Here is a 144,179-nt window from a genome sequence, read left to right as displayed (position 1 = left end):
TCCCAGAAGCGACCTTGGAATCCTTCCCCCCTGCTGCGGTGACTCGTTTTGTAGGGACGACGATGTGCTGCGTCAAAACCCCCTCGGTGCCGCTATGACTAAACGCGGTCGGCGGACCAAGTATTGTTAGTGGATTCGCCGTGGCCGCCACGGCTTGTTAGAAGCGGTGGAACTCCCGGGAGAAGATGTTTCGCGGCCGTCTCACGGGGCTTAGAAGACAAGTACAGACGCGGCGGCCATTGTCGACGGGGTTTAACACTGGGATGAAGAGGCGCCTGCTCGGGTCAAGCACCATGTCTGCGAGAACCCACTCACCTCGGCGTGGTCAGTGAAACCTGTGCGGAATTGTGTGTAACCCCCCCTCCCCCTCAAAGGCGGGTCGGCTACGATGACTTTGAACGCTCCGAATTGGTAGCAGGTTTAACGGCCGTTTTTCCCTCACCTAGGGATCTAGAGAGGACAGATGTGTATTTAAGGAGCCGTTGGCGGCTCCTCAGTGTTCAGTCATGTTAGACTGATGTACTGTAACGTTCTCATGTAGATACTGTAATTAAATACCATATTCCTCGTTCTCGTTGAGAACAAGTCTCTCCCTTCAAAAACGTCATCAGCGTGGATGAGTTGGACGACGGCATGGGCCAGGGCCAACTACCATCTATTTCATGCCCGACCCCAACCATTACAATACACATTCAATGCCACATGTTATTTCTACAAGGAAACAGTCAAAGCATTGACTAACAGCAGTTAAACCACCACCGCCTAGTGTGTTAGCGCGATGGGTACGGTAAACATTGTATTTCTCTATTATAGCGGAATAACTAAGACTTTGTTACTTTACTCGTGAACCATGTTTCGGTTACTCCAATTATGTCATTATGTCAATCATTTATTAGGCTGCACAGATAACATCTTTTAGGTTATAGGCTACGAATATTAGCGAAAAGAACCGGTAGTCTACATATTATAGGACCGGGGTCCCCTCGCGCACGCTGTTGGCACATTGCGGCCTGATCTTAATAAGGATCGAACACATCATCTGCGGTTCTTGAAGGCTTCATTTCATAGACATTGTGTATCCATAGCATTTTCTACGAGTAGCTTATAATATCTTAAATTGTACATTGAGACTATATCCGTATTCGTTAGGGGTTTTTCTGGCGGGACGTGTAGCGGCACTGAAAGCTTCACTAACAGTAATACTAATTTCTTTGGCATTGTACGCTCCGATAGAATTTCTTCTTTGGTTTTATAGGCAGTAAAATTTGCTATCAACGGACGTGATTTACCTTGCGTGAACCTACCAATACGATTTGCGCGTAATATGCTATAGCTAGTAGCTAGTTATGGGGAAGTTGGAGTGTTTGTTAGAATGTTCATTATTTTTTGCTCTGATTGAACAGCGAACTCGGTGGTGATATCCGTTAAACTATAAATACAAAGATTATTTCTTGCATTCCGCGTCATTACATAATTACACTTAATTATTTAGCCAACCTCTCAAATATTATAATTAGATGAAAAGTGTCAATGGGAAAGTTGTAGAGCAACATGAAAAACTCCCTAGACAGCTTTCTGTTGCTGAATACATGCTACATAAAAGTGTTTTTCCGAGCGTGAAAGAAGCCCGCGAATACGCGCAAAGTGCCTCGAGCGGCCAGTCGCGCGACAATTTTGAGTGCATTTGCGGGCTTCTTTCACGCGCGGAAACACACCTATGTGTAGAACGTATTGAGCAACAGAAAGCTGTATGCGAAGTTTTTCATGTCGCTTTATAACTTTTTCACTGACACTTCTAATCTAATTATAATATGTGAGAAGTTGATTAAACAATTGAGACTAATTGTGTGATTAGGCGGAATGAAAAAAGAATTTGAGTATCTCCAAGCGACCGCAAAAACATTACCTTGGTCCTCTAGCTACGTGGCATTTGCATATTTTAAACTGTGGCTAAAGTTAGCTGGGACACTCTGTATAATATTTTAAACACTGTTCTTGTACGTGGCCGCCCCCCCCCCTCTCCACACACCCTCATATCCAGCTTTAGTGGGCACGTACCAACTAGCGCCCCAAGCGGTCCCGGCACGAAGCTAGCGCGTTTTCGATGGGACGAGCGAGTTTTTCGCGAATAACAAAAGCTGCAGGTCGATTATTGAAAAAGGCAGGTGACAGACGTGTTCTGGAGGACAATCCACACGAGCCAAATGTAGTGACCACGCTATGGCACGTAAGAATTTTGTTCCCACAGCGGTTAAAGAATTAGCAATGGAAGCCTATGGAAACGACGAAAATTTGTACTCGGTTTTCGAGGCAAGAACAGCACCTGTGATTAAACTACAGCGTCTATCGTAATACCCAGTGCAGCGTATGTAGTCCGGAGACTCAGCTTTCGATTGATGCCTATCTCGACTTTCCACACGTGGCGTAACACTGTTCGCAAAAGCATTTTTTGTAACACTGTCGTGAAAACTCACGTGGTATCTATAAAAACATGAGCGTACCACTGGGCGAAGCCTCGGAAGCCGTGGCCGAGTGGTAGAATCGCGTGAACCTTTAGTGACGCGTCGCGGTGGCCGCGGTTCGATTCCCGCTTCGCACTTTTTTTTAAGCCGCATAGGACCTAGTTTTGTAGTCTCTCACTAGATAGCAGAAACACAAAACCCAACATTTGCTTTCGGTTATGGTCTTTCAGCGGCGCAGTTTTTTTTTTTTTTTTAAAGCCGCATAGGACCAAGTTTTACAGTCTACCAGATTCGCCCACCAGATGGCGAAAACAAAACTCATGATTTGCTTTCGGTTCTGGTTTTCCAGTGGTTCTCTTGAAATATTATGTTTTCTATTTTTCCTGCCCTAAAACAGCAGTGTCGTGCTCATTTGTTAAGTCATCGCATTTCATCATCATCATCAGCCTGGTTACGCCCACTGCACGGCAAAGGCCTCTCCCATACTTCTCCAACAACCCCGGTCATGTACTAATTGTGGCCATGTCGTCCCTGCAAACTTCTTAATCTCATCCGCGCACCTAACTTTCTGCCGCCCCCTGCTACGCTTCCCTTCCCTTGGAATCCAGTCCGTAACCCTTAATGACCATCGGTTATCTTCCCTCCTCATTACATGTCCTGCCCATGCCCCATTTCTTTTTCTTTATTTCAACTAAGATGTCTTTAACTCGCGTTTGTTCCCTCACCCAATCTTCTCTTTTCTTATCCCTTAACGTTGCACCCATCATTCTTCTTTCCATAGCTCGTTGCGTCGTCCTCAATTTAAGTAGAACCCTTTTCGTAAGCCTCCAGGTTTCTGCCCCGTAGGTGAGTACTGGTAAGACACCGCTTTTCATCGCATTTATGAACATTTTATTTATTGGACATCCTAACTAGAAGCTTGCGTGTAGCTTTGTGTTATGCAAAAAAAAAAAAAGCTTTCGTGCTTTGTAGCGTGGAACCTGGGAGAACAAAATGGCTATTCTTATTGCGTTCTTCTGGAAGGTCCGTTTTCTTCGACTTTCGCATGTCCTTAATGGCACATACTCCGAGCGAATCAGGTCCACCTGGGCCACAATGCCACCCGGTGGCCAGTGCCATTCCTATGCAACATTCGTGCGGAACAAAGGGTCTGCTAAGCTGAGTCGCTGCCCGAACGTTAATTATTTCTAAAGATTCATCCGAATAATAAATGCACCAACTAGGAGAAGATGTGCAGCGTGTGGATTAATAGCTACTGTTAATGTGTTCCCTACAGCCAAGTGGTATGAATCCGTAGGCGTGGCTGTAAAAAACCATTTGAATAAATGTCCCGTGCTGTGTCTGCCCCGGTCGCTCCACAGAGAAGCTAGCTTGGCTAGCCGTCAGTATTTAGGATCAACATATGGCGTTACTCGTTCGGTGCAGTTGCTTTTAATGCGCAGCATTCTTTGGCGAGTACCCCAGCAATTTGGTAGCAAAATCTGCAAAATCGTGTCTGTAACGCCAAAAAACTTGACGCATTTCCCATATGAATACATAGGTCTTTATAAAAAGGGTTGGGGTGCCCAACTTGAGATTGGAAGTGGCATCAGCATAAATTTTTCACCCCCATAAATTAGGGCCACCCTAATTTATGGGAGTGATATGGGGCTGGGCGAAGCTGAATCGGGGGTGATATGGGGATGGGCTAACCTAAATTTGGGAATGATTTGCGGTGGGCCATCCTAAATTTGGGGTGGTAGAGGGTGGGCCAGGCTAAGTTTGGGGCTGATATGGGGGTGGGCCAACCTGGATTTGGGAATGATATGGGGGTGGGCCAACCTAAATTTGGGGGTGACATGGGGACGGGCTAACCTAACCATGGGGGTGACGTGCGGCTGGGCCAAGCTGAATTGGGGGGTGATATATGGGTGGACTAACCTTAATTGGTGGGTGATTTGCGGTGGGCCATCCTAAATTTGAGGTGATCGAGGGGTGGGCCAGCGTTAGTTTGGGGCGGATATGGGGGTGGGCCAACCTAGATTTGCATGTGGTATTGGAGTGGGCCAATCTAAATTTTGTGGTTTGTGGAGGCGGGTCGATCTGTATTTGGGGGTGATATGGGGTGGGTCCTACCTAAATGTGGGGGCAACCACGGGGTCGGCCAATCTGTATTTGGGGGCGATGTGGGGGTGGGCCAACCTAAATTTTGGGGTGCGTCGACTCGAAATTTGGAGGATGATTTATGGAAATTCGTGCGTGGACCAACTTGAAAATTGGGGGTGGCCCAATTGAAATTTGAGATGGGGCCAACTTGAAGTTTAAGGCTGGGCGAAAAGAAAATCGGGCGTGGCCGACTTTAAATTTGGGGGTGGGCCTATTTAAATTTGCGGGGGTGCCAACTTGAAATTTGGGGGTGGGCCAATTGAAATTTGGGGGCCTGTTTACGAATAGTTAGACAACACCAGTGGTGTTTCTGCATCCTTTTCATCATCGCAAAGTACGTACATTAATAATTGTTAGCCAATAGCCCTCAAGGCGATACACCACTCGAGCCTTCCAAGCCCACTGGGCTAATAATGTTACAGGGGTGCCCTCATCGTGAGGGCTGCGACGTTGAATGTGGAGATCCACAAGAACTTATCGCAGATCGAGCTGACCATTTTCACTGGTCAGCTCGAACTGCAGCAAAAACAAAGATACTACCACTTCATTGCCAAGACCTTTATGCCCTCCCCACCCCCAAGAAGGACACCAGATAATTGACACTATCAGTTTATAAACTGATATTGTTTTAGCTAATTTCAGTGTAGCGCGGTGTCTGCGAATGGAGTATTTTCTTACTATCAGTCCAGTGTTTGACGGAATTGTTCTGCGGAAACCCGCAAGGTGGAGAGAAGTAATGAACAAAAAGAAAATCACACATCCACCCGTTTGTAGCAATTGCCACAAAGGAAACCCATACGGTTTCCTCGAAAGAAAAGCCTCAGAGTTGAGGAAAAATTCGTCCTGGTCCGGGACTCGAACCCGTGACCACCGCCTTACCGGGGCTGCCGCTCTACCATCTGAGCTAACCAGGCCGCTAGCAGATGGCAGGGCGAAGTCGAATTTGTCGACAACACGAAGCAAAGGCAAGTGTTTGACGGAATAGTTCTGCGGAAACCCGCAAGGTGGAGAGAAGTAATGAATAAAGGGAAAATCAGACATCCGCCCGTTTATAGCAATTGCTACAAAGGAAACCCTTCTTATAAAGGTTTCCTTTGTAGCAATTGCTACAAACGGGTGGATGTCTGATTTTCCCTTTATTCAGTCCAGTGTTAGCAGTGAGAAGCAGTTCGGTCTACCATCCCCATGAGGGCATACTAGCCATTGTAGCGCTTTACTATAGGACAAGTGCTAAAAACTTGGCGTGCTTTGTCCTTTCCGCAGGTCGTCCATCCATTCTGTCATGGTAACCATCAACGTTGTGTCCGTCAGGCCTCCTCCTCATTTTAGCTTCACCATCGCGAGAGTGGACAGAGAAAGGAATCTTTCTTCACAATCAGCCCCAGCGTGATTCCGCCACTTGTAACTGCTGCAATTTGCATTCAGTGGCTGGGCATGCTAACTACATCCTTAGTTTCACAATGGCTAGAGCGCGCAGAAAATGTAGAGGTTTGGTCGCTATCGCTACCACGAACCCATGTCAATGCAGATATAAGTACGTGCAGGGGCTGGGCATGCTAACTTTTCCGCTACCACATGCCGCCGCCACCTCAGATTTTCTATGCATACCTGCTTCTTGTTTTCAACGCAGACGCATGCAGGACAAAGCTGATAAGTAATTGGATTGGATTGGGAAAACGTTTATTGAGTCTGCAGTAAAGCGCGAAGGCGCGCTTCGGACGTGGCCTACTTCGTCATCGTGGTGGGTGCTCTGCGAGGATCCCCGCTCGCCGTTGCCGGCTCGCCAGGCTCCTGCCTAGCCAGCGCCTCGATGACCTACTGGACGGTCTGAAGTTGTTTTTCTTGGTCGTCGCTCCGCGTTGCTTCCTCAAGCTGCGGCGTTATACGTCCTGAGTTAGCTTCTTCGATCTTTGGAGCAATCCCATAGCATGTGCTCGAATGTGGCCGTCTCCCTGCAGCACGCTCTGCACTTGTCATGGGGGTGCGATTCTGGGTACATCCTATGCAATAGCGCCGGGCTTGGAAGCGTTCTCGTTTGTAGTTGCCTGAACAGCACGGCCTGCGACATGCTCAGCCCTTTGCAGGGCGGCGGGAGAAGTCTGCGGGCCAGCCGAAAGCCTTGGTCAGTTCGTTATAGCTGGTGATCCGGTCTTTGGAGCTGAACCACAGCGGGCAGCCGTTGCCTTGGGCGCGGTCGGTTAGTCCTCGCTCTCGGGCGTGTGCCGTTTCGTTGCGATTGGCGTGCTTCTCCGACGCTTGTCCTGCGTGCGCCGTGAACCACCTCATTCGAGCCCTCTTGTCGCGGTCTGCCTGTCGGAGCAGGACGCGTGCCGCCGTTGGGGCAATTCTTCCTTTGGCGTAGTTCCTCACCGCCTGTCTGGAGTCGCTGAGGATCATGTGGCATTCTCTGTCTACGATGGCCAGGGCGATGGCTGTTTCTTCTGCTTCCTCCACTTGCTTGCTCGATGTGCTGGCGGTCGCCCGCACGTTGCCTCCGGAGTCGACCACCGCGATCGCGAAGCAGTTGCGGCCGGCATAATCGGCTGCATCCACGTATCTGGCATCGGTGTCTTCCGCGTGCAGGTCGGTCAGTCCCTTGGTCCCAGCGCGTCTTCTGCCTTCGTTGAATTCAGGGTGCATGTTCCTCGGCAAGGGGTCAACCCGCACGTTCCGTCGTACGTGGTCGGGGACGGGGCATTTTGGTCCCTGCTGTTCGTGATAGCCGATGCCTAGACTGCACAGGATCTTTCTGCCGGCCCTTCTTGATGACAGTCTTTCCAACTGAGCCGCTCTTTGCGCTTCGGTGATTTCGTCGAGCATGTTGGGTATGCCCAGCTGGAGGAGACGTTTAGTGTTGGTAGTTTCGGGTAGACCGAGGGGTGTCTTGTAAGCCCTCCGGATTAGGATGTCTAGCCTGTTCTTTTCGCTTTTCACCCACTTGTGGAAGGCTGCCCCGTACACTATGTGGCAGAGTACGAAGGAGTGCATAAGTCTGATGAAGTTTTCCTCCTTCATGCCTCCCTTCTTGGTGGTAACGCGCTTGAGCAGTGTGGTGTCGTTGGCTGCCTTACCCATGATGCGGGCGACGGTGTCTCCGTTCCTGCCGAGCGCTTCGATCGTCATTCCCAGGACTCGGATCTTGCTGACCGTCGGTATTGTGTCACCATCCCTGGTGCGGATCTTGATCTTTTCGTGTTTCCTTTGCTTCTTGATTCTGTGCGTTTTGATCTGTTGGTAAAGCAGGAGCTCCGACTTACTTGGGGAGCAACGCAGTCCCGTACCCTCCAGGCTTTCTTCGATCATGTCGACGGCCGTCTGTAGTGTGGATTTTATGCGGGCATCACTGCCCCCGTCCAGCCACAGCGTAATGTCGTCCGCGTATATCGTGTGCTTCAGTCCTTCAAGCTGGCATAGTCTTTTGGCAACTTCAATCATAACAAGGTTAAATAGCATAGGTGAGATGACGGAGCCTTGGGGAGTGCCCTGGCTCTCTAATGTCTTCTCGTCCGTCTTCAGGTCGCCGGCTCTGAGCTCCGCCGTCCTGCCGGTGAAGAATATATTCGTACGACCTCTCGCCTAGGTTTAGATGGGATAGCTGCGCGAGGATGGCAGAGTGCGTCACTTTGTCGAAGGCGCTTTCTAGGTCGAGCCCGAGGACGGCTTTGGTGTCCCTAGTTTCGCCGTCGATGACCTGATGTTTGATAACTAAAAAACGTCAGTGCCCTCCCACTCTGTGAAGAAAGATGACCAGCAGAGCTGTGTATGTGGGTCCCTTGATGGCGAACTGCACCTCCGCCGTAAGTCGGCCCCGCATTGCACTGTCTTCGGGATCGGCCCACGTATGGGGAGTGCTTAATGCCTGCTTCACCTCCGCCGCAGGTCGGCCTGGCATGGCGTTACATTCGGGATCAGCCCACAGTATAGGGAGAGCTGAACGCTAGCTTCACTTCCGCTGCGGGTCAGGCCGGTATTACGGTATCTTCGGGATTTTGCTCTACACGCGGACGCGATAGTGGGGCAAGTAGCCCTTAAGAGGAACCTTTAACTCCGGTGATCAACAACGCTCCCACCGCGGCTCGAGGCAGCCGCGAAGAGCTACGACCGAGACGATCAGCTCTGGGCCGTCCAGCAGGTCCTCGAGGCGCTCGAAAGGCACGGACCCAGCGAGCCGGCAACGGCGAGCGGAGACCCGCGCCGAGTAACGGCGACTTCGAGGACGACGTAGGCCCTCGTCTGCAGGCATAAATAAAGTTGGCTCCAATCCAATCCAATCCAATCCAATAGCTCTGGTGGTCCTATCTAAATACATGTAAAAGGAGAATTCGTTTTTCTCCACAACCACTGCATCAAGTTTTACAAGGTTTGTTGCACTTAAAAGAAAAACTTAAAATCTAGTGACCATTGGTTTAGAATTTTTGATTTAGGTCATCATTTGTTTATTCAAAATTGCCAAAAATCGCAAATTTTCAGAAAACGAAACCATTAAGTTTACAACTCTGTCTTTCGGCAATGAAAACTGATATCACAATTCTGTACACTGCATCTAACAGCACATCTAAAGCGGACAAAATTGATATATTACGCATGAATCTAAAAAAAATTGTAATGTGGAAATACAGCTTTTCCACAACCCTTGTTCACAACGTAACGAGTTCACATAAGATTTAAATCGGCACATTGGATTTGTCCGCTTTGATACGCCTAAAGGATGCTGTTTACAGAACCGCGGTATCAGTTCTTGGTGTGGAGTTATTAATTTGTAAACTTCGTGCTTCTGTATTTTTCGCACTTTCAGACATTTGAAAATCTTTTACCAGAATTCAAGCCCTAAATAGAAATTCCGCTTCCAATAGTCACTAGAATTTACTTTTCTCTCCCGAATCCAGCAAATTTCATTAAAATCGGCCCAGGGGATATCTCAGAAAAGCGTTTCGGCGTTTTACATCTATTTGAATAGGCCGCGTCGGAGTTGGGCCAGAGTTAAAGCTTACTCTTAACGACTTCGTTGTAAAAAAAAAGGAATACAAGAAAAAAAATGCCTCAGCCGTCAATATCGCCGCCTCAGATTTCGTCATGATGGCACCGCCACCATCGGCACGGCTCCGTGAGCAGCTACCAAGCTGTTCACTTTCGTTATCTTCCTTCACTCGGCGGCAGCGCATTGTCTTGATGCCAGCGACGCGCTAAATCTGCACCATCATTCCGTCATGCATCGCTTCTGCGACCAAGCAAGCTTTCGGCGGCACACGTTCACTGCCGTATTGACACTAAAACATTAAAATGCTTGCCTTCGAGATGGAACGCGACTATGTGGCAATTGGGAACATGTTCATGGGGCCATACTATTGATGACAGCATCACAAAAGGCTAGATCTGGTCAGGTTGACGTTACAGGTTTGGAAGGAATGACTGACGGGCTAGTTTGTGTGTAGTTCTTCCTTTGTGTCCCGTCGTGAAGTGCTGTTCTTTCAGTGACTTTACAGATGTTACTTTACGTCTTGTTTGTATCGTTTCAATAGTTTTGTTTCGTGCAGTTAAAAGCAGCCGGCATATTGATGGTGCTGTAGACTTCTTATAAAGTGAGTGTAAAAGCTTGGACAGGTTATATTGGCACAAATCAACTTCATGAGCTTAAGCACATGGCCCAACCTTGCACGTCTGTCTTTACAACCGATTCTCATACATTATACAAGAAGCACCTCAGCGCTACGGTACATCCCGCAAGGTGTGCGAGAACAATTTGCGCGTTCCCGATTAGGTTCCTGAGCGTTGGTGGTATCAGGCTCGGTTTCCTGGCATCATAAGGAATAAAAACAGCTCCCTGGAAGAAAGCATTGGGTACATTTTCAGTACTTTGTAACATATGGATCAGCACGGATATGTACGTTAGAACGAAAAGTACTGAAATATTAAGGCGAGGGTTTCGCTGGATGTATTTTAGTTGTCTAATGATAAGATCTAAAGAAAAAAGATACTGTGATTTTGTGACAGTTAATGCTGACATGAAATATGAGCTCCGACACAGTACCTGTGGTGGAACTGGCCCCTGGACTACAGGGCTATATTGAACCACGATATGCTGGTTTGATAAATGCCAGTAATTGGAAAGTGGTTCGCTCTTGGATTTCCTGTATGTCGGCGCCTCTGTGCAGTGTTGGGGGCCCTTTTTAAACCACAAGCACTATGTTTCAGCTAATATTGAAAGCAACTGTACTCTCTCTATTAGGGGGGGGGGGGGGGGGGGGGGCTTTCTTTAGCGTCTAACCACAGTTCCAATGTTATCAGTTAGCTCAAGGTGCGCCTGCATGTGTTTCTGATATCCAGTATGTTGTCACGGATTCAATAGCGGAAGAGCGTTCTCTTATCAGATTGCGCGCGTGAAGCGAACACTGGCGTACAGTACGTTCTCCATCACATCTGAGGACCCGAGATTGCGCTGCAATGTGCGAGCATTCCAATCTGACGAACCGACGCCTTGATCCGTAAATCGGAATCAGAGGAAGCACTTTGCGCGCAGCCATCGTTATGTTTGAGTGTTATTTTCTTTTCCAGCGCAAGCTCATCTTATAATGAGTAACATTCGTGACTGACTCTTTTGGAAGTGTTTTGTTCTTGACATTTCTACAACGTGACAGCATAGAGGTGCTCCATCTTCATTGAGCGAATACTGGGAAACGGACTAGGCCTTTTCTTGCGTATGCGTTTACACATTTACCGCACCAATTTATGTTTCATAACTTACTTTTTAATTTAGGGGGCTGTAAAGCACAGCAACCTTTTATTAACAGGATGTTTTATAACAGAGAAAATTCAAATGCTTATTAGTCGGCTTTCACCTCATCGTAAGGAATTTCAATAAAGATATACTTATGATAATTAAAAGCCTATCCGTTTGACAAGGTTTCATCTGAGTTCCCCTTTGCAAGGTGATACAGACTTGCAGGTGGTTCGTATCGGGGACCCTCGACATATGTCCAACCACCAAACAAAGGGTTTCGTTCCGAATTATTCATTAAAAAAAATGAATTATGGGGTTTTACGTGCCAAAACCACTTTCTGATTATGAGGCACGCCGTAGTGGAGGACTCCGGAAATTTCGACTACCTGGGGTTCTTTAACGTGCACCTAAATCTAAGTACACTGGTGTTTTCGCATTTCGCCCCCATCGAAATGCGGCCGCCGTGGCCGGGATTCGATCCCGCGACCTCGTGTTCAGCAGCCCAACACCATAGCCACTGAGCAACCACGGCGGGTGTTTCATTTCAGGAAGGCGTGTTACCCTCCTGTCTTTCATTCCCGTTCGCAAACACGCATAAGACGAAAGTGCTGCGTGAAGCCAACCAAGCCAAGCCTACCGTTGCCAAGCCAACGAGCTACCGTAACTCACCTCGCCTATGCCGCGTTCATTTAGGCTTAGATAAGAAATATATATATTTTAAGTCGACGCATCACGAATCCAAAAAGAGCTGCACGCGACCAGCCCAGCTAGGTTTCTTTCATTTCGTACTTCGTCGTAGCGGCTAATAGTAGCTCACGAAGCAGAGCACTGAGTGTGGATATGGCAGAGAAGGTGTTCTATATACTGTCTCGTCACCCACCGAAAATCGCCCGCCGTGCTACTGGCCATTCATAGAAAATTGTATATGTGACACCCAGCCATTCGCAACACAGCAACATTGTTTTGCGATGGGGGAGTCCAGGTGAGAGACAGGGTGGTTATGGAGATAAGGACACACTATTTTCTGCAGTAACTTAGGAATGCATGAATGAATGCCTTCATTTATTGAGAAAAAGGAGGAGCAAGCATCAGTGGAAGCACGTCTCAGCAGATTGGGAAAGAAGCAGGGGACAAAGAGGAAAAGCTGGGGCCCGGGTGGCAGGCGAAGTCGCAGCTTAGGGGCGAGAGAATATAAGCAAGAGTTGGCGAAACCAGTTGAATTCCAGTGTAGATGTGTGATGTCCCGAGTAAATGATTGGAGTCACCGCCCAGCATCCGTCCTTTGCGGCAGTATAAGCTCCCGCCGTTTTTGGTAACAAATCTTTACTGAAAACCAATCTTCGCAATTACTTATTCGTCAGCCATGCCTAGCCACGTATTCCTCAGTGGCAGGGTTTGTGGATTACAACTACGCTGTCCCGACAAGTTACGACTATAACATGACGCTTGCGGTTACAGATGCCATACTCGTGACTCTTACTATACTACTACTATACTGCGCGAATACTATAAACATGAGTTTACTGCACAAGTTAGTGAACAGACATTTTAGAACCGCGTTTTTCGCCTTACATATCCTCAACGCAAGCACTATTGCAGTATGTTAGGGTGCGCGTCCCGTCAAGACAGAGACGCGAACGCAAACATATATATATATATATATATATATATATATATATATATATATATATATATATATATATATATATATATATATATATATATATAAGAACGCGTTAGAAGACAGGGTCTTGGGCCTCGTGCCAAACATATCCAAACATATGTTAACAATCATGCCGTCGTTTCTATGCAAAGAGGTTGTGTATTTAAACTTCTGGAGTGACAGTCCAATCCGCCACCTTCGGGAGCGCGTGAAGCCGCCGGGGGCCACATTGTTAGAGGAAAAGGAGCGCGGCCACAGTACGTGGCTGCGGTATACGCGCGACGCAACCTGTGCTTGCGGTTCTGCGATGAAAAAATAAAATGAAACCCCTTTAGGAAGTATATCAGTCCGCCATGTGTGTCGCTGTTGTCAATAATAATATGTCATGGTGGTGCGTGCCTTGTGTTCTGTGTACAATATGTTGCGAGAACTGAAAAACAGTCGTTTCCTGTTTTCTTCATTCAGTAACCTGCCGCGTGCATCGGCACTGTGATGCCCTTTTGTCGATAAGTGGTGTGGGCCCGTATTGACACAAAGACATGTCCTCGAAATATAGTATCCTTATGCCATTTCTTAAAAAAATAACTCTTTGTGTAAATGAGCGTTTTTGGTTTAAACCTAGAAAACAAGAAAAAGAATATTCAACGGTAGGTCTCATTTTCGTCCGGCGTTTCAGTTCTAGCTGAAGAGTCGGTGAAAGCAAATTCACAATAAAGCTAAGGCGACCCACAATCTGCACGCAGCCGCAAGCCTACATGCGCTCCAATGAGAATAACCAAAGGTCATGTGTCAGCTGGCGGCTCAAGCAATCTTTACTTTTTTTTTGTTTCTGCATCCGTTCTGCCCGCATCTGCGGCAAAAACGTGAAATGGGAAGGCAGATAAACATAAATTGGTGGAGGCAGGTGGTAGCGTAATGGTTAGCGTGCCCATCATATCCAGCTTTCCTGGATGGTGGATGGGTGGAAGGTAGGAGCGTCCCCTTTGAAACGGGGTGATGGCAGTTGCCACCATGATCAGATTTTTATTTTGCCTTTTATTTTTATTTTTATCTGTGTTGTGTGTTATTGAATTTAAATTAAATTATGGGGTTTTACGTGCCAAAACCACTTTCTGATTATGAGGCACGCCGTAGTGGAGGACTCCGGAAATTTCGACCACCTGGGGTTCTTTAACGTGCACCTAAATCTAAGTACACGGGTGTTTTCGCATTTCGCCCCCATCGAAATGCGGCCGCCGTGGCCGGGATTCGATCCCGCGACCTCGTGCTCAGCAGCCTAACACCATAGCCACTGAGCAACCACGGCGGGTTGTGTTATTGAATTTCTCGATTTTCTTAAAATACGTTTTCCTACCCTTTTAACCTTCTATCACCTCTCTGCTTTTGAGCCACCAATCCTCCGATCGCCTTTTGCTAATTTCCACCGCATATTTATTTACATGACTATCATTATCTCTGAACCCTAGGGCCTCAGGAAGGGTGACTGTGGCCGCATCGACATCGAGCTTGACACCATCACATTTTACTATGAGGTGTTCCATTGTTTCTACATATTTACCACACACAGTACATGTGTCTTCTTCGTCGTTAAATTTCTTTTTATAGCTCCGCGTTCTAAGACATCCTGATCTAGCTTCAAAGAGTAGGGCACTGCCTCTTGAGTTATCATAAAACGCTTCCTTCCTGATCTGCTGTTTCCAGTATCGATATAGTTCCACACTATGCTTCTTTTCCATTGAATTTATCCAATTTTTACCTTCCGCGTTTTCAACCTGTCGTTTAATGCTCTGTCTTTCTCGTCCTCGCGTCTGGCATACCTACTGGTTAGCTTCCTATTTCTTTTCCACCATTGTGAGTCAACGCTCTTTGTGTATAGGTATTTAAATACCTTAGCTGCCCACCTGTTATCGTCCAATTTCCTCAGACGTTTTTCGTATAGGATTTTACTCTGAGCTTCCCGTGCTTCGAACAATGCCCAGCCCATATCTCCCTGTACTGCTTCGTTTGTGGTTTTCCCGTAGGCACCTAGTGCTAACCTTCCCACAGCTCTCTGATTTACTTCTAGTCTCGACTGAACCTCTGCCCTTAAACACAGGACCACATTCCCGAAACTATGCCCCGGCACCATTACTCCCTTCCAAATACCTCTCACTACCTCATACCTGTTGTACCCCCACAATGCCTTATGTTTCATTATCCCGGCATCTCTTCGCCCTTTTGCCATGAGAGACTGTTCGTGCTTTTCCGTGTACATCTGCCCTTTGTTTATCCATACCCCGAGATATTTGTATTCGGCCACTCGGGGTATTTCATGGCCTTGTATTGTAAGCTCCTGATCAGTTGTATCGTTGAAAAACATCCCAGCTGCACTAAAACTGAAACCTAAACTGTCTCCTTCGTCCCCACAGTAATTAACCAGAGTTTGCGAATCTTCCTGGCTATCTGCTAACAGTACAATATCGTCCGCATACATTAAACCCGGTAGTCGTCGCTCAACAACCTTTTCGCCTAATCTGTACGACAGATTATACCCTAGACTGCTTCGTTGTAACCTTCTTTCCATGCTTATCATATAAAGCATGAACAGCAGCGATGATAGAGGACAACCTCGCCTTAATCCTTTATGAACCTCGACAGTTGTAGTACTCTTAATTCCTTCCCATGTTATTTCAACATTACTTTCTCGATATATTTGCTGTAGAAAATCAATTACCTCATGACCGATACCTTCAGCTTTTAATATGTTCCACAGTAGTTCCCTGTTCACGTTGTTGTATGCACCACTTATGTCCAGGAAGGCTAAATACAGAGTTATATTTTCCGCCTTAGCTATTTCTATGCACTGGGTAAGCACGAGCAGGCTATCATCTAAGCGCCTACCACTTCTGAACCCGTTCTGAAGTTCTCCGAGTATTCTATTACTTTCTACCCATGGCTGCATTTTTAATTTCACCGCCTGCATCACCAGCCTATATATAACTGATGTTATCGTAATTGGTCGGAAGGATTTTATGTTCTTATCACCTTACCCTTTATAGATCAAATTCATTCTACTCTGTTTCCAGCTGTGCGGAATTTGCTTATTTGTTATGATTGCCTCCAATGCTTTTATCAGCGTTTCCTTGCTTCTTGGGCCAAGTTCATTAATTAACTTGATTGGAATTTCGTCTATCCCCGCGGACGTGCATTTTGGAACATTTGCTTCCGCCTTTTTCCAGTTAAGATTGGTCAGTTCTAAGCGGTTTTCTATTATGCTATTCTGTGTTGCTCCCTCATTTGGGGCGATTACTCTATCGTCCTTCCTAAATGACTGCTATAACTGAACCAGTGTAGTTCACAGCGTCATCTCCCTCTAAACAATTTCCTTCGGCATCGTGAATCTGTTCCTGTTTTCTGTGATTCGCTTTACCCAGCCAGCGATCAGAGGACTGATTTATTTTAGCCTGGACGAGGACCTGCACTTGTTGTTTCTTTTGTCGATAATATTCCCATTTTTTGCCTATTTCCTCTCCAGATAACTGCGCTCTCTCTGCTTCTCTGTGTTCCCGAGATGCCCACCGTCGTTGTTCGATGGCCTCTCTAATTTCCTGATTCCACCAACTTCGTGGCTTCCTCTTTCCTCTCCAGCGGTTTACTCCTTTTACTTCTTTTATTTTGGTACTAATGAGTAGTTCTAACTGATTATAATCCCACCTTTCCATGGGATGTTTCTCTATTGCTTCCTCTATGCCAGCCGCTATTTGCGCTATTTGTTCGTCATTTAATTTTGCGTACTCTTTTTGACTTCCCTGCATTTCTCTTTTGAGTAGGGCTCCCAACTGCAAACTAATACGCCTATGATCACTTCCGAGGCTGTACTTCCCCTCTTCGTCTATTTCCATTATTGCGAGCTTGCTATACAACCCCTGCGTCATTAAGCAGTAGTCAATGGTCATTTGTCTGTTACGGGACTCCCACGTGATTTCTCCCTCACACTTAGTTTCTCTATTTACTATAACTAGGTTGTGTCGCTCACAGAAGTCTAGCATCAACGTCTCATTACAATCTGTGTATCCATCCAGATCCTCGATGTGGCCATTCATGTCACCCAGCAGACAAATATCGGCACCTTCTCCAAACTGCTTTATATCGTCATCGAGACACTTCACTAGATCTTTGTTCTCTTGCCTGTATTTGTCCCCTGTCACTAAATAAACTACTCCTAGCCATGCCTTTTTACCGGCAATTGTACCTGATACCCAGACATGTTCTTTGCAAGTTAACTTTATTCTTTGCCAATTTGTTCCTTGGTGTATGAGCATACCTACCCCTCCTCCCTTCCTCTCCGTTGGTGTTCTATTGCTCCCTTCCCAGACGTAGCCTTCAATAAACGGTGGGTCTTCTAGATCCCTGAGATGTGTTTCGCATAGCGCGTAAACACCTACTTCTTCGTCCTTTAACTGCTGTTCTATTTCTAACCACCTCGCTCTCTTTCTACCGCCTTGCATGTTTATGTACCTGATCCTGGTGTTAAATTTCTTTGCAGTTTTCTTCCTGGACCTCCTAGTGACCATTTTATCGGCGTCATGCAGCCTCTATTGTTGCACTTTCTACACTGTTTCTACCTACCCCTACGCCCTGAGGCGCAGTGGACCCCCTAAATAAGCTACTGCCCGACCTGCCAGGCGCCAGCCGATCTCGGCTGCGAGCCTTCCATTAAAGTGGATGCCATCTCGTGTAAAGCCTCTGCCAAAGCCTGCTCTATGCAGTTCTCTGTTTACGTCTGCCACTTCAAATCCTTTCTCCTGGCTTAGCCTTCTTATCTCACGATTTACAGCCACAACGTGCTTGGCAATTTCTCCCTTCCTTCCTTGCACCTCCGGCACTGTGCATACCACGATCTGGACTTGCTGGGCTATCGCCCCTAAATCGTCAACTCCCTCCGCTAATCTTTCCACTACTTTTGCGGCTTCACCATTCAAGACATCATTTAGCCCCGCCGCTACCACTACCGAATTGCTCTCTGCGACATTCTCAAAAAGCTCGCTTTTTGTTTCTCTCAGTACTGCGTCCATTGTCCTGCCTGGAACGTCCCGACTGCTATCCACTTATCACCCTTTGCACGCTCCATTATAGCTCTTTTGCACCTCCTCATATTTGAATCACCACGTATAAGTACTAGGGCATTCTTCCCCTCCCTCCTAACTTCCAGGTTATGCTTATCATTGGCTATGAGCTCATTCCTTGGGGTTAGCTTGTTCCCCTCCTCTCCTCGCGCTCGCTGGCGCCCCTGTGGCTGCAGCGTCGCCTCACTCGGGGCGTGTTGCGCTGCTTCACTATAGCTACGCCGATTCACCGGCGGCGAGCCGACTACCGCTTGCTCTGGCTCCCTGCCTCCCATTTCGCCTGTAGGGTCTACCCCACTTTCTGTGCTTTTGCCACCGGCTTGGTGTCCCGACCCATCATTCTCCGCTGCCCGCGTCTCAAGCGCATCGAGGCGCCTATGCAGTTCTGCTCTCCTTTCCCTCTCTTCTCCGAGCTCGGCCACGGTCCTTACTGATTGCGCGGCCTGGACCGCTTCCACCTTGACCAACTCGGCGACTTTCGCCTGCAGTGCTACCCGCTTCTCCCGCTCCTCCTTCAGGTCTGCTTTCAGCTCTTCGAACTTGGCTGTCTAATTTCCTTCCAGTTTTTGGACTGCTTCCCTGACCCCTTCGCACAGCCTGCGCGTAAAGTTAGACCCCTCCGCGTCTGCTAAGCTCTGGAAACTGGTCTCGTCGAGGGAGCACCAGCGCAGGCACTCGTCGCACTGCACTTGCTCCGCGTCCCCCGCGGCCTTCCCTTTCTTTGGTTTCATCGCTAGACCTACGTCCTTAGGCTCAACGAGCAAGTCCGCCAAATCACTTCGAAGAGCTAGCTGAGATAGTTAAATAAGCCTATCAAATAGGTCCCGCCTAGCACCTAGGCATAACGAGGGAAACCGCCAGACCTAGACAAAGCCGGTACGTTTACCACTCTTACCACGAATTCAAAATTTGCGCTCCTGCTCCATGCAAAAGAAAACACCTCAAAAACATCAGTTAATAAAAAGGAAAAAAATAGAGTACTTAGCTACGAAGTCGCTGAAGCCTCGACACAGGAGCCCAGTTGGTACCTAGACAGGTACCAACTAGCGCCCCAAGCGGCCCCGGCACGAAGCTAGCGCGTTTTCAATAGAACGAGCGGGTTTTTCGCGAATAACAAAAGCTGCAGGTCGGTTATTGAAAAAGGCAGGTGACAGACGTGTTCTGGAAGACAATCCGCACGAGCCAAATGCAGTGATCCGCTATGGCACGTAGGAATTTTGTTCCCACAGCAGTTAAAGGTTTAGCAATGGAAGCCTATGGAAACGACGAAAATTTGTACTCAATTTTCAAGGCGAGAACGGTGTCTGTGAATAAAACTACAGCGTCTATCGTAATACCCAGTGCATCGTATGTAGTCCGGAGACTCAGCTTTCGATTGATGCCTATCTCGATTCTCCACACATGGCGTAACACTGTTTCCAAAAGCGTTTTTTGTAACACTGTCGTGAAAATTCACGTGGTATCTATAAAAACATGAGCGTACCGCTTGGCCGAGCCTTTGATGCCGTGGCTGAGTGGTAGAATTGCGCGCACTTTTAGTCTCGCGTCACGGTGACCGCGGTTCGATTCCCGCTTCGCACTTTTTTTTTTTTTAACCCGCATAGGACCTAGTTTTGTAGTCTCTCACTAGATGGCAGAAACACAAAACCAAAGATTTGTTTTCGGTTCTGGTTTTTCTGCGGCATAGTTTTTTAAAAGCCGCATAGGGCTTAGTTTTAGTCTCCCACCGGATGGCAAAAACACAAAACTCAAGATTTGCTTTCGGTTCTGGTTTTCCAGTGGTTCTCTTGAAATATTATGTTTTCTATTTTTCCTTCCTAAAACATAGCAGTGTCGTGTCGATTTGTTAAGTCACCGCATTTATGAAGATTTTATTCATTGGACATCATAACTAGAAGCTTGCGCATAGCTTTGTGTTATGCAAGAAAAAAAAGACTTTCGTGCTTTGTAGCGTGGAACCTGGGAGAACAAAATGGCTACTCTTATGGCGTTCTTCTGGAAGGTCCGTTTTCTTCGACTTTCGCATGTCCTTAATGGCACATAGTCCGAGCGAATCAGGTCCACCTGTGCCACAATGCCACCCGGTGGCTAGTGCCATTCCTATGCAACATTCGTGCGGAACAAAGGGTTTGCTAAGCTGAGTCGCTTCCCGATCGTTAATTATTTTTAAAGATTCATCCAAATAAGAAATGCACCAACTAGGAGATGTGCAGCGTGTGGATAAATAGCTACTGTGAATGTGTTCCTACAGCCAAGTGGTATGAATCCGTAGGTGTGGCCGTAAAAAAAACCATTGGAATAAATGTCCCGTGCTGGTGTCTGCCCCGGTCGCTCTACAGAGAAGCTAGCTTGGCTAGCCGTCAGTATTTAGGATCAACATATGGCGTCGCTCGTTCGGTGCAGTTGCTTTTAATGCGCAGCATTCTTTGGCGAGTACCCCAGCAATTTGGTAGCAAAATCGTGCAAAATCGTGTCTGTAACGCCAAAAAAACTTGACGCATTTCCCATATGTATACATAGGTCTTTATAAAAAGGGTTGGGATGCCCAACTTGAGATTGGAAGTGGCATCAGCATAAATTTGGGCGTGATACAGGGATGGGCCAAGTTGAATTTGGTAGTGATATGCGAGTGGCCCAACCTAAATTTGGGGTGAAATGGTAATGAGCCAAGCTGAATTTGAGGCTGCTATGTGGGTGGCCCAACTTAAATTTGAGGTGATATAGGGGTGGGTAAGCCTAAGTTTGGGGGAATAAGGGGGGTGGGCCAGCCTGGATTTGGGGATAATATGGGGGTGGGCCAGCCTGGATTTGGTGATGATATGGGGGTGGGCCGACCTAAATTTGGGGTTCACATGGGGACGGCTAACCTAACCACGGTGGTGATTTGCGGCTGGGTCAAGCTGAAATGGGGGTGATATATGGGTGGACTAACCTCAATTGGTGGGTGATTTGCGGTGGGCCATCCTAAATTTGAGGTGATCGAGGGGTGGGCCAGCGTTAATTTGAGGCGGATTCGGGGGTGGGCAACCTAGATTTGCAGGTGGTATTGGAGTGGGCCAATCTAAATTTGGTGATTTTGGAGGCGGGCCAATCTGTATTTGGGGGTGATATGGGGTTGGTAGTACCTAAATGTGGGGGCACTCTCGGGGTCGGCCAACCTGAATTTGGGGGCGATATGGGGGTGGACCAAACTAAATTGTGTGGTGCGTGGATTCGAAATTTGTGGGCCATTTATTTAAATTTGTGGGTGGACCAACTTGAAAATTAGGGGTGGCCCAATTGAAATTTGGGATTGGGCCAACTTGAAGTTTATGGCTGGGCGAAAGGAAAATCGGGCGTGGCCGACCTTAAACTTGGGGGTGGGCTAATTTAAATTTGAGGGTGTGCCAACTTGAAATTTGGGTGTGGGCCTACCTAATGTTTCGGGGTGGGGTAATTGAAATTTGGTGGCCTGTTTACGAATAGTTAGACAATATCAGTGGTGTTTCTGCATCCTTTTCATCAACGCAATGTACGTACATTAATAATTGTTAGCCAATACCCCTCAAGGTGAGCTACCACTCGAGCCTTCCCAGCCCACTGGGCTAATAATGTCACAAGGGTGTCCTCATCGTGAGGACTGCGACGTTCAATGTGGAGATCCACAAGAACTTATCGCAGATGGAGCTGACCATTTTCACACCAATGTCATCGCTAACACTACTCGCTCGTGCTAGACGCAGCACAAGCTTACAACGATCATAATTCAACTTTCCATCGCAGGTTAGTCGACATGCTCTCAGTGCACAATTTCGCCAATCATCTGGATAGGAACCTTGCTGGATGTTTTACTGTTATGTTGGGTCGTTTTTCGCGAAGGCCTTCTCCCGCACAGAATACATTTTTGAGATTGACGATGCAAGCTAATGCATAACTCATACGAATCAAATGTATAAACGGTTGTAGTGAATTTTCATAAAAATATATAATAAATAAGGTTTCAGATGGTATTGTTTCGACCGGGCATGACAACGATTTCTTCCCGCCTGTTACAGTGCTTTGACCGAAAACCTAATCATTTTGCCCAAACGTGTTGCCCCAATACTACATGGGCTAAATGCACAAAAGTGCGGTGCGTGGTCACAGCTTCAAAGCCAGTCTATTTTGTGTACCGTTGTTGATATTGTAGTAATGTGGAGTTCCCGCCTTCATAAGAGCACAGAAAGAAAAATATTACAGTTGGTAGCTAAGCGCAAAGTACATTGAAAGATCTGAAACCAGCGATTTTTTTTAAGTTTGCGGGTTGGTCTTCTCGGCTGGTAGATCGCTGTCCGATCACTTCAAGGAATTTTGTTTGTGTGCAACTGCAGCAAAAACAAAGATACTACCATTTCATTGCCAGGACCTTTATGCCGTCCACACACACTAGAAGGACACCAGATAATTGGCACACGCACTTTTATAAACTGATATTGTTTTGCTAATTTCAGTGTAGCGAGGTGTCTGCGAACGGAGCATTTTCTTACTATCAGTCCAGTGTTAGCAGTGAGAAGCAGTCGACCATACAGATGCGGGCATACTAGCCATTGTAACGCTTTACTGTAGGACAAGTGAAGTGCTAAAAACTTGGTGTGCTTTGCCCTTTCCGCAGGTCGTCCATCCATTATGTTATGGTGACGATCAACGTTGTGTCCGTCAGGCCTCCTCCTCATTTTTAGCTTCACCATCGCGAGAGCGGACAGAGAAAGGAAGCTTTCTTCACAATCAGCCCCAGCGGGATTCCACCACTCGTAACTGCTGCAATATGCATTCAGTGGCTGGGCATGTTAACCACATCCTTAGTTTCACAATCGCTAGAGCGCGCAGAAAAAAGGAGAGCTTTGGTTGCTATCACTACCACGAACCCATGTCAATGCAGATATGAGTACGTGCAGGGCCTGGACATGCTAACTTCTGCGCTACCACCTGCCGCCGCCACCTTAGATTTTCCACGCATACCTGCTTCTTGTTTTCATCGTAGAGGCATGCAGGACAAACGCGGATAAGAAAAAAATCTCAGTGCCCTTCCACTCTCTGAAGAAGGATGACCAGCAAAGCTGTGTATGTGGGCCCCTTAATGCCTGCTTTACCGCCGCCGCGGGTCGTGTCGGATCGGTATTTCACTATCTTCCCGATCGGCCCACGTATGGGGAGCGCTTAACGCCTGCTTCACCGCCGCCGCGGGTCGGGTCGGGTCGGTTTTGCACTATCTTCGGGATCGGTCCACGTATGGGGGGTGCTTAACGCCTGCTTCACCGCCACCGGGGGTCAGTCCGGCATTGCACTATCTTCGGGATTTTGTTCTACACGCGGGCACGATAGTGGAGAAAGTAGCCCTGAAGAGGAAGCTTTAGCTCGGGTGATTTTATCTAAATATATGTAAAAGGAGAATTCGTTTTTCTCGGCAACCACTGCACCAAATTTGACAAGGCTTCTTCCACTTTAAAGAAAAACGTAATCTAGTGACTGTTGGTTTGGAATTTTTGATTTAGGTCATCGGTTATTTATTGAAGATTGGCAAAAATCGCAAATTTTCGGAATACGAAACCACCATGTTTACAACTCTGTCTTTCGGCAATAAAAATGATATCACAATTCTGTGCATTGCATATTACAGCAAATCTAAAGCGGACAAAATTATTGTATTACACATGAATCTCAAAAGAAAATTAGTAATATGGAAATACAGCTTTTGCTGAACCCTTGTATACAACGTAACGATTTCACGTAAGATATAAATCGACATATCGAATTTGTCCGCCTTGAACGATCTAATGGATGCCGTTGACAGAACCGTGATACCTATTCTTGATGCGGATCTATTAATTTGTAAACTTCGCACTTCTATCTTTTTCGCACTTTCGAATCTCTAAAATTCTTCTAACAACATTCAGGCCCTAAATGGAAAGTCCGCTTCCAAAAGTCACTACAATTTACCTTTCCCTCTAGAATCCTGAAAATTTCAGTGAAATCGGTCCAGGGGTTATCTGAGAAAAGCGTTTCGGCGTTTTACATCTATTTGAATAGGCTGCGCCGGAGTTGGGCCCGAGTTAGAACTTCCTCTTAACGGCTTCGCTATATTAAAAAAAGAAATAAAGAAAATAAATGCCTCAGCCGTCAATACCGCCGCCCCAGATTTCGTCACGATGGCAGCGTCACCACCGGCACGGCTCCCTGAGCAGCTACCAAGCTGTTCACTTTCGTTATCTTCCTTCCCTCGGCGGCAGCGCATTGTCTTGATGCCAGCGGCGCACTACATCTGCACGCTCATTGCGTCATGCATCGCTTCTGCGACCAAGCAAGCTTTGGGCGGCACACGTTCGCTGCTCTATTGACAATAAGAATTTAAACTGCTTGCCTTCGAAACAACAGTGTGAATAAAAATCGAAACCGGAAAGGCCGCAAGGAGCATGCTCACGGGGCCATAGTATTGATGACAGCATCACAAAAGGATAGGTACAGTCAGGTTGACTTTACAGGTTTGCAATGGGTGACCGACGGGCTAGTTGCTTCATTATCACAGAAAGAACAGCGCTTCAAGTTGTTAGCGCAGTCTGTGTGTGGATCGTCCTGTATGTCCCGTCTTTAAGTGCTGTTCTTTCTGTGACCTAAGTTCTTTTTTTGTGTCAGTTACGCCTTCCGAGAGCGTTTACTTAGAAAATTTTGGTTCGCATGGCTCTTACAGAAGCATGTTCAATCGACATTTTTTCACTCGGCTGCATAATCTCGAGGACGGGCTCCAAACTGCTCATTTTCTTTAGTGACGTAAGATCAATTAGTGAAAATTTAATTAATGTAGCTTTGTTAATTATCCACACAACTTCTCAACTTACTTCGCATCCAGAGGTTACCAATCTGAACACTCGAATGATAAAATGATGTCACCAATGCTTGTATTGGTTTAATAGTTTTCATTGGTGCAGTTAAAAGCAGCCGGCACATTGGTGGTGCTGTAGGCTTCTTATAAAGTAAGGGTGAAAGCTTCGCCGGGTTTTCTTGGCACAAATCAACTTCATGAGCTTAAGCGCATTTGCGCTTCTGCCTTTACAACCGATTCTCCTGCATTATACAAGAAGCACCTGAGCGCTTCGGTACATCCCACAAGGTGTGCGAGAACATTGTGCGCGCTCCCGATTAGGTTCCTGAGCGTTGGTGGCATCAGGCTAGGTTTCCTGGCGTCATAATGAATAAAAACAGCTGCCTAGGGGAAAGCATTGGGTACATATTCAGTACTTTGTAACATATGGATCAGCGTGGACATGTACGTTAGAACGAGAAGTACTGAAATATCAAGATGGCGGTTTTGCTGCATGTATTTCGGCTGTCTAATGTTAAGATTTAAAGAGAAAATACGGTGTTTCTGTGAGAATTAATACTGACATGAAATATGAGCTCCGACACAGTACCCGTGGTGGAACTGGCCCCTGGACTACAGCGCTACATTGAACGACGAAATGCTGGTTTCATAAATACCAGTAATTGTAAAGTGTTTAGCTCTTGAATTTTCTGTATGTCGGAGTCGTTGTGCTGTCTTGGGGCCCTTTTTCCACGAGCACTATGTTTCAGCTAATATTGAAAGGAACTGTATTCTTCTTTATTTTTGTGGGGGGGGGGGGGGGGGGGGGGGGCTTTTTTTAGCGTCTAACCACTGTTCCAAAGTTATCGGTTAGCTCAAGACGCGCCTGCATGTTTTTCCAATATCCTGTGTTGTCACGGATTCAATAGCGAAAGAGCGTCATATTATCAGATTGCGCGCGTGAAGCGAATACTGGCGTACATTTTCCATCACATTTGAGGACTCGAGATTGCGCTGCAAGGCACGGGTATTCCAATCTGACGAACCGATGCCTTGATCCGTCTACGTCAGATTTAGAGGAAGCACTACTATGAGCGCAGCCATCGTTGTGCTTTGAGTTTTTCCAGCGCAAGCTCACCTTATAGTTATATTCGTGACTCACTCTTTTGGAAGTGTTCTCTTCTTCACATGACTACAACGTGAGAGTATAGACGTGCTCCATCTTTATTGAGTGAATGCTTGGAAACGGACTACGATTCTTCTTGCCTATGCGTTTACACATTTACCACAACAATTTATTTTTCATAACTTACCTTTTTAATTTAGGAGGCTGTAAAAGACGGCAACCTTATATTAATTAAGAGGAACCTTTAGCTCGGGCCCAACTACAACGAGGCCTATTCAAATACATGCAAAACGCAAAAACGTTTTTCTGAAATAACGCCTGGACCGATTTTCATAAAATTTGCTGCATCTGAGAGAGAGAGAGAGTTAAATTCTAGTGACTGTTGGAAGCGGAATTTCCATTTACGGTTTCACTTTTGTTTAAAAGATTTTCAAATATTCGACAGCTTGATAAAAATAGAAGCACGAAGTTTACAATTTCATAACTCTGCATCAGGAACAGATATCGCAGTTCTGCAAAAGGCAACCATTAGATAATCCGAAGCGACCAAATTCGCTATGTCATTTTACATCTTACGTGGATTTGTTACGTTGTCTACAAGGGTTCTGCAAAAGCTGTATTTCTATAATAAATGTTTTGATATTCATGTGTACCATATCAGTTTTGTCCGCTTTAGATGTGCTATTAGATGCAATTCACAGAATTCCTATCTAAATACATGTAAAATGAAAATTCGTTTTTCTCGGCAACAACTGCACCAAATTTGACGAGGTTTGTTCCATTTAAAAGAAAAACTTAAAATCTAGTGACTGTTTGTTTCGAACTTTCGATCTAGGTCGTCATTTCTTAAATAAAAATTGGCAAAAATGGCAAATTTTCAGAAAACGAAACTATCAAGTTTACAACTCTCTAACTCAAAAAAAATATGATAATACAATTCTGTGAATTGGATCTAATAGCACATCTAAAGCGGACAAAATTGATATGTTACACATGAATATCAAAAAATTTATTATTATGGACATACAGCTTTTGCAGAACCCTTGTAAACAACGCAACAAATTCACGTAAGATGCAAAATGACATAGCGAATTTGTCCGCTTCGAATGATCTAATGGTTGCCTTTTACAGAACCGCGATATCTGTTCTTGATGCAGAGTTGCGAATTTGTAAACTTCGGGCTTCTATTTTTTTCAAACTGTCGAATATTTGAAAATCTTTTAAACGAAAGTGAAACCGTAAATCGAAATTCCGCTTCCAACTGTCACTAGAATTTAACTTCCTCTGCCAAATGCAACAAATGTCATTAAAATCGGTCCAGGGGTTATTTCAGAAACACGTGTTTGCGTTTTACATGTATTTGAATAGGCCGCGTCGCAGTTGGGCCCGAGCTAAAGCTTCCTCTTAAGACGAAAGTGCTGCGTGAACAGCGTCGTTAGCCCAAACGAACGAGCTACCGTAACTCACCTCGCCTATATCGCTGTCATTTAGGTTTAGATAAGAAATATATATTTTAAATCGACGCCTCACGAATCCGAAAAGAGCTGCCCGCGACCAGCCCCAGCTAGGTTTCTTTCATTTCGTACTTTGTCCCAGCGGCTAATAGTAGCTCACGAAGCAGAGCACTGAGTGTGGATATGGCAGAGAAGGTGTTCTATACTGTCTCGTCACCCACCGAAAATTGCACGCCGCGCTGCTGGCCATTCCTAGAAAATTGTATGTGTGACGCCCAGCCATTTGCAACACAGCAACATTTTTTTCAGATGGGAGAGTGCAGGTGAGAGACAGGGTGGTTATGGAGATGAAGACACGCTATTTGCTGCAGCAACTTAAGAATGAATGAATGAATGAATGAATGAATGAATGAATGAATGAATGAATGAATGAATGAATGAATGAATGAATGCCTTCATTTATTGAGAAAAAGGAGGAGCGAGCATCAGTTGAAGCACGTCTCAGCACATTGGACAAGAAGCGGGGGACAAAGAGGAAAAGCTGGAGTCCGGGTGACAGGTGAAACCGGTTGAAGTCGAATGTATATGTGTGATGAGGCGAGTAAGTGATTCGAGTCACCGCCCAGCATCCGTCCTCTACGGTAGTATACGCACCCGCCGTTCTTGATAATAAACGTCTACTGAAAACCAATGTTGGCAATTACTTATTCATCAGCCATACCTCGCCGCGTATTCCTTAGTTGCAGGTCCTGTCGATTACAACTGCGCTGTCGCGACAAGTTACGACCATACCGTGACGCTTGCGGTTACGGATGCCATACTCGTGACTCTTACTATACTACTACTATACTGCGCGAATACTATAAACATGGGTTTACTGCACAAGTTAGTGAACATACATTTTATAACCGCGTTTTTCGCCTTACATACGCTCAACGCAAGCACCACTGCAGCATGTTACGGTGCGCGTCCCTTCAACACAGAGACGAAAACGTAAACACAAGAACGTGTTAGAAGACAGGGTGCCGTCTTGGGCCTCGTGCCAAACATATCCAAGCCAACAATATGTTAACAATCATGCTGTTGTTTCTATGCAAAGAGGTTATATATTTAAGCTTCTGGAGCGACAGTCCAATCGGCCGCCTACGGGAGCGCGTGAAGCCACCGGCGGCCATATTGTTAGAGGAAATGGAGTGCGGCTACACTACGTGGCCGCGGTATACGCGTGGCGCTCCCTGTACTTGCGGTTGTGCGTTGAAAATAAACCCCTTTAAGAAGTATATCAGTCCCCCGTTGCGTGTCGCTTGACGTTGTGTGTCGTTGACATGCTGTCGTAGATCGACAGCATGTCAACTAGCATGTAATTGATACTTCATTAAGGTCGTTGCGTTCTTGTGTTGTGTGTAGCAAGAGCGAGTAGTGTAAGACATGACACTGGAGAGAAGAAAAAAAAATTATGGGGTTTTACGTGCCAAAACCACTTTCTGATTATGAGGCACGCCGTAGTGGAGGACTCCGGAAATTTCGACCACCTGGGGTTCTTTAACGTGCACCTAAATCTAAGTACACGGGTGTTTTCGCATTTCGCCCCCATCGAAATGCGGCCGCCGTGGCCGGGATTCGATCCCGCGACCTCGTGCTCAGCAGCCCAACACCATAGCCACTGAGCAACCACGGCGGGTGACACTGGAGAGAAGGTGGTGAGCAAAGTGCGCGAAAAGTACTTGAGAATAGCTATATCGAACGTCGACGCCGTGTTGAAGAAAGCCTGCGACTTCAGTTGCTCAGCCGCCAGAAAGGCTTGAGTGGTAGCATACCGCTGGGCGTATTTGGTACCCACAGCGATAAACACACACTTTGCGGAAGTAAACAGAGGAAAGGGACGTAGTGAGTTGGCCGCCCTTTTCAAGCTCTGGGAATAGTTTGAAAAATGAATGTGGCGAAGTATGACGCACAAAATAGTATATGTCAACCCAAATGAATCAGCGTGGTCATACTGGCGCGACACGCCATGGTGGCCTGCCACCAGGGCATCATGAAGTTGCAGCGATGAGAGTTTTCATTGGGTACTTCAAAATAAAAATGAGCACATCAGAGACGTCCGAGGGACATTTCTATGGTACAGGAGCACATCGCCCCCCCCGCCCCCCAAAAAAATTCATGAATATAAGCTTTCGAATAGGGACATCATAAGACCGAGCACTACGGTGCTTGTTGATCTTGTTTAGGATGACGTCAGCCTTTCATTCAGCGTTTATTTTTGAGAAAATGAGTTGAAGTTCCGTTTATTTGCATCACAATGGCAGGCGTAATCAGGCAAACATTGACAGCATTTCATTAGAGACTGCCTGTATACTCTGGAGATTACGTATGTCAATGACAACAAACACAGAAAGCTTTGCTTACATCGATTCGCACATACATGGGATCCGCATAATTTTTTGACTATCAATTTAAATGCTTAAGAATGTCACTCGTTAACGCAATATTTCCATTCACAGTTAGCAAAAGTGGCTGTCTTATCCACCGTATAATGGATTTACATGGCTTTAATCCCATGTACATTATATCGTTGCCAACGGCCGTGGGATTGGAGTCGTCAAAATGGGATACAGTTGACAGGGAAATCAGGAGGTTGATAAACGGCGAGAAGGCAGAAGCTTGCGCAAGACCTCAGGGATACAAAATGACTTTTTGAGCAGCTTTGTCAGGGACCACGCAATGGTTTCCACGTATATTAAAGATCCTCCAAAATATGAACAGAGGCCGACAAAAATGCGGGCATTTTGGGAAAGGTGAAACCGCTGGAAATTTCAGGACAGCATTAACCTAAATATAAAAGATGACCTAAAAATAAAAAACCATAACGTTGACAGGGTGGCCAAATTTTGGCACAAATAAATTGGCTGTTGAAGCAGTTCAGCTGAAACGCAATGGTGCTAAATAATCTGTTAAATTATCTGTTACATTAACCCCGTGTTCTTTGACATGTGTCATTCCTATGTTCTATAACGTGTCAAATACTAGATATTTATTTATTCATACGCTGTATCGTTTTCATTTGCTTGTGTTGAACTTCAATTATTGTAAGCAACCTTTTGTATTTGTTTATTTTTTCATTAACTTCGTGTTTTCTGATGTCTGTCGCGGCTATGTTGCCAAAATGTATTAATTCATGCAATGTTAAATTACTAATAGGAGGTCCCCCTGACAGTTCTTGTAACTCCGGGACCTCCTTCTGTACTAATGATGAATGACGAAATAAATAAATAAATAAATAAGGCGAGAATGTCGGCAAGTGTTGAACAAAGGTCAAGTACGTCCTGTGGCCGACGCCCGCGCTCGGCAGCTGTCAAGCGACTGCACGTATTAGCGAGATGCCCGGTCGTCAGTAGTTGCGGTATGATTCGGGTCTGAAACTTTGGACGTGGGCTCCATCACATTCACTACAGTGCATTATACGGTGTCATTCTTCGACAGATGGTACCGATTCTCGCGCAGTGAGGATGGGAACAAATTGTCTCACCTGCCGGCTGTCACCTTCTTCCTACTGCCAACATTCCTTCGCCTCCATAGTTGCTTGCTTTTATTGGGTTCGGCTGCTAATCACGAGGTCTCGGGATCGAATCCCAACCACGGCAGCCATATTTCAATGGGCGTGAAATGCGAAAATCCGCGTACTTAGGGTTAGGCTCACGTTAAAAAATCCCAAGTGGTGTAAATTATTCCCGAATCCTCCACTACGGCGTGCCTCATAATGAAATCGTGGTTTTGGCACGTGAAACCTCATAATGTGTTATGTAACATTCGTTAAGGATGTCCTGGGCAGTCGCACAACTCTTGAATACAAGTAAGTGTCAGGAGTTGCGCGCGGAGTCTTTGAGTATGTGGATAGCCTTTATGAGATTCGATAGCTGCTAGTGTACATTTCGGCTATATAATAAACGTGGAACGGCAACATGGTAAATAATGTGGAGAACATACAAATCCCGCATATATTACTGCACAATAATTTTAAATAGCGTTCTTGCTTCACGCACGTGGATAACCGCCATAGGAGACTACTTTGGAAACTAACTGCAAGTACTGCATATGTCGTACCCAAGGGTGTACCTGGCCTGGTGGCCAGTAAATGTGACGTAATATTGCGAGCAGCTTCGGCCATAGCATGCTAACGGACGACGACACAGACTCAAGTGACTAGCGCAAGAGTGGACAAGGGACACTAAAGAGGCTACAAGGACAAGCGCCCAGTTGGAAGTTTGCGCTTATCCTTATCGCCTCTTTAGTGTCCCGTGTCCACTCTTGCGCTACTCACTTTAGCATGGAATACCAACTAGCCCGGTCTCACACCCTGCGACGACACAGGGACAGTTTGCTCACCTCTTATGTCGTGACTTTTGTGTCAAGGTGAAAAACCAACATATCCATGTATATGCCTTAATACTTACGCACATCTTGATGTGCTTAAGCACATCTAGATACTTAAGCACATCTAGATGTGCGGCGGTAGCCCATGAGTGCCCATTGCAAAGTCGCTAGTGAAATAATTGTGTGCACCTTAACGAATTCAATAGGGGAAGATCAAAATCCGTCCACGACGGCGTCTCTAGTAGACGCTGTGCGATGCTCGGACAGCGTCTACTAAGAATCCCTGGCTCCGGACAGGCCGCCATTGGAATATGAACCTGGCTACGTTTAACGCTAGAACGTTATCTAGTGAGGCGAGTCTAGCAGTGCTATTGGAGGAATTAGAGGGCAGTAAATGGGATATAATAGGGCTCAGTGAAGTTAGGAGGCCAAAAGAAGCATATACAGCGCTAAAAAGCGGGCACGTCCTGTGCTACCGGGGCTTAGCGGAGAGACGAGAACAAGGAGTCGGATTCCTGATTAATAAGAATATACATACAGGAATTCTATAGCATTAACGAGAGGGTGGCAGGTCTTGTTGTGAAACTTAATAAGAGGTACAAAATGAACGTTGTACAGGTCTACGCCCCTACATCCAGTCATGATGACCAGGAAGTCGAAAGCTACTATGACGACGTGGAATCGGCGATGGGTAGAGTGAAAGCAATATACACTATACTGATGGGCGACTTCAATGCCAAGGTAGGCAAGAAGCAGGCTGGAGACAAGGCAGTGGGGGAATATGGCATAGGCACTAGGAATAGCAGGGGAGAGTTATTAGTAGATATTGCGGAACCGAATAATATGCGGATAATGAATACCTTCTTCCGCAAGCGGGATAGCGGAAAGTGGACGTGGAGCAGCCCGAACGGCGAGACTAGAAATGAAATAGACTTCATACTCTGCGCTAACCCTGGCATCATACAATATGTTGACGTGCTCATCAAGGTGCGCTGCAGTGACCATAGGATGGTAAGAACTCGAATTACCCTAGACCTGAGGAGGGAACGGAAGCAGCTGGTACATAAGAAGTCGATCAATGAGTTAGCGGTAAGAGGGAAAATAGAGGAATTCCAGATCAAGCTACAGAACAGGTATTCGGCTTTAACTCAGGAAGAGGACCTTAGTGTAGAAGCAATGAACGACAATCTTGTAGCATTATTATGGAGTGTGCAATAGAAGTCGGTGGTAACTCCGTTAGACAGGATACCAGTAAGATATCGCAGGAGGCGAAAGACCTGATCAAGAAACGCCAACGTATGAAAGCCTCTAACCCTACAGCTAGAATAGAACTGGCAGAACTTTCGAAGTTAATCAACAAGCGTAAGAGAGCTGACATAAGGAAGTATAATATGGATAGAATTGAACATGCTCTCAGGAACGGAAGAAGCCTAAAAGCAGTGAAGAAGCTAGGAATTGGCAATAATCAGATGTATGCGTTAAGAGACAAAGCCGGCAATATCATTACTAATATCGATGAGATAGTTCAAGTGGCTGAGGAGTTCTATAGAGATTTATACAGTACCAGTGGCACCCACGACGTTAATGGAAGAGAGAATTGTCTAGAGGAATTCGAAATCCCACAGGTAACGCCGGAAGAAGTAAAGAAAGCCTTGGGAGCTATGCAAAGGGGCAAGGCAGCTGGGGAGGATCAGGTAACAGCAGATTTGTTGAAGGATGGTGGACAGATTGTTCTAGAGAAACTGGCCGCCCTGTATACGCAATGCCTCATGACTTCGAGCGTACCCGAATCTTGGAAAAACGCTAACATAATCCTAATCCATAAGAGAGGGGACGCCAAAGATTTGCAAAATTATAGACCGATCAGTTTACTGTCCGTTGCCTATAAAGTAGTTACTAAGGTAATTGCAAATAGAATCAGGTACACCTAAGACTTCTTTCAACCAAAGGACCAGGCAGGATTCCGTAAAGGCTACTCAACAATAGACCATATTCACACTATCAATCAGGCGATAGAAAAATGTGCGAAATATAAGCAACCTTTATACATAGCTTTCATTGATTACGAGAAAGCGTTTGATTCAGTCGAAACCTCAGCAGTCATGGAGGCATTGCGGAATCAGGGTGTAGACGAGCCGTATCTAAAAATACTGAAAGATATATATAGCGGCTCCACAGCCGCCGTAGTCTTCCACAAAGAAAGCAACAAAAACCCAATAAAGAAAGGTGTCAGGCAGGGAGATACGATCTCTCCAATGCTATTCACAGCGTGTTTATAGGAGGTATTCAGAGACCTGATTGGGAAGAATTGGGGATAAGAGTTAATGGAGAATACCTTAGTAACTTGCGATTCACTGATGATATTGCCATGCTTAGTAACTCAGGGGACCAACTGCAATGCATGCTCACTGACCTGGAGAGACAAAGCCGAAGGGTGGGTCTAAAAATTAATCTGCAGAAAACTAAAGTAATGTTTAACAGTCTCGGAAGAGAACAGCAGTTTAGAATAGGTAGTCAGGCACTGGAAGTGGTAAAGGAATACATCTACTTAGGACAGGTGGTGACTGCGGATCCGGATCATGAGACTGAAATAATCAGAAGAATAAGATGGGCTGGGGTGCGTTTGGCAGGCATTCTCAGATCATAAACAGCAGCTTGCCATTGTGCCTCAAGAGAAAAGTTTATAACAGCTGTGTCTTACCAGTGCTCACGTACGGGGCAGAAACCTGGAGGCTTATGAAAAGGGTTCCACATAAATTGAGGACGACGCAACGAGCTATGGAAAGAAGAATGATAGGTGTAACGTTAAGGGATAAGAAAAGAGCAGATTGGATGAGGGAACAAACGCGAGTTAATGACATCTTAGTTGAAATGAAGAAAAAGAAATGGGTATGGGCAGGGCATGTAATGACGAGGGAAGGTAACCGATGGTCATTACGGGTTACGGACTGAATTCCAAGGGAAGGAAAGCGTAGCAGGGGGCGGCAGAAAGTTAGGTGGGCGGATGAGATTAAGTTTGCAGGGACGACATGGCCACAATTAGTACAAGACCGGGGTTGTCGGAGAAGTATGGGAGAGGCCTTTGCCGTGCAGTGGGCGTAACCAGGCTGATGATGATGATGATGATGATCGGACGTTAACAATGTGTGCCGACTGAAGAAAGGTTGCCCCGAAGTGCTTCTGACGGCTAGGCTAGCATAGAAAAAGAAATTCAACAAGAGGAAACACTTTTCAAAAACTGGCAGCAGGAAACACGTCACGCCTAGTTTCAACTCCATTAGTTGACGGGAGCATCAGAAAAAAAGAATGTGAAATAAACTTCAAGACAACGTTTTAGTTTTTTTTATTCTTTCCCACTAAAAGTGAAAAAGATTTGTGTGTAAATGAACTTATACTTTGCAACTTATTTTTCTTGCGCTGCCTAGCAACAAGCTAGCGGCATGCCAGACGCGCGTGCATACGTCATGCGCCAGACAAGCCACAAGAGTGAGCGAGGACGGCTGCGCATGTGAAGCTCACGTGCCCGGCGAGCCGTCTCTTTTTGATGTAGCCCTTTTTTTGGGCTCCCGGCGTTCTTTTGTGTTCCGTCTGCATTTCGGCACGGCACCGCTGCCCTACTGGACTACAGCAAGGTGAGGAATTTTGTTTGACAGTCTGCGACGCACTTCAAGCACATTTAGGCTTACTGCACGAAACTGAACCTATATAGTGACGCAGTTATCGAAAAACAGCTCCGCAGTCCAAGCCTAGTTAATATTAGTTAATTACTCGTACAGGGAGATGTTTGCGAGGCTTTCTATGAGCCCAAGCATAATTATAACTTATTTCGGTAGTTTTCGGGCACGCGCGCCGCACCTGGCTTTCTGACGAAAAGCGCCTCGGCCGTGTGACGCAGTTTCGTGTGTACTGAATCATACCGGGACACGTTTTGGCGCTTTCTCTGACCCCAGACATTATTGTAACTAATTTCGCTACTTTTTTGGGTACTTTTCAAGCACAGTGGCCGCGCTCGGCGTAGTGGCGCAGTTAGCGAAAAGCAGCTCGGCTGTGTGCCGCAGTTAGTTTCGCGTGTACTGAATCTTACTGGTAGAAGTTCGTGACGCATTCTCGGACCCGAAAAAATATTGTAATTTGGTAACTTTTTTGGATATCTTGAGGCATGCTCGCAGCGCCTGGGGTTGTGAAGCTGTTAGCAAAAAAGCGAGCCGGCCATAGTGAGTTAGTTTTGCGTGTACTGAATTTTAGTGCGACAAGTTTGTGACGTATTTTATAGCCCTGCAACAACATATACCTTATTTCGGTACTCACGCTTGTAGAAAACGCGACGAGCGATTGCCGAGAGTGATAACACGGGAGTGTTGCATGCGCCGGCAGGACACGTAAGAGATAACACGGAGGAGCTCAAGAACATGACATTTATGCATTCTGAGCGACTGAAAACAGGCTTTGCACCCACGAGTCTGACTTGAGTGCGACTAGAAGGCATTCTGCGAGCGTGTAACATGGTCTGGCTGAGCCTGTGTTGTAGCCACCTCTGTGTACTTGGCGCACCATCGCGTCGACTGAGGGCAAGTTCTTTTGGAAAGGCACAGTCATCCGTGTATTTGTGCTCTTAAAGTGCAGGAAATAATGCCTGGGAAGGGAGGGATGCTTGAAAATCGGATGTTGTGTTCAGATTTTATGGCATTGTTTTGGAGGGGTCCTTGCTGCGAAATGTACGTAAAAGTGAATTTATCTGTAATGCCGCTCATTCGCCACTTACGCACGTTTCGCCTCTACACGCAATACTCCTGTTAGGTCAATATACCAAAATGATACATGCTTGTAATTCCTTTTGAGCTGATGGCATCCGGTGGAGCTTCATACGGCAACGACTGCTGCTTACCTGGTGCCCCAACTATGGATGAATGTAGGACAAGCCCGGAACGAGTATTTACATAGAGCAAAATGAACATTTCATCCTTTCAGAAGACGTCTTGCGTTTTCTTTATAAAATTGCACCTGACGGATTCGGCGGAGTCTTGTAAAAGTCGTTCGCGATCATTTTTACTAAATAATAAAACGATTTCACGCCAAGGCCACGGGGCGTTCAGCAGAAGCGAAAAAAAATATATATATATAAATGCCGCGCCGAACAGCGGAGCCGGCGCGGCGTGTACCAGCTGGTGTTCAAAACGCGCGCGCCCAAAACCGAAACCGGAAGGAGTTATCACTATCCGCTTGGTGGGCTACAGTCAATTCGGCCGCTGGGCTCTATGGGAGCGTCCGCTCTTGTTGAAATTTCTTTCTCTGTGAGGCTGGCTTCTTTACTCCGTAGAATGAAAAAAAAGAAAAGGAAAAGGAAAAAAAAAAACAAGAAAAAGAGAAGAACCGCATCAAAAGCCCAGAATCAACCATTGCTCGTCGCGATTAAATGCTCTTAGGATGAAGAGTGATTTCCAGGCGACGAGCGACTACGCTTTATCAAGAACACTAATAACGCCGGCGGGACAAGCATTGTGGCGAAGTTCAATGCGCAGAGATAGCTTTTAATTATTTTATTTTTCTTTTGTTGACGTCATCACGTATCCCGCGGGAAGCTTGAAAAGTTTCCTTGTGTCCAGAAAAGCTGGATACGTGCTGTAATCATGCACAGGATCGACAGCATTTGAAATAAGAAATTCCAAAGAATGCCAATTGCTTTAATGTATCAGCACCGTACTCAGAAGCTGGCTTCCGCTGGCCGCTACGCGTGGCCTAGTGACGGACGAGATGAAACAGCAGAGGCTGCTGTGCGGCAAGCGGAGAGGCACCTTGTTGATGACGTGCACGTGTGACCTGAACTGGAGAACCTAGCTCTCAAATCAGGACACGGTGTACGATGGCCGATTCACTTCTGCGATTTTCTTCGGCCTTCAGACGAAGTTCAAGATACCTGTCGGGCATTTTTTTTTTTTTTGTTGCGAAGGGTTGCATCGATCCGCAATTTGCTCTATACTAACTTTTCTTTATTGCGCAAGTTTACCCACGTCCTAGAGAAGACATCAGACGCCAACTTTGACGTTGCCGGCTTGTAACTGATAGCCGCAATATTAATGTGAAAGCCTTGGACATCCTCTGCAATGGCGACGCATGCTTCATATGTATACGGTCTCTACAGCGTGCAGGCCCACCTTGAAATAGTGCGCAACGGGGCGGCACAACAGAAGGTAGACGAACACAGGCGTTCCTTTATGTTGTGCCGTCCCGCTGCGCGCTACTTCGAGGTGGTTCTCGTGTCGAAAATACCAACTGGCCCCGCATTGAACTCGCCTAATGCAGACCATCGTGCGCACAGGGCCGTGATCCCCCTTGGCGCTTATGGGTGAGCGGCGAATGGAGTGCGCGTTCGCTATCTCACACGAGCGCCTTGATTTTGCCTGTGGCAAGACGTCACGCCGTCTGTACCAAGTATATGCTTCAATTATGCAGCACTGGTCGAAAGGATGCTTTTTTTCTTTAAGCATAAGCGAGGGCAGGATGTGCGAACGCCATATCCTGCACTCACACTGTCCACGTGTTGGCGCCCTGAGTTGTTAATGCCTTACTGTGTCGAAAAGGGCAAGGCTGCATTGCTGTGGAGGTTGTTTTGCATTTCTAGGGAGGTGTAACTTACTAAGTGTGTTTCAAGCTAAGAAGAAATCGAGAAGCACATTTATGCCTGCATGATGAGCGCTCGTTATTTCGTTTCTTTGTGGACGCATCTTGTTCGATTTCGGGCTGCATATATGATGCCAAAATAAAATCTGTTCGTTGGTCTCCAGAAACGGGCGATCAGGTGGGGGAGAGTGCTCCGTCTTTCCTGCCTCGTCGTCTACGTCATTCACTGCGCTTCTTCGCAGGCTTGAATCTTCGCGAAAGTAGCGATAGCGTTGCACTTGCTTCTCCCCCGCCCTCCTCGTCATCGCTTTCCTTCGTTCGCGATGACGACCCGAACGATGCCGCAATCTGCCGGTCGGGAAAACACCGCGACGACGCCGGGTGCGAGGGCAACACGGACGGAGGTCGCCCCCTCCCCCCGCGAGCGGCCGGGCTTCGTTTTTTCCTCGTCCGACTCGTGCAGACCCAGCCTCGAGGTCGCTCGAGCCCGTCCAGCCAAGGTGAGTGTTTTGCGCCTGTTTCGATCCCCGTGGCCACGCAGCCTGGTGGGCCCGACGCTAAAGTGGCAACCCGGGCACTGACAGCAGAAGGATGCGCAGCCAAGCGCGGCTTGTGTTCGCGACAAGCGAAGCCTTTCTGGCGCGGGGAAGCGCGGCTGGTGACGCTGGTGCCAGCTCCTCGCACGCGGAAGGGCTGTGCGGATCGCAGAGCTGCTCCGACTGTGGCATGTTGGCTCTCGCTCATGTATGCAACGTTTTAACAGGACACGCAAAACACGATCGTACTCACAAGCTCTAATTTATCTAATTTGCAACCCAACCAGGCTCGCTTCGAACGATTACTTTCCTTTGACTCCGGTACGTATTAACTATGGCAACCATAGCACTACATTTGTAGCGACTTAGTCCAGTATCCGTTTGGTATTAAGCAATCACGATCATGATCTCTGTATAAACAAACTTTTTTTTTACTGTGTACTAAGACCTGAAATGTTTCGTAATTAAAATTAATATTTATACTCTCTTGCTGTGCTGATTATCGCCGCTGTCTACATTTGGCTCCTTGATTACTTGTATAATATTTCTCGTACTGGTATTTCCTGCGTAATCCCTTTATTGTATGTTTATCTGATATAATATGATGTATTATTGCGGGCATTATTCTTGCACAATATTTCTGTTCTCGGTAAGAGGAGATCCCGTTACAGCCTTCTGCTACGGGATATATATATATATATATATATATATATATATATATATATATATATATATATATATATATATATATATATATATCGATTTGTATGCATTGCATAGATAAACACCTCATTGACTGAAGATTGTGCGCGTGATCTGTTGTGTGTGATCGTGTTGTCTTTATGTTTGTCCTGATAGAAATATGTAGCGCAGCTTTGTGTTCATGAAGGCACACCAGCCTCATGTTAATTGTGGTACATTCACTATTCGCCTATGCTCTAAAAACAAAGTTTTGTTTCTGTAGTCGCTTCCGTAGTTCTCGTCCATAAGTATGCTATAATGAAAGTGAGAGCAATCAAGGAGTAAAAGGGTGGTAGCTTTACTAGAAAGGGTAATGCATAGAGAAATTTATTTATTATGCCTACGGAGCAAGCTACTTTGCTGAATATGAAATTAATGCGCTCTCACTACAACAAATTCTTTTCAACATACAACAGAAATTTTATTGTCGGTTTACGGGTATGGTAGCTGCCCGATAAATCAATTAACGATCAGCGCCATCAGTCTTAATCTTTCGTCTGAACGTGATATACCTTGCTTTATTAACATTTATTTGCAATTGATTGGTGTTTAGCCATATTTCTAGTTCGGATAATATTGCATTAGCTGTGTGTTTTTTTTTTACTTCCTGGCATCTTGTTCTAACAAAAATACGCTCGTCTGATCGACATAAACCAAGACGCTTTTTTTTCTTACCGTGTGTGTGAACACTGTCGTTGATGTACAGCAAAAATAGAACGGGACTTAGTTTAGATCCTTGTGCCTGTTGAAACTATTCTGCGTTCGACTTGATCATTGGCAGTTGTAAACTGTTGGATATTAGTCAGACAGTTAATTATTAAGTTAGAATCGCATTGCTCGCCTTGCTCAGAATTAAGCTAGCACTCCATTAAAGTTGAAAGAAAACAAACGTACGCGTATAACTCACGTTTCGAGCTCCTACGGGTTGACAATGGAGAGCGACGGTGTGCGATGGTTGCCGCGTGCGCGTGCATATCTGCGCGGGCTGGTCTGGAAAGCAGTGACGTCGCCAGCGCCAATGTGCTTGATATAGCAGTTGACCAAAGGGCCAATGGGCGTTGGGAGCCCACAGTAATACTACAGGCAAGGCGGTGTAGGGGTTGGGCCTCTTCTGAAGTCAGAGAAGCGCAGAGCAGAGTTAGTTTTGAACAAGCACTCAAGAACATGGATCAAAATAAATGGGCGGCTAAAGTGCGCGAGTATCTGTGCCTAAAATGTGTGGACACAGAATAGAGGAAGGTGGCAACCAAGTACAGGGAAACTGAAGGTGTAAATAGGCAACCAGCAGTCGTCAGAAGGAAAGCGAGACAGAGACAGTGAATTGGATGGAAGGGATGGGAACAAAAAACATCACGAATATTTACAAGAATGACAAGTTAGAAATTAGAAAGGAAAGTCTGTACGATAACACAAAGTATCTTGCCATTTGAGGCCCGAGCTGGTTGCCTGAGGACCGAAAGGAACATACCGGAGCAAACAGGATCGGGCATGTGTCTGCTACAACGAAAATCCCGAGACCATCCTAATGGGGTGGGAAGAAATTCATCCAATGAGACCAGTAGGTAACGTACGCCTTCCAGGAGCGCTGGGACAAGCAGCAAGATACGTTTATGGGTTCGGATCCGTTACAATCGGACGAGTACAATCAGAGGGGGGGAGGAGGAAAAGGGAGAAAGGAGATGACGTGCTGTGTATATATTCCCGCGATCTGAGCAATAAACTTAGTCGTTAGTGTGCTTTCTGTCCTGTAGCCTTCCTCCTTCCTTCAACGTATTGCACACGAAAAAGTGTTTCTTTCCTTGTTTGAAGTAATCTTCTATTGATCAATCGTCTGACTCGCTTGGTTGAAAAGATGGTTGAAGGTTCGTAATCATTTGTGTAATTGCTACCTCCCACGTAAATTGATGGTGATTGCATCTGACCTATATTTACATAATTTCGAGCGCGTTTTCCGAAACACCCCTTGGCCACCGTGAAAACATCCATGAACAAGTTTAATTACGTACACGCTTGGAGATTTATTTATTTATTTATTTGTTATTTAGGAATTTGTTTATTTATTGCAGACGTCGTTCGCCCTTGCGGCAATCAATGCAGGCTGGTTGCACATTAAAAAAAAAATCGAACGACGTCCCCGCTATCTAACACTGCCGCATCGCACTATTTCATCGGGGTTGCATACAAAACGGCGAAGGAGGATTTTCTCATCAAGCTTCTTTAAACAAGCAGGCGGATCGGTTCGTGCGTTGCATTTTTGCATGACACCGAAATAGACTGAAAATTGTCGTTCATGCTGAGGTGCCAGCGAAAATATTACCGCATCTGCAAAGCGCTTGCACGGCCTGCAGCGCGAGCTAGCGCTGATCGACAGGTTTGTAACGATTAGAGCTCGGAATACATGATACCTACTCCGAGCTAAAGACGGCGGCACTGACCGCGCAGAGAAGTCGTCTAAGCCAGGCGAGGGCGGGGAGAGAGACGCTCGCTAGGGAGGGCTTCCCACGGACACCCCGAACCTGGATGAGGTGCTGGTGGCAATCCCGGATCCCGTCCGATGCAATATCTGCCCAAGAATATGAATCCAAACCAAAACAAAAAGCGGACAAAGGAGAGAGTAAGATGGCTCCGTAAACACCTAAAAAAACGAAATAATTTTTTTGTATGTGGACGCTTCCAGGTACAACTGGAGACGAGACAGCAACAGTATTTGGAGGCGACAGGAGAAATGTTGGCGAGTGCCTCCCTGTACACGTCCTCGATCGCCAAGGAATGCGTTGCCCTGGCGATCAAAGAGCAAGAACGGAGGGAGGAACCACACAAAATTATCATCTCCGACTCTCAGGATGTGTGCCGTTTGTTTTTGAACGGCGGCCTCCCGATAAAAGTTAAAAATTTCCTAGGCGGGATATTGACAAACGGATACAAGTTGATCTGGGGTCCGGGACACACAGGCCTGGAGGGAAACGAGAGTGCGGATGCTTTTCCTCGAGGGCTCACGAACCGAGCAGAGCCTCGACAGCACTGTCAATCCCCCCAAACATTCCAGAAGGAGTCAAGCGAGGAGGACAACGACCAATTCCGAATGGCCCGTGGTGTCCCTGTCCGTGGACCTGTCCGTGGTGTGGCCGCTCGCCATCGCTATATCACATTTCGTGGGGCTGCCAAAATAGGCCACCAAATTTAAATACCTTTTTACGTAAATTTCAATTATCGAACGCTTTGGAGCAATGGGAGGCGCAACTCGCCAGCTCTGACCCGGAGGTGCAGCTGGCGCTTTTGGATCACGTCAGGCAGACGGCGGCAGCCAGGGGAGCCCTGGGGCCCCACCCATCGAGCTCATAACCTTCATCCAAACCTCCTTTCAATAAAGTTATTCCTTCCTTCCTTTATTCTTGAACACAATGTCCTGATATTGTCAAAAGCAGTTATTTTCAAAAGCGATTGGGAAAAAAAGAAAAAGAACTCATCACAAGACTGGCCGCTCAGCATTGGACGTGAGGTTCGGTATAGCTATACACATCTGCTCAATTCAACGAGTTTACTTGAATTCGGAGAGTGTGAGAGTGCCGAAGCGCACGCATTTATTTACAATACTACATAAGAGCATGCAACACGAGATGGGCCCTATAACTTAAAACTATTCCAACATGTTTTTATTTCAATCTCCTTACGTCAAATACGCGTAACCGCTGACGTAAGCATCGGGCAGTGACCCACAGGTTTGTCTAAACAGACCAATCAAACGCTCTCTTCGTTAATAGGAGGTCACTATTGTTTGCATTAAAAACTAATAACTGCCTACACTGAGTGGCTTGTATTATGTAATTGGCTGATACGAGGCGAGGAGCACGCTCAAGTGTAGAGGGATTCGATGGTGCCGAGCCAGTGCACTGAAAATCGATAACCGTATAAAGAGGGTGGTGCCGGCGTCTGCGATTGGTCCACTTTCCCTCACTTAGCTTGCGGTGGCTGGTCGCAAATCGCAGCGGAAGGTTGAGAATGCTGCTAAGGAGGATCCTCAGCAAAGAAAAGTTGGCTGAGTCAGGTCGTAAACGTGGCGAAAGTGCTCGGAAACGTTTGGAATAGCTCTACGTTATAGCACCCCATATCACAACACTGAAAATTTGCGCAGAAACCAACTTTGCACGTTGTGATTGTTTGATGAATGATTTTGCGTTGTTACGAAAACCAGTGATTGCCAAACTGTAGGTATATATAGCCTCCCGACAGACCAGATATGTGCTGATGTTGCACTATCTTCGTAATCGGCTCGTGTTTCCAGCCCCCGAGGACACGTATCGCCATAATGTCAGGAACGCCTCTCCACCCTTTACCTCAAGTCACGACCTTTGATTACATTGTCTCTGTAATCGGGGCCGCCTCGATTACGTTATCTCCGTGATAAGCCTAGTTTAGCCGGGCTGGTCGGTTGCTGTCGATAATAGACAGATCTGCAAGCGCTCCAGCACACGCACAGAGCAGTAAAAACATCCAGGACAGCGATGAATTCATTCACAACTGAAAATTTGTATCGGATATACACAGACTACATATAGTTATACACATCCTGTTGCGCACGCACGGCAGAGCGTTAAAGAAATACATGGTCGTGTGGTACATCAATTAGAATGCAAAAATTCAGCGACGATTACGATACTCCCTAAGTGTAATTTGAGCGCAGCTCTATACGTGCTTTCATTTCGCGATATATTGAGATAAAGGATTTGAGAGACGTGTAGCAGAGTCGGCAATAGTCGAAAATTTGATCTGCCTGTCAAGCGCGTCGACTTTTATACATGACTCGTCCAAGGTTGCGCCGCGTCCCACATTGGAAAGAGCCACAAGCTGGTTCCGCGCACCGAGTGTTACTGTGGACACCCAATAAGTCAGGCAATCAATATTCGTCTGTCCTGACATTAGTTACCTGAAGCGCTATAACGTCTGGTGGAGTCTTCATAGCGATGAGTCGAATAACTAGATCAGCGTGCCGCGGTCGCATTGACCTGACATTCCATTGCAGCTCAAAGGGACAAGGCTGCTGAAAACTGTTCAAATTGTTTCCGGTAAAACGTCTAGTGCAGGCCGTCGAGGACTGGAATGAAGGCCTCCAAAAGTTGCTCTGCTGCTCATGCTGCTGGTGTCTGACGACCGGCGGTTAGAGATCTGATGACGTTGACAAGCATCTTCAGAAGATTGACAAGTTGCACAGCGTGGTTGGCTGAGACCGGTTTAGGTATACTGTGTTTGCAGTGCTTTCCACTGTACTTTAAGCCTTTGTAGAGACTTAGTTGTTCCGACGATTTTGATGCCAGCGCTGGCTACGATGAGTCTGAGAGGCAGAAGGTCCGCCCCCCCCCCCCCCCCTACTTTCCGATGCGTTGTGTCTTTGCCATTCTCTGAACGCGCTGCTTTTCCAGTCGCTGGGCCAGCACTACGGCGACGGAAGCATTCATTCTGTTCCCTTCTGTTTGGCTCCCTTCTCTTTTGTTTGACTCCCTTCTGTTTGGCTTTTTCTTTTAGTGCCTTTAGTTCATTCTTCAATGAGAGACATCCTTTATCCGTTGCCAAATGTTCACCATTACAGTTAGGGCACCGATATTCCTGACTTTCACGGGAATCTACATGGCGATTCCCACCGCATTTGGCACAGACCAGATCTCCGGTGCAAAAGCCCTTAACATGAACCTTAAAACACTTATGACATTGCAAAGGCCGTGGTACGAAAGGTCGAACAGGATAGCGCACAAGTCCAGCCTTTATAAGACTAGGCAGCTTTCCAGAGGCAATAGGTATCTTCATACACTTTGAAGAGCCCAGCCTTCGAACGTTAATTATTTAGCATGGTGCCGCGCAAACGATCATGCTCTTAAAAACGTCGTCTTTGAGATCCAAGTCGACATCAGATACGACACCAGCTGCTATATTTGTACACTGTGCTATGTAGGGCCGTGTGTGGACCCCACAGATTTCAGGCATACCAAGTAGAGTTCGCACCTTCTTATCATCAGTTGTGTCAGCGGCAATGACATTATTCCAGAGGTTCACGCGAACCTATTGGATTAGTCCAGGGGCAAGTTTGAAGAAGAAATTAAGTTTCTGTCGGGAGATAGCATTCAGGCTTACCATCGCGTCGACGGGCATGAAAGCTACTGTCGTAGTCTTGATACTGCTGTATATGATAGTCACTTCACTTGAGGACGATGCCGAAGACGTCCGTCATGGACGCCGGTGCTTGACAGGTATTATATCATCCGAATCTTCCGATCTTGAGTCAGAAAGCTCAGAATCAGCAGCGTCGGATCCTACTGCCGAACTGAGCCGCTTCCTAGCCGCGGGCGGTCTATGCTGACCGCCAGACGAGTCCAAGATCGTATCTTCCATGGCAAGCTTCGCGGGGAGGATCTTCCAGCAGAGTAGAAGCTTTCAGGGTTCAGCACAAACGTCTTTGCCTGTTACTGATACACGAAAAGCATATAAAGAAACTGCAGCACCAGAAGAAAACCAGCAACCGAGCTCAAGAACTTCGTCGTCGTCTCGTTAGCTAAACACTTTTGACGCAGAGAACAGATATAGGCTGGCAGTTAGTAACTGCACGCACCCGACTTGTTCACGGGCAATGCCCATGCTACCTTCAGAGTGCTAGAAAACGTACTAGAGTTTAGAGAACTATTGAACATGCCTGTGAGAACAGGGAAGGTGGTGGTGGTAACAATTTTATTGAGATTCTGCTCAGTTATGATCTGGCAGGCCCGAGTCCTAGGATGGCCCCTCACGAGGAGCGACCCTTTCAACCCAGGCAACGAGGGCTTTTTGTAGTTTTTGATCCGGCGTTCTGAGCAGCTCATCCCACGTCTGTTGTGAGGGAGCTGGTAGGAGCGACCTGGGAGGGGGTAAGCCCTCGCACCCCCAAAGAATGTGATTTTGGGTGAGAACAGGGAACAAGTATGCTTTCACACGTCTTAACACTTTCAGACGCCTCTTTATCCCTTTGATTGAAAGCTTGCTTTCATCTCATCTCTTGCATATTCAGAATCATGGAAAGTGTACTGCTTCAGAAAAGCTTAAGAATTTTCAATTGTTTAGTGAGTTTTGTCAAGTTTACAGAATTTCGACTTCATGCGAAAACTCGCTACGCTAACATCAAATATGAGAACATAGCCTATTTCGGATTTTGAAAAGCTTGAAGCACTTATCCAGCCACTTGAAAATTATGACTCGTGCATGACATTGTGAAAAACAATGAAAGTGCACCAGCTACATACAACATATAGACACGGAGTAAAAACGCCAAACCGTCTACTTTCCCTCTCATTTTGCTTAAACATGCTGCACGTTATGCAAAATCGCGACACTGTTCCAATAATGAGTGTTTCAAGACGTATGCAACACATCTTAAATATCATTACTTTCATCAGTGTTTTTGCTATTGATGCACTATCTTGCTCTACAGAATTGCGTAGACAGCGTCTGAAAAGATTAAGCACTGGGGAAGGAATACCATCAGCACCACAAGAAAGGGAAGGTTTGAGGCGTGTCATACACTTGAAAACAGTCTCCATTGATTGATAGCGTACACACCGTGCCAGACTGAGAAGAAAGGTTACTTAAAGCATCTTTTACACCACATACATAACATAAATGTCCTGCAAGGCCATCAGCAGTGTTCGAGACATCACCATTTTCATCTAGAAGACACATCTTTGGCGCTCTTTTCTATTTAGAAGAGTGAGAGCGCACGAAGGTCCAGAAATGTTTTGAATTATGTGTCACGCTGGCCTCAACATATACAGTGTGGCCGTAGTGATGATTCTAATAATAACAACAATAATAATAATAATAATTTTAGTGCTAACATCGCACTCTAATAGCTCGCAAGACTAAAAAAGAGGCTGATACTTGTACGTTAGAGCATCTGCGTCTGATAGCCAGCCATCTAGAGCAGGAATTTGCATGGCGCAGAAGGCACCCCCCTCCACGTGCGCTCACACACACGCACACGCACACACACACACACACGCTGAATCGCAGAGCATGGCGAACACGCACATAGTCGACGGGTGCACAGCGTCAGTCCGGTCGCAAGGAAGGGGAGTACAAATGGCCAGGGGGGCGGAGCTCTGTATGCCACATATAAGCATGTAATAGCGATGTCGGGCCGTACAGGCGTGGTGGGATTCAGGCTCTGATGACTGCCTGTTCAGGCGAACTGAAGAAGGAAGACGAATTCTGTCCCGCGAGCTGTCAAGCACCCAGCACAATAGATAAACTAGTGCAATGTTGCGCTGGTAGTGCAGGGTGTGCCACTTGAGATCTTTGAGGCAATCCTCGTACGCTCGCATCAGCTTGCGACGACAGAAAAGAGGGGAGTAGAGGGTGCGTGTTGTCCGGCGCTGAACAAGCTGAAGTTTGTGAGTGACGAGAGTTTGTTACGGGGACTACACTGATGAGCACTACTCAAGCCGTGGCAGAATGATAGAAGTGTAGGGTGCTCAGAAAACCTCAGGTCATCAGGGAAGAGAGACACGGGACACAAACCGAAGAATGGGCCGACCCTTAGATACAGGGCTGGTTACATATGTGGAAAAGTCGAGAGAAGAGTTGAATGTTACATCTAGAATGGGAAGGGCCCGAACAGTCTTTATAGAGGTGCCTCCGAGGAAGTAGGTTGGACACGCAGCAGTTTTGTTGTGGTTGATAATCATGGCAGCACTTTTTGCACTGTTACTACGAAGTTTGTTATTGTACGCCCAGTCGTTCGCCCTTACTGAATGTATTTATTTCAAGCGCGTATGCTCTACACCGGCATAATATTGAACTGGAAGTGTTAACTTGTTAATCAAACACGTTCTGCGAAGATGGATTAGGAACTTGGTTTTGAGTTGATCTTTTTCCTGACTACAGCTTATAGTATCGCCGCGAAAAACATTTTACTGGAAGCTGAAGAGATTTGGGCAGTTTAAGCATACCAACTGCACAAAGCACTGATGACACCTTTTCACCTTCCCCGCAATACACTCACGCTCTTTCCATAAACAAAAAAAAAATGAGATCAAAGGCCAATTACAATTTCATTCACTCAGTACGTGCCGCTTCTCAAGCAGGCATTGAAGCAATCCTGGTATGCGCGGCTGCATGCATAGGTCTTGCATGATGCAGGTCCTCCTATGCGTTCCACACGGTGCACATATTACAAACAGATCATTGCTTTTTGCAGTGTTCAAATATAAGGACACACTGACTCAAACATGACTACGCTGTGTCACGTATCCTTCAGTGCGTCAGTGTTCTTGACTGCTGCACGAGCGATTTATCCCCAACTAGCCCATAAGACGCATGCACTTGAAAGGAGTCAGTGAAGGAGTACAGTGAACTTGTACTGAACTGGATTCACATGCCGAATAGAAGAGCGCACTGTCAGCTGAAACGGGCGGCATGGCTGATGACGTATACGTAATTCTCATTGTTCGGCTACTATTGTCTTTCGCTTTCGAAAGTTATCTTTTCCACTGGAAACAGCGCGGAGCTCGCCCGTTAAATTTCAGTCTTTTCAGGCCACACAAAACATGCCGCGGTTCACCACCCGAAGTTCCACACGGTTCATTCACCACATCACACACCACACGAACTCAGGAGTGAGATATTTTAAATTGCTGCAGCGCCAAACGCAACTGAAAATTAATTTCCTTCGACAGATCGAGTTTCTCAGCTGGACTCGTTCACTCGCCAGTTACGAACTCGATGGACGCGCTAGGCCTACGCGTAGCTTAAAAAACATCGGTGGTAGGCGAGTGCTCATTATCCACACTTCGGAACTCGTAAACATGTTTCCATTCGTTTCGAGCATAACAAAATACATATACACGAAGCACAGACGTTGCGGCAATCGTGATTCGGTTGGATGTTTTAGCAGACGATCGCACTGAGACCGGCGGAACCCGGTGGGCAGGTTGGATTTGTCGGCGTCGTTCGAAGTCGGTTCGGATCCACGTCGCACTGCCCCAACCCACGGTCGTCGGTCGTGTCGTTGTCGGCCTAGTATTACACCACTGTCTTTCAGGAACACTGTCGCGCGCGTCGTGCGTCCAAATAACTCGGACGATCGTTGATGTCGGCGTCTTCGCATGGTCGGTCATCATAGGCATAGCAGCCGGAGACTTCGGAGTCTCCGATTGGTTGACGCCGGCGACGAAGCGCAGTCTCTCATTGGTGGACGCCGGCGAAGTGCCGCCGCGCGTCGCCGAACTTCTAGCATCGGCAGTCGACAAAATCTCTGCGCGTCGCCACGCTTCACCCTGTTCCCGACCGACGCTTTTGCGCGTGCCGGAGCTTGCCGACGCGTGCCAGGGGTTGGACCTTAAGAGGAAGCTTTAGCTCGGGCCCAACTCCGACGCGGCCTATTGAAATACATGTAAAATGCAGAAACGTTTCTCTGAGATAACCCCTGGGCCGATTTTAATGAAATTTCTTGCATTTGAGAGAGAAAGTTAAATTCTAGTGACTATTGGAAGTGGAATTTCGATTTAGGTCCTGAATTTCGCTAAACAAATTTTCAAAAATTTGAAAGTTTGAAAAAATAAAAGCATGAAGTTTACAAGATCATAGCTCTGCATCAAGTGCAGCTATCGCGGTTCTGAAAACGGTTTCCATTGGATCATCCAAAGCAGACAAACTCGATACGTCATTTATATCTTACGTGCATTTGTTACGTTGTTTACAAGGGTTCCGGAAAAGCTGTATTTCCATATTATTAAATTGTTTTTAGATTCATGTGTAACACATAAATTTTGTCCGCTTTAGACGTACTACCAGATGCTGCTCGCAGAATTGTATTATCATTTTTGTTGCTGAGTTAGAGTTGTAAACTTCATAGTGTGGTTTTTTCAGAATTTTCCATTATTGCCAATTTTTTATAAAAAAATTGACGATTTAATCAAAATTCGATACAAGCAGTCCCTAGATTTTCATTTTTTTCTTTTAAATGCAACAAACCTTCTCAAGTTTGGTGCAGTGGTTGCCGAGAAAAACGAATTCTGCGTTTACGTGTATTTAGATAGGAGCACCCGAGCCAAATCTTCCTCTTAATGCGCGGCGGTTGTCGTCGCGTCGCGTCGGTGCAGCGTCTGGCACACGACACCGACGCATATGGCGTCTCAACAAGTAGCTTCTGTTGCGGCGGGCGCCTGAAATGGCGCGCCATCCCAACCGGAACCTCCCACAGAGGAATACGGCATGCATCTTAAGGCGAAAGCTTTGCTAAGCTAGTCGAACCGAGTTTCGTCGCCGCCAGCAATTTGACCTTCATTTGACAGCAGCTGCACCGTAGCCTTGGCAACGCATCACGTGACTCAACGCGCCGAGCTGCGCCGCCGCCGCCGTCTTGTCGCATGCGCTCTCCGCAGCTGGGTCGCCGCCTGACTACGTGACTTGCCTTGTGCCTGGCTAAGAGGACCAGGCCCCGCACACTCTCAAGTTCAACAAATGGCCACAGAGGGCGAAAAATCAATCGAGGCGCGTTTCAGCGTAAGCGCGCAAGTGGAGCTACTGTAATTTGGTCGAATAGTTTAATTTGTGCTTTCTCTGCTAGGGGCGCTGAACATGCTGAATTTTTTAATTTACACAAACCATTGACATGAACAATCGAGGTGTCTAAGGATGCTTTTTTACCTCAGGCAAATAGGCAGTTGATTTTCTTTTAATTTGATTGTTGAAGCTGCTTTTTAGTCATAGCGTCAAGGTTTTTGTGCTCGATTAACCACCGACAGCCGACAGCCTATTGGTATCGATGTGTTTCCTGGCCGTTGGCGTTCGAATACTACGGCGGTAAAACATTTTCGAAAGCATGCTGGTTTCGTCTGCGAGTCATTACATAGACTTGCTGTAAGAAAGTCTACTCTTGGCAAAGAATAGTGCCTCATTTTGTTTAGGCGTTGACTATCATAATGAATGCGGCGGAGGTTGAGGGAGTACGCTTGAAGGTACGTTTTTATGCCGTTGATCTCCATAACACCGTAAGTACGCAAACCGATGTCGCAGAACACCCGATGCATCATTGTGTGTTCTCCGTCATCGCTTGTTTGCTGTATGCCTACTAATTCTTCATTTCTTCAAGTGTTGTATCCTCCTTTTGTCCTTGTTCTCTTGTGCTTCACTTACAGTATGTCGTTCCGTCAGCTGTAATGCGCATTTGCAAAACCAATACGTTTGATAAGATGCAGTGGTTATCATAATTTCACTACACGTGTATTAAGCTGGCACATATGGTTCAGATACAGATACCTGTATGCGAACTTGCACGACGTTGATGCGGAGATTAGGAAAATTATGACACCCGTAAGGAAGAGGCAGCTGACGGCCGTATAAGCTGTTGCGTTCTTTCCGCCAAACTACCCGGCCTGGTAGTGCTGTAAAGATGCTGTATAAAAGTGACACGCGGTGACAGGGAAATTATTATACTTAGCAGCCGACCGTACGTTTTGTAGCTTAGGTCTTCTTGTGCGTTTGTGCTACCCTTATTATTGAGCCATCTCTTGACTATGTTCTTGACTATGTAACCGCGTTTGTGTGGATGCGTAGACGTGTGCTTTTTGTTGTACTTGTAAAATGCAAATAAAATATTTTCAGGCTTACTCAATCTTTGGTGTCGTGTGCGTTTATTCCAGTCGAGGCCATCGTGCCATCTGGAAACCGCATTCTGTCAGTAGCCCTACACGAAATGCAACAGCTGGAGCGCGGCGGCACTACTCGGGATGCCCTTAAAAGTCAGTTCAGAGTGTGCCTTAACTCTATATGACTCAGCGCTACATGTATTCTGCTGCGCCTCGATCGTGCTCCCGCCAGTTTGGTTGCTGTGTGGCAAACGTAGCGCCTACATAAATATGTAGGCACTACGTTTGCTACACAGCGACTAAACTGGCGGGAGCACGATCGAGGCACAGCAGCCAGAAACCCAGTAAAGCCACAGAACACCTGGTAAAGCGTGTGCAAACCTGGTGAAGCGTGTGCAAAACCCCGTTTCCGTTTCCTGTTGTACAGCGCCACCTGTGGTCACATACTTTAGTTCACGACGCCACCACTACGCTTATTTCCGTAGCACTGTGGAAGGTACAGTTTCCCTTCTCTAAGTTTGTATAGGTGTTCTGTGAGAGGACCGCCACGCTTGCCTAGTCAGTGCGCGCTTGGCCATAGATGAGAGCAAGCCCGGGCCGTCTTCTCTGAGCGCTGCGTGGAAGCGGAAGCCTTTGAGCCGCCGTCGCCAAGCGGCGTCTGACCACCCCGCAGATATCGCCGGCTAGTGATGCGCGTCTACCCAAGCCTAATCACAGCCATGTCTAGCCACCGACCTAGGCACAGCCGTCATACCTGGTTTAACAATGATTGTATACCTAAGTATAATAATGCCACCTGGTGTTTTGAGCCAGCGATGCGTGCCCAGCAAAAACGGCGATTGAAGACGACGAAGTCAAAGATCTTGCGCCAGCTGGAATTACAGTACTATCGTCCCACGCTCCACTATACAAATCTAGTTTCTCTGTACTTCTAACCATACGGAAAACCGCCTGCTTCTTGGCCAATCCCCCATAGTGGTTACGCGCCACTGTCTGGGGCACAAGACAAGAACCATCCTTTTTTTTTTCTTTCATGGTATTTATAACAGTAGCAACAACCCGATATTCACCAGTTGTGCATAGTCAGAGAATGGAGAGCACAATGATAGTCACTCAGAGAAAAGGCATCGTTCATACTGTGGGTAAAATGTGGTTTCACTTTAGAAGGGTGGTAAGGATAGGCACCTAACCAAAATGGGGTACCAATCCGGCTGGGTATCAAGTCCATCATAAACCTGCTTTAGGTGTAGTGTCATTTGGATGAAATTCACCCTTCTAGGTACAACCGTTTAGGCGTTTCGGTCCGTCATTCGCGTATTTCACAAACTGTGCATTCCGATGAGAAAAACATATCGAAAGGTGCACTATTATCAGCGGTCGGCAGCAGGTATCGCACAGTATGAGCGTTGAAGTCAGTCTTTTTTTAAAGTCCGTTGGAGGACATCCCAAAATAGTATGGCGTCGGTGCAGCTAATAAAACAATGTTCAATCGTCTCTGCCACGTCACAAAGGCGACAGTTAACAGAAGAGACAAAGATACCCTTTTTCTGTAGCCATGTTTTAACCTGTATGGTTTCACTATGAAATTTATAATATAATGTCTTGCAGCAAGGGGATATATACATTTTACGAACTCGCTTTAGAACATCGTGACCTGGCCATTGAATGTATAGTGATCGGTAAAATGGAAAAAGCATGGACAATAGATCTTTGTATAACGTTTTACGCGACACAGAGTACAAGTATTCAGTGGAAAACCGAACTGTCAGGAAACAAACCGCCAAGTAAACTTCTTGCATGAACCCCCACAAGCATAAACGCGAAGAAAAATTCGGAGAAACGATTAAATCAGGTAACGCATTAACAAGTGTGACTTGCATGAATGACCGAATTATAGGATGGAATGTATCGCGAAAAAAGAAGAAACGAGACACTATTTGCCGCACATAAAGATTTACTAAACCCAGCCCACCTTCACTAACGGGCCTGAAAATATTGTCTCGCCTCATGGGCTCAAAACTTGAAGACCATACGAAGATTGCAAAGATTCGGTGAAAGCGTTGGATGTAGAGCCTGGCACAATGTATAACTTGCAATACATAGTAAATTTTTGTTGCCAAGAACTTATTGCAGGCCCCGGCTTTCCCAAAAATAGAAAGTCGGTGTGCAATGAATGTCTGGGTGTAACTTTGCAGGGCCGAAACCGGTTCTTTCCAATAGTGTGCGCTTAATTTATATGCGTGTAGCGGCACGCCGAGGTACTTTGGCGGGACACCGGTCCAATTAACGCCTGCAAACTGTTCTGGTGTATTACACCATGAGCCTAACCATAAGCCTAAGCTTTTTGCGGAGTTCATTCGTGCTCCTGATACGCTGCCAAATTCCTCCATTGTTTATACTACCTTTTCAACACTGGACTTATCCGTGCAGAAGAGCGCTAAATCATCTGCATAAGCTAAGACATTTACTTCATTACCCAGTATATTGAAGCCATGGATGTAACTCGACTGAATTACGCTTAAGCATAGCGGTTCCAGATAAAGGGCGAATAGTAATGGGGACATAGGGCATCCTTGTTTTACCGAAGATCAAATGGAAACGGGTTTAGAGAGTTGGCCATTAATAACTAAACGAGTAGTACAACACGTATAGCAAAGCTTAACGCCTTTAAGCACAACGGAGCCAACATTGGCATGCTCCAGAAGTATAAATAAATAGGAGTGACTGACACGATCAAAAGCTTTAGCAAGGTCTACCTGGAGCATTGCAAGCTGTTCAGTGGAACCGTAACAGTATTGAAGGAGTGTACGGGCGATATGTATGTTGGCTTGGATGGATCGGCCCCTAATTCCACACGTCTGATGGGAACCAATGGACATTTTTATTACAAGTTTAGAGGTAGACGCCCTTCCGCAATCTTTTTGCAAAACCCACACAGTTTTAATTCCACAAAAGCTCAGATAAGGAGAAACTGCGTTGTGTTGAAAGCTACCGACCAATCACATTGTCAAACGTGCATTATAAAATTTTTACAAAAGTTTTATCCAATAGATTGGAATTTGCGATGACAAGAACCGTCGTTCTTGTGTCTGACATTTTCGTGTCTGCCTGCTGATACTGCTGCTCACTCTTTCCTTAGCGCGTGACAAACTGGTGGAGGTGCTGGGTAATCTAATCTATGCACGACACACCTCCGGGCAGCAGGAGCTCCAGCCCCGTACCGGTAGTTACGCCTGTGCACCGCGCCAGCATAAGGATCCGTGGACAAGCCCCTGAGTTTGGACTCCTCCCAGAGAAAATGGCAGCTCCGACCACCCCAACCGGTATGGAAGGCACAACGCCGATTCATTGTACGATACTCAATCCGCGAACGCCGAATCCCTTCCACGGCGCCATACATGAGGACGTTGAAGATTGGCTGGTGCACTATGAACGTGTTGCCGCGTTCAACAAGTGCGATGACGCAGACAAACTGAAAAACGTATATTTCAGCCTTGACGATGGCGCACGTGTTTGGTATGAGAACCGTGCAGATGCCCTAACTTCATGGGCAGAATTCAAACGCCGGATTCTTGAGACGTATGCGAGCCCTGATCGCTGAGGGTGAGCTGAGCGTGATCTCCAGTCCCGTATACAAATGCCGAACGAGGGTGTCGCAATGCACGTCGAGGACATGACGCGTCTCTTTCGACGAGCCGACCCCAGCATGTAGGAACAAAAGAAGGTGCGGTACCTGATGCGCGGAGTGAAAGAGCAGCTGTTCGGCGGTCTCGTGCGCAGTCCTCCGAAGAGTGTGTCAGAATTTCTTTCCGAGGCCATCACCATGGAGCAGACTCTTCGCCAGCGGACACCATCGTACGAACGCCAAGTGAACACTGCCTCACCTACGGACTTCTTCGGAGCTCTCGGGGGTCACGCCGATTTCTTTCGAGAGCTCATTCGTTCCGTGATCCGCGAAGAACTCCAGAAACTATCGGTACCTTCACAGCCGACGCTCAGCTGGTTGTCCAGCGTTCTCCGTGACGAAGTCCAGCATGCGCTAAGAGAACCACCCTTCAACACAGAAGCTCAACCGCTAAGAAATGACAGCCCAGATATGTCATATTCGCAAGCCTTGAGGCAACCTGCACCACCTCCCTCCCCGCTTCGCGCCGCGCGCCCGGACATGCTAGAGCCCGTCCAAGCTGCCTCGTATTACCAGGACCACCGACAGGCCCCAAGGAAATCAGACGTGTGGCGGGCACCTGATCGCCGTCCGCTTTGCTTTCACTGTGGCGAAGCTGGCAAGCTGGAAGCCGACAGTGCTCCTATCGAGAGCTCGGGCTACGCGGATTCTCAGCGAAATCGCCGCGACCAAGGTTCGGCCAGCGTCCTCCTGAAATTGAAGAATACGTTGCCCAGCAGCGCGGATCTTCATCAGCTCGGCACCAGTCACGCTCCCTTCGCCGCAGCGGTTTTCTACGACTCGCCGTACGTATTCGAGCGCGGTGCGGGGTCGGTCGCCCAGCCCGCGCCGGGAAAACTAACCACAGCGGCCTTCGGGGGCGAGGCCGCTCAGTCTCGACGTGCTCAAGGACCTCTACTGACGCGTACGCGGACCGACGATACATCGACGACGACAGTACCTGCTGATTACAGAAGAATTTCCTTGGACATTCCTGTACTGCTCGATGGTCGTGAATTGACTGCTTTAGTGGACACTGGAGCGGATTATTCTATAATCAGCGAAAAACTGGCCGCCCTTCTGAAGAAAGTGACGACGCCTTGGAATCAAACGCCAGTTCGTACAGCTGGCGAGAACATCGTCACACCACTCGGCATGTGCGCGGCACGAATACAGATTCGCGGCTCTACGTTTGTTGCCAGCTTGAGCATTCTCCCTCAGTGTTCTCGAGACCTAATCATCGGCATGGATTTTCTCAGGGAGCACGGAGCTATCATCAACATTCGACAACGCCTCGTCACTTTCTCGACAAAGCGCACCACAGCGACGACCAACACCATCCACCCTCGAGCATCTCTTCGTGTCATCGATGACGCTGTCACGTTACCACCGCGTGCAAGTGTCGTGGTTCAAGTGGCATATGACAGGCTCATACACGGTGAAGCGGTCGCAGAAAGCAATCGTTCTCTCCTGCTTTCTCATGGTTTTTGCGTAGCAAGAAGCCCTGTCGATCTCCACGATGGCCACTGTGAGGTTCTTGTCACCAACTTCAGCTACGAACACCGGCACCTTTTCCCCGGTACTGTCATCGCCTACGCTGACCCGATCGCCGATGTCAGTGAGTGTTGTATTTCCGAGGCAATCGGCACTGCTGAAGCACCTCTACGGAACGTCGACATTAGTCCAACGCTTCCTGAAGAGAACAGACAACCCCTGCGCGAGCTGCTGCTTGAGTTCCACTCTTGCTTTGCACGGTCGTTGAAGGTACGTCAAGCATCGATCACGAAACACCGTATCATCACCTATGACGACGTGCCCCCCATACGGCAGCAGCCTTATCGTGTTTCCCCGACCGAACGACATGCGATTCAAACTCAGGTGAAGGAAATGCTTCAAGACGGCGTAATCCAGCCTTCATGCAGTCCCTGGTCATCGCCAGTTGTTCTTATTAAAAAGAAAGATGGCACGCTTCGATTTTGTGTTGACTACCGGAAGCTAAACAACGTCACAAAGAAAGACGTGTACCCGTTGCCTCGTGTCGACGATTCTCTGGACGGGCTGAGGCACGCGAAGTATTTCTCCTCTATCGATCTGAAAAGTGGCTACTGGCGAATTGAAGTAGATGAGCATGACCGCGAGAAAACTGCTTTCGTAACTCCGGACGGCCTTTACGAATTTAGAGTACTCCCTTTCGGCCTCTGTTCCGCTCCAGCCACATTCCAGCGAATGATCGATACCGTTCTCGCTGACCTCAAATGAAAAAGCTGCCTCGTCTATCTTGATGATGTCGTTGTCTTTTCGGAAACTTTTGACGAGCACCTTCGACGCCTTCGGAATGTACTTGAAGCCATTCGATCGGCTGACCTTACACTCAAGGCAGGGAAATGCCATTTCGGTTACGAGGAACTGAAGTTCCTTGGTCACGTCGTAAGCGCGGCAGGTGTTCGGCCCGATCCCGAGAAGACTGCTGCCGTAGCCGCTTTTCCCGCTCCAACCGATAAGAAAAGTGTGCGACGATTTTTGGGCTTGTGTGCATTTATCGACGCTTCATTGAAAATTTTTCGAAGATTGCAGATCCGCTATTTCGCCTTACGCGTGACGACACGCCATTCCTCTGGACTGATGAACAACAGACCGCCTTTGCGGAGCTATAACGTCGATTGTCTTCTCCTCCCGTGCTCGGTCATTTTGATGAGGATGCTGACACAGAAGTACGCACCGACGCCAGCAATATCGGTCTCGGAGCTATCCTGGTGCAACGGCAACACGGGACTGAACGAGTTATCGCCTACGCGAGCCGCACTCTGTCACGCGCAGAGTCCAATTATTCCGCCACGGAGAAGGAGTGCCTCGCGGTTATTTGGGCTACCACAAAGTTTACGCCGTATCTCTACGAGCGGCCATTTAAAGTTGTGACCGACCATCACACTTTGTGCTGGTTGACCAACCTCCGAGACCCTTCTGGACGATTGGCACGTTGGAGTCTGCGACTCCAGGAATTTAACATCACCATCGTGTACAAGTGAGGCAGAAAACATGAAGATGCTGACACGTTATCACGAGCACCTGTTGAATCTGAGAATCCTGACGACGAAGACGACAGCGCCTTCCTGGGAGCCCTCAGCGGGCGGGATCTGCTCGCTAACCAGCGATCGAACGCTGAGTTAAAACCCGTCATCGATCACTTAGAAGGTGGCATCGCGTCCATTCCTCGCCCCATTTCGCGACGGTTGTCGTCACTTTACCTGCGAGAGGGCATCTTATACAAAAGAAACACAGGTGCCGGCGACAAACCACATCTTCTAGTAGTGCCTCAAGCCCTTCGTGACGACATCCTATCAGCCTGCCACGACGAGCCGACATCTGGTCACTAGGGCTACACAAGCACTCTGGACAGGGTACGACAACTGTACTACTGGCCTGGACTGACTGCTTGCGTCAAAGGCTACGTGAAAGGATGCCGTGAATGCCAGCGCCGCAAGTCACCTCCCTTCAAGCCTGCAGGCCTTCTACAACCCATCGACCCTCCGCGTACGCCGTTTGATCAAGTTGGAATGGACCTTCTTGAACCATTTCCCTTGTCTTCCTCCGGCAATAAGGGGATCATTGTCCAACTGACTACTTGACGCGTTACGCTGAGACGAAGGCACTACCACGCGGCACAGCATCTGAAGTTGCCCAGTTTTTTATGCATCACATTGTGCTTCGGCATGGCGCACCGTCATTCATCATCACTGAGCGAGGGACGGCATTTACGGCGAAGATTTTGGACGACATCTTCAAACTGTAGAAAGATCGACATTTGGGCGAGTTGGTACTGGTTGAACATCTTGAAGGGGCAGCGCAAAAAGACGATGACAGAAGGCAGGAACACACAGGACAGCGGTGTCCTGTGTGTGCGTCAACCGGCCCGTGTGCACATAAGACAGCAGCAGTGTACAGATGCAATAAGGTACAATCTCCACCATCAACTAGTTACCTATGAGCCTGGTGACCAAGTTTAGGTTTGGACACCCATTAGACGGCGAGGCCTCAGCGAAAAACTCCTCAGCAAGTACTTCGGACCATACGAGGAAGAACACAACTGTAACACAACTTACGGAGTTCACTCATGACCTTTCCCATTACATCGACTTTGGTAATCAGATTGACACCATTTTCATTGACTTTAGCAAAGCTTTTGACACAGTACTAAATTCTAAATTGCTTTTGAAACTCCATAATATTCTAAATAACCCTCAGTTAGTGTCACGGATTTCCAGTTTCCTTTCTTTGCGTTCCCAATTCGTATGCTATGATTCTGCGGATTCGTCTGTAGTCGACATCACCTCAGGAGTCCCACAGGGATCCGTACTTGGCCCTCTACTATTCTTATTGCTTATTAACGACCTTCCAGACCATGTTACTTCAGAAATACGCCTCTATGCAGATGATTGTGTTATGTACAGCCGAGTTGACTCACCCGCTGATCATCAGCGCCTTAAAGATTCCTTTGTTTCATTTTGTGCCTGGTGTGCTACTTGGAAAATGAGCATAAATTTTGATAAAACTGTTATAATGTCTTTTACTAACAGACACATGCCCGTATGTTATGATTATATATGCAACGGTGTACCACTAACACGAGTTTTTCAATACAAATATTTAGGCGTCATTTTTACACCTACCTTGTCTTGGTCTAAACATATAGATTACATTTGTAGTAAAGCGTTAAAAAAACTTGGTTACATCCGCCGGACGTTGTCTCCTGCTCCGAGGGACACTAAATTAGTACCATACAAAACACTGATTCGACCAATTTTAGAATATGCTTCCTCCGTATGGAACCCATATAAACAATGTGAAATTAATTGTATTGAGTCGGTCCAGAGGAAGGCTATTCGTTTTGTTTACCGTCGCTTCGATCGAGACTTTTCACCGTCAGCTGCTCTTACGGAATTAAACCTCCAGTTTCTTTCTAGACGGCGGCACATAGAATCTCTGAAGATTTTCTATTGTTATAAGAACTCTCTTTGTCACCTATCAGATCCCTCCCTTTTAATGCCTGCTTGCCCGACTTCAACTAGAGCTTATCATGCCTCTAATATCAGACCACTCCATCCACGTACTAACACTTTCATATAGTTTTTCCCCCGCATGATTGAACAGTGGAATTTGTTACCTGCCGAAGTTCGTTTGTTACCCATTTCTCAATTTTTCAATGCTATTGCTGATGTATAGTTCCTTCACATTTTTATATTTCTATGTTCTTGTTTCTGCATATCATAATCAGTTTTCCTCCCATGTACACCCACTCCTGCCATAGCCCTAACGGGCTGCAGTATGTATAAATAAAAAAAATATACACAGTACTAAGGCGTGTAAGCGATGTGAACTATGAAGTGATTCCAGACGAAGACCTGCCATCGCCCAACCGCTGTTTACCACGCGCAGAGACTGTACATGTCGTCCGCCTCAAGCCGTATTTTACACGGTGAAGTGTGCTAGTGAACCAACCTTTTCTTTCTTTTCTTTTTTTTTTTGCTGTCATCGCGTCTTCCTCCAAAGAACTGCGAAGCGTTTTTTTTTTTTTGTTCCCGACCACGGAACACCTTTTTCCGTGTGCATTTCCGTATGTGTGCTAGCGCGTTTACCCTTTATTTTTGGCTTGCCTAATTTGTGTAGCTTCCATGTACGTTTTGTGTTTGAGCATCGAGTCGATGCTCATTTGGGAGGGGGAATAATGCCACCTGGTGTTTTGAGCCAGCGTTGCGTGCCCAGCAAAAACGGCGATTGAAGATGACAATGTCAAAGATCTTGCGCCAGCTGGAGAACCGTCCTTCTTGTGTCTGACATTTTCGTGTCTGGCTGCTGATACTGCTGCTTACTCTTGCCTTAGCGCGTGACAATAATTACATCTACATCAAAGGTTGACCAAGTGAAACCTAGACAACCTGGCTAAACCAAGCTATCCCTTTTTTCTGAAGCCTTAACTTCCCCCAGCTCCGCTGGTCTCTGGTGTTTGCGATAGCAGAGGAGGAGGAAAGAACTTTATTGTGTGCCCTGCGAGTTGGTGGGGAGGGCCAAAGCTCCCGCCTAGGTGACGGCCAGGAGCAGAGCATAATTTTTTTTTTTTTTTTCATCGCGCCAGCGTTGGCAAACGTTTCGTAGCTGGCAGAGCGCTGTTGCTTCTATCCTACAGCAATGCGTCAGGCCGATGTGCCGGACGCGATGTACTTTGCACAATCTTAGAAAAGCAAAACGCTCAACTTTGCTATCGCTGGCAATGCTTCGTTCTTCGAATGAAACTGCCTTTTCATTTTAATGAGCAGCGTCCTAATGCTTAGCTTTAAATATTTATTAACGACGTCAGCAAATTTGCCTCTGTGTCGTAACGTAATGACTAACTATATCGATCACGCCGGGCGGGCTTGATGATACTAATTTTAACATCGAACTAAAATTCCTCATGAGTTTCCCCCACCTTTCATACATTCTAACTACGATTATATTACTTTCAGAATGCGCGTGGTAGACTTCACAACTTTAAAAATAATGTCTCTGAACTTGTTTAACTGTTGTGTGTGATCGACGTTACTTATTAAAGGGACACTAAAGAGAAACACTTCATCATTTTAGAATGATGAAGTGTTCTTTTATTACTATATCTTCTGTAAGTTTTGCAGTACTAGGCCGAATATTAGAACATAATTAAGGTCAAGATTAAATCTTTTTTTTTTTTTTTCGCGCCGACACCCCAGCGTCGAAATGTTAGTGCGAGGTCATGAAATTCAAAGTACCTTTTTTTTTTTCGTATTTGCGCCGTTGCAGCTCAGTGACAGTTCTTGAGTTCAGTGTTTGTCGTTTAGCTCTCAGGCACCTGTTGCTGCCTTGAGCGTCGGCGTGCCTCGGCCTCCCTCGGCGTAACCGAGCGAACCAGCACAGCGAAGGATGAACGAGTGCAGCGGGGTACGAAAGGCGGTGATAAGGAAGAGAGCGCGAGGAAGAAAGCGGAGGAGGAGGGTTTGGGCGAAAGCGTGAAAAGTGTAGTGCCGCGCAAGACGGGCTTTGCGGCGACGATGGCTGTTCACCGACGACGCCATCGATACCATGTATGGAAACAAAGCGCTGCGTCAACCGAAGTCTGTCTGCGACGGCTGCTGTGAATCGCGTCACGCTCGTGCTGCCTCTCGCGAATTCCCGATTAGCGAGGCAGTCGCGCTACACTTGGCTGCGTTTGCAACGAGGCGCACGAGACAGATGGTCCACGCCAGCCAGTATATCGCGAAATCAAGACATCTATACGGCTACGCTCAAATTACGCATTAAGGAGTATCGTAATCGTCGTTGAATTTTTCTAGAATACACTACAGTCGATATTTAGCGATAAGAAGTTAACTGGCGCGAACAGACAATATAATAATCCACGACCACACGGCAAGCTGGTACTCGAATGTCAAGGCAGCGTCGCCAAGCTTATTTTCTGTTTTTTGTGTTTTTCTGGCTTACCAAGCCTGACCTCGCGGTAAGAGTGGCTTCACCGGTATTGTAAAAGGGGGATTTAGTAATACAGATCAGATAGTTGTGATTGCGATGGCAATTGTAAGCACAGGCTAGGTGGATTTCCACTTCCGTCGCCGTCGTGATGTTCCTTAAAAAGTCCGAAAAGGTCCCATCCCGCCCCGCGACTCCGTGTGGTTTGAGGGAGAGGGCGAGCCGTGGAGAAGGATGCTGGCTTGATGCTCGCCAGCACGGGAAGGTGAGCACCGTGGCGCGCCTGAGTGCGGCTGCTTCAAATGGGCCGCTTTTGGCGAAAAGCGGTCTAGAACCAGCCAACGGCATCCGCAAGTGTGGTTATGGGAGCAACGATTGCAGCGTGACTTTGTGAGGAGGGAACAAACGTAAGAAAAAAACTGTTTTGTATTCAATGATATGGACACTCCAGGCTCAATTTTGCCGTCACCGTAATGTTTCGTATAAAGGGCGGCTTTGACTCCGCCAACAAGTCGCACTTTGCAAGGTCGCGCGCGCCATATCTTGAATGGGATCTGCAGACGACTCATACCTTTGTGCGCGCTGTGTTCTCGTCGCTCTTTCGTTGAAGCGTAGACGGCGGGAAGGTCACTTCGCTCGCTGCTGTTGCCGCACTTTTGTGCACAAGCGTTTTGACAGCGAGTGTTCGCGCTCATCGAGTGTGATGTGTTCGTATGTGCGTGCTGACACCATCCTTGTTAATTCAGTTAGCAAGCGAATGTTCCCAAGTTTATACGGCCGATAAAGCTATTATCCTTACTTCGTATAGCTGTTAATTTTTAATTATGGAATTTTACGTGCCAAAACCTATTTCTGATTACGAGGCATGCCGTAGTGGAGGACTCCGGAAATTTCGACCACCTGGGGTTCTTTAACGTGTACTAAGTCTAAGCACATGGGTGTATTCGCATTTCGCCTCCATCGAGGTGCGGCCACCGTGGCCGGGATTCGATCCCGCGACCTCGTGCTCAGCTGCCCAACACCATAGCCACTGAGCAACCACGGCAGGTTCGTATAGCCGTCGGCTAGTTTGCTATTGCTATCGATGCTTCGCCTTTCGGGGGTAACTGCGACTTTTTACATCGAAGTTGTATAACTCTACCGTCCAAGGAAATTTTCGTGTCGTTGTTGGCGTGGTAAGCAATATCTCCCCATACGTGGGCCGATCCCGAAGATAGTGCAATGCCGGGCCGACCCGTCGCAGAAGTGCAGTTCGCCATTAAGGGGCCCACATACACAGCTTCGCTGGTCATCTTACTTCACTGAGTGGAAGGGCACTGAATTCTTTGATTGAAACGACACACAGTTTGATTTCATTCAACAAGAATAAAATTCCACATCAATGTTGTATACGTGCGGCGAAGAAAGAGATGACAACTCTCTTGCTTTATCATTAACAATAAGTTCCTTGTTTTCAGCACCCGCTAAAGAAGGGGAGCATTCACGCTGCTATCAGTTGCAGTAAAAAGCAGCTCTTAAAGTGTGCAGAAAGGTGCGCTCGTAAGGTGATCACCTGCTGCAACACGCCCCCCTTACGCTGTTGTTTCGCTTGTCAATGTCTGTCTGAATTCTTGTGGCACAGTGTTGGCGGTGTACTTGATAGTTGTTCGACGTGTTCTGTCAAAAACCTTGAGCTACGACTGCGACATAACTGCTTACGTTAGCTACTGCCGTGCGGCTCCTCTGGCCGACGCGCTTGGCGTCCGAAGATGTGAGCAGGTTTCTTCGGCCTGCAATGAAACCATGCTCTGCGCAGGAGTGCAGTTTCTACACTCGTATGGCTAACGTCTTTGCTGCATTGCTTTGTGCACTCAAAGCTAGAATCGCCCAACGAGTAGGGTTGCGGGGCAGTTTAAAATGCAGCTTTAATGGCAGGCCACCAAAACAAATTTCGTGCCTTTGACCCAGTGGCGTAACTAGGTCTTCTGGCACGCGGGGCCCATAGGTCTTCAGTCACCCCCCCCCCCCCCCGTTTGTAGTCAGGAAGGCGAGGATATAGGAAATTTCCGGGGAGTAGGGGGGGGGGGGCGGTAATGTTTCAGCACCAGTACAGCCGCCTTGGACTCCCCCCCCCCTCCCTTTCGCATTCGTTCCCAGAGATGGCTAATGTAGCGGTATACAAGCTGTTCTATTTTCTCCACCAAATAAGACAGGGTGCTGCACTGGTAACTTCTGATAAGCGCATTAGCACTTCTGCTGTCAGACTGTAAGGCCTGGCAGCCAATACAGATAAAGTTTTAATTGGCGATTTTAGAGTCAGCATTGCATTTGCAAAATTGAAGCCCGACAGTCATATGTTGCCCAACAACAACTACACAAAGAGAGAGAGAGAGGGAAAATAATGCAGAGAAAGGCAGGGAGGTTAACCAGAAGTAGTTCCGGTTGGCTACCCTGCGCAGGGGGGAGGTTTAAGGGGGATAAAAAGAGAAACAGAGTGGAAGGGGGAGATAGAAAGAAAGGGAGACAAGCACGAACAAAGCGCGTACACTACAGAGCGGTAGGGGGCGGCATTCTTAGAGTGTCGTGAAGCCCCGAAGACCGCAAGAACCTTAATAGCGTGAGTAAGGCCTTCAACGCTGATGTTCTTTCGGAGCATTGGCCTAAAGCTTTTAGTTCTGAAAGTGGACGATTGTCCAACTGGTTCAGTACTCTGCACATCACTTGTCTCTGAGCACTGTATCGCGGGCAGACACAGATAATATGTGCGAGCGTCTCGTCGATGCTACATGTGTCGCACGTGGTGCCATTCCTATGAGGAAAGCATATGAGTTTGTAAAGGCAACGCTTAGCCACAGACGGTAGAGCTACACAAAAATCGTCGTAGGTACTACGGCGTGCGGTATTCTGCCTGTCGCCAGCCCTGAACCCAAACGAAAATTAAATAGCGTGTCAGTGACGCTTATCTCCCCACTCTATCAAAACACGCCACCTACTTGCTGCGCGGGCGCCAATGCTATGACAATTACGAGTTATCTTCATTATGATCCAGAAAGCCTTTCTTTATTCACTGCTTTTGGCAAACGTGATCACCCTAGCTGCGGTACCGCGACAAAATTGGAAATAAAATGGAGCGCGCTCCGCGTCGATTCTTGACGTCACCATGCAAAAAACGAGAAGGCCGCGACGAAGCCCGTGCCAGCGAAAGCTTGCGCTACTGTTCGTCTGCACGCGCAATGGAGATGATAGAGATATCGATGTCACTAGAGCATTATTTCATATTTCTTTTGGTACTGCCATACTGGCGGGGCGCCCTCAGTACCAAAGTGCTGCATGCTCTAGCACCCAAGACGATATTGTTTAGAGAAGTTTTTGTTGAGCTAATAATACGAATTGGGTCCTCAATTCCCGAATAGCAATGTTTCCTCTATAATTGCTAATCAAGCAGTTATTTAAGATATCCTTATTAATTACCTCCCATATTTTGCACAATACCCAGTTCCTAGTGGTCACAAAGACACATAACCTGATAGAATATCGGGAGATATCCTCACAAAATTCACCTTTTTGTATAACTCCATGTGGCTGAAACAGGACACAGTATTTGTTACATGAAGTCGCACAACCACAACAGGTGGAGGACGAGGAGGAGCAAAGGAAGGGAGGAAAAGTAGGAAGGTCAACCAGACGCGCGTCCGGTTTGCTACTCTACAAAGGGGAAATGGTTAGGGGAAGAAAAGAAAGGAGAGGGAGAGAAGAAGGTACTATCAGTGTGACTAAGTGCTGTTGTCCATAACTTCAGGCCTATAATTGGTCACTGAGGCCAGCGAGTTTCATAAAACGTAGCAGTGCCGGCGTCGCTTTGTAAGCCTGCGACGCGTGGGGCCATGGTCCGAGAATCTTAGTCTCTGAAAATGGTCTGCTATCTAATCGGTTTAACACCCTCCGAAGAACGTCGCGTTCGATCTCATAGAGATTACAAAAACGCAACACGTGCTCGATCGCCTCTTCACATTTAAACGAGTCACAAATGAGTGTGTCGGTCATTCCAGTAAGGAATGAGCTTTCGTAGAAGACCTCCCTAACCTGAGGCGGTACAGTAAAGTTGCATCACGACGGGAGGAGTTCGATGGAATCTGCAGCTTCAATGTAGGATCCAGCCGCTGGAGACAGTAGTTGGAGATAATCGGGGTGTTCCACAAAGTTTGTCTCGGTTTGAGCAAGTAAACTAGCCCTCGCAGCGTCTGTCCTTGATAAGGGTATAGAAAGTGTCAGGGTTTCTTTATGGACTGACCGGGTGGCATCGTGCATCAGCAAGGTCATTTCGACGATACCACAGTGCCCCGGAAGCCATTGGAAGCTGATGTCGTGTCCGTTTGTGAGGGCTTGATCGAGAAACTCTCTGGTCTGAAACACCAGTTGACCATGGGTCTTGCGTCGTAAGGCTCACTGCAGACTCTGAAGGGCTGCCTTGGAGTGACAACAACCAGTGACCTTAGAGGTTTGGCTTGTGCGGTGTAATTAACAGCAGCACGTAGAACGGCAAGTTTCGTTGTCGTTATACGGGACACTTTGAACGCAATCGTGACTTGTAAGGCCGGGAAGATAACCGCGCCTGTGGAGCTGGTGGCTGAGACAGATCCAAACCTTCTCTGCATCCTTCTTTTGCCGATCATCAAGCGACTGGAACGGCCTGCCCTGTCACATAACCGAAATCACCTGTTCAACGACGTTTGCGGATCAGCTTAATACTAATATTCTTCATTGAACTCATGTGGCCACCAATTAAAATGCACATTTGTAAACCCCACCCCTTATGTAATACCCCCATTGAGGGGTCTTTAAGGGAATAAAAGTGAAGTGAAGTGAAGTGAAATGTGCGTTTTTTGTTCATTTCCCTTGTTCAATAATGACAGTTTAAACTGACGTAGAGCCACCGTTGTATGACGGGTCTTATTCGAAATTTCCAGAATCATGAGGCGTACTTGTGGCTGTCGTAGGCACCAGAGGGGAACAGTGGTCTTGCTGCTGGTGTAAAGCCGGACGGAAGGTAGGCTTGATTGGTCGCAACAAGTTTGGAAAATGGGGCTTGAGGTCTTTGTACCGGCAAAGCAGCAATATAGTGACTGGGTACGTGACACTGATGTCGAATGCGTGTGCTTTGGTTGTCAATCATTATATATGTTGGAACCAAGTAGTCTCTAGAAATCATTATTGTTGCGTGAGTCGAGGTGCATCGTGGTAGTCCAAGACATGTCCATAGAGGCTGACCTTGCAAACTTTCGAGGGTACGAATGTTTGTTTTACATGTGTTCGCCAAAACCGGCAAGCTGTACCGTAAAAAGACCAGAAAACTGATAAAACTGATAAATGGAATACTGTTTTCATACTGACGACACAAAAACCATGGTGGGACATGAGCGCACCGCCGGGGTAGGACGCCACCGTGACAACAACAAAATGACAAATAGCTAGGCGGTTAGCCATGACTAGAAGACAGTGTTTTTATTCAACACCGCGAAACTGATACAAAACTAATACAAACAATACAAAACTGATAAATGGAACACTGTTTACATACTGACGAGACACAAACCATGGTGGGACATGAGCGCACCGCCGGGGTAGGACGCCACCGTGACAACAACAGCAAAATGACAAAGAGCTAGGCGGTTAGCCATGACTAGGAGACAGTGTTTTTATTCAACACCGCGAAACTGATACAAAACTAATACAAACGATACAAAACTGATAAATGGAACACTGTTTACATACTGACGACACACAAACCATGGTGGGACATGAGCGCACCGCCGGGGTAGGACGCCACCGTGACAACAACAAAATGACAAAGAGCTAGGCGGTTAGCCATGACTAGGAGACGGTGTTTTTATTCAACACCGCGAAACTGATACAAAACTAATACAAACGATACAAAACTGATAAATGGAACACTGTTTACATACTGACGACACACAAACCATGCTTGGACATGAGCGCACCGCCGGGGTAGGACGCCACCGTGACAACAACAACAAAATAACAAATAGCTAGGTGGTTAGCCATGACTAGGAGACAGTCTTTTTATTCAACACCGCGAAACTGATACAAAACTAATACAAACAATACAAAACTGATAAATGGAACGCTGTTTACATACTGACGACACACAAACCATGGTGGGACATGAGCGCACCGTACATGAAACGTTCCGCTAAGGCGAGTAGTTTAGCAAGCACTTGGCGAAATAAAATTTTCAGCCCGTACATTCGTGCAATTATTACGTAGGATGTTGATAAATCTGCAGCCGACAATTCTGTGGCACTACACATCTGATACATGAGCTCGTGCTGCTGGTTACCGGAGCATTCTTTACCATTTACGCCCAGTCAAACCGGCGGAAAGACGGTAGGTCTTCAGATGTATGATACCTCCCCCCCCCCCCCCCACACGCACACCTGGCACCCACGGCCCTCCCTTCCCGTTGCTACGCCACTGCTTTGACCCTTTTGAGCACAAAGATGATGTCACTTACGTTTATTCGGACATGGCGTCACATTAATTTTTGTTCCACTGGAATTGTTTCCTCGTCACACAGGTGGCGCCAGGCCCCAGGGGCCGCCGATAAACAGCCATGTTTTGAACGTATGGGCTTGTACTGAAGCTTCGCTACCAGGTATATTTACCGTGTGCGCTCTTTGTGTTAGAGTTCGCGTACACTCAAGTGGTGCGTTGCAGTTGGAGGCAGCATGAAGTGTTAACTCCGCTGCAGCCGCCTCTCTTCATCACGTCAGCGCTCTGATGGCGAGTACCCGGGCTCATCGAGTGCGATCCCTTCATCTTTAGACACCATGCTTGTTAATTTAGTTAGTAAGCGAATGTTTTACTGCAATTTATACGGCCTTCAAACTACTAACCTTACTTCGTCGAGATGTCTAATAATTTGTTATCGGAATAAATTTCGGGCGAAACTGCAACGTTTTTCTGTAGTGTCGCTTGGAAGTCATAGTGCCCCGTGTATATATATATATATATACCTTCTGCTGGTTTCGTTTAATAGGAGTCATGAATGGGCCCGTCGTGCTGGGCCTCATCCTGAGGACGCTCTTCTCCTCCTTGGCGTACGATGTGGAGCGTCCCACCAAGCTGGGCCCGGTGGGCGGACGCAAGGTTCAGGTCCTGGGGACAACCATCGAGGAGTACCGAGGCATCCCGTACGCGGAGCCACCCGTGGGAGAGCTGCGCTTCAAGCCTCCTGTGCCCGCCAAGGTGAGCTCACAGCGATAGCAATCGCTTGTCGCCCTAGATACCAGCGATTCTGGTCACGTGTTTTGGTGGTTCATGCGGACGTATTTACAGGCTGCGTTCCAATGCTCGCCGAAACAAACGGCCAAATATTAAACAGCTAAGCGGACAGCGGACAACTCAAGTCTCGTTCCAGTTGAAGCGGGCAAAAAAAAAAAAAAAAAAAACTTTCGCGGTGACACTACGGAACCCAAAACAATGCAGATTATTTTGCTTTCCAAACAAGATGGCGGTTAAGCTAATCCTTGTAAACTACATGGGAAGGACCGCCTGGGCACAAAAAAACGTTTTCACGCTTTTCTATGCGTTTATTGTAGGCCACGTCGCGTTTTTCGAAGGCTCGCACGCAATACAGCGATGGTATCTGTAAGAGATGCAACGACACCGAAAGGGACAGCAACGCACGAAATGTGCACCACATGCGTCGAATTCCACGTTTATAGCTTACAGCTTTTTCACTTGTCGATAATTATTTGCACGTGACCTGCTAAGCATGCAACAGGTGCCACTAAATACCAATTCCAAACATATCCTTTTAAAATGTCATGCTCGCGTTATTGCAAAACGCGTCTTGAAAAGCTTGACATCGACATTCAGTTGCACTTGTTTGTAAGCTTAGCAGGCTACATTTACATGTCTACGAGTAGAAAATGTCATGCAGATTCCACGCACTCTGGGAATCGATCTGAACGAGGCTTTCTGTGCTGTTAGCTTTGACTGATCATAATTAGCGTTGATGTCGCCCGGGAATCTTCAAGTTCTTCAGCGTTTAGTACAATACCAGGGCGGTGAGTCGATGCTGCGTGCGTGCACCGCTGCTGCTTGCGTATAGCACACAGCGAGACATGCTTGCTTGAGGCGTTGTTGTGCGCCATTATTCATAACCTCCGATAAGGTTAGCATTGTCATTGCCTCATACGGCACATCGCATCTCGACAGAAGAGTTAAACTTTAATTGAATTGTAGAGCTGTACGCGACAGAACCACAATCGGATTATGAGCCACGCCATTGTAGCGGGCTCCGGATGAAGTATGACGCAAGAGGGGGCACAGAACACGAGAAAGGCGACAAGGACAAACCCCTGGGGTTCTTTAACGAGCACCTAAATCTAATTTCACGAGCTCTTTTGTATTTCGTTCCCGCCGAACTGCGGCTGCAGCGGTCGAGATCGAGGCCGTGACCTCGCGCAAGACCACAGCCGCAATGCTACCGCAGCGGGGACAGAATTGCTTATTTGACGTGCGACCGCTTCCGTAGAGTCGCCTAAACGCTACGGTGCCTTAATGTGGCGTTGTGTCTGCACGCTACTCGTCAGTTATCCACTTGACAAATTTACACGGTGCTTATTTTTCGGAAATAGCAAAAACGTGCTGTGCCGTACCTTGAACAAAAATTTATTGAGTTTGTCCGCAACAGCTGTTGTGTCTATAGCAGTAGCATTTACTTGCCGTATTAAGTCACGTTTTCCCTCTCCCGCCCTCCCCCCATGTATGGGAGCTGGGAGCGAAGAGTAGTACGGAGTGTATTCGCTAGTTTTGTGGTTGCAGTTGCTTCTACTCAATATGTGCCTCTTCTCCCTACTTCCTCTCTACCGTTCTACCTACATATCCTCTGGATTGTTGCACGTTATTACAAAGGTAAGTGCGCCAGTTTCTACAATACTTTTGCAGGAGGTCACAGATAATTACAGCGCCTCGAGGGTAAGGTGCCGACGCGATCCAAAGGAGTTTCTCGCGACGCCTTTCGTCCCTGCCACGCTCCTGCCATGTTTATGCATGCTCTGAATTACCTCGGAAAGCGGCGTGCAAGACAGCGACAGCAGCAGTGGGAAAGTCGAAGGAAGAGGCAAAGAAAGATTCGCTTTCAAAAATGGCAGTTTCGCCAGAAGGGCGATCACATTGGCGGCGGTAACAAGGTTTGCGTTGCACGTACGTACGGTGTTCAAGGTACACGTCGGTGCGACATCTCGGCGCAGCGCAGCACGCAACACAACTCCTGCTGCGCCCTGGCAGCTGCGAAACGTCTCGCAAAGTTGGCGTGAAGAAGAGTGCCACCAGTGGTGTTCCAGGCGTCGCACCTCGATGGCACATTAGATGACACCGACGGCAAACCGTCGGCGTTCGGAAAAAGTCACTTTCGCCCGACAGGCTAATCATTGATAGCGATAGCAAATTTTATGCGAAGCATATTACTAGAGCTCAACCCAGCTCCTCAGGCGCGGCGGTGTCGCCTTCAATACCACGTGACACTGTGACGTCACGACAGAGGAGAAACGGGGCTCCAACTCGCGCCGTCACTCGCGGCGTCGCGGCGGTATATAAGCAGCTGCGCTTGTTTCTAGGTGGCTTTGGCTCAACTCTTGCAAGATGGGCTGGGTGGGAATCGAACCAGGGTCTCCGGAGTGTGAAACGGAGACGCTACCACTGAGCCACGAGTACGATGCTTCAAAGCGGTACAAAAGCGCCTCTAGTGAATGCGGTGTTGCCTTAGAAACGAGCTGTTTCTAAGGCTCAGGCGTGCGTCGCTGGCTCAGGCGCACATTTCGTTGCCGCGCCGAACGCTGCGTTGCTCGACGCTCACCGCGTCCAATGCGGGGCGCGTAGTCGCTGCGCCGTAGCCCATTGTCTTACACTCCTTGGCGGGTCGACGGGAACGGTGTCGCGTTCCACTCTTGAAGGCGAAGCAGAGTAACGCATGAGTTGTTTCTTCGTCTAGCCGAACCAAATATAGCCAAGCAACAGCAGTTCACCAGGCTAAACAGTGGTTCAACAACTAAAATAAAGGCTAGTATGCTTCGCATCCTGGGCTTAACCTTAGCTAAGCCACAGCCATGTTTTTTAGATAGCTATGCGAGTAAGGTTAGTCGCTTTATAAACTGCATAAACAGCTTTAAACATTCACTTACTAACTGAATTAATAAGAAGCACGGTGTCACGCGCGCACAGCCGCACGAAGAAATCTAACTCGATGACCGCGGACACGCGTTGTCAGAACGCTTGAGGGAGGCAACGGGGGCCCCTCGCTTCAACGCTCACTGGGCGGGCGAGAACACAGCGCGCACAAAGCCATCAGTTGTATCCGGCCGGCTCCTTCGAACCCAGAGTAGCCTCCATGAACTGACCTGCCGCCCCCCTGACTGAGCGCGTGAGAAGACGGCGCGCACCCTCCGCGCCTTCCTCCCTTGCGAACGCGAGAAGTCGCGTCAAGCCACCATACTTCTGGCTCACCCTCGCAAGCTGTTGCTGGCTGTTGCTCACACCTACAGCATACGGCGCGCGTACGCGATAGTGTCGCACTTTACAGAAGTTCACGGTGATGGCGATGACGGCAGCGAAAATTCGCCTAGAGTGCCCATAAAAATGCTTACGCGCAAATATCCGAGGACACCTAAGCACTTATGAGTTCTGAATGCGAAAGACTTAATGTCCAAGTGAACGCCGCTGCGTAGTACTTCGAGTTCCGAACTCCTCGCGGGCAAGCGAGCGCGTTGAGACGCTTGGCCAACGCTTCTTAGATAGCACGAGACCGGTGCACGTCGATCCGTGACGCCATGCTACCTTGCACGACTGCCATTGAATCTAACGGAGACGCTCGCGAGAAAGCCGAGGTGATTTTGACATCACCGCCTTCGTCACGCCGGGCTTGGCCATGGAAATTTCGGCCCAAGTATCAAGATGTCATAAAGCAGCGTGCACAGGCTCGCTATCTAGGAGGCGATGATTTAGCCCAGGGGTTAAGACAGTCTGCTCTTGAGCGTGGGATCGTAGGTTGATACTCGCTACCGCCAGCGCTTTTCCTTTCGAATTTACACTGTTTTTTAAGTATTAATTTCTTTATAGCGCTTGCCGACGCGAAGTTTGAACGCAGGCGAACGCTTGCGTAGACAAGCAACGCGCGGATAACACAGGCTTCCGAGAACGATGCCGACGTGGCATCGCGACGATGCCCTCTCCCCTCACGCAACACCTGGCGCGCCAGCGGCCAGCAAGTGTTCCCTTTTGCTCACCCTGCTCCGTCGAGACGCGCACGTGACGTGACGTCGCAGCCAATGGGAATTTAGGTGCCGTTTCGCTGCTACAGACGCCGGCTTTTTCGCTCAATGAGCCATTTCATGCGTTCAATGCGTCAAGCGTTTGAACGCGCTGGCTTGCGCGGCGTTGGTTTGCCGAAAGGGCGTCTGGTTGTGGATAGGCGGCTGAACCATTGTCCCAGTTGACGTCTTCACAAGCATGCCTCCTCTGGCGGCAGTCCGCGGCTCCTGGGAGTAGTAGACAGCTCATCACTTCTCTTTCGCGCGTTGCTGGTTCGCGGAAAGGGCGTCTGGTTATGGATAGGCGGCCGATCCATTGTCCCTGCTGACGTTGTAAGACCTCGTAGGGGCTTGATCCTTTCTTCTAGGCGACGTTGGTTCGCGGAAGTTCTCCTGTAGAGCTTGACAGTTCGAGGAAAGGGTTACTCTAAAGTCGTACACACACAAAGGGGCCTGAAAGCACTGCGGGGCGCCAGCCAGACCGGCAACCCCTTGAGACAACCACAACAAATTGGGAATTCACCCTTCGTTTCGATGAGGCATGGTGGTCGAGCATCCTTTTTGCACGGGGGCTACACGCCAACCGCGACTACGTGCGATGCACAATAGCGCATTAAGCAAGCAGTTCTTTAACGACTTGATACAGGAAGGCGCAGCTTCTCTCCCTGAAGAGTTCATGGTGGTGGTGGTGGTAGAAACATTTTATTCAAGAAGTTAATAAGAGAGTTGCTTGCTGTGCGCCTGAGTGGCAGCCCCTATTCCGGGACGCCATTGGAGATGGCCGCTGCGCCCGGGCGCGCGCCACCAAGGAACGTTGAGCTTCCAAGGTAGAGCAGCCGAGCAGGTACTCCTCCCAAGCCTCTCTAGTAGGGATGGGGAAAGGGGATAAAAAGGAAAGTGGAGTGGCGGGGCACGAAGCCACAACGTGAAAGGTATCGACGAGGACCTGACAAGTCGGGCACGTGCCTGAGATTTCCGGCATGAAGTGCCGGGCGACCGCCGGACTAAGGAAAGTATTGGTCTGAAGGCGGCGTAGTAGTCGTTCGTCCGCTTTCGCCAAACCGCGTGCAGGGTTAGTTCATGAGGTGTTTAAGACGAAGGCACGAAATGGCGGAAAATAAAGGCACCGAGCTCCTGCACTGTAGCAGTTGGGAAAGCAGCAGTATCTATGTAAAGTGTTACGTGGTCGAAGGCGACTGTGATTCATGGGTTGGTTGCTGGAGTTATGGGAAGTGATCGAGGCCAACACGATCACAAGGAGAATAGCAGGGGTTGGAGGTCGCCGGCCGACATGTATGGTCAAGATTTGCGGCGCTGACATTCAGGGCGAGAGCGAAGAAAGGCCCAAACGAAGGCGTTTTGGCAGTAGCCTGCCAAGCCGAAGCTTTTGCATGGGCGCTCCCTGTCTTCATACAATGCATACAAAGATGCGAACGCTACCAGGTATTCACAGTGGCGAATGTCATCGCAAGATGCTGAGACAGCACGCTTGCTGCAGCGGGAATACAGCTGGTCGGTTGCGCATAACACGTTTCTTCTCCAGGCGTGGGACGGCACTCTAGACGCGAGCAGCCATCGTACGGGATGTCCGCAGATGAACGCGAGAGGCGGCGGTCTGCTGAGTGGAGACATCAAGTACGGCGAGGACTGCCTCCACTTGAATGTTTGGACGGCCGAGGGGAACCGGAAGCGGCCGGTGCTGGTATGGATTCACGGCGGGGGATTCAACTACGGCTCGGCCTCGTACGATAACTACACCGGCGCCGTGATCGCGGCCAAGACGGGCCTAGTGGTGGCCTCGATCAACTACCGTCTCGGGGTCCTGGGCTTCCTCAACGCCGACACGCCCGAGGCGCCCGGCAATGTGGGACTGCTGGATCAGAACCTTGCTCTCAAGTGAGTGCACTTTGCATATACGTTCTTCTCGCATGACCGTACAACATACCTCAAACAAGGTCAATATGGGATCAAGTATGCTCATTGTAGGAACAGAATATACAGAGCGCTAACTTCAAACATGTGTCCTGTTCTACATTGGTGTCCTAGTTACGCTACAGTGAACAATTTCGTGCTGACATTCTTTCAAGCGCAGGCACGTACCCAGGAGGGGGGCCCGGCCCCCCCCCCCCCCCCGATATCAAGTGGCATAACCCCCCCTCTCTCCCCACCCACGCCACCACTCCTCACACATTCCTAAAGCGCCGCCCGATCAATGTTGAGACTTGGCAGCTGTTCATCGGTCAGCATTATGCTGCCTTTTTCACTCCTTTTAGATGGCGGTAGTTATCGGCATCTCTTGTAATGTGAAGGACAGTTTTCTCATAGATTCCACACCCGCGCGATTAACTCGAGATGCGTTCAGTTGTCACCATCTATTCAACCGTCACGCGCATAGCTGTTGCTTTTGTTAGTTCAATCTTCTTTGTTTAGGATGATCCTGGGACTAGGAGAGGGATGCGGCTGCTACTCAGCTGGTCTGTACTCTCATGGAACGAGTTGCGGCCGGAGAAAACGCCAGTTGCGTTTAACTTATCCCTTTGCTTCATTATTTCCTTGAGTTACGGCTCGCCGCGACGCTGGCAGATGCCCGGAACCATATACACGTGATATAGGTTAGATAAGGTGGGAAATAAAATAATGTGAAAGAGCGTCCATCATGAAACCTTGCAATAACCCTTAAACCCATAAGCAAGATGACTGTCGTCCGTTACCTCGTCTGTTTTTCCCTAATTGTATAGCACTTTTCGTGCAAAATTGGCAACTGGAAACAAAAATCGCGAGGAGTTGAGAAATTAAGCGATCTACTAAGGGAGAGAGCCAAGGCAACAAGCAAACTCCAAGCAAAAGCGAATAATAAAAAAGTTAACCGTTGTCTATGAGAATATTTATGGATCAACATCTTTCTATTTAAAAAGGAAGTAGAGAAAACGCCGCCGGAAGTGGAGAACAATTACTTGTTTTGAATGACGCTTCTACAGTTATCGGTCGAACCGCCTCACGTAGCCACTTCTGTGATGTGCTTATGTGGGTGTTTTTCTAACCTTTCGTGGTGAGCGCAGTACGTCTGGAATCGCAGAGTCCTGCGCTCTACGCGGTTGTATGGGACTGGCGGCCGCACAGCGTTACGCAATTCGCGGAACTGTCAAAACTGATCAACAAGGCGAAAATAACTGATATTCGAAACTATAACATGAGAAAGACTGAAGAAGCCGTAAAAAATGAACGCAGCCTGAAATCAGTAAAAAAGAAACCTGGCATAGGACAAACCATGATGTATGCACTAAAAGATAAGAAGGATAATGTCATCAGCAATCTCGAAGATATAGTAAAAGCAGCAGAAAAATTCTAAGCTGACCTGTATACAATACCCAGAAGAGTCACGATACCTCACTTAGAAACAGTAATGAACAGGATACAGAAACTCTCCTATCTAGCCATGAGGTCAGAAGGGCCCTGCAAGACATGAAACGATCAAGAGCAGGAGGAGAAGGTGGAATAACAGTCGATTTAAGGGGACAGGGTAGGTCCTATTCTTGCCATGCATTTTAGGCTATGTTCGTGACCCTTTTTCTCGTGATCTGCTGGGGCTAGAACATTAAACTTGGTGGCATTGTAATCAGCAATGTTAGGCAGTGTTACTGAACCAGGATTATTTCTTTTTAAAGATTAGTTTTTTTGTTTTCATTTTTTTACTGGACCCACTAAATTTTAGAGCCAAAATCTGCAGTAAATAGCCTGTAAACAAAAATCCCCTAAGGGGATATCTATAATCCTGGTTCAGTAGACTTTCTGTAATGTTAGCTCAGTATCTGGAAAATATTTTCTCCATAGCTCTTGTAGTTTCTGAAAAAAAGGGTCAAATGCAGCAAAATTTGGTGTTTTGAGATAATTGGCTTTGAAGTGGAAGAAAGAGCTTTACTGCAATATAGGACTATAGAAACAAATTCTGGCGCATTTTTTTCAATGGCCACCAGCCTGGTAGTCCCCTCCATCGTCAACACTTCTTTTCTGTGGTAGCTGCCTTGTTTTCCGGGCCTCCTTAGTTACCAGTGGTGTAGCCCTCTCTGCAAAGTACAGTCGCCGCCTGTCAACTTCGCGCAACCACTGGACTGTGAACCATCCTGGAGAAACTCCGAATGACCTCAAAATGTCGGATCGAGCAATACTGCGGTCATTAAAAGTTAGCACAGCATCCATTGTCGATATTTTCAGCGTCTTGAGGCCAAGAAAGACATTCTTCGGAGCGCGCTCCCATACAACGTTGTTGAACGCCTCATTCGCGTTCTGAGTTTTTCCATGGAGACATTTCTGGAGAAGCTCAGGCTTTGAGAGCTGCTGAAACACCGGCGTTCCGCTTCGAGCGTTCCGCCGAGCGCGAAAGCTTCGATGCAGACGCTCACGTGGTGGCCGCGGCGCCCACTGCTGTATTGTGTTGCGGAGAATTGGCGTCATTGGAGGTCGACTTATGCCGGTTTCCGTGGAAGATACGTTTTCTGAAGCACTTCTTTGGCTTCGTCATTGCATTACCGCTAAATAACCAGCACCAAAGTATAAATAAATTCGATTGTCCGCGAAAACACGCCAAAGCACGAGCAAAACGCCGCGCGTTGCGAGTAATCCAGCTGCGTCTTAGGATTCGTTTGGCTAAATAAAATATGCTAGCTAGGTTTCACTGTTGCCAGATGAGTGACAGCCATTCCGCTAAGCGTGACAAAAAATAGGCGGTGAAAAAAATTTTTTTTTTTCAGTTTAGGAGAGGCAAAGATCCCGAGCATGTGTCAAAGGGGGCGTGGCTGGATGCCGCCTAGGTTTCGAAAAATGTTGATTTTGAGGTAAATATTTCACGTACGCGCAAATGAAACACTGGGTCATGTTAAGGAAAGAATAGAGATTTTAAATTACACAAAAACAAAAAATCGATTTTTTTCGGAAAATTTGCCTACCCTGTTCCCTTAATCAAAGATGGAGGAGACATAATGCTTGGAAAACTGGCGGCTCTTTATACGAAGTGTCTATCGACTGCAAGGGTCCCAGAAAACTGGAAGAATGCAGACATTATACTAATCCACAAAAAAGGAGACGTTAAAGAATTGAAAACTTATAGGACCATTACCTTGCTCCCAGTATTATATAAAATATTTACCAAAATAATATCCAATAAAATAAGGGCAACACTGGATTTTGTCAACCAAGGGAACAGGCTGGCTTCAGGAAGAGATACTTTACAATGGATCACATCCATGTCATCAATCAGGTTATCGCGAAATCTGCAGAGTACAATAAGCCCCTCTATGTGGCTTATATAGATTACGAAAATGCATTTGATTCAGTAGAGATACCAGCAGTCATAGAGGCACTACGTAATCAAGGAGTACAGAACGCTTACGTAAAAAGCTTGGAAAGTATTGCTACATGCGTCTGGTATTCGTTTGTTTGACCGATGCGCGTGGGCGCCATCACTCCAGAAAAGAGGAGGAAGAACGAACTGAGCTCGCGCTGTGAATCTAACCGGTCAGCGCTGCAACCGTTGTTGTAAATATAATCTGTAAATAGTTTCTCGTCTTACTGACTCGTCCTTCGCGTAAGAATATCTACAGAGGTTCTACAGCTACCTTAATTCTACACAAGAAAAGCAGGGAGATACCTATAGAGAAAGGGGTCAGACAGGGAGACAATTTCTCCAAAGCTATTCACTGCGTGCTTAGAATTCAAGCTATTAAACTGGGAAGGCTTAGGAGTAAAGATCGACGGCAAATATCTCAGCAACCTTCGGTTTGCCGATGACATTGTTCTATTCAACAACAAAGCAGACGAGTTACAACAAATGATTGGAGACCTTAACAGAGAGAGTGTAAGAGTGGGGTTGAATATTAATATGCAGAAGGTGAAGATAATGATAAATAGCCGGGCAAAGGAACAAGAGATCAGGATCGCCAGTCGGCCACTAGAGACTGTGAAGGAGTACGTTTACCTAGGTCAATTAATCACAGGGAACCCTGATCATGAGAAGGAAATTCACAGAAGAATAAAAATAGGTTGGATCGCATACGGCAGACATTGCCAGCTCCTGACTGTAAGCTTACCATTATTATTCAAAAGTAAGGTGTGCAATCAGTGCATTTTGCCAGTGCTGACATATGAGGCAGAGACTTGAGAGCAAGTTAAGGACAGCGCAAAGAGCGATCCAACGAAGATTGCTAGGCGCAACGTTAAGAGAGAGAAAGATAGCGGTTTGGATCAGAGAGCGAACGGGTATAGACGATATTCTAATTGATATCAAGAGGAAAAAATGTAGCTGGGCAGGTCATGTAATGCGCCGGTTAGATAACCGTTGGACCATTAGGGTTACAGAATAGGTACTAAGAGAAGGAAAACGCAATCGAGGACGACAAAACACTAGGTGGAGCGATGAAATTAGCAAATTCGCGGGCGCTAGTTGGAATCGGTTGGCGCAGCACAGGGGTTATTGGAGATCGCAGGGAGAGGCCTTCGTCCTGCAGTGCACATAAAACAGGCTGATGATGATGATGATGATGATGATGGAGGTGGTGGCCCCCCCCCGAAAGAAAATCCTGGGTACGTGCCTGAGCACGAAGCACATTTCATGCGTCAGTCACATAAATATGACCAGTTTGCCGGTGTAAAGCAGCTTCTTGGGTGAGCTGGCTCGTAAGGAATAAGCAGAAATCATAGCGCAAGAACACAAGGACATTGCAGAGGATTAGCGCCGGTCATATGCAATGTCTTGTCTTATTGCGCCATGATTTTTATTTTTGCGGAGCAACTTGTTAAGAGTAGCGAATGATGGTGAAGACGATTATGAACGGTGTGATCCCGATATCGCACGAATTCATTTACGATTACTGCCATACGCACGCTTATTTCACAAGCTTGACAATGCTAATATGCTTAATTTCAGATATACACGTGTAATTAGTTTCTTTTAGAGCTCTTGAAACGGCTGTAATTGCAGTGACGCGTTATTAACGCAAATTATGAATTGTGCCTCGATGATGCATAGCAGGACGTCGATACAGAAAAGCACGCGCATATAAAAGTGGGGCTCTCACGGCATTGTTCGCAGTCGTTTTATTTTTTACGTTGTCTTCACTTCACTATGTGGCAGTTTTAAACCACTCCTTAGCCCAATACGCACTGGTGTATGACGAGCTCGAGATGTGTCAGTCCCGGAAGCACAGTTGGGACGTGCAGGTGGATCAAAAAGAACATCCGGAACTTCGGCGGCGACCCTACGCGCATCACCCTGTTCGGGGAGAGCGCAGGGGCCATGAGCGTGCACGCGCACCTGCTATCGCCGATGAGCCGCGGCCTGTTCCACCGGGCGATCGCCATGAGCGGGGCGATGGGCACGCCCGACTTCTCCGAGCCGGTTCACCGAAGTGTCGCCAAGGGGGACGCCGTGGCGGCCATCGTCGGCTGCCGCTCGGCCGGCGTCACTCTCGACTCCCAGCCGGGCTCGGTCATCGGCTGCCTGCGGAAAAAGTAGGTCGTGCACGCTGGCTCTGCTTCAAGCTGGGCCGGCAGAAACCTGTCGTTCTCCAGTTATATAATCGGATCAGTTTAGCGTCGACTTGTGTGGGCGTCGTATTGACAGTGAACCTCTATAATCTGCACAAGTGTCTGTTTCATCACCATCCTATTTTATGTCCACTGCAAAGGACGAAGGTCTCTCCCTCCGATCTCCAATTACCCCTGTTCTGCGCCAATGGATTCCAGCTAGCGCCTGCGAATTTCTTACACCACACCTAGTCTTCCACCGTCCTCGACTGCGCTTCCCTTCTCTTGGTACCCATTCTGTAACCCTAATGGTCAAACGATTATCTAACCTGCGCAATACGTGACCTGCCCAGCTCCATTTCTTTCTTTTAATGTCAATTAGGATGTCGCCTATCCCTGTTTGCTCTCTCATCCACACCTCTCTCTTGCTGTCTCTTAACGTTATGCTTAACATTTATCGTTCCATAGCTCATTGCGCGTCATTAACTTGTGTGTTCTTATCTAGATCGATTACTCACAGGAGACCCTGATCGTAAGAGGAAAATTCACAGAACAAAACAAAATAATAAACACGGCAGATCCCACGCCCGCGGGAATCGATGGTATGCGAAGCATTCTGCACCGAGCCTACCAAGATAACGAAACGACCATGAGAGCACCAAGACGTAGGTGGCTGTTTCCTGACCTACATGACACGCAAGTCATGACATTAATGTCATGACCCTTCATTTATGTTGGCCATGCACTCCTGTCGTACTATGCCAATTTTGGTACATACCAAGTTAACGAAACGACAATGAGAGCACCAAGACGTAGGCAGCTAGATAGATATTGTCAAAGTGGCAAACGTTCGCCAAAAACTGCTTAGCATTTAAAATTCACAGACAATTATGATACTCCCTAATGTGTAAATGTGTAATTTGAGTGCAGCTCATGCATGTTTTCATTTTGCGATATATTGGCTAGCGCGGAATTTCTGTCTCGTGCGGCACGTTGCAAACGGAGCCCGTGGCGTACCAACTATTTTTCGAGTGGTATGGGCAAGCCCCCTTTCCTTCCTTGATCCTTACACACACGCACACACACACAAATATATATATATATATTCCTCAAGAAAAGAGTATTCTTCATAATATATACAATTATATCATAAGAAGCCGACAAACAAAGGCACCAAGCGGAAGTTACTTGTACTTACTGAGTTAAAGAAATGATAAATTAATGTAAATGAAAGTGGGGGCATCAAAAAATGGTAGGCGACCTTTGACCAAGGTGTCTCTTAGCGGCGCTCGCACCTCGGCGTTGTCCAGTGTTGAATTCCAATGGCGGAGTCGGAGTGGCCGACGGACACCGCGAGCGAACACTCGACTCTGGCGCAGAGCAACGCCACAGAACACCTATGGCAACGCCTCCAAATCCGTGACTGGAAGACTGGAACACAACCTGCGCCGCCGGAGGAAGGCGGAACTTCTATCGCCGAGTTACCCAGGATGCCTTGCGTGCTGTCATTTCCTTCCGCTGTTTTCTCCCGGCACCGCAGCACCCGTAACTTGCCTCTTCAGCGCCGTTCAACTGATTTTTTTTTTTTTTTTTTAAGGGCGGAATGTATATCTCACCAAGCGTGCAACAGCTTTTGCTTCCTCGCGAGTCGTGACCGGTGGCGCCTCCCAGCAGACAAACGTGGCAAAGGAAATACGTTACGCAGAGTTCCGGTCCACTCCGCCGATTTTGGCGGAGCATCTTTTTCTGCTCCACGGAGTGACTCCCGCTCTGAAACCACTCCGACTCTCTCATTGGAACACCTTACTCCCGCTACACATCGTGCCATCACTTCTGAAACACAAACCAGTACTGCACAAACTTGCAATCTTGGTATCGATGAAGCGCGCACACACAACACCTACTAACACCATACGCTGAGGAGGGCGATCGCAATCTTTTCATTTTGCCGCGTACCGAACTAGTGTCATGCTTAGAATTCAGGTGTATGCGATGGCCTTCGCGTTTGTAATGCACATGCAAAAAACGGCAAAACACACGAAATCGCCGGCTTCATTCCTTCCTACCCTCGCGTAAACACAACACACATCCGTCTGTTTTCTTTCGCGATCGCACGGACTGAAGAGGTCAGGAAGAGTACAGCTGCTTGTTGCGTTAGACAAATAGCTTTGCAGGTGCTGAATAGCTCTTGCAATGATCACAATAAACCACACAAAAGACACACTGCCGCTGCAGCCTAGCGGTCTAGGCCTCGCGCTCCGCTTCGCTTCCAACCAGCGCCATGTTTATGCGGTCGCCGCACGGAGGCAAAAGTTCACGACCGCCTCTCGTGACGTCACGTCGGCCATTACTGGAGGACCGCTCGCTTGCGGTGCGGCGTGCGGCCATGGGTGGTTTGAGCGTAAATCGGTCCTTAGCCCGGCGGATCACTCACCTGCTCGAGTGGAGTAAGGATAGGGTCCCTAGAAATACTTGCTAGTCTGACGTCCGCCGGCTGCGGTGGGGGCTGCTGCGGAATGATCGCCGCGGTGGCGCTGCGAGCAATCGGCACGTAGTCACTGGAAAAAATTTCTGAGTACCGCAAAGGTCGGGATTTGACTGGCAACACTGAGCGGCCACCGCCATATACCTTCCAAGCCGACTGCGTCGCGGGAAGGCCGCCGTGTTGGAAGAGCTTGTTTGCTTGTTTGGATTTTGTGACGAATGGACGTGCTTTTCGGGGCTCCGTGGCGGCGACGAAATAAGTTTTTGTCTATACTTTGAGCTTGCTTTTTTTTTTTTTTTTAACAGGGATAAGCGGGCTAGTTTGTGGTCGTTAATGGAATGCATCATGTAACCGCACTAAAAAACAAGGGACAAAGAAGGAACACACAAGACAGGCGCGGTTTTTTATTTGCTGTTGTTTTTGCCTTTAAATAGTAATTGGGTGGGGTTCTTTTTCTTTCCTTTTTTTTGTCTCGTATTTCGGGTACGCGGGTGTGCTTCGTGTACATTTGTTTTTAAGGATGGTTAGAGCGTCCTTTCGTGCCACGTGCTCCAACACGTGCAGCCGGTTGGGACGTTGAGTGTTTGTAGTCTTTAAATGATAGCTTGGAAGTGGCAAGACAAATAACTATTAGTGGTTTTACTGTGCGTGTTTTGGTAGAAAAGTGAGAGCGTGGCCGCGTGGTTCAGCGCGTGCGAGAGCGCGTCATACCTTCGCTCTCGGCGGCATTGATTGTTTTTTAAACAGTGGTGAGAGTTGCTTTGCGACATTTTGAGGATTTGGATCCTGTGCCTATCGGTTTTTGCTCAAACGCACGTGCTCTGCATTGATATAGTATTATAGTATTTGCAACAGCAGTAGCATTATTACAGTATTATAGTATTTGCAAAAGGCCGTGCAATACATGGCGAGAAAGCCGGTAAAGCAAGCAGTACGCGGGGGGTCCCTCAAGGCAGATGAGGGGACGGATGAGAATGGAGAGGGCGTCGAATCAACCGGCACACAATGTGATGTCGATAATAGGCTGCAGAAAATGGAGGCTTTCCAGGAAGAGCTTCTCAAACAAGTGCAAGAGCTCAAAAATGAGCTAAACAGGGAGCGTGATGCACGGAAGGTAGTTGAAAAGTGACTTGAAGCAGCCGAGGAAAAGCTGAACAGGGCCGCCTTTGTGACCGAAAATGTGCGTGACAATGGAACGCAGAACCCCGACGCGACAGGCGAGAGAGGGTCAGCGAAATACGTGGAATCCATGCAGGGTGATGAAGGGTTAGCTGGAAAGAGCGGCACCTAACTTGAGGCCGACACGCGGAAAAAGCAGGAGCCCAGGGGAAAATCCCCCTTGTCGAGTCCGAATCACGCGGAAAAGGACAAAGGGAAGCAGGGCGAGGTAGGAGAGAGTGAAAGGGTGATTATCGCCTGCGACTAAAACCTGGCTGGGTGCTCAAAAGCAACTGTGGAGAGGGTGAAAGGCGACAAAAGAGTGGCGGTAGGGACATTTCCAGGGCGGACACTGGGTTCTGTCATGGAGCGAGCAAAAGAAAAGCTCGCGGAAAATGCCCACGTGCGCAACCTTGGCATAGTAGCAGGTGGGCTAAATGACGTCCTAAACAGGAAAGAGCCAGGACTAGGCAAGCGCTTGGCGAAGGGGGTGGACGACTTGCGCGAGCTATCCCCTCAGGTGCAGATCGTGGTGTGCACGGTGCCGGAGGTGCCTGTGCGTGACAGTCACGTACAAAGAACCGTAGTGGTTGCTAATGAGGTAATATGAAAAATGAGCCGAGAGAAAGGCTTCGAGGTTGTCGAAGTAAACATGAAAGTGAGAAGTTGTGGTGGTTTTAGACGAGCGGGATCCACTTCAATTACAGGATGGCACGAGAAGTGGGCTGGCGACTTGGTGGTCGCGCTGTTGCTTTTTTAGGCGGCCCGCGGGCGCTCAGGAGGTCAGAGTAGGTAGTAATGAAGAAGGTCCCCTAGGGGAACATCAGAAGAGCATCGCCGTCGATAACCGAAAAAGGAGGAAAGCAAGAAAAAGAGCTCGCCATGTAATAAGCTACACAAACATGCAGGGTGGCAGAAGAGAAAATGGGCAGAGATTGTGGAGCAGTGAAAAAGAAAACAAATAGGGGTGTATGCGGTTACAGAAACGCACCTTAGAGACTCAGAACAGCCGCCAGTTATTGACAATTATGTTTGGGAAGGGTGCAACCGAGCTAAGTCGGAAAGAAAGGGAGGGGGAGTCGGAACGCTCATCCATCAGGGAGCCAAATGGAAAAGAGTAAATTCACAATCTCAAGAGCATCTTTGGTTATCAGGTACAATGAGTGGGAAAGAAACTTGGCTGGGAATTACGTATTTGTGGACCGGAAAAAATTGCACAGAGAAGAATAAAGAGTTAGTGGAATGCAAAAGCGCTGATATTAAGGGTTTCGGGAATGATGCTGAGATTGTCCTATTAGGTGACATGAATGCCTGCATACAGGATTTAGATGGCTATACCGACAATAACGGAAAGTCAATGATAGACCTTTGTGAGCAACATAACTTCGTTATCGTGAATACAGGGCCTAAGTGTGAAGGGCAGATCACGTGGGAAGTGGGAAACCGGCAATCAACCATTGACCACTATCTGATTATAGGAGGAATTCATGATAAGTTGAGAGAAATGGTGATTGACGGGGAAGGCTATAGCAGCATAGGGAGTGACAGTAAACGCATCATTTTGAATATAGGATATGTAGTTGGGAAAGAGAGCAAGGAGAGCAAAATGGCCAGTTTAAATTTGAACGCTGAACAAATAGCAAATATAATCACTAGAGTCGAGGAAGAACTTTGCAAATGCCCAAGTAAAGAGTGGGAATATGGTGAGCTTCTAAGTGTGATAACTACAAAAATAGGGAAAGAGAAACATGTTCGTTGAAAGGAAAAAAGAAACCGAAAAGCTGGTGCAACAAGGAGATACGAGAAGCGATCGCCGAACGACAGAAAGCATCTCGAGAGCACAGGAAGGCAAAGGAGGCGCAGTTGCGGCAGGATGAAGTAACCAGTAAATGGGAAATATACCGGGAGAAAAAGTCTATGGTTCAAATACTGGTGCAAGCAAAATTAAAAGGTGAAAGTGAACGTTGGTTGTCAGAAATACGTGAAAAAAAGAAAGCCGCTCCTAGAATATTTTGGAACCACATAAAACTATTAGGCAGGAAGTCAAAAACAATACAACAACATATCCTAGACGAAGATGAAAACAGACTGGAAGGAGAAGCGGCAATAAGTTACATCCGAAAAGTAACAGCCGAATCTTTCCAAGGCAGTGACGAGGTTGTAGTTGAAGAAAAAAAGAGCATGGAAGACCCAAGTGGAAAAGGAGCTCGTGCTGACAAATTTAAACTGGAAGAAAGTGGAAGAGAAAATTCCTAAGCGCACAGCCACAGAGCTAGACTATGTTCCTGTTAGGCTGATAAATGAACTAGGACCAAAAAATAAGGAAGCTCTGGTGAAAGCAGTGGAAAAAACTTTAGGGGAAGAAAGACAGAATTCACTCGTATAGACTGTTGACCATTACATCGGTAATATACAGGCTAGCGATGCAGGCAATCAAATTAAAGCTTCAAGCATGGGGAAAGAATAACGGCATTTTGGGAGAGCTTCAGAATGGCTTCAGGCGTTTGGATGATAACTTGTTTGTTCTTACACAGTGTATTGAAATATCAAAAGCAGAAAGCAGACCGTTGTATGTGGCCTTTTTAGACATTACAGGAGCCAACGACAACGTAGACCGCAACATTTTGTGGGATATTCTGGACCGGAAAGGCTTAGGTAACGATTGTATATAGGTTTTGAGAGAGATTTACCTAGAAAATACCGTTTGCGTTGAATGGGAAGGGACGAGGAGCGAGGAGAAAGTTGATATCAACAAGAGACTGAGGCAGGGGTGCCCTTTATCCCCGCTGCTGTTTATGATGTACATGGTGAGCATGGAGAGGGCGCTAGTAGGAAGTAATATCGGGTTTAATCTTTCATACAAACAGGCGGGTACAGTAGAAGAGCAGCAACTCCCAGGTTTATTTTATGCGGACGACATTGTGTTGCTAGCTAACAAGCAAAGTGATTTGTAACGTCTGGCTAATATCTGTGGACAGGAAGGCAACAGTTTAGGTTTGAAATTTAGTGTTAGAAAATCAGGTGTTATGGTATTCAATGAAAACAGTGAACAGACAGTGGAGATACAGGGCCAACAAATACCTCGGGTAACAGAATATAAATACCTTGGTATATCAATAAACGAAGGCAATAGATATATGGAAAAACAGGAAAAAACAATAACAGTGAAAGGGAAGAGAAATACAGCCATAATGAAGCACAGAGCGCTATGGGGATGCAATAGGTACGAGGTCCTCCGAGGTATGTGGAAAGGTGTAATGGCTCCAGGACTTACTTTTGGAAATGCGGTTGTTTGCTTTAAATCAGGGGTACAATCAGGTCTCGACGGGAACCAAAGGTCAGTGGGTCGCCTCGCATTGGGCGCTCACGGGAAGACTACAAATGAAGCTGTGCAGGGGGATATGGGCTGGACTAGTTTTGAAGTGAGGGAAGCTCGCAGTAAAATTGAGTATGAAGAACTGCTGAGGAATATGGAAGAAAGTAAATGGGCTGGGAGAGTGTTCAGGTATCTGTACAGGAAAAGCATTGTTTGACAATGGAGCAAAAGAACTAGGAAACTTACCAGCAAGTATGCGGCCTGTGGGGTGGGCAACACAGCAACAAAGAAGGTCAAGCGGAAAGGTCAAGAGGAAAAAACGAAATCAGGAAAGAAACCATTTATGATAACTCAAAGGGAACCTCATTACTTTTCGAAGCGAGATCGGAATGCCTTAGAACACGCACCTATAAAGCGAGATATAAGAAGGAAGAAGAAGCATGTGCTTGCTGCGGTAAAGCTAGGGAAACAACGGAGCATGTTTTATTAGAATGTGAAGACGTCTACCCAGCGGTCGATTTAGGCACCACTGGCCTCCTTGAAGCCCTTGGGTTCAGCGGGAGTAGTGGTAAAGCAAACATGTCCGCAATAGACATTAGTAAGAGGCGATAGGAGGATTGGTGGAAGAAAAGTGGGGAAACGACAAAAGGCGGAGACGTACAAAAGCACAGTTCGCAATAGGGGATCAGAAAATTTGGGCGTGGTAGTTCATAGTGTTTTTTTTTTTCTTTTTTATTGTTTAACCTAGGTAGGATATCAGGCAGTATAGTAGCAAGAGCTCGGTGGCGCAACACACCTCCCTGTTCCAAAGGGGACGCTCATAACATCCATTCATGCATCCATCCATCCAACGCTGCTCCGTAAAACCCCTGGCCGCCGCAGCTTTGTGCGCATGCGCAGTCGCGTCTCCGCTCGTCCACTCCGCTCCGCTGGCCGTAAATCCGTTGGGTTATATGGAACCCATATAAACAATGTGAAATTGTATTTAATCGGTCCAGAGGAAGGATATTTGTTTTGTTTACCGTCGCTTCGGCCGAGACTTTTCACCGTCAGCTGCTCTTGCGAAATTAAACCTCCAGTTTCTTTCTAAACGGCGGCACAAAGAATCTCTGAAGATTTTCTATTTTGTCACCTATCAGATACCTTCCTTTTAACGCCTGCTTGCCGGACTTCAACTAGTGCTTATCATGTCTCTTGGAAATTACCTGTCTGGACGAACACAGCATGTTTTAATAAACGGCACTACATCAACACCTGTCACCGTAACCTCTGGCGTGCCCCAAGGGTCTGTTTTGGGGCCTTTGTTATTTTTAGTCTTTATAAATGACATTGTGCACAATCTAGAATGCAAAGTGAGGTTATATGCTGATGATTGTGCCATATACAAGAATGTAGAAAATGATTGTGATGTTAGTAGTTTGCAGAATGATCTAAACAAAATTCATGCTTGGTGCATTAAGTGGGGCATGTCTTTAAACAATGCTAAATGCCAACTTGTGTCATTCACCCGTAAACGCTTTCCTGTGAGATCAGTGTATAAATTGGACGGACTACTTCTTGAAAAGGTCGAACACTACAAATACCTCGGGTTCTTCTTTTCCGAAAATTTAACATGGAACAGACATATTGAACACTTAACCTTTAAATCATCTCGTATACTAAACCTTGTTAGACGTAATTTTTATAACGCCCCCCAGAAAGTAAAAGAACAGCTTTACATAACAAATGTTCGTCCGGTACTCGAATACGCTTGCCAGGTATGGGACCCTCAAAGCTCTAAACTTATAGAAAAGCTCGAACGCGTCCAAAACCGCGCTGCAAGATTTGTTTCTGGTAATTATAATTTCCGTAGCAGTATTACATTGCTTAAAGAGGACCTTGGTTGGAAAACACTAGCACACCGCCGATTAACTGCAAAATTAGATCTTTTTTTCCGAATCTACTTTGATCTCACAGGAATAAAAAGAACTTGTACATTTTCCCTCCCCACTTCATCTCTAAACGATGTGATCACGAGCTGAAAGTCCTTGAAATGCGCTGTCGTACTGATGTCTACCGTAATTCATTTTTCCCGCATGTTTCCGCACACTGGAATAGGCTTCCCAGGAGCATTGGTGAATGTAAAACGTGTTCAGAGTTTCTGTCTTTATTGTCACGCAGTCTGTCGTAGTATATTATCCCGTTTTCTTTATATCATTTGGCTGGCATTGCACTTCATGCGATAGTGTACCCTTTCCATTTCTGTCTTGCAAATTTGCACCGCATTTCACAAGACCGTTTTGCCGTCGAGATGACTCATCTATGTTACGTATTTTGTTACTTTTACCACCTGTGCTCTGCTGTATCAAGTTTTTGTCACATGTTCACTTTTCTTCAATTTGTCCCCCCCTGCAATAATGCCCTTGTGGCGCTGCAGGTACTTGTATAGATAAAAAAATATAAAAAAAATATCAGACAACTCCATCCACGCACTAACACTTTCAAATACAGTTTTCCCCCCACATAATTGAACAGTGGAATTTGTTACCTGCCAAAGTTCGTTTGTTACCCATTTTTCAATTTTTAAAAGATATTGCTGATGTATAGTTGCTTTACATTCTTCTATTTCTATGTTTCTGTTGCTGCATATCATAATTAGTTCTGCTCTCACGTACATCCACTCCTTCCATAGCCCTAACGGGCTGCAGTATGTATAAATAAATAAATAAATAAATAAATAAATAAATAAATAAATAAATAAATAAATAAATAAATAAATCTCGGGTGTTAAATTGAGCCACACATTAAAGATATGCAGATGCTTCGTCGCTCGACAAAACCAAGGTATTGTTGTTTGCCGTCGCTTGTAGATACTCAGGTTATATTTTGCAATCCGCCTAATTAGATAACTTGTCTTAATTAATTGACTTCTCCATTATTAAATGAAAAGCGTCAATAAGAAAGTTGTAGACCAACATGAAAAACTCCCGATACTGCTTTTTGTTGCTCAATACCTGCTACATATAAGTGTTTTTCCGAGCGTGAAGCAAACTCGCGAATACACTCAAAACTTCTGTGCGACAGGCGCCGCTCGAGGCACTTTGCGTGCGTTCGCGGACTTCTTTCACTTTCGAAAAAGACATTTTTATGTTGCACGTGTTGAGCAACAGAAAGCTGTATCGGGAGTTCCCCATAGTGCTCTACAATTTCTCATTGATACTTTTCATCTAAATATAATAATTGAGAAGTTGATTAATTAATTACGACTAAGTATCTAATTAGGCGCATTGCAAAAAATAAACTGAGTATCTAGAAGCGACGGCAAATAAAATTACCTCGGTTTTGTCGAGCTACCAAACATTTGTATATCTTTAATGTTTGGCCGAAGTTAGGTGAAACACCCTTTATAATGCGGTCTACACCTGTATAGGCGCAGCATCAAAAATCTTTACTTACAGATTGTACCGTATGTGTCAACCTCACCTCCAGCAGGTCTGATCAGCTGCAGTGTATAAGCAATAAAAGACCGAAATCTTTGTTCCTCCCGTGGGAACATCCGTGATGTTCGTTTTTGGGGAACAGAAAAAACTGAGAACTTCATCTGTTTCTCGCTTTTCTTTACTAAGGTATACGAGAGCCAGCTCTTTGCACGTGTCACTTCAGTTTGGCACAAAATACCTTAGACCATGCACTGCATAATATTCACGTGTGCTCGAAGGCCCGACTTAGGCCTTTTAATGAGCGGGCCCGAGTCCGGCTCGGGCCCGCTCTCATGACCCTCGTAATGTAATGAAGGAGAAGAAAGCGAACCAAGGGGTCCGATTTTTATTAATCATATTGTTACGCGAACAAAGGATTAAGAACTGGAGACTATTTGCAAAGTATATTTACAAAGGATAACTGCAGCGCTGGCCAGTTCAGCGGACAGCTGGAGAGCCAGAGACCGTTCGTCGTCTTCGTCGGGGTGCCGGCGTGCATTGTCAACAAGAAACACGCAATATGCATGTAACAATATCCCCGGCGGCAGAAGCACCGTCCCGGTGCGTCGCAATATCGGTGAGAACAGGAAATTAGTATGATTTGAAGCGCGCGACTTGCACAACGTGAGTGTAATTTGGGGCAGATGAGGCACTGGTATTGACTGGGGCGATTTCGTACGTAACTGGAGCCACGGCACGCAGCACTCGAAATGGGCCTGTGTGCCGAGACAGGAGCTTTTGGGGACCACAGGAGTACCAGAGATCCAGGCGAAAAGTGGACGTCTCTGTCTTGGCGATCGTACAGATGCCGTTGCTTTTCTTGGGAGGTCAGGAGGCGAGCTCGGGCAATTTTTAGTGCTTGGGCTGCCCTGGTGATGGCGTCAAGTGCATACTCGCTGGTCTCTACTGCGGTGCATGGAAGGGATGCGTCCAGTAGCAATGTCGGTTCTCGGCCGAACAACAGAAAGAATGAGGAATAACCGTCAGTGTCGTGACGCGAATAATTATATGCAAAAGTGACATAGGGTAGGGCAAGGTCCCAATCAGTATGGTCGGACGAGACATACTTAGCAAGCATGACTGTTAGAGTGCGATTCAGACGCTCCGTGAGACCATTAGTCTGTGGATGCTAAGACGTAGTCAGCTTGTGCTTGGTTGAGTAGGACTGCAGGATGTCGGCGATGACTGTAGAAAGAAATGTCCGACCCCGGTCAGTGAGCAGTTGGTGTGGAGTACCATGCTGCAGAATCACCTCGCGTAAAATAAAGTCGGCCACATCTGCAGCGCAGCTTTTTGGGAGCGCTCAGGCGATGGCGTAGCGCGTGGCGTAGTCTGTGGTCACATCCACCCACTTGTTGCCAGACGTGGATAGAAGGAAAGGGCCAAGTAAGTCCAAGCCAATGCGAAAGAAGGGCTCCGCAGGAATGTCGAGCGGTTGAAGGCACCCGGCAGGGAGAGTCCATGGTGTTTCTCGGCGCTGGCATTTTTCACATGCCGCAACGTATCTCCGGACGGAGCGGGAAAGGCCTGGCCAAAAGAAGCGTCGGCGAATCCAGTCGTAGGTGCGGGAGACGCCAAGGTGACCTGCCGTTGGTAAATCGTGAAGTTCTTGGAGAACAGCTGACGGGAGGTGCCTAGGAATGACGAGGAGTAGGGCAGGACCGTCGGGACGTACATTGTGGCGGTATAATACACTATTCCGGAGAACAAACAGGTGAAGGGACGAATCAGAAGGCGAAGATTCCAAGCCCTCAATGATGGAGCGTAAGGTGGCATCACGGCGTTGCTCGTCGGCGACGTGTAGCAGCTGAGAAACGGAGAAAACGTAAGCATCGGTATCGGGGTCAGGGTCGGCGGGTGGTTTGTCCAATGGATAGCGTGATAAACAGTCTGCGTCTTGATGTAATCGGTCCGACTTGTACACTAGTGCATAGGAATATTCTCGCAGCCGCAGAGCCCAGCGACCAAGCCGGCCGGTAGGATCCTTGAGTGAGGAAAGCCAGCAGAGCGCGTGGTGGTACGTGATTACAGAGAAGTGCGTGCCACACAAGTACGGGTGGAATTTGGAAACCGCCCAGACGAGAGCCAGGCATTCACAATCTGTAATCGAATAGTTGCGCTCCGCTGCTGTGAGGATGCGGCTAGAGTAGGCGATAACAGGATCTTGACCTTGTTGGCGCTGGGCTAAGACGGCTCCGATACCATGACCACTGGCATCGGTACGCGCCTCTGTAGGAGAGGACGGGTCAAAGTGGGCCAGCATAGGTGGCGTGACGAGAATGTTGGTGAGCTAGGCAAACGCGGCAGTTTGAGCGGGGCCTCACGTAAACGGCACGACCTGCTTCAGAAGATCAGCAAGTGGTCGGGCAATCTCTGGGAAGTCTTGAACGAAGCGTTGGAAGTAGGAGCAGAATCCTACAAAACTTCGGACGTCTTTGACAGACTGAGGTACGGGAAAAGACTTGACAGCACGAATTTTCTCCGGGTCTGGTTGAATAGCGGAAGCGTCGACGAGGTGGCCCAGCACTGTAATCTGCCGACGACCGAAGCGACACTTCGATGAATTTAGTTGTGGCTTAGCCTCGCAGAAGACTTGAAGAACAGCTGATAAGTGCTCAAGGTGTGTCTCAAATGTAGGCGAAAATACGAGAACGTCGTCTAGGTAGCAGAGGCAGGTTGACCATTTGAACCTTTGAAGCAACGTTCGAACGTTGCTGGGGCGTTGCATAGACCAAATGGCATAACTTTGAATTGTTATAGACCATCAGGGGTGAGAACCGCGGTCTTCTCTTAATCCTTTTCATCCACAGAGATTTGCCAATAACCAGACCGAAGTTCTACTGGCGAAAAGTAGTTGACACAGTGGAGACAATCGAGGGCATCGTCAATGCGAGGCAAGGGGTAGACGTCTTTCTTGGTAATTTATCTATTTATTTATTTATTGATACCGCAATCCCGGTATCGGGATTATAGCAGGGTGGGAAAAAGAATTAGGCAGTTTAACAAAAATGGCAAAATGTAAACAAAAGAAATAAGGGTATAAGTATAAAGGTAATAAGTTTAGATGACGATAATCTACGCAGAAACGCCATGTGCCATCTTTCTTTTTAACAAGCACCACGGGCGACGCCCAAGGGCTCGACGAAGGTTCAACAATGCCTTTGGCAAGCATCTGGTTCACTTCAACTTGAATAACCTTACGCTCTGAAGCAGAAACTCGATATGGCCGGCGATGAATAGGACCGGCATCATCAGTATTTATGTGATGCTTAAGATTTGAAGCCTGGCCCAATTGGCGATTGCTGAGATCGAAGATGTCGTGGTAGTAAACCAAAAGGCGACACAGAGCTGCTGCTTGTTCAGGCAATAGGTCTGCAGCAATCATGGGAAGAAATGTTGCGTCAGGGCATATAGCATCCTGTGGACATAGTGAAGAATCGGGGCATAAGTCTAGGAAAAACGTCGTGACGTGGTCATCTCCGATAGCACGGAGCGTTGCAACCAATACGCCTTTGGGTAGAACTTCCTTTGTCAGGCCAAAATTGACCACGGGGAGGCATGTCCGGTTATCGGTGACGGTGACGACGGAGTAGGGCTCAGTGATATTGCGCATCAAAAGGACATCAGGAATAGGTGTGGCGACGTAATCACCATCGGGCACAGGAAAAGATGATAGCAAATCGACGAAAGTCAAGGCTTTAGGCGGCAGGCGGACGAAGGCGGTCGTAGTAAAGTTGGTCGGCAGTTCAGCACGAATATGCGCGAGTAGAGGAAGTTCGAGACAAAGGGTACCGGCAGAATAGTCGATCAAAGCTGAATGTGCCGTAAGGAAGTCAAGTCCGAGGATTAGGTCATGGGGACAATTGGCCAGCACTGTAAAAAGAACATGAACATGGTGGTCGGCGATACTTATACGGGAAGTACACATTCCAGTGCGACAACAGTGCTGCCATCGGTCACACATACGGCTCGTGTAGTAGCAGGCGTGAGAACCTTCCTCATTTGACGACGGAGGTTACAACTCATTATGCTCCAGTATCTATTAACGCTGTGAAAGGGACACCGTCGACGTGAACATCAAGTAAGTTCTGGTTCGTTGGGAGCGTCAATGAAGGATTTCGACACGACGAAGATAATGCAGCACTATCTCCAGAAGCTGCATGGTCTAGTTTTCCGTCCGGGAGGGTCCATAATTGGTCGGCGACGAATAGCAACTTGGCTGGGGCGACGGGGACCGACGGCGCTGAGGTGACGGCGAGCGAGCAGGACGACTACCATCGGCGGATACGTCAGAGGTAGGAGGCATACGGCGAGTTGAGTAACGGCATGGGTCGGCATATGGGCGAGGAGAAAGGGAGAAGAGGTGCGGCAGTGGCGAGCGACATGGCCAATGCGGAGGCAATGGAAGCAAATGGGCTTGTCGTCCCAATACGCCGACGAGGACTCAGTGAGAAACTATTGCGACGCTATTTCGGATCCTACAAGGTCATCCGACGTGTTGGCGCACTGGACTATGAGGTCGTGACAGACGGTATTTTGTATTCACAGCGGCGCCGCGCACGATCTGAAGTGGTCCACGTGGTGCGTATTAAGCCCTTTTACGCACGCTGACGAAATTCCTTATTTTTGTGTTTCTTTGCTACGGGTATTTTTGTTTGTTGCTTTCGTTTGTTTGCAGCATCGGATCGATGCTTTTTAAGAGCGGGGTATTGACACGTCTACTTGTTTATCTTTTCCGGGTGGCCGCTTGTCACCGCCTAACAAATGTTAACGCACAGCGCAGGACACGCCTGCATGTATCGGAAGTTTCTTGAATGTTATAGATGGTTCTATCCGCTGTCTGTCACCGAACCTTGTGTAATCTGATTGCATATATGCGCGGCGCGAATAGTGCAGAACTTTGTGGAAGACACGCGGGTCCCAGCGATTACTCTAGAACATTCGAGGACTGGTGTATAAAAGCCGACGCGCTTGACCCGCTGATCAGCTTTTGACGATGGCCGACTGTGTTCGCCGCTATCGCGGTTCTGTGTAGCCTGTTTTTGTGGGCACAGGTTCGCCCAATAAATACTAGTTTCGACTTTCGCAGTATTGCTAGTGTTCTTTATACGTCACTACCACGTGACAATATAGTCTACCGCAACTTAATTAATCATCTTCAAAGCAAATGTCTTTTTGCAGGACTCAACATGGATTCAGAAGTGGTTTTTCATGCGACACACAATTAATAGAATTTACTCACGATATTTTCAAATCGCTAAACAGTGGTAATCAAGTGAATTGCGTATTTTTAGAGTTTAGAAAAGCCTTTGAATCTGCATCACATCATCTCTTAACATAGAAGTTATCTGCCCTTAGCATAGCGAGTAAGTTGCTGACATGGATAACGGCATATCTGAGCGAACGATAGCAGTGCGTAGTGCTGAATGGAGCGAATTCATCAGAAGCACCAGTGTTATCAGGTCTACCGCATATTAGGGCCGCTTCTCTTTTTAGTCTGTATGAATGATCTTCCAGTACATCTCTCCAGCTCTTGATGTTGTATGCAGACGGCTGCTGTGTCTACCGCAGTATCCTTTGTGAAACATATATGAAGCTGCTGCAAAGGATTTTGATTACATCTTTTCCTGATGTCGGGATTGCAAAATGGCTCTCAACCTGTTGAAATGCAACACAATATTGTTTACGAAAAAAAGACATCCTCAAATCAATAGCTATTTCCTAGGCGGTGAACGCGTGACTGCAGTTTCAGATTATAAATGTCTGGGAGTTATGGTCGCCAATGACTTTTCATGGAACACGCACGTTCACTACTTATCATACAAACCAGCCGAGCACTCAATTTTATCAGAAGGAATTTTTGGCAAGCCCCTCTTGAACTCAAAGAATTATTATGCCTCCAATGTGTCCGTCCAATTTTAGAATATAGCGGTCCTGCATGCGATCCTTACACAAAGCAAAACATAAATGAGCGTGTGCAGGAACGTGCTACCCGCTTCGTTTCTGGCAACTGTGTCTCGAGGAAAAGCGCTATCGCAATTCGGAATTCTCTGCGTTAGCCATTTAACCAATCTCTTAAGCTTCGGTACAAGAAGTTTTGCACCTTACTGACATATCTACTTAAACAAGCAAAGAAAACTTACTATGAAAATGTAATAAATGAAACCGGGAACGATTCCCGGAAACAATGGCAGATACTTAATGCGTTTCTGAATAAGAATCTTACTAGGAATAGAATAACGAAAATTCAAGAAAAAGACTGCACACTTACAAACCCTGAAGATATTGCATGCGCATTCAGCAACGTTTTTGGTACTGTGCCTGATATCCCTGGGGGTAATGACACTCACATGCCACGCTTGACACAACAATCATTTTATCTGTTCCCAACTACACCCAGTGAAGTTCGAGCAACAATTATGAATCTTAAAAATTGCAGTCCTGGTTTAGATTCCATATGCTCGTATCATATCAAAGAAATTGTTGACAGCATATGTGAAGCTTGCAGTCACGTTATCAACTTCATATTTAAAACTGCCGTTTTTCTTAGTGGCTTGAAAAAGTCAAAAATAATTCCTGTGCACAAAAAAGGAGACGTCACCTTACTAGCAAACTACAGGCCCATATCCATCTTGCCGTGTTTCAGTAAAGTAATAGAAAAACTATTAGCACAGCGCCTATCTAATTACTTGGACAAGTTCCAATTATTAACACCAAGACAGTTCGGTTTTCGTGCTGGATATTCTACTAACCTAGCTTTAATCACCCTCACTGACAAGATAAAAGCGGAAATTGATGGGGGCAGATTCGTGGGATCTGTATTTATCGATTACTCCAAAGCATTCGATTCCATTAATCAAAACATTCTCTTTACTAAACTCAGCGCATATGGCATAACAGGTCCATCTTTGGAACTACTGCGAAGCTATTTATACGACAGACAGCAACAGATTTGCGTTTCAGGAGTGCTGTCTGACACAAAAATAATTAACACTGGCGTTCCACAGGGGTCCATACTCGGTCCCCTCTTATTTCTAATCTTCATTAATGATTTCCCCAACTGCCTAACTTCTACAGAATGTCTTTTGTACGCGGACGACACCACTATTTACGCCTCACATAACGACATCTTTACGCTAACCGAGCTTTTAAATGATGAACTAAATAATGTCAGTAGTTGGTGCAAAAAAAAAATAAATTGCTAATTAACCCTCAGAAAACAGTTTGTAGATTTTAGTTCACACAGTAAACCTCGACATAACCTTCTACCACTGTGCATAGCTTCTCACCCAATATTACCATCTAATGAGTGCTCATTTTTAGGTGTTCAATTAGACCCCTTTCTAAAGTTTAATTTGCATGTCAGCTTCATAAAAAAGAAAGCTGCCTATGGTATCAGGGTGCTTTTAAAGGCCAGACAGTACTTTCAAAAGCACACTCTCCTAACATTGTATTATGCCTTCATTTATAGCCATTTAAATTACTGTATCAGTTCTCGGGGTCTTACATATCGCTGTCATATAGCTCCCTTGCAGCACATCCAAAATAACGCTATCCGTATCATCGCTTCAGCTCCTTATAACGCTCATGTTACCCCCATCTTCACTGAGTTAAGTATCCTCACTATAAATAAAATTATCTGGTACAACCACAGCATCGTTATTTACCGCCTTCTTAAAAACCCACAATTACATTATGTCATTGGTAGGAATAGTCTTGCTAATCCTAACACTACCAGGTTCTCTTTACAAAATAACCTTTTACTTCCAAAATCACGCACCAACTATGGCAAACTAACTGTTGGTTTTGCTAGTGTGAAAATGTGGAATAATTTACCTACTCGCGTGAAATCCTCACCTACATTATCGTCATACCAACGTTCACTGAGAGCTTATATTAATACCCTGTAAACTGCATCTATTCTTTGAAGTATGTTTATGTTGCTTATTATGTAATTTCTTTTATGTTGTGATCTGTTGCCATAGGTTTTATTACTTTAACACTGTAGAAATTGTGTAATCCATTCTTTGTTTATAACCGCAACTGACGCCTTTTTATTTATATATTATTATGTAACTACCTTAGTATTATGTAAATACCTTAGTAACTTGCGCTTCGCTGATGATATTGCCTTGCTTAGTAACTCAGGGGACCAACTGCAATGCATGCTCACTGACCTGGAGAGGCAGAGCAGAAGGGTGGGACTAAAAATTAATCTGCAGAAAACTAAAGTAATGTTTAACAGTCTCGGAAGGGAACAGCAGTTTACGATAGGTAGCGAGGCACTGGAAGTGGTAAGGGAATACATCTACTTAGGACAGGTAGTGACTGCTGATCCGGATCATGAGAGTGAAATAATCAGAAGAATAAGAATAGGCTGGGGTGCGTTTGGCAGGCATTCTGAGATCATGAACAGCAGGTTGCCATTATCCCTCAAGAGAAAAGTTTATAACAGCTGTGTCTTACCAGTACTCACGTACGGAGCAGACACCTGGAGGCTTACGAAAAGGGTTCTACTTAAATTGAGGACGACGCAACGAGCTATGGAAAGAAGAATGATAGGTGTAACATTAAGGGATGAGAAAAGAGCAGATTGGGTGAGGGAACAAACGCGCGTTAATGACATCTTAGTTGAAATCAAGAAAAAGAAATGGGCATGGGCAGGACATGTAATGAGGAGGGAAGATAACCGATGGTCATTAAGGGTTACGGACTGGATTCCGAGGGAAGGGAAGCGTAGCAGGGGGCGACAGAAAGTTAGGTGGGCAGATGAGATTAGGAAGTTTGGAGGGTCAACATGGCCACAACTAGTACATGACCGGGGCAGTTGGAGAAGTATGGGAGAGGCCTTTGCCCTGCAGTGGGCGTAACCAGGCTGATGATGATGATGATGATGATGTAACTAAGAACAAGAGGTCCCGCTGCAGTTTATAACTGTGGGACCTCTTTCTGTATAACTTCTACTGCATATATGTACCACTAATGAATGAAGCAATAAAACTTGAAAACAGGAGGAAGTATCTCAGATTGTGTCTAGTGACGAAGGCAGCTGTGTCCGCATTACGACCAGTGAACGTATCCACCCTCACGCGTTACAGTTCGAAACAACGCAGGGAATTCGGGTGCACTCCGCAGGCGATACACCCCAAGCTACCGGGCGCCGCGTTCGGGAGCGCCTGTACCCACATCTTTTTTTTTCACGGTGGGTGCGGGCGGTGGGTTTCGGACTGGCCACCTACCGCAGCCGTGGCTGGCGCCCTGTACACTAGGCTACGACTGCGGTCTCAGATTGTGTCTTTTCTATAACATATTCCAGGGCAGTACCGGTATTGACAAGGATATGTACATTAAGCCACCAACTTATGCGTCTCATCGAGCCGATCACTGAATGAATATTTTTAAGTATACTTTCTTTCCGGAAACAATTCATGACTGGGACGATTTCCCAGACGATATTGTTACTGCTCCTCACCCATCTTTCTCTACTCACCTGCAGCATTTGATGTTCAACTTCTGATGCACTGTTTTGTCAGCAGGTCGTTTGGTGCAGCGTGGTCTTTTTCTTCGCTTTGGTTTTTGATGTCTGTTCTTGTGTCCTGCAGAGTTTGCATATTAATATTTATAATAGTATCCTATTCTTGTATTTTTCTCTAGATGTGTAACGAAGGGTGTTGGTGACCTGTCATGTTATGGACATAGATGAACTTGTAGCTTGGCTAATTGGTAATCCACCTTGGTAACAGCTTCAGAGTGCAGACAAACGCACTTGTACACACGATCTGAAGCGAAGGCGCTAAAACGACGGAGGACAAAGAAGAAACACACACACACACACTTCTTTGTCCTCCGTCGTTTTAGCGCCTTCGCTTCAGATCATGCTTAACCAACACGCCCAACTATCCATCCTAACGTTGTACACACGCTCACACACGCACACAAACATATCAGAAAGCGGCCCCCGACCTATTTTATTTCCTTTCACAAGAGCGCTCTGAGCGCTTGTGCAAAAAATAGGGGGAGGGCTATGTTGGGTATCACTATCTATGAGTGCGTTTAGGTGTGTGTGCGCATGCTTATTTCCTCGCGCTCTTGAGCTGTTACCAAGGCGTCATTGACACGACGTGTCCGCACAGATCCGCCGACGAGCTGGTGGTGGCGTCGTCCGAGGCGGTTCCGGGCAAGTTCTTTCCGTTCGTGCCCACTTACCACGACCAGTTCCTGCCCAAGGTCCCCGCAGTGGCCGTGCGCAAGGGTTTCTTCGATGCCAGCGTCGACCTCCTCACGGGCGTCACCTCTGACGAGGGCGTCACGGCACTCGTTTGGCCTCGGCCTTGGCCCGAACTACTGTCCGATCAGCTCGACAGCATGGACCGCGAGGCACTCAAGAGCTCGCTCACTCAGGTCAGGCGAAATGAATCTGATAGAGGGAAGTAATACGTGCCCTTCTCACCCAAAGAAGCGTAGTTTTTGTTAAAACACCCTGTCTTCGCCTAAAATATTTCAGTTTTGTATCATTGCTTATTCCCAGCTCATTAAAGAAAGCAAAGAATAATCCTTCGCAGATGTATGTCAATCTGAGCAACCGACGCGTCAAAGGCAGTGTGGCCGTATAAGTGATTTCTCACGCCCTACATCGCAAGTACTGCACTCCATTTCATACTTAGCGTGCTGTGGAAGATACGCAAGGGGTTCGGTCACCGAAAGTATCACTCCGCCCGTTCCGCCTCAGCTTCGATTTGCTTTCCGTCTATGCTTCACTGAGCACCAGTGGCGTTTGGTCGCGCTCGCATGCACGCACATGACCTTGCCTCCGAGATATGCGCGCCCTGGCAGGTTCCGCACCGCCCGTAGCATTCGCAAGGATAGAGCGGCGAGTGTTGCCAGCTGCTTCGCCGCACCGAGGCGCTTGCAGCCCAGTCTTTCTAAAGTCTTTCATACGTCGAAGAGGCTTTCGCCCACTCCGGTGGTGCTGCTGCCGATCGCGTGAGGTAAACACGACCTTGCCTCGGGCGCGACCGATGGCGGCGCTGCGAACAGCGCTACGGTTCGTCGTCCGGTACGCCTTGACCGAAACGCATCTACGAGATTTGGAGCAGCCGCCTTCTATTGACAATTTTGTATGCGAAGAGTGCTAGAGAATGACTGGGTCAAGGAAAAGCGGAGCAGTGGGCATGCTAATTAGGCGAGGTCTGAAAAGGCTAAAAGAGACATGTAAGCAACATTTATAGATTAGCGGTACATGGCAAGACAAAAAGACGTGGCATGGAGGAGCTTACCTATGGACATGCAGTGACAGCAGAGATAAAAATAATGAAGTGGTTGATTGCCTTAGAAGCGCTAATAATGAGTTCAAGAAATCGGGCCAGGCAACACTAGTGGCCGATATGAACATGAAGTATTTAGACTGATTACGATGGTTCTCAAGTGCTGGATCTGTGCGATGAATAAAGCTTTAAACTGGTTAATTAGTAAGAATAAGTGTCATGGACAGGTAACGTGGCAGTGCGGTAATAGGCTGTCATGTGTGTCAGAAACGGTCTACGAACAACTAGACTAAATGACGATAGAGCAACACGGAAAAGACAGCTTGGGTAGCGGTCATAAACGTCTAACCTTAAAATATGGGAGAGATACTAATGCAAAACACTTACCGATAGCATCAGAAATTCTAAAAATGAATGAAAAGCAAATAACAGGGATTGCGAAACACATAGAAGACAATGCAGGCGTCTTGTACAACAGTCTTGGACTAAAGTAATTAATAGACGTTATGCAGAAGAAGATAAGACAAGGGAAAAAAGTTGTTTGGTTGGATAGAGGAAACCACGTAAGTGGTGGAATAAGCAAATAAAGAAAGCTGTAGAAGAGCGTAAGCAGTCGTCTAGGGATCGTCGAGGTGCCAAAAAGTTGAGATTAGATGGAAGGATGGCGAGTTATCTCGTGCAAGAGAAAATTAAATACACAAGTGAAAGTTGCGTGCGTAACATTTCCAAAAGATACAAAGGCGCACCAAAATGATTCGGGAACCGTGTAAGAGGGCGCTCGGAGTTCCAACTAAAATTTTGCAGAGGGCTATAGGGTATGAAGGCGGTAACATTTTCGAAGGAGACAATGCGCAGCGGTACATGACAGATAGGGCTGATTTCAGCATAAAACAAAGCATAGTTCAGACCCAAATAGGTACAGCATCAACAGAGAAGCCTGAGCTTTCAAAAGATATCAAAAGCCGGAGATATAAAACTTTACCATGGAATATTTTTACTGGAAAAAGCAGAAGAAAATGTCCTTAATCGCACCGCCACAGAACCCGATGAAATCTCAATACAGCTAATCAAAAACCTCGGTCTAGAGAGCAAGGCGCGGCTGACTAATGACATTGAACAAGGGATTAGAACGAAGAAAGTTCCGGTTGGATTGTGTGAAAGTAAAATGAACTTCATCCACAAAAGCCAAGGTGATAAGGTTAGGGCGAGCTCGCACAGGCCATTTAAAGTGACGTCGGTGATATATAGAACGGCAATGCAAGCCATAAAATTAGAACTCTCGAAGCGGGTGGAAAAAAACTGCGTACTGGAGGAACTACAGGATGGGTTCAAACCAGGCAGGCGCTTAGAAGATATTTTTGTGCTAACTCGGCGCATAGAGATTTCAGTAGCTCAGAACAGATCGGATATTAACGAAGCCTACGACAATTGCAGACAGGGAATTACTGCGGGATATTCTTAAGCCCGAAGGCATAGATGATGATCTCGTGGAGCTGCTGAGGGAGGTACATAGAGACAACCGAGTGCGACTTGTATGTGAAGGCCAAAAATGTAATGAAGTGGTGGGAATTCACCAAGGACTAACGCAAGGATGTCCTCTGTCTCCATTGTTGTTCACGCTTTATGTTAAGGGCATAGAAATACGACTGGAAAACAGCTAACGAGGGCTTTATTTATTATACATGCCTAATGGACAAATCGTGTGCGATGAGGTTTATTGTTGTTCACAACGGCGTGGAACGCTAGATCAATCAAAGCACTGCGAGGGCTGTCCGAAGCACGGGGCTCGCTCGCGATCACGGCACGGCCCTTCGTCTTCCTCTTCAGACGGCACATACACAGGGGCGCGTCTGCTTCATTACAATGCCCCGGGAGCGTAGCGTAGCCATCCTGGCGACTCAGGGCGCGGAAAAGATGAGCGGGTCGTAATACGGTTTCAGGCGGTTGACATGTACTGTCTCGCGCCCACGACGACGCAGGTCTGGTGACACGGTGAGCGGCTCGACGATGTAGTTTACCGGTGAAGTGGCCTCGATGATACGGTACGGACCGTGATAACGGGCCAGGAGTTTGGAAGAAAGGCCAGGAATGTGGGCTGGTATCCAAAGCCACACAACCGAACCAGGAGCAAAGTTGTGCGGTGGTTGATGATCACGGTCATGTCTTGTCTTTTGACGTTCTTGATTTTCACTAGTCAGAGTACGTGCCAGTTGACGGCAATCTTCAGCATATTTGGCGACTTCGGAAAGCGGAGTATACTCTGTAGCGTCAGGTTGGTACGGCAGTATGGTGTCCAAAGGGCATGATGGCTCACGGCCATACACAAGAAAAAAGGGGGAAAAGCCGGTGGTCGCTTGCGTCGCGGTGTTGTACGCGAACGTAACAAAGGGAAGTACGGTGTCCCAGTTGGAGTGGTCGGACGAAACATACATCCGCAACATGTCGCCAAGTGTGCGATTGAAGCGCTCGGTCAGACCGTTGGTCTGGGGATGGTACGCGGTAGATTTGCGATGAATTATCCTGCACTCAGCGAGAAGGGCTTGGATACCCTCCGACAGGAAGACACGGCCCCTATCACTCAGTAATACTCGGGGAGCACCGTGGCGAAGAACAAAATTGCGAAGAATAAAATAACCAACGTCACGGGCGGTCGCTGCTGGCAGAGCTGCAGTCTCAGCGTAGCGAGTAAGGTGATCTACGCCGACAATAATTTCATTTCATTTCATTTATTTTACCCTCAAGGTACATAGTACATTATAGAGGGGAGGGGCTAAGAAAATACAAAGTAAACATCGGTAAAAGTAACTCAAAAAAAGATAAATAACGGCAGTAACAATTCCAAATTTTGAGTTGACATCCGATGATAAAAAACAGAGGTACAAAAGATAAATACAAATGTGATGTACACAATGGTAAAGGGATTAAAAAAAAACATAATATGTACAGTAGATTTACAAAATGCATTGTTAACTTTTTGATCATGATGCTGATGAAAACTGATGAAAACGCTGCAATAAAGAAAGGTACATACACATAGGCAAGACAAATGGTAAGTATATTACAAAAGTTCGTTTTCAAGTGCGTTTCTAAACATAAGTGGATTAATTATACCTGTTAATGAAGGGGATAAGCTGTTCCAGTCTTTGCTAGTCTTTGGCAAGAATGAATGCGCCCATGATAGTATTGAAATGAGATATGCTAACTTTCTGATTATGATCACGCCGAGAAGAAATGAAGGGTGCTGGCCTGATCCAAAGAGTGTGTAAAAAGGTGTTATGATAATAGATTTTGTGAAAAAGAGAAATGCGTGAGTGTTTTCGGCGGTGGGATAAGAGAGGCAGGTTTAATAAACATTTCATGTGTGTTACGCTTGCTGTCCGATTGAAGTTATTCAAAATGAAACGGGCTGAACGGTTTTGTATAGCTTCCAGCGTATGTATTAGTGTTGAATGCCAGGGATCCCATATTGATGAAGCATACTCAAGTTGCGTGCGAACGTAAGTGGTATATAGTAACTGTTTTAATGAGGATGGTGCACGAGAAAAATTTCGGCGCAGGTATCCTAAAGTACGGTTAGCTTTGGACACTATGATATCAATATGCGTTTTCCAAGACAAATTGTTAGTTATGGTCACTCCTAAATAACGATACGAGGTGACACATTCAAGTGATATATTAGTGAGAGAATAATTTGGAGAACTAGAGTTAGTACGAGAAACCCTCATAGTTTTGCACTTCATAATGTTAAGTTGCATTTTCCACGTGCTGCACCAATCAGTTATTTTATTTAAGTCGGTTTGTAGAGCTGTTACATCGCAGTTATTGGAAATTTTGCGGTATATCACACAACCGTCTGCAAGTAAACATATCTTTGATGAAATATTAATAGGTAAGTCATTAATGTATATAAGAAACAAAAGTGGGCCCAGGACAGATCCTTGAGGGACGCCTGAGCCGACAGGGACTAGAGAGGAAGTACATTCATTAGCAGAAACAAACTGAACGCGCGATGTAAGAAAGCTACAGATCCACTTAAGTAGTGTAGGGTTAGTTTGTGTAAGAGTAGAGCGTGACACACCTTGTCAAATGCCTTAGCGAAGTCCAAAAAAATACAGTCCGTCGTGAAGCCTGCGTCAAGGTTAGAGTGTAAATCGTTTGTAAGTGTGACAAGCTGTGTTTCGCAAGAGAAGTGTTTTCTAAACCCATGTTGGTGAGGAGTAAAGAAATTATTGTCGTCAAGGAAGTTAATGAGATGTGTGTAGATTACATGCTCCATAATTTTACAAGGTACTGAGGTAAGAGAAATCGGTCTATAATTAAATGGATTATGAGTGTCACCCGATTTGTGTATGGGAATGATTTTTCCTGTTTTCCAATCTAGCGGAAGCATGCCAGAGTTATATGATTGCGAGAATAGATATTGCAATATGATAGACGAATATTCAACTGTGCTAATTAAGAATTTGGTGGTAATTTCATCGACACCGCAGGAGGAAGTAATTTTCAAATTTTCGATTGTTTTTTTAATTTCTGTTGCATCAAATATAATAGGGTCCATAGGAGGAAAGTTACAGTCCTGTAGGACGGGACATTCGTTGTTAGGTGCGGGAGAGGAAAATGATTGCACAAACGCGCTGTTCAAGACGTCTGCGCAAAGATAGCTGGACACCTGACTACCAGATTGTGTTAATGCAATCTTATTTCCACGTTTGCATTTTACTATGCTCCAAAAGCGCTTTGGATTGGTTTTTAGTAATAATGGCAGGGTTTTGCTAAAAAATGTGTGCTTAGTATTTTTAGCTGTAATTGAGTAGTTAGAGGCAGCGTTTTTATATGCAAGCCAATGTGCAGGCTTTTTCGTCCGTTTAGCGGTGCGAAAAAGGCGTCTCTTCCTATTTGAGAGCATATTAAGAAACCTGTTATACCAGGGGGCTTGATTATGAGAATAAACGCGCTGGAGTGGAACATGCTGATGGACTAATTCTAAAATTTTATTCTTGAACATACACCAATTTCTTTCAACTGATCGTTCAAAAAACTGCGGTAAGAAGTCGTCAAGAAATGAACATAGGCTTGAGTTTATGGCAGAAAAATTGGAAGTTTCTAATTGTCTTTAGTTGTTTGCATTGATACTGCTGGGGGAATGTAAGCGTGAAGTGCAAAATGTCGTGATCACTGAGACCAGGCAAGTGAGTTATCAATGAGACGTTGTCGGGTGAAGATGTGAGCACCAGATCAAGTAGTGAGGATGAGTGCCGAGTTATTCGCGTTGGTGAGGTGACCATTTGTGAAAAACCGAAGTCAGAGCAAAGTGTAATGAACTCATTACATTCAGTAGATGAGGGCTCAGAAAACGGACTGATGTGGGACCATACGATGTTTGGAAAATTAAAATCGCCCATTAGATATATTGGCACTCCAGGATAGCGTATTGTTATCTGGTTCAAGTTGTCATACAAGTCATTGCAAAAGGACAAAGGACTTGGGGGTGATCGGTAACAAACCCCTATTAGTAGTTCTTTAAATTTTATTGTAAGGCAGCACCAGATGATTTCTAAATCTGAAACAATCGGCACACAAAAGCCCTCAAATCGGTCACTGATTGCAAGAAGTACACCACCGCCTACTTTCCCAGTGCGATCGCTCCGAAAAACTGCGTATTTATTTCTGCAAAAAAACAACTCAGAGTTGGATACCCTAGATGACAGCCAGGTTTCAGTTAACGCAATGATGTCAGCGTCACAGTCATCAATAATGGCACACAGTTCGTCCCTCTTGGGCAGAAGACTACACATGTTCGAAAAAAGCACTGAGCAAGAACACAGCTGAGAACCGCCTCCCCGTTCGTTCCCCTATGTTTCTTTTAATGGGAATTCGCGTCCAGAGCGAAGAGTACGAGGGCTGATGTCGTTCTGTGTGCTATCGAAAGCTGCTATTTCAGTTACAGTATTATGAGCTTCATTGTAAGCATACGTTTTTCCACCGATAATCAATTTATTGTAGTGCAACTTGAATGACTTTTTTGTGTTTTTTCCAAATTCGATCAGCTTCTTGCGGCAGTGTCTTGTTGCTGGGCAGTAATCTTCGCTTACGGATATTTTTTTTACATCCTTTAAAACTTGGCGCTTGGAAAGGACTAAGTCCTTACATTTGTATGTTTCAAATTTTACTATTAGTGGCCGTGCTTTCCCTGTGGCAAATCGCCCGATTCTGTGCGCTCTGGCTATGTTGTTACTTGAAATATCCACATTTAAAGTATCGGCGAAAATTTTCAGTATTTTTTCTTCAGACTTGGAATAGGTTTCATCAGCGGAGTCAGGCACATCGTAGAACAGCAAGTTATTCCGGCGAGCGCGGTCTTCGGCGTCGTTTAGTCTTGAGTGGAGTGTGCGCGTGTGCTTTTCGACGCGGACTACGGAATCCCGCACATCGTCGAGATCTGTCTGCTTTTGCTCAATTGCAAAAGTTTGCTGTTCAACTTTTTCTAATCTGGCTTTTATATCTGATACCACCTGACAAACCGATTCCTGCTTTTCCGTTAGGTCTGATATTGACGTAGCCATAGATTTCTGTAGGGTTTCCATTCTTATAGATCGCTCGTCTAGATCCTTAAGAGTTTTCAAAATTTCTTCCACAGTATTCGAAGATTGCGCTTTTTGCGAACCTGTAGTGGGACCGGGATTACTCTCAACGTCACCACATAACAACAAAAGCAAAGCATAAAAAGGATCAACCAAGGCTTTTGGGCATGGAAGCACGACAAGGAACAGGTCATCAGATTTAAAAGAAGCGTGAGGTAGTTCTGGGAACCTACTAACCTGCACAATGAAGAAAAGCGTGCGTAAGCCCATCGTTGTTTTCCTTGTCGTACCACCATGCCCACTGAACAGCGATGCAGCCGGGCCTGGTTTTATATCCTTCGCCACCAATGCGGTACATGATGTTGCAGCTGCGCAGTCGTGAACATTGTGCACGTGCACGAATGTGCGCATGTGCTGTCTGGCTGCCGGTAGAATGACGGGCGAAAGGTAGGCGAAGTCGTTCTCGCTTTCCAGAAGAGTCGATGCGTTGCCGATGGACGGACTCTGGTGCTGGAAAGCCGTAGTCGAGCCGCACTGCCGTGCAGGTACCCAAGAACTGAAGAACTGCACAATGAAGAAAAGCGTGCGTAAGCCCATCGTTGTTTTCCTTGTCGTACCACCATGCCCACTGAACAGCGATGCAGCCGGGCCTGGTTTTATATCCTTCGCCACCAATGCGGTACATGATGTTGCAGCTGCGCAGTCGTGAACATTGTGCACGTGCACGAATGTGCGCATGTGCTGTCTGGCTGCCGGTAGAATGACGGGCGAAAGGTAGGCGAAGTCGTTCTCGCTTTCCAGAAGAGTCGATGCGTTGCCGATGGACGGACTCTGGTGCTGGAAAGCCGTAGTCGAGCCGCACTGCCGTGCAGGTACCCAAGAACTGAAGAACTGCACAATGAAGAAAAGCGTGCGTAAGCCCATCGTTGTTTTCCTTGTCGTACCACCATGCCCACTGAACAGCGATGCAGCCGGGCCTGGTTTTATATCCTTCGCCACCAATGCGGTACATGATGTTGCAGCTGCGCAGTCGTGAACATTGTGCACGTGCACGAATGTGCGCATGTGCTGTCTGGCTGCCGGTAGAATGACGGGCGAAAGGTAGGCGAAGTCGTTCTCGCTTTCCAGAAGAGTCGATGCGTTGCCGATGGACGGACTCTGGTGCTGGAAAGCCGTAGTCGAGCCGCACTGCCGTGCAGGTACCCAAGAACTGAAGAACTGCACAATGAAGAAAAGCGTGCGTAAGCCCATCGTTGTTTTCCTTGTCGTACCACCATGCCCACTGAACAGCGATGCAGCCGGGCCTGGTTTTATATCCTTCGCCACCAATGCGGTACATGATGTTGCAGCTGCGCAGTCGTGAACATTGTGCACGTGCACGAATGTGCGCATGTGCTGTCTGGCTGCCGGTAGAATGACGGGCGAAAGGTAGGCGAAGTCGTTCTCGCTTTCCAGAAGAGTCGATGCGTTGCCGATGGACGGACTCTGGTGCTGGAAAGCCGTAGTCGAGCCGCACTGCCGTGCAGGTACCCAAGAACTGAAGAACTGCACAATGAAGAAAAGCGTGCGTAAGCCCATCGTTGTTTTCCTTGTCGTACCACCATGCCCACTGAACAGCGATGCAGCCGGGCCTGGTTTTATATCCTTCGCCACCAATGCGGTACATGATGTTGCAGCTGCGCAGTCGTGAACAATCCACCGATTTCCACGCCCGCTGCATGAAAACGGGCCGTAGAGATCGATGCCGACGCGGTCGAACGGACGAGACGGGTATGGTAGCGGCTGCAACGGTCCTGTGAAACGCTGGGTAGGTGCAGTGGCGTAGCTAGGTCGTCTGGCAACCGGGGCCCTTAGCTTTTCTGTCACCCCCCCCCCCCCGGGTGTAGTCGAGGAAGGCGACGATATCAACAATTTTCGGGTGTCTTCAGACGTATATGACACCCCCCCCCCCCTACTGGCCCCGTGCACCCGGGGCCCACGGCCCCCCGGCCCCCCCTGTTGCTACGCCACTGGGTAGGTGTCTTGCCTTGTTGGCATGTAGTGCAAGACTGAATGAACTTCTGCACAAAGTTGTACATGGCTTTCCAATAATAACGCTGACGCAACCTTGTGTAAGTTTTGAGGACGCCGGCATGGGCGCTTAGGGGATCAGAGTGAAAAGACGTACAGACGTCAGAGCGCATATGACGAGGTATAGCGAGGAGGCATTTGCGTCCGTCGGGCATGTAGTTGCGGCGATATAGAATGTTGTCCCGCACGGTAAAGTGGGTTGCTTGGCGACGCAGTGCTCGCGTCGAAGGGACGTCAGACGGAGCGGCAAGGTAGTCAAGTAACTTTGCAAGGGTTGGGTCCTTGCGCTGCTCTGTGAGCATGTCAGTGATGGTGAACGGTGACAGGTTGGACGAGGAAGCTGACAAAGACGCCAAATCAGGCGTCAGTGGAGAGCGAGAGAGCGCATCAGCGTCGGAGTGCTTGCGACCGGAGCGGTACATGACGCGGATGTCGTACTCTTGAAAGCGAAGCGCCCAACGTCCCAAGCGTCCAGTCGGGTCTTTCAAGGAAGAAAGCCAACAAAGGGCATGGTGGTCAGTAACAACGGCGAAAGAACGGCCGTAAAGGTATGGGCGAAACTTGCTTAGTGCCCAGATGATCGCTAGGCACTCCTTTTCTGTGACGGAGTAATTTAATTCTGCTTTCTTTAGAGTACGGCTCGCATAAGCGACGACATATTCATCATAACCAGCTTTCCGTTGCGCTAAGACAGCGCCAAGGCCAACTCCGCTGGCGTCAGTATGGACTTCCGTGGGAGCATCAGGGTCGTAGTGGCGAAGAATCGGTGGTGAGGTCAACAAGTGGCGTAACTGCCGAAACGCTGCATCACATTCAGGTGACCACGCTGCTATGCCGTTACTGGCGGAAAGTAAACTTGTCAAAGGTGCCATGATGGATGCGAAATTGCGTACGAAGCGACGAAAATAGGAACATAATTCAATAAAACTTCTGAGGGTTTTGATAGACGTGGGCGTTGGAAAGTCGGCAACGGCGCGGAGCTTGTCTGGGTCCGGGAGGACGCCGTCTTTTGAGATAACGTGACCCAATATGGTTAGTTTTCTTGCAGCAAAACGGCACTTCTTGAGGTTAAGCTGTAGGCCGGCAGATGCGAGACAGGTCAGAATGTCATGCAGGCGAGCGAGGTGTGTCGGAAAATCGGTTGAGAAAACGACGATGTCGTCTAGGTAGCATAAACACGTCTTCCATTTGTGACCGCGAAGGATGGTGTCGATCATACGCTCAAAAGTAGCAGGCGCGTTGCACAACCCGAAGGGCATAACGTTAAACTCGTAGAGACCATCGGGTGTAACGAATGCGGTTTTCGGACGGTCAGGCTCGGCCATTGGAACTTGCCAGTACCCGGAGCGCAGATCCAAGGAAATGAGGTATTCTGCGCATTGCAAACAATAGAGAGCGTCATCGATTCGAGGCAGTGGATAAACGTCTTTTCTCGTTATCTTGTTTAGGCGTCTGTAGTCGACACAAAAGCGAATGGAGCCATCTTTTTTTCTCACCAATACGACAGGTGAAGACCAAGGACTTTCAGAGGGACGGATGACTCTACGTTTGACCATGTCGTCCACTTGCTCCGTGATGAGTCGGCGCTCTTCGGCGGAGACACGATACGGGCGCTGTCGCAAGGGGGAGTGGGAACCGGTTTCGAGGTGTGAGAAACACCGGTGGCACGGCCCAGTGACGTCTGATTACAGTCGAAGGAGTTGACAAACTGGTGAAGGAGAGCGAGAAGTTGGCGGCGATGAGGTGGGGAAAGAGCAGGGTCGATGGCGTTGTCAAAAACCACTGAAGGTGATGAGCCGGACACCGAAGCGATGGCGTCAACATCACGGAGGGAGTCGGTAGGAACATCGAGGTCGTCGACGTAGTCGACCGCCTGGAAGTATCCTACGGTCTCTCCACGCAGTAGGCTGATCGGGTACTGGTAGTAGTTGGTGACCAGCATCACAGTTGACCCAGATGTTACAGTAAGCACGGCAAACGGAAGAACAATGCCCTTGCGTTGAGCAAACACATCGGACGGCGTGAACACCACAGTGGCATCAGATGTGGCATCAGACGACAAGACAACAACCATCGACGACTCAGAAGGTATGGTTGCGTCGGCATCAACAGTGAGTTTGTCGGCAAAGTGAGGAGAGCTGGTCGGCAGTGATTCACATAGTGGTAAAAGCGACACTTCTGCACGCGAACAGTCAATGACAGCATGATGACGTGACAGGAAATCCCAACCAAGGATGAGGTCGTGAGAGCAAGATGATAGCACGAAACACTCGATAATGTACAGAACGTCGTTGATGACGACACGGGCCGTGCGTACAGCTGAAGGGTAAATTCGCTGCGCGCTGGCAGTGGCGAGCACCAGGCCAGAGCGAACTGTAGTCACTTTTCGTAGCTTGCGGCAAAGGCTCTCTTGAATGACGGAAACGGCTGCTCCGGTATCGACTAGTGCGACTGCGGGTACTCCCTCTACAAAAACGCTAATTACATTTTGCGGCGAAAATTGAGGTCTTGAGAACGTCGATGTATTTGCAGTTCTTGCCTCAGGAACTGCAGCAGTCAGTTTCCCTCTTCAGTGGGAACTCAACGACGCAGGAGCGAAATCGAACGCCGACGAGGGGAAGGAGAGTGCCGAGTTTCCGACCGGCGATCAGTGTCGAGACGTCGCGGTGAAAATGGAGGTGGGGCGGCGTATTGTGGCGCGTAGCTGGGCGTGTCAAAGCTGGTACGCTCAGTTGGGGCGCGGCGGCGACAGAAGCGCGCTACATGACCAGCAATGCCGCAGGCGAAGGAGATAGGCCGGTTGTCTTGAGTGCGCCACGTCTCGGTGGGCCGCAAAAACTGTGGCGACGGTCGGGCAACTGGAAATGAAGCCGGGTGCATGGGCGATAAAAAGGAAGCTGTCTGTGCAGGTGGCCGCGCAACCACGGCTGCATAACTGAGCGGCAGCGACGTAGGGTGAGTGGCAAAGGTGATATGGGCCAGCGGCACACTCACAGGATTGGGTAGGGGGGTTGTAGGAGCTGCAGGAAGCGCTTCAGATATCTGAGTTCGGATGGCTTGCTGCAGCGTTGGAGGCGAAGCTGCCGTAGGTGCGTCGCTGTGAGGGAGCAGCGAGAGCTGCTAGCCACCTCTTCACGAATAAAATCTTTAATATGCTGCGAGAGGGTCGAGTTGGTTATTTCGGTAGAAACCGCGATGCTCGAGATGGAATCGGCGTGCTGAATGTTCTGGTGGGCGATGGAACGTTGGCGGCGCAGCTCGTCAAAGCTCTGGCAGAGGTTAATGAGGACTGATACGCTAGTTGGGCTTTTGGCCAGCAACATCTGGAATGCGCTGTCCTCGATGCCCTTGAGGATGTGTTTAATCTTGTCATCCTCTGACATGCTGGGATTTACCCGCTTGCACAAATCGAGAACATCCTCGATGTAGCTGGGGAATGTCTCTCCAGGCTGCTGTGCGCGCTGGCGTAGACGCTGTTCAGCGCGTAGCTTAAGCACAGCTGGGCGATCAAAGACTTCAGCAAACAGAGTCTTAAACGCGGACCAGCTCGTAAAGTCTGATTCGTGGTTGAAAAACCAAAGTTTGGCTACGTCGGCTAGGTAGAAAGTTACGTGGGTCAGCTTAGACTGGTCATCCCATCTGTTATGGGCACTTACACGTTCGTACGATGACAGCCAGTCTTCCACGTCGTGTTCGGTGGTCCCACTGAATATGGGTGGGTCGCGTTGACGAGGGACGCCGGCGCAGATGACAGTGGCAGCCGGGGGTGCAGGCAACGAGGTGGCGGGATCAGGCATTGTGCTGGGCGATCTTGTTGGCAGGGTTCGAGTGCGGAGCTCCAGGACGAGGCGAAGGATCTCAGCAACCTCCACCAAATGCGATGAGGTTTATTGTCGTTCATAACGGTGTGGAACGCTAGATCAATCAAAGCACTGCAAGGGCTGTCCGAAGCACGGGGCTCGCTGGCCATCACGGCACGGCCCTTCGTCTTCCTCTTCAGACGGCACATACACAGGGGCGCGTCTGCTTCATTACACGTGCAACAGACGCTCCCTGGATTTATGTATGCGGAGGACATAGTGCTACTAGCGGACAATAAAAGAGATTTACAGACACTTGCGAATATCTGTGGCAACGCAACGACAAATCTAGGTCTTAAATTTAGCACAGAGAAAAAGGGGATTACGATCTTAATAAAGAGACGAGTAACTACGTGGTATCAATTCAGCAGCAAGTCACACTCATAGTAAAGCAATATAGATACATTGGCGTATACGTAAACGAAAGACTTACACAGGTGCTCCCCAGGATAGCCTGAAAATAAAATGGAAGCGAAATGCAGCAGTAAGGAAACATAGGGCACTTTGGGGCCACAATAAATGACGTAATCTGTGGAATCTGGAAAGAAGTCATGGTGCCAGCGTTGGCGTTCGTAGGTGACATTCTGTGCCTAAAATCTGATACATTGTCGGGGTTGAAAGTTGAACAAAGATCGATGGGCCGGTTGGCTTTTGGAGCCCACGGGGATACCACAAATGAGGCAGTGCAGCGTGACATGGGCTTTGCAAGTCAGAGGTGCGCGGGGCAATATCGGTTTTGAAGAAAGACTCGGGAACATGGATGAAAATAAATAGGCGGCCAAAGTGCACAAGCATCTGGAGCTGAAAAGCGTGGACGCAGAATGGTAGAAGAGGTCAATAGAGTTGGCGACCGAGTGCAGGGTTATTGAAAGTATAGATAGGCAGCCAGTAGTAATCAGAAAGATAGTTAGAGAAGCAGAGGCAGCGAATTGGTTGCAAACAATGGAAACGCAGAAGACCGTGGATATTTACAAGAATGAGAAAAAAAGAAATTAGAAGCCTGTACGATAACGCGAAGGGAAGTGCTATTTCAGGCTCGAGCTGGTTGTCTAAGGACGAAAAAGGTACACATATTCGCAATTAGATGAGGCATGTGTAAGCTGCAACGAAAATCCGGCGGCCACATCCTAATGGCATGCGAAGGGACTCACCCAGCGAGACCACTACGCAACGCACCACTTCCAGGAGCGCTTGGATTTAAAGTGGGTGGAAGCATCAACGGGTCAGCAGTCGGGATAAGCAAGAGGCATTTGGAGTATTGGAGAAAAAAAACCAGGGAAGAGATAATACGACCGGACCCGTTACAGGCATAGACAGCGGTACAAGGAAGATAGAGAATATTAATGGGATGCCTACAAGATTGCTGGAAGGAAAAGCATTGACCCGAGTAACCAGAGCAGGCAGGGCCTTGATTTGTCAACGGCTCGTCTCAAAGGGGATGCGAATAAATCAACATCGTTGTCATTATTAATCATCATAATCACTGACGTTGTCGTCTGCCTACGCTCCGTCATTTCGCTCGCGCCCCGACTGCTTACTCGCTTAGCACGGCGCTGTCCTGTCTGCACTTATTGCTGGTGTCTTATTCACAGATGCCAGCACTTGGAGGACAACGAACGTTGCACATTTAATGTATCCTCCATGTAACCACCCGATGTGTTAGCCCATTGGATGTGGCGTTGCGCTCCTAAGTTCGAGGTCGCTGATTCGACCGCTTTTCAATGGGGGCGAAACGCAAGAACGCTCGTATATAGTGAGGCATGTATGCACGCTAAGGAAACCCCGGTAGTCAAAATTATTCTGCAGTCCTCCACTACGGCGCAGCTCATAAACATATCATATGCTTATGGCGCTTAAAACCCCAGAAATTATTGTTTTTTTATTGTAAAGAAATTTCTGTTCATATAACCACGGACCTCATGGGCAGGGCATATAATAAATTTCGTGACTCAGTCATAAAACACCACCACGAGCTAGTAAAATGAGAGGCATGCGCACATTGGAAATGAAGCACGATCGCAAGGTTCATTCGTAAAATGCCGCGTCGACTAAGCGGCATTGCAGTTGAATACAAAATTTTAGATTTCGCACATAATTCTAGTCACTTGGTCTTGCAATACTAAACTTTCTCTGACAAGAAAAATTTCATATTTTTGCTGACAAGCGGTTTATCTCGAACATAAGTAGGGACGCGGTCTTTCATGTTTCGCATTCGTCAAGCATTCTTTGCAGTATTATCTTACAAAGAATTCTAATTACGGCTGTCTAATGCATTTCTTTAGATTAGTATAAGACTATTTCTCTTCAACGCACTTTCAGTCTACTGAAAACAACTCCGAAAACATCACGTTATGAGCGTTATATATGCGTTATGTATATATATATGTATATATATATATATGTATATATAAAGAACGTTATGTTATAAAAGCTACTTGTTCGGTCAAGTAACAGCAAACCTCATCTTGTCAATTTTCTTGCTTTAGTTTTACGTATGACGCGTTTACAGATAAAAAAAATATGTTGAGAACGGCGGTCTCAGGAAAGTCTGCCGCTTCTTTTTGCTACGCGATGACACCAATCCGCGTCGACGGGCGCACACGGCCCGTGCTCGCTACCGACGGCGGGGTCAAAGAGCGGTACACGCTGAGCAGGGCGAAAGTAATCAAGCTTAAAAAAGAATTTCTTGAGAAGGTCAGCAATACAGCCTAAGACTACATAACTTTGTTTTGCCCACCAAATTTGCCAGCCCTTGTATGATACATTCCAGACCTGCATTTTGCTGCAATGCCACCACAGCGGTGCATTCATCAACGCGCGCCGCAGCGACCGCGTAGTTTCATAAAAATGGCATGAAACGTCTTTCGTCATTTGTTGCGGCCTCGGCCGTTCGGCATAACTGGAATGTCTACGGCCAGCGGAGCAGCCAACCGAACACACAGCACACGCTTCACAGCGAAACGCAGCCATACAGCGCAGACACAGTATACGCATCCAACTGCTGCAATTCATCATAAAAAAAGGGCCGCCAAATCATTTGGAGTGCGCCCCACGACAATGGGACTGCAATGACGAGAAACCACCGCCGTACACGCGTGTGTGACTAGCAGACGACGCCAGGAGCAATCCACCCTAGGTCTGGTGACGAGTGCGACTCCGCTCGATTTCGCAGCGAGTAGCGTCGTGGAACGTTAACGCCGACTCGCACTTCAAACACTCGGAGCAGAGCACATCGGCCGACAGCTTCAAGTTGCCGTCACGTAGCCAGCGCACGCACGGCGCGGCACTGACTTCGCCCGCGAGAGAGCGCCACTCGAAGATCTCGGGGCTAAAATGATCCCTTACTGATTAAGAAATGACCGTTGAAGGTGTACGAAGTAGAAAGAGCGTGCTGGCGGCTGTTTATTCTCTAATGCGCTTATCTTTTTCTGCACGCAAGCTCCTCCTTTATTCAGGTGGGTATGTAGAAATGGTGTATATGTGCAAAAGTTTCTCATGAGACGGCGTAGAAAGTCTGCACCGCCATCAACCAGCTCCTTTCGTGGCCCTTTTGAACTACGTACTAGTGTTGATTTTGTTAGCGAATAAACGAACCTAACTGGCTGGATTAAGGGTGCCCGTTCAAAGGCAACGATTCAAAGTGAAGTGTCACTCAAACTGCGAACACACAAATAATGCTTCAGCTATGGCTCAGCGAACTTTATAACCGTGCAGCAGACGACAGGCGCAAGTAGGTGCCCTGACGTCACGCGACCGGCGCTCGCAGCGCCCGTGTAGGTCGTTCTCGAGGCTATAGTACTGGGTCGACCCGCCGTGGAGGTAAAGCATGCTTCAAGCACTCCACGAACTTCCAAAAGTAAGTTTAACATCTTGGGTCCAAATATAGCTATGTTAATTCGGCGTTGTAAGACAAACATTATATATTGATACATGTACTTGTTTATTTTTTACGGGTGACCGCTTTTCACCGGCTAACAAATGTTAAACACTATCGCTCAGCGCAAGATGTGCCTGCATGTGCCGGAAGTTTATTAAATGTTATCGATAGTCCCAAACCCTTGTCTGTTGTCACCGGACCATGTATAATCTGATTGTATGTACGACAAGAATTGTGTAGTACTTTCTGCAAGACGCGCCGGCACCAGCGATTACTCTGAAACCTTCGACGACTCACGTGTAAAAGCCGACGCGCTTGACCCGCTAATCAAATTCCAACGAGCGCTGACTGTGTTCGGCGCTATCGTTGTGCCTTGAGTGTAACTTCCTTTTGTGAGCACAGGTTCGCCCAATAAAAAGTTAATTTCGTTATTCACAGTTCTGCGGCTGTTTTCTTTACTCTCACTATTACGTGACACCTGGTGGAGGTACTAGTGCGTTCATATGCCGAACGTCCCCGCAGAGCCGCGATCCAAGCGCGAAACCCGAACGCCAGTGTCGCCCCGGGCCATCGAGGTAGCCGCATGCTACAAAAACTGCCCCCCAGACACGGACTTGTACCTGAAACGACCGGCAAGATCGTGACCAAGTCAACAAGCATATTGACAGTCCCAGCGTCCGCCATCGTGCTTCAACAAACCAGGGACCTCTACTCAGCATGGAGTTCCATCAGAGGACCCGGAGACCTGGCTTGGGATATTCGAAAGAGTGTCAGATTATAACAAGTGAAACGCTGAGTACAAATTGCGTCACGTCTATTTCTCACTGGAAGAAGCAGCCCGAACTTGATTTGAAAATTGAATCTTGGTTAACGACATGGGACCTGTTGTGCAGCGAGTTCCTAAAGACATTCACGAGCGTCGCCGGAAGAGAAAGGGCTGAACATCTACTGCAAGCACTAGTTCAGCTGCTCAACGAGAACATCACCGTTTTTACGGAAGAGATGACCCGACTTTTCCGGCACACTGACCAGGATATGCCCGAAGGGAAGAAAATTCGGTTCCTCATGCGTGGGGTAAAACAATAACTCTTTGCCGCAGTTATACGCAACCAGCCCAAGACCGTTACGGAATTTATGACGGAGGCTTCGATAATTTAGTACAACTGACGCCAGACAACTCAGACCTTCAAACACTCTGCTCCAATGACCTGCGGCAGACGATAAGAGCAGTAGTGCGACAACCACTCTGGAAAATGTTCGCAGCGTCGCAGCCCCTAGTTCATTCGATTGCTCACATAGTCTGACAGGAAATTCAGCGGTCACTGGAAGTACCACAAGTTGTGGCATCGTCGCTACCCCAGCCGGAAGCGATCACCTACGCCGCCGTCAAGGTCCCCCTGAGCGTCCGGGCCCCCGCAACTCCGTCGTCCACCGCCGCCACCAGCACGCCCAGCACCCGAGGAGGACGGACATTCGGCGCGCCCCTGACCACCGCATGCTCTGCTATCGCTGCGTTTCGGGTTGGTGGTGATGCGGGGAGACTCCGAGTGGTCGGAGGTACTTGGCTTTCGATGGCTGCGGCCCTCAGTCCAGGGCTCCGCTTGCGGTTGCTGCTCTGCGGGCCATCTCAGTCAGACTCAGCTGATCTTCCAGGCTCTCGCTGGCCAGCAGCTCCTCCCATCGCTCCGCTGTAGAGCGTTGTACGGGGGGTACGGTAGTGATTGCCTGACATACCCACGTGATATGGTATAGGGTGGCCTTAGCTGAGTGCCATGGGCAGCGAGGAGGGTATGCCGTAGGACGTATTTAATTGAGGATGTGCGAATTGGGGTACGTGCCAGTTTGGATTTGCCTCCAACTGACCGATTCTTCTTTGTTTAGTGTTCGGTGGGGTGGGGAATAGGTTCACCTAAGTCCTCTATAGTGGTTTAAAATGGCCGAGTAGTCGCACGCGACGGGAACGGGTTCCTCAGGGGCAAAGTTGGAGGGTGCTCGGCTCGTATACCCTCGACTACCCTATCCGCTGCCTGGTTTCCCTCCAGCCCCATGTGTCCCGGGGTCCATATGATCCGATGCTGAATAGGGGGGTTGGGGGGTGTATTAGTATGCTCGCCACTGTCTGTCACGCTCAGGATGATACTGTGGGCAGGTTGGCTGATGCGCCCTTGTAGGTAGTTGTGGCAAGCCGCCTGGGAGTTCGTCCAAACTGTGAGCGATCCTCTATGCTGTTAGGGTTAGCGTCTGACACCACGTGGCGCAAGGAATTTCATCCGACCATCTCCGTCGAAATGAGGCGCGACTCCGGCGATGGTTGGCGTCCCGCTCTTCGTGCACAAAGAACTTTCTCTCACCGGACCTTTTACCAGGTCTCGTCGAAATGAAGCGTGACTTCCTAATTCGCCATGACTGTTTCGAGCGTCTACCCATTTGCTGGAAGCCCCGCAGTGTACAGCCTCTTTTGTGTGTGCCCCGCAGGGGCGTCTGCGTAAGCAGGCGTTTGGTGTGTTGCGACACTACGTACCCGAGCACACGAGGGTTGGACCCTCCCGCGTGTAGCCGTGCGCGGCTTAGCCGTGTCCGGGGAAAGGGGGATCCTGGAGGTTGAGCCGATGCCGGGTGTTCGGACCTTTAAGGCCCCCCGGCTGAGGCAACACACCTCTTTGGCCTCTGCTTCACGTAGACGGCACCCCCGGACTGACCCACCCGGGGAAATCGGTAGTTGCCTTTTCCTGTCTCTCTCTCCCTACAACCTTCGTCTTTCCCTTACTGTCCACCTTTCCTGTCTTCTTCTGACTTCCCCTTTACTTCCAATTTTTCCAGGTAGCAAGGGTTAACCTTGTGTGAATAGCCAACCTAGGTTATTTCATATTTGGTTATAGTGGTAACGTACAGCTGGCGTTTGCAGGCCGTGTTTCACGGGTCCTGCAGCGTCCCCTTGTAGGACTCCACGGTGGGTGGCTGGCGTTACTGCCGAAATCTCACATATCTTTATGGATAGCTCCTTTCCTCCACTCCCTGATCGCCCTCAGTAAAGAGGGCGCACCGATGAAGTTTTTCAGTTTTTCGGACGCCAAGTCCACAACTCCCCACGTTTCCATGTAGTTCACTCGGAAAAACCCGGCAAACCAGTGCGCACTATTTCACCGTTCCTTGTATCAAAGACTTTAATGATATTTTTGGAGCCGGTTATAAAGCCACCAGGATGGCAAGCGGTGATCTCCTCCTAGAGCTCCGCGATAAGAAGCAATACGAGAAACTGCCTAAGCTAGTGTCATTTGGGGTAACCAACTATCAGTAACCCCGCACCGTACTATGAACACCACCCGCGGCGTTGTGTCGGACGATGACTTGCTGCAGCTCACTGAGGCTGAACTCGTGGAGGGCTTCAGTAAACAGATGTAATCAATGTCAAAAGAATTAAGATGAGGCGAGATGGCAAAGAAATCCGAACGAAGCACTTGATAATTACCTTCGGTTCAAGTATCCTGCCCGAGTCGATCGATGCAGGGTATATTAAGCTCCGCGTTAGGCCATACGTGCCAAACCCCCTGAGATGTTTCAAATGCCAACGTTTTGGCCACAGCTCGCAAAGCTGCCGAGGCCGCCAAACCTGTGCGAAATGCAGTGCCCACGAACACACCTCTGAAGCTTGTGAGAACTCTCTCCACTGCGTGAACTGTGATGGGGAACACGCCGCGTACTCGCGGTCCTGTCCATCATGGAAAAAAGAAAAAGAAATAGTCACAATCAAAGTTAAGAAAAACATATCGTTCAAAGAGGCACGCAGGCGGGTAGCATACCTGCCAAAGAAAAGCTTTGCCGAAGTGGCGCGTCAGGGGGCAGCGTCACAACGGCCTCCAGCGGCTGTCCGACCCACAAGCAGTGAGTCGGCAGTTACGCCATCTGCCCCCATGGTGGTTGCAGCTAGCGCTGCTCTGCCAACCGAGCAGAAGGGACCATCGACCCCAAACGTGGGTGCAGCCGAGGCTGCCCCAACCTCCCCGGCCCCTTCCAGCGCTGGCAACAGCCGGCGCAGCCAAATCCCTCAGGGAGCCCCATCGACTTCCGGGCTGGTGGGCGCAGGGGTCTTGCCCTCCAAGGCGGGACTCTCTGAAAACTTCTCGCTCGCAAGAGCACGTGTCCGGAGCCTCACTAGAGGCAATGGACACTACACCTGTCCTCAAGGCGCACCAAACGCCTAAGGAGCGGCGAGACTCCCTCGAACGCTCCAGAAAGGGCAAAACCCCGGCTACAGGGCCTGTAGAGCTCTGTAAACTAAGGGATCACTTCCATTTCCGTAAAGACAGCACCAATTTACTTTAAATATGGATACACAAATTATTCAATGGAACGTCAGAGGTCTTCTTAGAAACCTTGATGACGTACAAGAACTCATCCACAAACACAATCCGAATGTGCTGTGCTTACAGGAAACACACCTAAAACCAAAATACACAAGCTTGCTTCGACAGTATGTTACTTTTCGGAAAGATCGCGATGATGCTCTGGCATCATCGGGCGGTGTTGCCATTGTTATTCAGAAAGGCATAGCGTGTCAACGTTTGCAGCTACAAACGCCCCTTGAAGCAGTGGCGGTTCGTGCTGTTCTCCTAAACAAACTTATCACTGTCTGCTCGCTCTACATACCCCCACATTCCAAATTAACTAAACATGAATTTCAGTCCTTCATAGATGAATTGCAAGAACCTTACTTTGTCCTTGGGGATTTCAATGCGCACAACTGCCTGTGGGGCGACTCTCGTATAGATGCGCGAGGTCGTCTTGTTGAACAGTTCCTTTTCTCTTCTGGTGCGTGTCTGCTGAATAAGAAGGCACCCACATATGAGGTTGCACCTCAGGAACTTCAAGCGATCGCTGAACCTCATCTTTCACGATGTCAGCGATCGAGGTCACTTGAGGCTGCGACGAAGGCAAGACCTTGCGCAGTTCTTCGCGCACAATGGCCCTGATGGTCTCTTGGAGATCACCGTAGCCCAGTTCTTTGATGGCGCACTGAGGCGTGAGCACTTGGCGGTTATAGTGTCTAGTGCGCATTTCTAAAGTTTTATCAATCGTCGTTGCCTCTGTCAAGATCTCGGCTACGGTCTTTGGTGGGTTTCGGATCAGTCCGGCGAAAAGTTATTGCTTTACCCCTCGCATCTAGAAAGGCACTTTTTTTTCTTCGGGCATTTCCGGGTGTGCGTGCCGGAAAAGACGGGTCATCTCTTCAATGAAGATGGCGATGGTCTCATTGGGTAGTTGGCCTCGGGTTTCCAGCAGAACTTTGGCCCTTTCTTTACGGACAACGCTCTTGAACGTCCTCAGGAAGTTACTGCGGAACAGGTCCCATCTCGTAAGGGTGAACTCCCGGTTCTCGAACCAAGTCCTCGCGGCATCTTCCAATTAGAAGTACACATGTCGTAGCTTATCCTCAGAGGTCCAGTTGTTGATGGTCGAGATCCTTTCGAAGGTTTCGAGCCAGGTTTCCGGATCCTCCGACGTAGCTCCACGGAATGTAGGGGGCTCTCTGGGCTGTTGAAATACGATGGGTGACACTGTGGCTGCCATTGTGGTTGCCTTGGCCACAACCTTCTTGGTGCTCTCAGTTAGAAGTCCGTGCTCCGGAGGCAGCTGTTGAAGACAGCGGCTTGCTCGATGGTCCGGGATGACGTTGGTGTTCTTTTTGCGGTCCGCGCTTGGATCACGGCTTTTCGGGGCGTCCGGTACATGAACGAAAAGCACCTCCACCAGATGTAGCGTGGAGTGACGTATAAAGAACACAGTAGCAATACTGTGAAAGACGAAACTAACTTTTATGGGGCGAACCTGGGCCCACAAAACAGGCTACACTTAAATAACGGCGAACAAAGTCGGCGATCGTCAAAATCCGCTCAGCGGGTCAAGCGCGTCGGCTTTTATACATCAGTGGTCGAATGTTCCAGAGTAATCGCTGGGACCCGCTTGCCTTCCACAAAGTACTACATTATTCGCGTCGCGCACACATGCAATCAGATTATACAAGGTTCGGTAACAGACAGCGGATGGAAGCATCGATAACATTCCACAAACTTCCGATACATGCAGGCGCGTCCAGGGCTGTGCGATAACATTTGTTAGGCGGTGAAACGTGTCGCTTGATAAAGACAAAGAAGTACACGTGTCAATATCATTTCGCGCACATTGCGTGATGTATGCCATTGATGCGCTGGAGTTCATGCGCAAGACCAACCATGGCTACGTTGAACAGTAGCGTGGAGATCACGGAGCCTTGTGGGGGCCCTTGTTCGGAACCTTCATGATGTTTGATCGGATTGGGCCGAGAGAGACCGTGGCGGTGCGATCCGACAGGAATGCCTGAACATACATGTAGGTGCGTTGTCCGCAGTTAAGGGCAGCGAGGCCCTCGAGAATGGCCTGATGGCGCACATTTTCAAAAGCGGCCTTGATGTCCAAGACCAGAATGATGTTTTCTCCGTGCTTTGGGGCAGTGTCAATGACTTCTTCTTGTAGCAGCACATCCTGGGTTGAAAGATGGGCCCGGAATCCGTACATAGAATGCGTGAGAAGGTCATTGTCCTCGAGATAGTTTTACAGGCGGCTAGCGATAATACGTTCGTAGAGTTTACCGAGGCAGGAAGTAAGTGATATCGGTCGGAGGTTCTCGATATGGAGTTTTTTGCCTGGCTTTGGTATCATCTTCACCTCTGCGTGCTTCCACATGGAGGGGAGGGTGCCGCATTGCCAATGGTCGTTTAAGAACTCCGTGAGTTCTCGTACGGCGATCTCGTCGAGGTTCCTGTTGAGAGAGTACGTGATTCTTTCAGTCCCGACTGCTGTGTTGCGAGTGCTGCTGCGAATGGGAGGACAGGCTTCGTCCAGCGTTATCAGTCGGTCGAGGGTGTCGTTTGGGTCACCTTGATACATCGCTCGAGAGGGAGGCGGATGATAATCACCAAAGCACTTGCGCTAGACTTGAGCAAGCAACTCGTCATTTGTGCCCTCAAATGCATGTATGAGGCGCGAGATTTATTTGTTTCTTTCATTTTTTGTTCGAGTAGGGTCAATCAAAGCTCGTAGAACGTGCCACATGCTGGCCGTACCCAGTGAGTCTCGAAGTGAGTCGCTGAATTGGCGCCAATTTATCCGCGCCAGTTGTGCAGCATACTGCTCAGCCTGGGCGGTGAGAGCTGCGATCTTGACCTTGAGACGTCGGTTACGTTTTTGGGCCTTCCATCTGCGGATGAGGCTTCTTCTGGTTTCCCACAGGTGCAGGAGATGGCCGTCCACTTCCGGGAGTCAAGATGTTCTCTTAACAACGGTGGTACAATGGTCCCGAATCTCTTTAAGTTGATCGCACCAGTCGGTGAGGTTTGTGAGGTTGCTACTTGAGTGCTCGCTACCGCGGCGGAAGGTGTCCCACTTTGTGATGCAAGATTGTCCAATGGAGCGACGCAGCGCACTCTCCGTAATTTGTGTGCGAAGAATGCAGTGGTCGCTACCCAAAAATTCCTGCAAGTTGTCCCAATTATAGTTTGCACTGCCACGGGCGAAGGTGAGATTGGCGCAAATGTCCCTGCATACACTGTTGCCGATCCGGGTAGGGGTTGCGGGGTCCGTAAGCAATTCGAGTTGGAATTTTTCGGTGGCAGCCGCTAGTTGCTTGCCTTTAACATCCGAACGGTTGTATCCTCAGCGTTCGTCGAGAACGTTGAAGTCCCCAAGGGGTATGAGTTCCTTCCCCTGGGCCAATTTACTGGCACCCTGGACGAGAGCATGGAAGTCGGTAGCTTTCTGCTTCGGAGGGCTGTATACGTTGACGTTGATGACGCTTCGCTTCTTGATATTCTTCTTGCGCCTGAGAAGTAGCTACACTATCACATGGTCGATGTTGGTGCCTGGGATGTTGTCGAGGCCAATTGCAGCTAGAGCTTTGTTTACCAGGATGGCCGCTCTACCTTTTGTCGGGCTATCGTAGGACTCGTAGCCTGGGAGTGTGGGTGATGTGCCCGGTTCCTGTAGCGCTATAACATCTGGTTGAGTAAAGTGTGTGTTAATGTATTGTTGGAGGAGGCCGCCCTTTTTGCGGAAGCTGCGGCAGTTCCATTGCCAGATTTCTAAAGGTTCGACGGTGGGTGGGGTTGTGCTGCCCATGGTTAACTCGTGGTGTGGGGAAGTGGGTGTGTCAAGGTGTCCATTTGCGAGGCCGATGTGGGAGCGAGGGTGAGGTCAGCGAGTGTCGACCCCGGTGTGAGTTCGGGGCCAAGCGACTCCGGGCTTAGTCTGAGAGAGACTTGATCTGCCGTAGTGTGGGAACTGAGGGCGGCCCTCATCTTTCGTATAGTTCCGCCGGTTTCGGCAATTTGGGCCTCGAGGCGTGTCTCGAGGGAGTGGAGGCGGACTTCGAACTGTGTGAGGTGTTGCGTGAAGGCGGAACTGAAGTGTTGGTTGAGCGCAGAAAGCATCTCGCGTATTTCTTCACGTGTGACTGCGGAGTCCGCCGGGGTGGGAATCGAGTGCGGCATTATAGGGTTTGCTTGCCTGTTGGGGGTGGTTTGTGAGGGGTGTTCAGTGGAGTCGGGTGGTGACCTGAGGCGCGCCATTAGGGCTCGGAGTTGAGCGCTGTCCTTAGCCTGTCGCGTCCTGACGGCAGCCAGCTCCTGTTTAAGCTTTAAATTTTCCGCGAGAAGGCGTTCGCAGACGGGGAATTGAGTGTTCGGCGGAGCGATGGGTGTCGCCCCTACGACTGCCCAGCTCACCTTGGTATCGGTGCCCACTGAGGGGGTGGAATTGTGCATCTCGGCAGATTTGCTGGAGGCCTGCTGGTACTGTTGGCGGGTGGGCTGTTGCTGCTGCCCATTGGCCTTCCGGTCCTGGTTCTGCGGCTGTTGCTGCTCACCAGGTCATGCAGGGGGTAAGAGAGGGAAAGACTGCGACCGCGGGCGAGAATGGCTGCGCGAAGTCTCCCCCTCCTTGATGAGCCATCTGCGTTTGAGATTGAGCGGGTTGCGCTGGGTGTTGTACCCCCGAGGCTGGGTGGGTGCAGCGAGGCGGGAGGGGGGCCGTGGCCGCAGGGCTTTCAGTCTCTGTGAGCACTCCTTGGCGCCCGTCGGTGGCCATCCCCACACAATTTGCATTTGGGAGCACAGGGGTGACCGTCCACGGGGTCGAGAGTACCGCACTGCCGACACACTTGAGCGTTCGGCGTAGGGCACACGTCCGATAGGTGTCCCGGTTGTAAGCAGACTTGGCAGGATTGCCGCGTCGGCTTGTATGGGTGGCAGGCTACCTCCCCCTCCCCCGTAATACAGTACATAGCGGGGGATGAGGGGGCCCTCGAAGGTGATCACAGCAGATTTACTAGCACCAAGCATCCGTGCACTGTGCACTGTCACCCCTTGCGTGCGCACGCGGAGGTTGGCAGCGAGTTCCTCCGGAGTGGTGCCGGGGTCTATGCCGTGGATGACTCCACGCAGCGTGTCTTCGGGGGCCGCCACGTAAGTGTTGAACTCGTGGTCTTCCCTTCCAAAGTGAGGGTGGTGGCCCGGCGAAGAAGTTGGGCTTTGTCAACATGTTGCGTGCTGGCAATAATAATGTTCGACCCGGGGCGGGTGCGAATGATGAAGTGGTCACCCGTGCAATGTTGTTGAGAATTTCCCGCCACCATAACGGCACGGGATATCTGGTGTGTCGTGAAGTTTCGAATAGCCGGACCCTTTTTCGGCCGCATGATGATTTTCAAGTCTGTGCGTGGGAGCGGCGGCAACTTCCGGCGTAACCACAGAACACCTATACAAACTTAGAGAGGGGTAACTGTACTTTCCACAGTGCAACGGAAATAAGAGTAGCGGTGGCGTTGCGAGCTAAAGTATGCGACCGAGAGATGGCGCTGACACTATTATCATCATCATTACGTAGTGAGCAATATGGCCGCTACGGTAGCGGCTGATGGGGTTCGTTGTGCTGCTCACGCGCTGGTGTTGTGTGTTTTGCCACCGCTTTCGGAGCGGTGTTCGTGTGTACGTTACTCTAAAATGACTATCGATACCTTTATTATATTGCCATGTGACCGAGAAGCCTCAACTGGCAAAAAAAAACACGTCAGACAAGTAAGCTTACATTGTTTATTGTCAATCGTGAATGAAGCAGTACATGACCACAATTTTCGTACAGGTCAGGTGGAGCTAATGCTGTGAGTTACTGAGTTTATAGCATACAGAAACACAGATAGTAATCTATTTAACGGAACTGAAAGCTGAATTCGGGCGAAGTTTTCTCCTCGCGTTTGGCGTGCCGCTAAAGCAAGGACAACGATATTGCGCTCGCTTACACTAGTACTTCTGTTGCATACAGAGCTGTTTGACGTGTTCCGTACTATATGTATGTTGTCTGTCTTCGACAATTTCAGCTAGATTATAGAAATAAACAGAAGTGCTCAGCAAACATGTACTGTCAGTAAGGTAAGCTCGAGCTGCAATGTCGCATTGTTTTGATAACACATTGTCGATAGGCGCGAAGTCCTGAGGGAAAAAAAACGTTATGTTAAATTTTAGATCACATATTGTGTGTTCTTGATATTTCTACTGCACATTTAGTGTTCAGATGCAGCAGTAAAGGCTTTGTCAAAGTGGAGTACTCGTAGGAAGACGAGGAACGTTATGGAGATGACAGTGCTTACAAGCACCTCTGCCAATATTGTGTGTAAACAAGGACACTAAATGAACATATAAGTATGCCCAATTAATGCTCACGGATCCTTGTAAAATGCAATTTATGGTTTCATGTTGAAAAAAGCATCTCGGTTTGCGTGTTCAAACAATTCAAAAAGGTTACAAGGAGATGAACACGTCAGTTGAGTAATAGAAGTGAGCAAGGGAAGCCTAAGCCTGTAGCCAAGGTGTCAGAAATCAAAAATATTTGTGAGGGCGGTGACGAAGATAAGTTCCCACGCTGAGGCTTCCCTTGCTCATCCACTGTTGATTGGCTTAATGTTAAGCCAAACTTCCAGTATATTTCAAAAACTTTTTGTGAACACCCTGTCCTCTTGCATGTCATCTGAGGCTTCCCTTGCTCGTCCACTGTTGATTGGCTGAATGTTAAGCCAAACTTCCAGTATATTTCAAAAACTTTTTGTGAACACACTGTCCTCTTGTATGTCATCTGCTGTTCGAAGAGAAAGAAAATTTAATTTTATTGGTTCGTCATGTTTGAGAAGTGTGGAGTAGGCCAGTTGTGTGAAGTTGCCTGTGATAGCCATTTCTTACGGTGCAGGGCTAGCCTAGTTACTGATTTTTGCAAATGAAAAATGCAATATCCAGATCTAGTTCTAACCCTATCACTTACCATCTTAACAATGCTCCCTTAGATTTCATGTCTTATAAATATATTGGTGTACACATTACGAATAAATTAAATTGGACCAATATAGAGTGTCATTAACAATGCAATTCACCTGCTCGGGTACTTACAGTACAACTTTTCCAAAGCGCTGTCTACTTTAAAACTACACCTTTACAAGACGCTAATACGCTCAAAACTTGAATATGCATCTGCAATATGGGATCCCAGTCGCGTTCGTCTTATTACTTCACTTGAACTAGTGCAAAATAACTCTACTCGTATCATTCTTACTGTACTGTACCGCGAGTATGACCTTAATGAAGCTAACCAGCACTTATTCCCCTAGCTAGTCGCCATGTTTCGCTATTTCACAAAATTTTCCGTCATACCACACTTCACGACGACTTCATACCACGGCCTCAAGTACATTTCAAACTGCATCGATCATCGCAGTAACGCAGGGATTGGTTCTTGCTACACGACGTCTTTCCTTCAATCTTTCATCCCCCGTACATCTCAGGAATGGAACCACCTTCTCTCGAGTATCGCAGCCATCACGGATAACAAACTTTTTGTAAAAAATTAGCTAACATTGTATAATCAGGAGAATTATTGTATTACCAAGACTCACTGCTCTTGCTTGTTTGTTTTACTCTACTGCTTGGTAACCACTCCCCTCTTTAATGTCATACGGCCCTGAGTGTACTTTAAATAAGAAAATATAATAATGAAGTAAAGAGTGAGTGCCAGAGTTTCAGTGAACATGAAGCATAATTTCCTCAAAATTGCACTGAGCAGTTTTGAAGGCTTTAAAATTCTTTGCAGTTTCATGTAACAAATTAACGCTATGAAGGAGCATGTGATACTTGCGGGTAATGCCCGTCAATCTGATTTTCAAACAGCAAATGACAGAATTTGTGCATTACCAAGTAGAAGCTTGCTACATGACGAGAAAAGAAACAAATTCGGACTCAACTTGTTACTTCTTCGATTGTCATAAAATGCCCTTACAATCAAGCAAACATGTATGCCAAATTAGCATTCCCGCTCGGTACGATACAAAACTGCAGACTGTTGCTTTCCTGATAGGGCTCACAGCCCTCTATCTGGTAACTTTTCAAACATTTCATGGTGAGGCACGTAGTTCAAGAGGACCTGTTGGGTGTCCGTTGAGCTTCTTATGGCTTGGCGTGGGCAGCTTGCAAACCAACAATCTCTCTTTGTCCTTCTTCCTGAAAAGAGAAATCATGAAGCTATGACAAACATGCAAGCAAAGAATGGTGAAAAAAGTTTGTCCAATAAATGAACAAATCACAGTTCTAGCTGAAGTGTTCAGAAACTTACCTTGCGAGGATTCTGCCTCTGTGGTGACACATTCACTGGTGGCTTGTACGTCCACAGACAATAGAGTCCAAGGTGGTGATCAAATATAAGCAGCATCTTGGAGGCTGGAGGCAAAAGAAGAAAGCCTCAGTTACTATGGTGGAAGCGTGAGTGAGTTTGTGATTCATGCATGTAAGTACACTGCACAAAACGCTCCATGACAGAAAAGCACACACAACACTGTCTTGAGTCTGCATTTCTTTCAACGGTGTCCTTGTGGGGGCTGTGCTTAGTGAAGCCTCGATTAATTTTTTTGCCAGCTACTTGGTAATAAACACAGTAATTTTATTATGTATCAAATGGTATTAATCCAACCATATCACCGAAAGTACACTTGCACTAATTTGCTGCGAGTTTATCGCAGTGTATCATTCATGCAGACACAGCCAAAACTATTTGTTTTTTATTCTGTACTCCGTGTTAGGAATTTTAACAACGTGGCAAAATAACAAGAGCCTTGTTTGAATTGCCTTTGAGGAGCAATAGCTTTATTATGATTTTCCACTTTGAAAAAAAAAAAATTGGCTGAAGGCTTAGCTTGGTTAAGCCTGGAAGATTGCGAAAGCAATACGCTTGGCTGCGCCTTGGTTCGGCTGATGGTGTGGACATGGTTGCCCTTTGTTAAACTTATGGCTATACATCATCCGACACAGCGAAGAGCCGACACTGCGAAGAGCCGAGCTGTAGCCCCATTTATCCTCCTAGCGTGACGTCACACCAGCGAGCGCCCTCTCTCGGTAGCGCCGCAGCAGCGGCGCGCAAGGCTTCGCCTCCACCATCGATGCCGCGAGCTGGGGCCCCGTCTCTCGGTCTGTTTTACCCGCCTTGCACCCGAAGAAATTGAAAGCTGAAAATGCGAAGCAGTGTTTTTTGACTCACCGGTGCACACACCCAGAAGCTGCAAGGTTAATCCGCTTTCTTAGGTAGTTTCCAGAAAGACTGTGCTCGGTTCCAGCGACGAGTTTTCACGCTAGCTAGCACATTTTTTTCAAGCAACCCATCATTACGCGGCTAGACGCGGCAGACCACTGACGACGGAAGCCGTGTATGTACCCATTACGCCAGTGAAACGCCGCAGCTGATAAAATTCAGTCGCTCGGGTGCTCCTATCTAAATGCATGTAAAAGGAGAATTCGTTTTTATCTGCAACCACTGCACCAAATTTGACTACGTTTGTTGCATTTAAAAGAAAAACTTAAAATCTAGTGACTGTTGGTTTTGAATTTTTTATTTAGCTCGTCAAATTTTTATTAAAAATTCGCAAGAATCGCAAATTTTCAGAAAGCGAAACTATCAAGTTTACAACTTTCTAACTCAGCAACGAAAAATGATATCACAATTCTGTGAATTGCGTCTAATATTACATCTAAGGCGGACAAAATTGATATGTTACACATGAATCTCGAAAAACGTGGTATTATGAAAATAAAGCTTTTGCAGAGCCCTTGTCCACAACATAACGAATTCACGTAAGATATGAATTCACATACAGAATTTGTTCGCTTTGAATGATCTAATGGAGGCCGTTTACAGAACCGCGATATCTGTTATTGATACAGAGCTATGAATTTGTAAAGTTCGTGCTTCTATTTTTTTCATACAGCCGAATATTTGAAAATCTTTTTAACAATATTCACGAGAAAAATCGAAATTCCGCTTGCAACAGTCACTAGAATTGAACTTCCTCTCTCAAATGCAACAAATTTCATTAAAATCGGTCCAGGGGTTATCTCAGAAAAGCGTTTTTGTGTTTTACATGTATTTGAATAGGCCGCGTAGGAGTTGGGCCCGAGCTAAAGCTTCCTCTTAAACACGATCGTATGGTAGCGGCTATCGAATGTCAGATGCATAAACTGGCTGAGATATTATTGTTGGCTAATTAAGACGAACCTGCGTGATGCTGCACAAAGGAAACGACCACCCCGTTCGCAAATATAACCGCCGTACAATTTGAATCGATAAACTGCACGGACTGCAATCGATACCAGACGGATGCTGCTTATCGCACGTCAGTGAGGTCTCAAAACCTTTATTCAAGTATTAAAGCACAGGCTTTAATAACGTACGTTTAATAAAAAGAATTGTTTGTTCATTTTGCAGAAAGTTACACGTTAACTATGTTTGACGGTAATTATGTGTACATTTATAGATCAAATATGGATAGATGGATAGATGGATCGATGTTATGAGCGTCCCCTTTGGAACGGGGCGGTGGGTTGCGCCACCAAGCTCTTGCTATTATACTGCCTAATGTCCTACCCTAGGTTAAACAATAAAAAAAGAAAAAAAAAACGCTATGCACTACCACACCCAAATTTTCTGATCCCCTATTTCGAACTGTGCTTTTGTACGTCTCCGTCTTTTGTCGTTTCCCCACTTTTCTTCCACCAATCCTCCAATCGCCTCTTACTAATGCCTATTGCGGACATGTTTGCTTTACCACTGCTCCCGCTGAACCCAAGGACTTCAAGGAGGCCAGTGGTGCCTAAATCGACCGCTGGGTAGAAGTCTTCAAATTCTAATAAAACATGCTCCGTTGTTTCCCTAGCTTTACCACAGCAAGCACATGCTTCTTCTTCCTTCTTATATCTCGCTTTATAGGTGCGTGTTCTAAGGCATCCCGATCTCGCTTCGAAAAGTAATGAGCTTCCCTTTGAGTTATCATAAATGGTTTCTTTCCTGATTTCGTTTTTTCCTCTTAAGCAGTTACTCATGGCAGGTTTCTTTTCCATTGCCGCCACCCATGACATTATTTCAGCCTCTCTGACTTTCCGCTTGACCTTCTTTGTTGCTGTGTTGCCCACCCTACAGGCCGCACACTTGCTGGTAAGCTTCCTAGTTCTTTTACTCCACTGTGAATCAATGTTTTTCCTGTACAGATACCTGAACACCCTCCCAGCCCATTCATTTTCTTCCATATTCCTCAGCCGTTCTTCATACTCAATTTTACTGCAAGCTTCCCTCACTTCAAAACTAGTCCAGCCCATATCACCCTGCACAGCTTCATTTGTAGTGTTCCCGTGAGCGCCCGATGCGAGGCGACCCACTGATCTTTGGTTCCCATTGAGTCCTCATTGTACCCCTGATTTATAGCAAACAACCGCATTTCCAAAAGTAAGCCCTCGAACCATTGCACCTTTCCACATACCTCCGAGGACCTCGTACCTATTGTATCCCCATAGCGCTCTGTGCTTCATTATGGCTGCATTTCTCTTCCCCTTCACTGTTATTGTTTTTCCCTGTGTTTCCATATATCTATTGCCCTCGTTTATCTATATACCAAGGTATTTATATTCTGTTACCCGAGGTATTTCCTGGCACTGTATCTCCACTGTCTGTTTACTGTTTTCACTGAATACCATAACACCTGATTTTCTAACACTAAATTTCAAACCTAAACTGTTGCCTTCCTGTCCACAGATATTAGCCGGACGTTGCAAATCACTTTGCTTGTTAGCTAGCAACACAATTTCGTCCGCATAAAATAAACCTGGGAGCTGCTGCTCTATTACTGTAGCCGCCTGTTTGTATGGAAGATTAAACCCGATATTTCTTCCCTCTAGCGCCCTCTCCATCCTCACCAGAGAGAGAGAAAAATTTATTTACAGAAAGGCAGAGAGGTCGGCCTGAACTATAACTTGCTCTGGCCTGCTACTCTACACTGGGGAAGAGTGACGGGGAGGGAATCCATCCTCACCATGAACATACATCATAAACAGCAGCGGGAATAAAGGGCACCCCTGCCTCAGTCCCTTGTTGATATGAACTTTCTCCTCGCTCCTCAACCCTTCCCATTCAACGCAAACGGTATTTTCTAGATAAATCTCTCTCAAAAGCTGTAGACAATCTTCACCGAAGGCTTCCCCTTCCAGAATATCCCACAAAATGTTGCGGTCTACGTTGTCATATGCTCCTGTAATGTCTAAAAAGGCCACATATAACGGTCAGCTTTCAACTTTTGATATTTCAATACACTGAGTAAGAACAAATAAGTTATCTAAACGCCTACCTATTCTGAAGCCATTTTGAAGTTGAGCCGCGTTGAGCACCCCTAGCAGAAAAAATACAAATTAAAAAATTTAATTATGGGGTTTTACGTGCCAAAACCACTTTCTGATTATGAGGCACGCCGTAGTGGAGGACTCCGGGAATTTCGACCACCTGGGGTTCTTTAACGTGCACCTAAACCTAAGGACACGGGTGTTTTCGCCCCCATTGAAATGCGGCCGCCGTGGCCGGGATTCGATCCCGCGACCTCGTGCTCAGCAGCCCAACACCATAGCCACTGAGCAACCACGGCGGGTGAAAAAGAAATACAAATTAAAGTATGCGACAAAAGTATAGAAGCTCCACTTCCGCGCTTATGCTGGAACGCGCCGCGGTTAATTTTTCGCGAGAATGTGCGGGCCCTGGCCTAACTGGAGCGGCTCCTTCTCGTGTGGCGTTATTCGGCGTAGCGCATGTCGCGTCTGCCGACGTTGCTGGAGCGTCCTTCGCCGAGGCAATCCCGGCGTGGCTAGGCGGACTGCTTGCAGGTGCGGCATGATTAGCGCCCGAGCTTGGTCGTGCTTTTTCTGGCGTTGGCGACGGGAAGTCTCCAAGTCGCGTCGGTATCAGTCGCCGGCAGACGAGCTGGGCTGAAGCACTGGGTCTTCGCTCACCGAGGTGAGCTCGTCCAGGTGGTGGGCGTCCATGGCGACCGGGGGGTCGTGGACCCACTACCTTTCGTGTTAATTAAGGAAACATTAATTAAAAATAAAAAGTACGTTATTGAGACACTCGAACCCACAACTTTGGTGGGAGGCGACCCCTCAAATTTTGGTCCTAGTCGACCCCGCGACCTTTGGTGCTAATTAGGGCAGCCGTAATTAAGGTGGAGGTAATTAAGGGATTCGAACCAACGACATTTGGTGGGAAAAAACATGTGACAGGAAGTTACAACGCATTCGAATGAAAACGTCACGTAATGAATGCCGCGAGCGGGCAGGCTTTCGCCTTCATCTCTTTAGCGTATGCACGCTAAAATGACTGCCAATTTTTTCTTCGTAGTGTGCTTGCTTGGTCCAGTGCGCGATAACTCTGTCACAATTGACAGCTATTGATTGGGTAAAACGACAGAGTGTCGTACAACTGCGCCTGGTGCGCAATTCAAGTGCGCTTCGAAGATTGAGATGTTCCGTGGTGAAGTGAAAACGTGTGGCTTTGCGCCCTGCAGGCGGTGTCTGCGTGGACGAGCGACGACGCGGCCGAGCTCCTCGAGCAGTACGCGGCCCGTTCGACGGACGGCGCCGGGCTGCGACGCCAGCTGGTGGACTACCTGAGCGAGCGGCTGTTCGTGTGCCCGATGCACGCGGCCGCCGCTGCGCACGCCTCCCGCAACGGCTCCGTGCACTCGTACGTGTTCGACCAGTGGTCGAGCTCGCGTCCGCAGCTCAGCTGGGCTGGCGTCGGTCACGGCATGGACCTGGTCTACACGTTCGGTCTGCCACTCCTCCACCCGGAGCACTTTGGCGACCGGGACGCGCGGGCGTCCGAAAACTTACTCGCCATGATCGCCACTTTCGCCGAGAAAGGGTCAGTATATAAGAGTGCGCGCCGCTTGTCGAAAAATTCCAGTAGACTCTCTCGGATGCATACCCGCCTAATATTAGTCAAGATTTGATTTGATTTGGGCGAGTTGGTGCACATTTAGAATAACTTGCGCTACTTAGGCTACGAGAGAAAATGACGAATAGAGGACAAATAAGACACTACGTAACGTGTCTTTGAGAGGTTACCGCGCATTACCTAAGATAGCACTGGCCTTATCGAAGAAAGCTTGTGAGGCACCTACAGTGCTTAGTGATGGGCGCATGCTCTGCAAGAAAGGCCTCTCATATAAGAGGACAACCGGGGAAAGATTTCTCGTTCATAACAACATAGCTGGAAAAATCGACGAGTTCTACAGTAATAACGAAACAGATGCTAGAAAAGACATATAAATTAAAATATCATAATCTATGCCCCAACGTCGACTAATCATAATGAATTATACTGCCTCAAGGTTCACAGGAAGTGAGCCTTGAGAAGCTGTAAACGGATAACATGAACTGAAATGTATTTCATACTCTATCCTAATCGACAACAACTAATCAACAAGGAGAAAATAAGGGATACTCGAAATTATAACGTGAGAAAGGCTGAGCAAGCAGTAAAATATGGACGCAGCCTGAAAACAGTGAGCAGGAACCTAGGCATCGAACAAAACAAGATGCATGTACTGAAAGATAGGCAGGGTAATACCATCAGCAATCTCGAAGATATAGTAAAAGCAGTGGAAGAATTCTATACTGACCTGTACAGTACCCAAAGCAGCCACGATACCTCCATTCAAAGTAGTAATGAACAGGTTACATAGGCTCCTTCTATAACTAGCGATTAAGTTAGAAGGCCCTTGCGAGGCATGAAACGGGGAAAAGAGGCAGGAAATTGACTACCAGTCGAATTAATCAAAGATGATGGAGACATAATGCTTGAAAAACTAGCGGCTACTATCTATCGACTTCAAGGGTCCCAGAGAACTGGAAGAATGCCAACATTATACTAATCCACATAAAGGGAGACGTTAAATGATTGGCAAATTTTAGGCCCATTAGCTTACTTCCAATATATAAAATATTCACGTAGGTTAGATAAATGCGTAAGTTAGATAAGTGGTGGACCATTAGGGTTACAGAATGGCTGCCAAGAGAAGAGAAGCGCTGTTGACGGCAGAAGACTCGGGGGGGGGGGGGATGAAATTAAGAAATTCGTAGACGCTAGCTGGAATCGGTTGGCGCAAGACAGGGATAATTAGACATCACAGGGAGGGGCTCTCGTCCTGCAGTAGACATAAAATAGACTGCTGATGAGGATGATGACTCTGTGCTAACCCCGACATTGTTCAGAAGGCACAAGTGTTAGGCAGGTAAAAGGGCGCCGGTTAGTGAGGTCTAACATTTCTCTGACTTAGAAGAAAGAAAGTAGAAATCAATAAGAAACAGGGCGAGGCAGCAGTCATGAGAAGGCAGAGGAATTCGGGCTCGCATTCGCGAACGACCATGACGCTTTAGAACTGGAGAATTAGGATGGCGCAGAAGTAGTGTGCGAGACCTTGACGAAAAGTATTTGAGGGACCGTAATTGAAGTGGAAGGTAAGGCACTAATGCAACAGCGAGCCAAGCTGGCAAAGAATCTAATAAAGAACCGACAGAGGTAACCTTGCCTCCTAAAGTTGGAATTATCCAACTGGAAAGACAGGCCCGAACTGATTAAACTGAGAAAGCTGATCAAGAAGAGAAAAATAAGCATCACTTGAAATTATAACATCGTAAAAATTGAGGAACACAAAAATGGGAGAAACATAGAAACATGAAGAAAACTGAAAATGTCAGAACAAGATGTGTGCAGTCAAAGATGAGCCGGGCATTGTCGTAAGGAATTTCGACAAAAGTCCGAGAACACCGAACTACCGAAGCACTTTTTACGAGTTGTGAGTGCGAGAACATTGATGTTCAGTTGAACGACGCTGAGCACTACTTCGAGTTATCAACTCGCGGCCAAGCGAGCGCGTTCAGGCGCGTTTGGCCTTGCTCAGTTCGAATGCAGGCGAGAGCTTGCGCTGCGCACCGACAACACACGAGGGAGGCGAGCCGTATCTCCACTCACGCGACACCTGGTCGCCAGCTCTGCTGTGTCGCTCGTGCCGTGGCGTAGGCAACTTCCCTGCCGTTTCGCTGCTACCGATGACGGACGCCGGCCTTTTCGCTCAATAAGTCATTTGACGCCGTCAATAACGCCAACAGGCTGTGCATTACAGCACCCGGAACAGCCGTGTACTCAGACGAAATTGCAAGCAAGAAGCAGAAAACTAGCACGCGTTCCTGGGCAAGTTGGTGCCACATGTACTGCTAGCATAAATGCAAAATTCAACAAGTTAACAACTATCATTCGTTTGAAGTTTCCATGCTCGCATGTTTGTAACAGTGACCCGATTCAGGCTGCAAAGCGTACGTTTGCGGCTTCATCAACTTTAGGAATGGGCCACCGAGATATTGACCATATAATTTAACGTAATGAGGCATTATAGGTGTTCTTATTACTGCTTTCCTCTCTGAGTTTCAATTTATGCTGATGATAGTACGTGCTAGCTTCATAGCAACAAAGATTATGGCAAAGGCGACACAGTGCGCTAGAAAACTTCCGACTAGCTATTTTGTAACCAACGAACATGATTTAAATGATATCTCGTATACGGGCGATGGCAATCAAAAGATACTCAAGTTCAATCTGCAGCTAAGTCCTTCCGGGTGATTTTGATGGACACAGAATTTTTGACGGTTTAAAATTTATGGAGAAACTCCGAACATAATACCATTCCTAAATGTCTTTCAATATTTCCTGTGCGCCGCTGGCCTCTTACCGTCCTACCTGAAACGTACAGTAATTTGATTCTACCAGTGCTGATTTATTGAACGGGAACTTGGAAATAGCCATGGAGCTTGTGAAGCTAAAGACTGCGCAAAGTACGATGGAACGAGAAGTGATGGAGGTATTGCTAGAAGACTGGAAGATAACGGCGGGGATGAATGAGGGTAGCCGATATTCGAGTTCAGATAAAGAGTAAGAGTTTGGGAGGTCACATAACGTGTAGTGCGGATAGCCGGAGGTTTATTAGAGTTACAGAATGGGTGCCAAGGGAAAGAAAGCGCAGTCAAGGACGGCTAAGAACTACGGGGTGGGATGAAACTTTGAAATTTGCAGGACCGCAATGGGAGTCAGCTGATGTCAGACAGTAGTAACTGGAAATTGCTGAAAGAGGCCTTCGCCTAAGCAATGTCAATAAATTAGGCGAATGATAATGATAAAGAAAGTTGGAACTAGATGCAGGAAATCTATCTCAGCTAGGTGGAAAGTAACACCTTGGTGTAGTCAAAGTAAGTATAGGTTTCAGAGTGGCAATACTATTGAGTAACTTATTTGCAAAAAACGGCTAACAGCTGTTACAACTAATTCGCCATGACCACAATGTGACAATATTCCTAATCAAGATAAACAGGGAACCTGATTTTAGGCATACATGGAGTGGTGTCAAAAGTCCTCAGGTAAGTAGACGACTGCTTGATTTTTTATCAGATCGATGGATTCGCTGAGGCATGGTAAGCAGCCTTAAAATCTAGAGAAAAAGTTCGTGCTGGCATAACGTTACATGACATTCACCAATGCGAGACGGCATATTTTAGCTCACGTGCTCTTCAGCCGTCGTGTAAGTTCGCGCTTTCATAACTACAATATATGTTTGTGCACTCTGCAAACAATATCGCAGATTTTGTTGTAAATTTGCTCGCAGCGTTCCCGAATACCCAGGGGGCCCTGTCTGGCCAAAATACTCGGCTGACTCACCAGTATCACTTCGTCTGGCGCACGACAACGTCAATGAAGTATTTGGCTTCGGCTCAGAAAACTGTGATATCTTCCGTCAGTACTTTTGAAGTCGCACTTCCAAAGCCACACTACCTCCACACCGAAGACAAAGTCCGGCATTCTACTCAGCTGAGCCTGTTGGCACAAGTAAATAATCGAAGAAATCGCGCAAGGCGACAGGACGGAGACGTATGTATTGATCTCTGACTCTCATGGTTTGAACCGATGACATCTGCCGCTTAAAATAAAAAGAAACAAAGGCAAGACAGTGTATAAACCAAAATTCCTGACTTCATTGGCTCTTTCACTCTCTTGAATAAAATACTGCGAACAACAGTTCAAAGTCCGCGAAAGGTACTCAGGCTATATAAGAGCACATTTAGCTGCCTGAAACGGCCTCAGCGTCTTTGCAGGAGCTGGCGAGCCAGCTGGTTGAACCGTCTTGGGGAGCAGGACGGACAAGGTCACAAGGACGGAAAAATACCGAATTACAGGCAAAAAAAAGAAAAGACATCGCTTCCGCGCCTGGCCGTTGAAGTGCAGGCGGGTGACCTCCGATGCCATTTCTGCACACTAATGTTGGAAAAAACGAGGCATAGGATGGTACAGTGAGTTGACGATGTTTATTTCTTCCGACTGTCATATAATAAAGTGCACGTGGGGCCGACTTGCCGCCGCCCCAAAGAAACACTGATTAGAGCATAAATTTCATGTGTACCGAACAGCAGCAGGCAATCGTATTGTTCACTGCAAAGGTGGCTGTTTCATGCCAGCATTTGAGAAAAAAAAAGAAATTTACTCTTTGGAGCAGTAGTATGTGTTCCTGGGCTAGTCGGTTCATACTGAACAATTTCAGACCACAAGACCTATTGATAGCATAGGCCGTAACAGGAGAACGCAGAAAATTATGAAAGCGTAGGGGGTTTCAAAATTTCAAAGCGCCTGTCTAGCACCGCTCCGCTAGCTTTACCGAGCAAAAAAAAAAGTTTTTCTGCGTGTGAATAGCTGGTTGTTTCTCACTTGTAACGTCAGGTCCTGAGATACTTGCATTTTATCATTCCCTAAGCTTGTTCATTCCTCTTTGACGTATTTAGTAATTTATTCCAAATAACTGACTCTCGACGACGGAACTAGGGGGGGGGGAGTAAAATAAAGAAGAGCCAGGATCAAAATTGCTAATAGACATCAGGTGTCGTACGAAACTTAGGGTTGTCAGCTTATCATTAACTCAAGAGCGTAAAAAATCGTGTAGGACGTGTCGGGGCACAGCCACAATGGGAAACATGAAACGTCTTGTGCGTCCTGGAGAGGGCGTATCCGCGCCATATGTACAGAAATGAGAGGATGTATGGGCACTGGGATAAATAACCTCCCTGCTAGACTCCCCTGCGCCGCTCGATCCCGCCGTACTCGTACATGGTTGGGACTCCTGTGCTAGCTTGCCTCAATATCCTGAGCTTGCGCTGCCTATGGAGACGGACACGTTCCTCCATGCTGCCCCAGTCTCTTCACTCCATTTCTGTAGGACTCTAGGTGTCGAACGCAGGATGTGCATAGCCGAGAAAGCGTTAAATTGCTGCAACAGATTGCACAGTTATAGGCCGTATAAGTTCTGATGAGCATT

General features: G+C 47.4%; 1 protein-coding gene across 2 annotated transcripts; it reads left to right on the top strand.

Moving 5' to 3' along the window:
- Positions 1–35,368: 35,368 nt before the first annotated feature.
- On the top strand, positions 35,369–142,891 carry LOC126519715 (acetylcholinesterase-like). 2 transcript variants are annotated; one of them, XM_055065372.2, is made up of 7 exons: positions 35,369–35,490; positions 70,532–70,740; positions 76,351–76,703; positions 82,020–82,310; positions 102,876–103,143; positions 138,330–138,688; positions 142,482–142,891. In XM_055065372.2, exons 2-7 carry the CDS (start codon positions 70,537–70,539, stop codon positions 142,621–142,623), a joined length of 1,617 nt encoding a protein of 538 aa, XP_054921347.1. In that variant the 5' UTR covers positions 35,369–35,490; positions 70,532–70,536; the 3' UTR covers positions 142,624–142,891. The 2 variants fall into 2 exon arrangements, with proteins under 2 accessions (XP_054921347.1, XP_050025028.1); XM_050169071.3 differs by lacking the exon at positions 35,369–35,490 and adding an exon at positions 38,872–38,976.
- The last annotated feature ends 1,288 nt before the right edge of the window (positions 142,892–144,179 follow it).

This window comes from Dermacentor andersoni, chromosome 10 (genome assembly GCF_023375885.2).
Source record: "Dermacentor andersoni chromosome 10, qqDerAnde1_hic_scaffold, whole genome shotgun sequence".
Lineage (NCBI taxonomy): Eukaryota > Metazoa > Arthropoda > Arachnida > Ixodida > Ixodidae > Dermacentor > Dermacentor andersoni.
Note: the sequence above shows the minus strand (reverse complement) of the source record. Positions and strands in the feature narration are given on the sequence as shown.

Bases quoted from the DNA above. Each gene is read 5' to 3' on its own strand.
- LOC126519715 (XM_055065372.2), top strand. From the start codon at position 70,537: ATGAATGGGCCCGTCGTGCTGGGCCTCATCCTGAGGACGCTCTTCTCC. The intron at 70,741-76,350 runs GTGAGCTCACAG...TTTCTTCTCCAG, and splicing joins AGCCTCCTGTGCCCGCCAAG to GCGTGGGACGGCACTCTAGA. The intron at 138,689-142,481 runs GTCAGTATATAA...ATTTGCTCGCAG, and splicing joins GCCACTTTCGCCGAGAAAGG to CGTTCCCGAATACCCAGGGG.